Source organism: Cornus florida, unplaced genomic scaffold (assembly GCF_030987335.1).
Source record: "Cornus florida cultivar Cherokee Brave unplaced genomic scaffold, ASM3098733v1 CherokeeBrave_3.0.0_Hap2_Chr04, whole genome shotgun sequence".
In the NCBI taxonomy this organism is placed as follows: domain Eukaryota; kingdom Viridiplantae; phylum Streptophyta; class Magnoliopsida; order Cornales; family Cornaceae; genus Cornus; species Cornus florida.
In genome coordinates, this window is record NW_026775574.1 from 103,629,078 (window position 1) to 103,752,632 (window position 123,555).

Here is a 123,555-nt window from a genome sequence, read left to right on the forward strand (position 1 = left end):
ACAATTTTTATATATTAAATGTTTGTAAATTGGTTGGATTGCAAAGTTCAAACTAAGACCTCCATTTATTTAATGCCTCATATCTATATATGAGTCGATCATTATGATCTTTCTAGAAATATTTGTACTCAACTCGTTTTTTAATTTGAATTCAAAATTAAAATTCAAGCACGGAACTTCTAATTGAGTATTGATAAAATTCACTTTATTTCAAGACCGGTTTAGAACTAGAGTTTCAGTGTGTGTGTGTGTCTTGTTCTTTTTGTTACCTATCCATTTTGTCCCTACACGAACTTAATCTAGTTTTATACTGTATTTAAGTGTCAGGATTTACATTCATATTTGAGTTAAGATGTTATATATAGATAATCCTTACATATTGCTGTACTAATATTCTTGGAGGGGTTGGATTTCAAACAAAAACATCAATTCACTTAATGCTCACTGGCATCTATATTTGACTCGATCATTATGAATTTATGATCTTTCATTTATATTATATTCGACACATTTTTTTAATTTGAATTTTAAATTAAAATTCCAGCGTGGGACTTGTGGTATACCTCGCTTTATTTCATGTCCGGCTTAGAATCAAAGCTTTATAGTGCGGGTGTGTGTGCTATTTATTTATTGCAAATAATGTACCATCCATTTTGTCCTTACAAGGACTTAATCTCAATTTATATTTTTGTGCCACGATGCACATTCACTCTTGAATATAATTATAGCCGAATCATGTAATCTAAACAAAATCCTTGTATATTACGAACATTCTTAAGCCGGTTGAATTTCAAACTAAAAACCTCGGCCCATTTGATGCTCGTCCGCATCTATATTTGACTCAACCATTATGAACTTGACTTATATCCGACCTGTTTTTCTGAATTTGAATTTAAAATTAAAATTCAAGCGCGGGACTTCTAATTGAATATTGGTAAAACTCACTTTTATTTCATGCTTGGCTTAGAGCTTCAGAGTGTGTGTGAGCACGCGTTTGTATTTTGTTATTGTTGTTGTTTTTTTTGTTTGTTTGTTTGGGAAGGTCGTTTTATACCCAACTATTTTGTAGGCGAACCTATAACTTTAGGTAAGGGCGGACAAGACTAAAATTTTGTAATAATTTCAGGAAGTGCATTAACAATATTTTAGAGATATATATTGAAAAAAGAAAAAATAAATAACATGGCATATTAGTAACCCACATTCAATTAAAGAATCACCCTTGATGGTAATGGTAAAATAAGTTTAAAAGACAATTGTGTGGTTTTCTTTCTTTTTTTATTTTATTTTATTTATAAAATAAAATAAAAAAGTATAAGAGTCCAAATATTAATTTTTAATAAAGTCATTTCATCTTTTTCCTCTTGGTTGTTACTTTGGTCGGTTGAGGGTCATATTCAAAGGTTGTGAGGTGGTCCTCTTTGCCCTTGACGTGTTGTTAACTTTGTTGTCAATAAAATTATTCTTCACCTAAATAAAAATAAATAAAAATAAAAAAAAGGTTATAACTTTTTTAATTAGTGTCTTGTAATAAATAATTAATTGGAATAGAAATAATAATCAATAAGTTTTACTTTGTGAACGAGGTTAATTAATTATACATTATTATTACCCCGAACTAAAAAAGTATAGTATGAGACTCAGCAGAGATCGCTTATTTATGTTGTTAAATTCTACTATTCTCGTTGTAATTTAATTTAGTATTACATTAGGTTTGTTTAAAATAATTTAAATAAAAATTGGAGATAGTAACTAAACTAAAAGACCTATATATATATATATATATATCGTTAAAAAAGAGAAAAAAATAAAAATAAAAAAATTGATAGGCAGCTAAGGACATTGCATGCACTAAGTGAGCATGGCAAAAATACTAATGTCGAAATGAATGTGTGATAAGATGAGAAATAATAGAATTAGAAATGAACATCAGAAAAGTGGTTGAAGGAGCACACATTAGAGATCACACAAGAAAAAATCGATTAAGATGATTTCAACATGTATAAAGAAGGCCGGTAACTGTACATGGTTCACGTTGAGGGTAACTAAGGAAAGGAGAAGATCAAAATTAGCATAAGTAGAGTTGGTAAGGAAAGATATGATGACATGTGATATAACTGAAGTTATAGTCTTAGAGCGAATGAAACAACAAATTTATACAACCGACTCCAAATAGTTGGAAAAAAGCCCTTATGCTGCTGTTATAACATGAACAGACTCCTTTACCTTCAAAGCTAGGTTTATGCAAAACTGAAACTACACACAATAAATATGAATACTAGACCATTTTTCTTCTCTCTGATGGAAGAATCCATCACTCTGTCTAAAAAAAAATATACAAAAAATATATATTTCCACAGAATATTAGAAGCAAAAATAAGGAAAAAATGTAAAGCACTTGTGTTCTTTGAAAGTGCCGGTCTATGCTTTAGAACACAAACAAAGAAGTTAATACAATACAAGCCAGAAAATACTCTTTTTACTGCTTTTATTCTGCATCTGCTCTGAGAAACCCAGCAGCACATAAATTTCATACAGAAAAACAATACTAGTACGTCATGGCATACAATAGAATCAATTATTGTCATTCATCATCAACAATTAATAATACTAATTATCAAACTTGCATATGTTCTCAAAACCCATGTATTCATTTTGCTGAATCTTCACAATCATGTTCACTATGCCAACCCCACCTGTAAAACAAAAGTGAAATCGTTTTAGAGATCGATTTAGAGTACGTTCCTTAAAAATAAAAAAATAAAAAATAAAATAAAATAAAATAAAACATTGTAGACCCATTCAGTTCGACAAGTCTAGGGTCTACAAAGAATGCATTTCACCTGTCCAACCAATTGGGAAAATCAATGCTCACCTAGTGAGAATGCACTAATGAAGATAATGCCAGCCAGAACAAAGATGATCAGAGATGCCCTTCCCAATATAATGATCAGTTTACTTATGACATGCTGCCCAATGTAGGCAGAAATAATTGATACGAGAATGAAGTAGAGAGCTGCAAAAAACATGCAAATGTAGTTGGTGCATTAAAATTTTAAATGAATTACTTACCCAAAAAAAAAATAGATGAACTTCAATCCTTATTATGTTCAGATGCAAATGGACTCACAATTTTATTTGTTAGGGAATAAAAGGATTCATCTATTGAAATTATCTCAGCATTGGTTTACTAACTTACCATACGGAACTGGAAATCGTTTCAGAAGGTAATATTCTACAACAGACATCGACGAGGAAAATATCATTGCAAATGAGGCTGTAGCACTTGAAACCTGCCATGAGTTTTCAAAAAGTTTAAGACCATTCTAGGTAGCAAATGTTTTCAATGTTAATGTAAAACAAGAAACCATCTAAATAACCTACTGAAAAAAAGAAAAAGAAAAAAGAAACCATCTAAATATCATGGTTATTTTGCTTTTCTTTAAGATTTCAACATCTAGATTTGGAATTTTTGATCTCTACACGTTGGAAACTTTGTATCAGTGTGCACTATGAGTTATGTCCAGAGGCCTTATGCCAAATAAGCTAACCCCGTGGGGGTAACCAGGGACGGACCCGGATATTGAGTGAGGGGGGCAAATAGATGTCTAACCTGTTTCTTAGTGCTATGATGATAGCCAACATGAATGTTAACATACAAATTTACAACCTTTATTTTTTTTTCTATTATTTTTCCGACTTTTGTTGTATCCTATTGAAAAGGACACACTCACCTGAGGAGGGATTCCCAGCTCCAAAAATAGTGGACCCAAAATAGATCCTCCACCTACACCAAGCAGTCCTCCAACTACACCAGCCAGTACACCACAGGAGCAGTAGACAATCAGCTGGCGCACTTGCAAGTTAGTGTCTACATTTCCTCTCGATTTAATTATTCTCCGTCCCTTATACAGGTTGATTGCCTCATACGAAGATACTCCAACGGAAACTGGGATCTGCAGGACATTGAAAAAATAAGTTTCATACAGATGCTTGAAAAACCATTTAAAAATTGGTCAAGCTCAATAATCATTTTGACAGTGTTCCGAAATCAAGTCTCCACCATGGGGCTCAGTTCTATAGTTTATGTGCATATAAATTAGGAAATTAAATGATCTCTCTCTCTATATATATTTATCATAGCAGTAAAAGGTACCTGCAACAGGTTCAATACCCAATATGCTGTTGAACAAGTAGCAGTATAAGTCTGTTTCCAACAAGCAAATATATAAACAGTGAGTCCATAAATTAATAACTGTAGGGAGGAGGAGGAGGAGGAGGAGGAGAGAAGAAGAAGAAGAAGACCTTGGCAATCTGCAGTACAAGGAATGAAAGCCAAACAAAAACGAGAAGCCCAAGTTCTTTCCAGCTAACATTCTCAAGTAGAGTGACCTGAATGGTTATATGTATCAGATTTGAAATGGAAATTGAAATCAGCTTCTGAGAGCAGGCTCACCTCTGGTTCGGCAGAAGCCTTGGTCTCCTTTTGATCGCCATTGCTCGGGCCACCAGGAAGAAGCTTGTATTCTGCTTTTTCTCCATCATTACCTACAGAATATTATGTATATATGTAATCATTGCAGAGAAAAAAATTATGAGCAAGTTGTCCCTTATAGTGTTATCATTATAGAGTGAACAGCATATTAAATCACCATCACCTTCCAAACGCTTTGCAGCCTCCTGAAAAAGGAAAGATTTGGTATTCAGAATGGAAAAATTAAGATTTGGTCATAGAAACATATATTACATGAGAACATAGATAATAACATAAATGCAACCCCCTTTTGCTCCATTCTTTCTTTAATAAATTTAAGTAAACATACAAACAGTAATGAATAACAAAATATAATGTCATATATAAGAAATCAGCAATGAAAATAATTTCAGATATTATTTCAAACAACATTGATAATTTCATTTCTATTATGCTTCCGATGCCTTAACACTTAAAGTGCATGAAACTTGTGATAACCTTTTTTATTATGGTTTCCTTTTTCCACGTTTCAACACCCTTGAAGAAGGCCTTAGTTGATGTGGCTGCAAATCACAATTAAAAGGTCAAGTCTTATTGGCGCAGAAAGCATATCAAGAATGATTGAAATACAATCAACCACTACCAGTAAAGAGAACAATTAGCAGAATTGTGATCATCCAGTCTGCAAAAATAACATTAAAAGCAACTCCAATGCTAATCCCCAGCATGAGCATTGGTTGGACAAGTAATGCCAAGTCATAGTCAATGACTGGAATATCAAGCGTAGGGTGCCGTTGCTTAAGATTGTAGTAAACAGTGGAGCCGGCTGCACCCATGATCATACCTGACCAAAAACAAACAGAATCTATGAATACTACAACTACACCAGAGGGGACTAACATAATGCAGAATATTAATTTTTAAAAGAAATAACAATTTTTTTTTCTTCATTTATGTGAATTGATTTCAAATGGGTAAGAATTTCACAAAGCTTAATGCAGGAAAATTGCATGGTTTTGAAACTGAAACTCTCAACTACCTTCCACAGTTCAAAGTCATTTAAATTTCTCTATAATGCCATGACAACTCATTCAGTCCAAAAGAAGTTGGTGCCATATCAGGGTAGTTTATCAGTTTTCTGCAGTCAAGGAATTTCATTATTCCGTGCTCTATATCCGAAAATTTCATGAACAGTCCTTTCTTCTACTGTCATAATGAGTCCAGAACATGAGTCCTTAGTCAATTCATTCATTTCATTCTATTTTCAGAATGAGAAAAGAAGTTACATTACATTTATAATTTCTCTTTATCTTCGCCCCATTTTTATAAGTCAATGTGAACAGGTCCGTCCTTTCAAGTTGGTTAAAAACTATAAAAAAAAATAATTTGGGAACACTTGCTTGGATTTTTTTCTCTTACATTTTGATATAGCAGTCGATGATTTCGGATCAAACCCAACAATTAGGTCAAGCATAGGAACAAAAATTCCACCACCACCAACACCACCTATACTCCCAAATGCCGCTCCAAAGAATCCAAATATGGTACCCACAACAAATCGCCACCCAAATTTCATTTCCTGTAAACCAAAATCCCGCAATTGAGCACAATTAAATTTCCATCAATTCCAGAGTTTGGAAATTATATGTCTAATCTAAAAAAAGAAGATGAACACAATAGACATCCCATTAAATGTCTATGACATAAATACAACAAGTTCAACCAACAAAACTTTGAAATACTCCCAAGTACAAAAGCATGTACACGAGTATATATGCATATATGTATTCTGTAAGCTTAAATAAACACAAAGGTGTCTTATCCGACATACTTGAATTCAGCTACATAAACTCATCCTTTCTCGTACATTTATTATATACCTCTACATATCTGCTGGTAGATTATACACATATATGCAATTAAAATGTCTACGTGTGTGTACATATATATGCATTAATACATAAATGCATGAAGTAAGACCACAGTTAAAGTATGCAATTAAAATGTCTACGTGTGTGTACATATATATGCATTAATACATAAATGCATGAAGTAAGACCACAGTTAAAGTAACCAATTACTATATGGTATGCCCATCTATATATGAGAAAATCAAAACAGTTATCTTCTCTATGCCTCCACTAAAAGTGTCAGGGCTTCATAGTATGTCTACTATATTTAATAATCATATTGTCATGCAGTTGTCAAGGATTTAATTTCTATGCTTCAGGGTTTAATTATTGGTCGCTATACTAATTCCCAAGTCCCCGAAAGTTAGTATGGCCTTTTACCACAGATTCTACTTGTGTAATGTAGCCTACAAGGTCATATTCTAATGTTCTTGACAACAAAACTGGACCCCTATTTAAGAAGTTTATAACCCAGGCACATTTAATCCTAACAGAAAGATTTTAGATAGCACTACTTTTTGGATTTCCTGATCAATTCTGCTGCCACTGATTTTTCCAATGCATATCAGCAGCTTCCTTATCTGTCTTAAATGGTGGCCCTGTGGACAAGTTTCGGTTTCAGATAAGTATCCAGCAGGATGGTCCATTTCACAATTCCTTTCTATTTTGCTCACAGGTGTTATCCAGATCGATTTCTAGATAAGAGATGCAAGGTTCTTCCCATGGGATTGAGATAGCTGGGTAGTGTCAAGATATTTCTCATCTGATATTTTTAGATGATTTGTTGGTTTCCGTAAACCTTTCCATGAAGAAGCTGAAGCTGTATCAAAGCCTGGTCTAGACAGAAGGTAAACAAAGATAAATCAGCAATTTTCTGCAGGAGCAATGCTACAAAGGATGCCATCAGAGAGGTCAAATAGGTGATATCAGGGAAAGAAAGATGATTTATACCTAGCCTAGTGTCACGATCCGATTCCTAACGACGCCATGAGCATAGAAGACACGCATGCTGGTTAGCTAAGAACATTCATTGACTGGGAATGGTTCCAGGGAAGGGGCGTGCAGGACCACAGGATGGTACCTCTTCAGAGTTCAGGCAGGTCGACTCGGTTCAGTTCGAGGTGCTTGTCGCTAGTCGTGGACTTGACTATGAAGAAGGGAGTTGGCCATCCCTGCACAAACTGGTCGGGAGCTGGAGCCGTTCCCCTGACGAGGCCATGGCAGGCCGAAACCAGTCAGCATGTATCCTTGGAAGGGCAGGTCGTGGTGGCTGACCAGGGCGCTTGCGCGAGCTGAAGCAACGCCTTGGTGCCGCACGGGCCGTGCCGCTACGCCAAATCTCTAGGCCCGTGACAAATGGTATCAGAGCAGGACTTAGGGAAAAGCACAGAGGTGTGCCCCCTTGTTGATCCGGGGGTCTTGAGAATGAAGTGGGTGCACTAAAGCGTCGGTGGGCAATCAATGCTGTTGGAGGAGAGCCTCCATCTCCCCATGAAGACGCGTCCTTTGAAGCCGGAGGGCCGCGCGCATCGGATGGCCGAAGGGCCGCGCGCACCAAAGTTCTTGCAAGTTCAAAAGGCGTGCAAACCGTTGTGAAGGGCTGGTATCAAGTTAGCCGGAGGGCGCTTGTTTGCTCGGGGTGTCGCAAAGGCGGCATAACGTGGGGTTGCATCCCGAAGAAGTGGGCGTCCCTTTAGCCCGAAACCCTATCATTGGGCGAGTGCAGCCAGGGGTTGTACAAGGAAGCGATGGTGGGCAGGCGAGCATACCACTTGGAGGAGAGAGACTTTGGAATGTTGGACGCAGTGGAGTCAGCGCCGCACTGCGACGAGGGCGTCGCAGGATTTGGGTGGGGGAGAATGTCACGATCCGATTCCTAACGACGCCATGAGCATAGAAGACACGCATGCTGGTTGGCTAAGAACATTCATTGACTGGGAATGGTTCCAGGGAAGGGGCGTGCAGGACTACAGGATGGTACCTCTTCAGAGTTCAGGCAGGTCGACTCGGTTCAGTTCGAGGTGCTTGTCGCTAGTCGTGGACTTGACTATGAAGAAGGGAGTTGGCCATCCCTGCACAAACTGGTCGGGAGCTGGAGCCGTTCCCCTGACGAAGCCATGGCAGGCCGAAACCAGTCAGCATGTATCCTTGGAAGGGCAGGTCGTGGTGGCTGACCAGGGCGCTTGCGCGAGCTGGAGCAACGCCTTGGTGCCGCACGGGCCGTGCCGCTGCGCCAAATCTCTAGGCCCGTGACACTAGGCCTCTCTATTATCATGGGAAAAAAAAAAAAGCATCATTAAGAAGTTGGATTCCAAGCTCTAGGATTGGAAACTACGCTCTTATCTTCTGAAGGAAGAATTATCCTCATCAAATACACTGCCTTAGAGTTACCAGTTCATGGCATGTCTTCATTATTAGTTCCAAGATACTTGTGCAACAAGCTGGATTTAAAGTGAAGACTCTGGTGGGGCTCAATTCTAAAGGCATTGGGATTCAATTTGTATCCCCAAAGTGGTAGGAGGTTTGGTATTCAGAAAAAAGCTCTGGTTGCTACATAGGGTGGCAATTGATTAATGGTGAGGATCATCAAAAGTAATATAGCACACAAGCCTTTATGAATGCAGATCCGTGCTTCAGATATTATTATTTGAAAGGTTATTCTTTCCATCAGAGGTAGCATGACAAAAGGGATTATTTCATTATTGGAATAGAAATCTGTCGAAATGGACTGGTCCTTAATTCTTTTTTCAGTGAAATTTTAAGTCTCCAGAAAAATTGAGCAGTTAATGGACCAATAGAGCCACTGGAAAGAAGAGTTGATCTAAAATCTCTTTGATCAGAACACTACAGATCATATTACTATATCTAATGTCCAGATCGAATGAGATTGAATTTTAAGTCTCCTATTCAATGTTAGCTCTCAGCTTTAAAAAAGACCCTTTGGAAAACCAAGCTGCATTGAAAGAATAAGGTTCTATTGTGGAGGATTCCTCTGGTTGCCTTCCTCTCCAACAATATCTAGCAGAGAGGACTCCTGTTGAATGAGGAAAGTGTCCTTTCTGTGGATAGTTCCAGAAAAAAGCTACTCACATGTTCTTTATATGCAATCGTACAAAATTGCAGTGGTTCTGTAATTTAGGGGAATCAGACTCAGGTTGATCACCTTTTTTCACCTGCAGGATAATGTATGTTCTGTCTCCTCTCCAATTTGGTAGTCCAAATTTGTGAACATCCAACTTTCCAGCTGCTCTAATAGATTAAATATGGGCAAGGCATGATCAAGGGATTTTTGAAAAGTGTCAACATCAACCCTGATGCTATCCTACAAGAAGATACCTCATGGACCTAATATGCTTGGCTCTGAATCTCTAATTCTAATTCCCCTTAATATATGGAGTCCTCCTCCAGAGGGAGGTGTCAAGATTATGCCATTAAGGAGGCTAAATTGCCAAAAAAAATTTGGTTAAATTAATTGATATCAGTTTTCAGTTATGGGCTCAGGTGGAAGATTCATATGCACTAGGGAGTTAGATCAGACATGTGTCTTTTGAGGGAGATGTCCAGATGACTGTCCATGCTTCAGTCAGAGGATTCCAAATTTCACAGTTGGGTCTTTGTAGTCTTTCGGTAAGATACTAGAATGATGCTCAAGGATTAAATTTCCTCAAAGATACCCTATTCTCCTAGTAAATCTAAGCGCCTACATCAACATCAAGGCGTTGGCTCATATGGGTAAAAACGTGGCTCCGGTGCAAGTTTAAGGTTCGATTCCTCAATTTTTGTACAGTTTTTTATTTTCAGTGCTCAAAAAAACAAAAAACTGTTTTTAAAATTGCAAATCAAGGCTTAGTTTTTGGGTTCTTACAAGTCTTTGTCTCTCCCTAGACTAGTCAAGAAGCCTGTGGAGTAATATAAAAATAAAAAAGCCTGTGGAGTGGGATGGGAGTAGTCTTCGTGTCACGTGTGCGTGTGTCCCCACTACAGCCGTGCTTGTTTTTTCCTTTGTTTCATTGGCTCTTTACCTCTGTTTTGTCAGAAAAGTAAAATAAAATAGAATATATGATAAATTGCTAAAAAACCATCCTGAAAATATGAAAATATAAAATTCACAATTTACCCCTCAAATAAAATTAACCCCTTAGCTATTGAAAGTTTGCCAATAACGCCAATGGTCTGGAAAATAATAACTAGTACATTGCCCTTACCATTTAACTGCCTTAAAACCCCCTGAATAATAAGAAATTTGCATACTATCCCTGTAATGTAAATTTCTTATAATTCAAAGGGGTTTTATGCGATGAATCCAAAAGGGTAAATTAGTATTATGAAGAAGTCCTACTATTAAAATTGGTAACATGAAGGGGTGTCATGCAAAAATATTTTTACTTTTCAGGTGATTACTTGTTAAAAATAATTTTTTTTTTTTTTTTAAAAAATAGTATAGATAGATAATGTGCAAAAAAAAAATTAGTTCAGGAGCTTTTATGCAATTAACTCTAGATTAAAATAAAGTTTTTGTCTTGTTTGTATTAATGGCGGTCCAACGATATTAAGATAGTCATACCTATTATATGGTATTATTTATTATCAACAACAATAATGGTACAGAGTGGTTTGGACTTATATCAATCAATAATTGATACGAATGGCTTTTTACTGAGAAGAAATTAAAAGGTCAGTGTAGGACAAGAAAACACATCAGCAACAACAGTAATGCAAATTATCAATCATAAATTTGACTTACCGGCCAAATATGTTGGTAACCCGATCGAATTGATTGCCAAAAGAAATTAACAAACTTCACAAAGTAATCATCCGAATCCGATTTTCTGATTTCAATATAGCTTGATGATCCTTCCATTTTCAAGCTTCTTTCGGCCCAAACACACATTGAAGCCAACGCAAAGCTCCATAAAATTATTGATATACTTCCCGAAACCCTCCATTTCGCTCCGTTTTTCGCCATTACACACACACACTCACTATATATATATATAACACAGAAGAGCTAGAATTAGAAAATTGCACTATAAATGGGACAGATTCTGAAAAATTAAAGAAGAAATATCTGGAAGCAAAATAGTTGAAAGAATCATACCAGAAAGCTTTTGAAATAGAATATTCTTTACTGGAACGTCCGTCCCTGTTTGGTTGGCGAGAAAGTTGTGGAAAATATGACGGAGAGTTTTGATATTTTGTTGATAATGGATGAAAAACAGAATCTTCGGTAGAGATTTGGAGCAGATAAAAGTTGCGTGTATATATATATATATATACAAGGAAGTTGAAGGGTGAGAAAGTTGATGCGTGAAAATTTGAGAGAGAGAGAGAAAGGTATACAAACAATCGCTGCTGCATTATCATAACCTATCTCCCCTGACCAATTAGGACCGAACCTACCCAGACCAATCAGTACCGATTATGGTTAATTACAGATAGCCCCTGTACTGTTCATTTTTTTGGCAATTAACCCCCTATGGGTACAAAATCAATATATATATATATATATATAAGTGTCAGCATTTGCAGATAACCAATCCCTTCTGTTTTTTTTTTTCTTTCTTTTTTTTACCCTCTATACCAATGGATCTGACAAATCTGTAAAATCCTCATTATCTGACAAATCTGCTTAACTTTGTAACACAACTCGGTGATAACACAACTTATACATACAATGAGGTAGCTCTAAAAAAACATTAGTACAGGGACGGGGTTAAGTTCCAAAAAATGAATAGCGAAGGAGAATTATTTGCAATTTACCCCACTTATTGTTTTTTTTTATGATAGAAAATATTAATTTGTCAGTTATATAAATGCCCTAAATTTACTTTTTCATTCATTGGCTTTGCTAAATAGTGATTTCGTTCAACAAAGCTAGTAAATAAGTGTAAAAGAGTTCTCGTCCCAAGTCAAATTCAAATATTAAAAAAAAAATATATTATTTAAGTTTTTAGTTATACAACACAACTTAATAATTTAAGACTTCAAAAACTATCTTACACATTTTTTTCCTCTTAATTTATGTATATCGGTCTCATAACACACGCATTATTTAATTTAGAAATGCAAGATCTCGAAGATTAACCTCCTGAATTTCTATCAACACTGCTATGCATTGGAACAACTTTATTACACATTTAGTACTTCGTTATTTATATTATCAAATAATTATATCACGTCACAACTTTATTTTAGTTTATCAATATTTGATAAATTTGTAATAATATGTCATCATTATAAGTTACTTAATTAAATTTTAAAAAATGATTCTTGCAGTGAATGTTTATAAATATTTATAGTGAATGGTTAGATTTATTATTTTTAATTGATCATTTATATAATAAATACAAAATAAAAAATTTTTACTTATTTATATTTGGATTAATTATAGCGATACCCTTGGAGGTTTATCGTATTGACAAACATATATAAATTAGTTCTTTTTTGAACAATGAGACCTCTGAAATTTGATAAAATTGACAAAACACCCCTTAACACCAACTATAGACTGACACATTAAAAAAATGACCAATTTACCCTTGGACTTGTCAATTAAATCATTGAGATTTTGAAATTACAAATTTAACCTTCTAACTAATTTTAATTAACCAAACTTACCATTCATCACTATAACAGTATACGTGCACCGAATATATATATGTGTATATATATATATATATATACATACACTACATCCAGGAAGATCTAAGTACCGAGGTTGAAACGTGGGGTTCGTCCTCTATTTCGATGATGGTGGCGATATAACAACTCCAAATAAGGGCTTTACCAAATTTCCGACTAAGAACGGCAATCGGAAAAAAGATTGAGATCGGAAGCGACAGGGAGGCCGAAAGTCCCGTAAGTCGAAAAACAACAATTCTGCATCAAGGATACCACTGAAGCGCCAAAGTCAGTGGCGTTCATCTTCCCTTCCAGTTTGAGATTTGGTACCCGGCGTGTGATAGTCTTCAGTTTCTGTTTTGGGAGTGAGAGCATCTCCTCTTATATATCTATATATATATATATATAGAGAGAGAGAGAGAGAGAGAATCGGAGAAGAAGAGAGTGGTTGCCACCTCCACTGGCGGCACACCACCATAGCCACCATCACCATACCACCACCTCCACCAACACCTCTCTCTCTTCCCTCTCATCTTCACAGCCCCGCCACACCCACACCCACACCCACACCCACGACCACCACATTACAGCCTCACCACCACCACATCACAGCCCCGCCACCACTCCACAGCCCCGCCACCACTCCACAACCCTGCCACACCCGCCGCCACCACTACTCCACAGCTCGCCACCACCACGTCACAGCCCCGCCACCACTCCACAGCCCTGCCACACTCGCCACCACCACTTTACATTTGATGTAGAACTCGTGAGGATTGGTGAAGAGCTTGACGAAGATGGATTGGGGTGTGTGCATAGACAAGATTGGTCAGACTACGCAGAAGATGAGGATTAGTGAAGAGCAAAATTTTTTGGGTTTTTTTCAGGGTGAGGGTAGAGAGAGAAACCTATTATTTTAAAAGGGTAATTCTGTCATTTAAGGTTTTTTTTTTTTTTTTGATATTTTAGATTAATAATTGATATTTTATTGAAGAGCAATCTTGTATTTTCACAACTTTTAAGGGTTTGTTTAGCTTAAAATTCTAACAGGACGTGTGAGTGTCCAAAAAATGACAAATTTATATATGCCTGTTAATATAACAAATCTCCATGTTGTAATAAACCCTTTACATTTTTAACATGAAGAATAACAAAATATTATTTTTGTTAAATAATTCGATATAAATATCACTCTTGTTAAGATTTTATCCGGTCCCTCGTAATATAAATTATATAATTGGTCATCATTTTTTTGAATATTCAACACATATGATTAGACGAAGTCATTATGAAGCTAGTAGCCTAGTACCACTCATTTTCTGTGCTGCTGTATTATTTACTCCGCAAGTTGTTGAACTATCGTGGGTGTAATATATTGCCTCATCGGTATTCGAGAAAGGCTATAATCAGAGCAGCTTTTAGGCCTCACCTCTGTAATTGATACACCCTCTCCCAAGAAAAGGAATCCTCTCCGATGCGCCTCTCACTGGAATTGGTCCAGTGAGGGTAAAAGTGCTGATTTGACAAGTGGATTAAAATCTGATTTATCAATTTTGACTTATATACATATTCTCTGTATAAAATCTTTATACATGGTATATTTATATTATTTAATTAATTATTGAGCCTCACATCATGTAAAGATTTATTAATGAGTAGGTGTGCTTTTTGAAATTTTTAAATTTAATTTTAAAATTCTCCCAATTCATCATTTTTCAAATAAAACAAAAGTGAGTTCTCTCTTTTCTCTTAATTATAAAATTTGATTTAGAATTTTGTATCAAGCGAACAAGAATAACACAGCTAAACATTTTTTTTCCTAATATTATCTTCCTTTTTATAATTTTTTAGATTGATTTGATCTTATATATATGTTGGGTCGAAAAGGAATTTTTTAGGGTTTAAATTTGAATTTTTTTGTTTGCAAAAAGATTGATTTTAGTTTAATATTATCTTCCTTTCTTATGTGTGAAGCCACTTTATTTCACAATGTCCGTTGCAACATCCACGCATACTTGTCACCACATCAATCACACAGTGGCCATAGTTTTCCACATCCACCATCACAATATGTGTGGTTATTACCATACATCACTATGTTGTTGTGATGATACATGGACAATGCCTTCCACCATATATCAACCATTGTAAATCTCAGCTGCACCATTGTCATTAGCCTCATCACAAGGTGCAATGTTAAAAAGGCTTGCGTATGCACAGTGCACAGTACTCCCGCTATTATAATTTTTGAATAAAATCAAATACACGTGATTTTAAAAGGTTAAATATACACTACAAAAGATTAATCTTATCGTTATGTTAAAGTCAGTCTTTTTCATCCGGCGCAGTGTCACTTCCAAAGTTATCACTTCTACTACTTTGTTTACACACACCACCACACACTCAACTACAATGGCATCCATAACCCTTATGTAATCATAAGCTACACGACCAAGCTTTCTTACGTGAAAAGTTCTGAAAAAATGACCAATAGGTCAGTAATTTAGCGGTATCAGCTCTTTATTTTTTAAAGGAAAGTCAAAAGTTCAAGTCTCAAAAGAGACAAGTATGTGTGAATACTAATTAAAAAAAAATTCTGGAAAAATATTCCATTCACAAGTCAATGTTACATGATAAACACACAATTACAAAAAGCACTCAATTTTGTAATTTTCTTACATGATTTCTTTTATTTTGGACCTCATGACTATAATTAAATTTCTATATAGTGTTTTTAACTCTTTTTGTCATGTGATAGAATTTGAGAGGTTGAATGATATCCAAGTATTTATGGAAGTAACTGTTTTAACAAAACTCTCTCACATTTGTATTTATGTAAAAGGTAGAAAAGGTGTGGCGATATTATGCGAGTGATAAAAAGGGTCAGGTCTAAAGTGTCTCCACCTTATTGATTCTATGTTCGATTCCTTCCACTCTCAAATAACTACTAACCATTACCAAACCAAAAAAAAAGAAAAAAAAAAAAATTATATAATGAAAAAAATTACCGAACATTCAGAAAAATATAGTAAAAGTACTTCCATAATTTCATTAAAAAGTTTTTAACTTTTTGACAAAATTACCTCTATCAATACTTATTCCTTTGATGAACATGGGGATTTTTGGAATTATCTGAGATTTTAATATATATATTTTTTTTTTGCAATTTAGAAGTTATGAGAAACATGATATAAACTACTTTTTTTAGTTAATAATAAAAGGTAAACTTTATAATTTTTTTTTTTAACTACTTTTTTTAGTTAATAATAAAAGGTAAACTTTGTAGTGTTTTTTTTTTTAAACTACTTTTTTTAGTTAATAATAAAAGGTAAACTTTATAGTGTTTTTTTTTATAAAAAAAAAAAAAAAAAAAAAAAAGAAGAAAACTTTATACTTATTGAAATAATTCAGACTAGAAAAGTGCAACCAAATTACACAGTATTTTAGAAAAGTAAATAGTACTTTTGGAAGTTAAAAATATTTTCCTAAGAATAGTATAGAATTAAAATCATCTCATGTACTGGAGAGGTCCAGTCCATGATTGGCACTACCAAATGATAAGTTAATTCCAATTTGTATTTGTATTTGTATTGTTTTAGGTTGAGGACCAAATTTGAATGTTTCCAAATTCATCTTGTTTTAAATTTGTAAATTTTATTCTTTTTGGGATCTTCAATTGCAGGAACTAAAAAATTTTGAAATTAAAATGGTCCTTTAATTAGGTTGAATTTGTGGTTAGACGTAGAAGTTCGAATTGAAGGTGGAATTTGTTCTTTTGCAAATTTTATTCCAAGTTTGCCTCCACAAACTCCAAAACTGCGCATATGAACCCACAAATCAAAAAAGCAAATCATTTATTCATTTTTTTAATTTTTTTATCTGCACCTAACAAAAATCGATCATGACATTTTATAAAAAGCAAAAATCCAAACTATGAATTTTAGAATTCAGGCAAAAAGATTCAATAGACTTTCAAGGAATCAAATGCATGTAATTTTCTGTAATACCCCTAGTTTTCAAAATGATATAATTGGAATTTACCAACCCCAACGAAAAAGTGTCTTGCACATAGAAAGTTGGATATAATACCATTTAATAATTTAAAATTTTAAATCGAATGATAAAACACCGGACCTCTGACATTAAGCTACAAGTTGTGTTTGAAGAAAACTGGAATATTCAAAAACTGTTGTGTGACTATTATTATTTTTTATCAAAAAAATTCTTCATTTGAAAGGAAAACAAAGCAAACAAAAAAAGAAAAGAACAGAAAAGTTGTGTATCTCATAAAAAGGGTTAATGGTCCCCACTTTGGTATTTCCTATTTAAAGTTTTCTCCTCTTTCCTTCGGTTAAAAAAAAAAAAAAAAAAAACACTTTTAACATGTTCCTTTTGGACACACAACTTCAGTATTATCATTGAGACTTTAGAATAATAAACATACCTTTCAATTTTAAAACAATACATCAATTACATAATATGTTAAATGCACTCAATTTAGTCCATCATGTCTTAATACTATGATTTATGTCAGTTCTAATTTCCCCTTGCTTTTTTTATTGTATTGTTGCAAAATTTGTCAATTCAATAATTCACTTTTTTCCTTTTGTTTGCAAAGATCATTAAATATAAATAATTTAATATTTGTGAGATTTCGGACACAACAATTTATTTTTTTGTAAAAAAAATGAACTAAAATAGTATAATATAAATAAATAAATAAGCATTTGTGAGACTTTAGCCTCAACAATTTTAATTATATATAAAGTATGAACAAAAACAGTTTAATATAAATAATTATTTTTCTTACCCTTTAAAGTGAGAAAGAAAAATAAAATTTTCTTCTCAATTGACATAGTCTCATGCTGATACTATTTTATGAATATAGAACAATTATAGGGCAAGAAATATAAAACATAAAAGATAAGAAAGAACGAAAAGAGAAAAAAGCTTATTACTATTTCTTCTTGTTCAATGTATTGAACTCAACATTTATATACATATTTTCATTCTCACTTTACCATTCTTTTTCTTCACTTCCCACGCCGTCTCTATATTTTTCTTTTTTCCCCGACATCCATAAGCACATATAATTGGTGTAAGTAATTTAATACGTGGACCCCACGTCAATTTTTACACCACTTTTGTATTTTTCGCACCATATAAACGTGACACAGTTGTTGCAAAATAGAACTCGTCAATTCAATGATAAATAATTTAGTATTTGGAAAATAGAACTAGTCAATTCAATTCAATTTTTACACCACTTTTGTATACGTTGATAAATAAATAAATAAACATTTATGAATCAATTCTACGTGTTTTATTAATCATTCTTCTCAACTTTTTATAGTCAAAAAGATTAAAAGTAAATTTCATCTTGAATAACCTCTCTCTTTTTTTCTTTTTGTTTTATTTTTTAATTTTTACAACAACACAAGAGTAATGATAGAAAAATTTAAAAGAAATTTCTGAATTAACACCGAATCTGACGTGGTTGGCCATATTTGTCATTTGTTAAATAAATATTTTTTGAAAACTGTTTAAGTAGATAAGGTGGACAAAAACACGTCAGATTCGGTACTTATTCGGGATTAATTCTTCGGTCAACCTATCATTATTCATTGTGTTAAAATATGATATTTTATAAGATTGTAATTATTTTATGGTATAACAGTTAACTTAATTACGCATTTAGTATTTGGTTATCTCAAATATCATATCATCCTATAACCCACCTAATTAAGTTTTGAAAAATAATTTTTGCACCAAATAGTTACAGTAATTTTAATTGGTCATTTATGTAATAAATAAGAAAGTATGAGCTTCTACCTATTTATATTTAGCATAAATAACTAATAAAATATTATTCGATTAAACAACTAACTGTAAATATTCGCACTGTTAGTAAATTTATCTCCGATCGCTCATTATATCCCTCATTATATAATTGCTCATCATTTTTTTTAATATTAAACCCCTATGAACAGAAGAAGTCATTATGAAACTAGTACCACTAATCATGGTATTTTTAATATTGCATTACTCCCTCCGTTCTAAAATAATTGAATACTTTTAAAATGTGAGTCATTATTTTTAAAGTAACCTAATTATTTGGAGGCGGAGGAGTATTAACCAATATGATGGGCAACAAGATTACATCCTTTGAATAGTCCATAACTTTCTTACAATCACCTTCAATAAGGACCTGGTTGTAGCCCCAATTTTTCACCGACAAGATTCCTTCCCTTTGCATGAATGTCTCTGTCATAAAAGGAATAGTGTGTCGGCAAAAAATTGATGGCCACACGAAAAATTGCCAGCTTTCTGACGTTGAATGGGGGAAGGTGTGGCATTCTTGGCTTCGCCTTCTCATCGATATTGACTTATCTGGTTGTGTTTTAAAAAATTAAATAAAAATAAAAATAAAAATAAAAGGTTGTTGAACTATCATGGGGATAATTTATTGCCTGTTGAACTATCATGGGTGTAATTTACTGAACTATGTTGAACTATCATGGGTGGTGCCTCATCGGATATCGGGAAAGGCTAAAATCAGAGCAGCTTAGGCGGGCCTCACCTCTTTAATTGATATACATGTTGATAAATAAATAAATAAATAAACATTTATTAATCAATTCCACCTGTTTTGTTTCAAAAATCATTCTTGTCACCTTTTTATAGTCAAAAGGATTAAAAGTAAATTCATCTGGAATTTTATTTTATTTTATTTTATTTATTTATTTATTTTTATTATTTTTATTTTTATTTACAGCAACACAAAAGAGAGAACAACAACAACACAAAAGAAACACCAAAACCTCCCAACACTCCGAGTGCCTAGTGAATGAATGAAAGGAGCCATGCTGGCCACACATCCCAAACCAGATCAGAGCTTGTGGAATTTAAGACTTGTTGAGCTAAAGAGGGAGCAACACTGTTACAAGAGCGAGGAATCCAAGAAATATTGCACCCCTCCATGACTTGAAGCATGAATGCAATGAGGCCAATGAAACCAAGAAATTATTAGATGGTTTTGATTTATGTGACATTTGATGGATTAATTCAAAAAAAAAATTTCAATCATAAAACTTTGTAATTTATTAATACACTCTTGTAGGATTATTTTTTCAATTCAAAAGTCTGTATTTAATTGATTCATCAAATATTAATAGACTAAGACTATCTAATAATTTATCAATGAAACCACCTCGATCATATCTCAACAAATATTCTTGAAGATCCTGTCATTCCTCACAGCTCGACATTGTGAGGGCTATGGACCATAAAATTGTAGAGGTGGAGCCAAATCTGACTCGACTTCGTCATTCGTCAAACTAGGATTAATAGCCTCAATTTGAATAAGGAAAACATTTCACACCATCCGAGAGAATTGGCAACGAAAAAGATAACAATATTATATTACGATATTTTATACGATTGTAATTATTTTATGGTATAACAGTTAACTTTTATTTTAAAAATAACATCTTTTGTGGCTAGACTTTAAAAAATGATTTGTTATAACCTTTGGCATATATTTTAAATTTAAAATTACCTCTCTCTCTCTATATATATATATATATATTATAATTCTAACATATACGATCGAATCCATCTGTTGAAATTATATAGGTTGAGTAATATGGGTCGAGACTCCATGACGTTCTTCTCCACCCAAACCGACAACACTTTTGTTGCATTTAGTCCACTTTATCTATCTGTCCACCCTAATAAAGGGGACTCGATAAAGATCCAAACACCTTTGTGTGGACACTTAGCTAGCGAGTTGGCATGACACTTGATCAAAAATTTGGTCTGCTCTAATACCATTTATCAAGGCCAACCTCAACGAGACAGTGTGAGTTTGGGTGGGAGAAAATATTATTAGTTCTCGTCTCATATCGGATGCAAACGGGAAGTGTTTTGGACATAAAAAGTTAAGTATGATATAATCTAATAGTTTAAAATTTTGAATTAATCGCAAAACACTGGACCTCTGACATTAATCTACAAGTTACGTTTGAAGAAAACTTTACGTCCTGGTTGATGGAGGAATATTCAAACAATGTTGTGCGACTATTATTATTCGTTATCAATAAAATTCTTCATTTGAAAGGAAAACAAAGCAAAACAAAAAAGAAAAGAACATAAAAGTTGCGTGTCTCATAAAAAAGGTTGTGTTAAACTGCACGTCACCATATTCTTTATTACTCACTCTACTTATACTAAATCTTCTTTTTCTCTTAATATTACTTTCAATGTAAAATGTGTCACAGACTCACACCTCTTAATATTTAAAATATATATATTTTTAGATGTCCAAAACATCTTAATAAATTTTTTTCTTTCAATTAATGTTAATCCAACCATCTCATAGATTTGATCATTTCTTATTTTATCATGTTTTAGTCTTACTTTATGCATATATTGCTTTTATCTTTATCCAACATTTTATCCCATAAAGTGAGACTGATTTAATAGTTATTCTATAAAAATTACCTCACACTATTAAAACAATACATTAATTACATAATATGTTAAAGGGTTAAGTGCACTAAACCCCTTTAAACTATTGATCCTATTGCAAGAAATTCCCTTAGACTATAAAAATTTCAAAAAACACCCTCAACTATAATTTTTATTCCAATTTGCTTCATCCGGCGGTGCGCCGGTAGAATATTGCGGTGAAATATACCATGTGCTGTCACGTGACACAAAATTGGAATATTTATGACCATAGTGCCCTTCGGAACATGAAAGGACAATATTGCCCTTCTTTGTCCCCACAAACACGTAAACCTAATTTCCCATGACCCAAACAGAGTCTTATGCCGTCTGTCACTGTTCATCTTCTTCAACACGCACACAGTGCTCCAACTTCAAAGAACAAATATCTGAGGCTCGTCCAGTGGAAAATATGGCGCAAACACACACTCGTTGTGCATTTCCGGCGAAGAAACCTGCACGCCGCACATGGAGAATTCGATGACGACGTGTTCTATTTCATGATTTTTACATTGCATCTATAACACATTGAATTCCCCAGATCGAATTCTAAAAAGTCAAACACTAGAGCGAGAAAGAGATTCATTTTATATATAATAGGAAGGTGCGGCATACATATTTGTATATATACACGTTGGATTTAGCGAAGTTTCATTTATTGATTTTTGATTAACAGGTTGCCACTTTGCATATCGAAATCAACATGGTAAGTCAAAAAGATATATATATATATATATCGGGAGTACAGCATCTTCTCTCTTTTCAAGCTCTTGTATATACATAGAATCCTAATTTCAGAAATTTCCAAAATTAAATCCCCAAATCAAACTCACTCATCTCAGAAGAAGATGATGATGTGACAAAAAATAAGGTTGATTCGTAAAAGAGACTATGGATTTGCGGAGGTTCCAAGTGGATGACAACAGACTGTGCCTTTTGCTGATGATGGTGTCACATAGGTGTTGCCCCGTTGTGGTGTTTTTCTGCTATGTATAGTAGATTGATTTTTTTTTTTGTTTTTTTGTAACCAAAGGCAAAAGTAACACGAATTAAGGGTATAACTTAAAAGACGCCCTATTTATAAAGGGTAGACTGGTCTTTTCAGTTTTCCGGCATTGAAAGCCGCCGTGATTGGGTTGAATGCAACGAAAATGGAGGGGGTGGTGTTTTAGTTTAAGGAGGTTTCTTGCAATTGAATTATAATTAGGGGAAGTTTAGTGCACTTAACCTTATGTTTAATGCACTCCACAATTTAGTCCATCATATCTTATTGGGTAAACTATATTTTGTACATAAAACTTCCTAAACTATTTCATTTTGTTACAACATATCCCAATAGCTATACTATTTTATTAAATGACCATAATATCTCTTCTTATTTAATTTCATATAATATCTTATCTAAATAAATTATGAAAAAGTTCATACTAATTTGATGAGATATTTTTCATTAAATTTACTTTTAATTTTTTAATTAATTATTTAAATGAATATATTACATGAAAAGAAGGTATTTTTTTCAAAAAAAATTTCATCAATATATTTTATGAAAAAATGATAAAAATGTTTAAATTGGTTATAATACGTTTTATTATAAATAATAGAGTTTTAATAATAAGTTACTCAATTTAGAAAATGGTAGTTACAAATTTATTTATCTTTTTTTTTTTTTTTTTCATTTTTATGACAAATGGATACTAAAAATAAAATTAAGGTAACTAGTATAATTAATATTTACATAAGAGAAAATATAATAAAAATAATTTAATAAGAAATGAAAATTTTAATGAGAAAGGGTAAAATAGTCTTTTGTGATGAATTTGTCCTTAATTGCAACAAATCAATAATTTAGGGAGCAGTTTTTAGTTCAGGAGATTATTTGCAAAAGGCCAATAATTTAGAGGCCAATAATTTATGTTAGTTCTAATTTTTCCTCAGTGGTGATTGATTATTATTTTTCATATATATGTATAGATAAATTTAGAGTTTGAAAGTAGAACAACTCTAACTATTTTATATAAATGAGGAGAACTAATATTATCATTTCTTCAATATCTATAACGACCGGATAACATCACTACCTATTTACGTAAAATTAGTCAAATTTATGGAGACTCATTATCATTACTCATTACTCATTTATATTTTCATCTTTACAAGCTCACCTTAAATTTTTTTTTTTTTTTTTTCCTTTACAATAACACACACAATATATAAAACAAATATTTAGTTTAGGTGCTAATTTTCTTTCTTCCCTAGGCCAATTTGACCAATTGCTAAGCTACTTTTTGTTGTTATTTTCATTTTTCTGTGAAACTGGTTAAGGGAGTTTCAAAGAAACTTCTACATTTCAAAAAAAGAAAAAAAATTCTAAGTTAATAAAATTATTAACATATAGGAAACTCTAAAGAGATATTTTGGCTTCAAGTAGACGACTTAAGGACCATTTCTCAATGACTAGTCTCCATATTTATGTCACAATAATTACAAAAAGCTAAAAATTTCACATTTATACACACTATGTGATATATATATATATATATATATATATATATGTCTTCCATCTGTATAATTTGCCACATGACCATTATATACAAGAGGGAACATAATTATCAAGGTATTTTCCCCTCTTATAACCTTTCTGATAAAAATTGGTACTTGGAAGAATTATTGTAAAACCTTGTTATTGGATCCCAAAATTTTAGTGAAAGTGTGAAGCCACTTTATTTCACAATGTCCATTGCAACATCCACACATACTTGTCACCACATCAATCACATGGTGGCCGTAGTTTTCCATATCCACCATCACAATATGTGTGCTTATTACCATACATCACTATGTTGTTGTGATGGTACATGGACAATGTTTTCCACTGATATACCCCTGTAAATCTCCATTGTCATTAGTCTAATCGTCACGTGCAATGTTAAAAAGGCTTGCCTATGCACGGTGCACAATACTTCCGTCATTATAATTTTTAAAAAAGGTCAAGTACACGCAGTTTTAAAAGGTCAAAAGTACATGACGTCATGTTAAAATCAGTCTTTTTCATCCGGCGCAGTGTCACTTCCAAAATCAGTCTTTGTTTACGCACACCACCACACACTCAAATACAATGGCATCCATAACCCTCATGTAATCATAACCTACACCACCAAGCTTTCTCATGTGATAAATTCTGGAAAAATGATCAACAGGTCAGTGATCTAGCGATATCAGCTTTTTACTTTTTCAAGAAAGGTCAGGGTTCAAGTGTCATAAGAGACAAATGTGTCTGAATACCAATTAGAATAAGAAAAAAAAAATGTTACATTTACAAGTCAATGTCACATGATAAACACACAATTACAAGAAGCACTCAAATTTGTAATTTTCATACATAATTTCTTTTATTTTGGACCTCATGACTATAATTAAATTTCTATGTAGTGTCTTTAACTCTTTTAGTCATGTGATAGAATTTGAGAGGTTGAATGATATCCAAGTATTTATGGAAGTAATTGTTTTAACAAAACTCTCACACATTTATATTTATGTAAAAGGTGTGGCGGTATTGCCTGAGTGGTAAAAAAGATCAAGTCTAAAGTGTTCCCACCTTATTGATTCTATGTCCCATTCCCTCCACTCTCAAATAACTACTAACCATTACCAGACTAAAAAAAAAAAAAAAAAAGATTTATGCAATAAACTACTTTAGAAAAATAAACTACTTTTTTTAGTTAATAATAAAAGGTAAACTTTATAGTGTTTTTTTTTTAAAAAAAGAAAACTTTATACTTATTGAAATAATTCAGACGAGAAAAGTACAACCAAATTACACAGTATTTTATAAAAGTAAATAATACTTTTGGAAGTTAAAAATATTTTCCTAAGAATAGTATAGAATTAAAATCATCTCATGTACTGGAGAGGTCCAGTCCATGATTGGCACTACCAAATGATAAGTTAATTCCAATTTGTATTTGTATTTGTATTGTTTTAGGATGAGGGCCAAATTTGAATGTTTCCAAATTCATCTTGTTTTAAATTTGTAAATTTTATTCTTTTTGGGATCTTCAATTTCAGGAACTAAAAAATTTGAAATTAAAATGGTCCTTTAATTAGGTTGAAGTTGTGGTTAGACGTGGAAGTTCGAATTGAAGGTTGAATTTGTTCTTTTGCAAATTTTATTCCAAGTTTGCCTCAACAAACTCCAAAGCTGCGCATATGAACCCAGAAATCAAAAAAGCAATTTATTTATTTATTTAATTTTTTTATCTGCACCTAGCAAAAATTGATCATGACATTTTATAAAAAGTAAAAATTCAAACTATGAATTTTAGAATTAGGGCTAAAAGATTCAATAGAGTTTCAAGGAATCAAATGCATGTAATTTTCTTTTACAAACTTACCTTTAACCCTTTACCCAAAGAAAAAAAAAAAAAAAATGGATGTCTGACCTTAGTAGCGCAAAAGAGGATTAACTAGTTAGGATTATGAAAATAACAAAATCTAAATCACATAAAGTAGGACAGGGAGCCGAAGCATGCTTGAAGGGTTAAGCATAAATAAGAATATAAAAAAATACATCGTAAGCATGAACGTATATATTATTAAATATTTACACATGTTTGTGTTTGTATATATATAATTATATTTTGAAAGAGAGATCTTGAATGGATCATTTATGATGTGAATGCAAGTTATCTCCAAATCTAACCAATTTTAAATTTGACAAAGGAGCTGAGTTATGAGTGATGAATAGGTAGGCTAGGTAGACCAACTCCAACGAGAAAATGTCTTGGACATAAAAAATTGAGTGTAATACCATCTAATAATTTAAAATTTTGGATCGAATGATAAAACACCGGATATTTGACATTAAGCTACAAGTTGTGTTTGAAGGAAACTGGAATATTCAAAACCTGTTGTGTGGCCTATTATTCTTTTTTATCAAAAAAATTCTTCATTTGAAAGGAAAACAAAGCAAAACAAAAAAAAAGAAAAGAACAGAAAAAGTGTGTATCTCATAAAAAGGGTTAATGGTCCACACTTTGTATGGTATCCAATTTAAAGTTTTCTCCTCTTTTCTTCTGAAAAAAAAGAAAAAAAAAAAAGAAAGAGAGAACTTTTAACATGTTCCTTTTGGACACACACAACTTCAGTATTATCATTGAGACTTTAGAATAATAAACATACCTTTTAATTTTAAAACAATACATTTTTTTTTTTTTCTTAATTGGTATTCACACATACTTATCTCTTTTGAGATTTGAGATTTGAATCCCTGATCTCTCTTTGAAAAGTAAGAGACTGATACTACTAAGCCACTGACCCGTTGATATTTTAAAACAATACATCAATTACATAATATGTTAAATGCACCCCACAATTTAGTCCATCATGTCTTAATACTATGATTTTTGTCAATTCTAATTTGTCCTTGCTTTTTTTATTGTATTGCTGCAAAATTTGTCAATTCAACGATTCACTTTTTTTTCTTTTGTTTGCAAAGATCATTAAATATAAATAATTTAATATTTGAGAGACTTTAGGCTCAACAACTTATTTTTCTGTAAAGAATGAACTAAAATATTATAATATAAATAAATAAATAAGTATTTGTGAGACTTCAGATTTAACAATTTTAATTATTTACAAAGTATGAAAAAGAACAATTTAATATAAATAATTATTTTTTTTACCCTTTAAAGTGAGAAAGAAAAATAAAATTTTCTTTTTAGTTAACAAGTTTCGTACCGATAACGTTTTATGAATATAAAATAATTATAGAGCAAGAAATATAAAACACAAGAGATGTGAAGGAACAAGAAGAGAAAGAAATTTTCTATTACTTTTTCTTATTTGATGTATTGAACTCAACACAATTCATACATATTTAGGAACAAATTTTTACTCTCACTTTAGTGCTCTTTTCCCTCACTTCTTATTCACTTTCCACGCTATCTCCATATTTTTCTTTCTTCGGACATCCATAAGCACATATAATTGGTGTACGAAGTTTAATATGTGGACCCTGCGTCAACTTTTACACCACTCGTGTTTTTTTCGCACCATATAAACGTGACATAGTAGTTGTCGCAGAATGGAACTCGTCAATTCAATGATAACAACCGCAAGTTTGGTTCATTATCAATAAATTCTGGCCCCACACAGAGAATCTTTCTCTCCCAATACTAATATAAAATATATAAGATAAAATTACACTAACCTCCTCCATAAAGGTCTTAATTACAAAAATTTCTAATATGCTTTTAAAAATAACACTCACCTCCTTTATCAATAATGATTTTGTAACATTGACCACCTGTCATAACGGTTCCAAATGGTGGTCGATCGATAAGATTTTGCGCTTGAACCAAAATAAGACATTTAGTGCATTTTATGGCATGTGAAATTACATAAATACCCTTATCTTAACAAAAATACCTTTCTCTCTTTTTACGTGACAAAGCAAAATCATAACAATTCTCTTTCTCTGTGTATATCTCTTTTGAAACAAAATAAAACACATTAGGAATATTTTTTTTGCAAATAACCCAATGAAAAACTTCAATTTATGTTTAACTTCTCTATTCTTGCTAGCTTTGATGATGGAATGTTATTGACTTCAACAATCAGCCACGGAATTAGTTTAGGACCAGTCGGGGCGGATGCCCCCACTGAATTATTTATTTATTTTTTAATTTATATTGTTACTTATAATTTAAATTAAAATTTCAAAAGTGCCTCCCCTCAATTCTTTAAAATGCCCCCTTCACATCTTTACCTCACTGATTTCTCCACTGAATTTTTTTAATTTATATTATTATCTAAAGTTTTAGTTAAAATTTCAAAAATGCCCCCACTTAATTTTTAAAATGGCCCACTTCACAAATTTTTTTTTTTTTTTTTTTTTTTCAAATTTGTGTACAATTTTTCTTTTCAAATTTGTGCACAATTTTTCTTTTATTCTTCGATGATGCCCCCTCAAAAAATTTCTGTCAACAGTTAAAGTACTTCTGCAAACATACCAAAAATCATCTAATAGGAGAGGTCAAGTTAAGTAATAAGAAGATGGACCACTACTTAGAGAGAAGTGATAGGTCTTCCGACCTCAATTGCTGACTCTTCTTTCGAATACAACGGGGTTGGATTACATTGGAACTCTTAAAAAAAAAAATCTCGTAAACATTTCTTTCTCTTTGACTCATTCCCAACCATGTTGTATTCAATAAAAGAGTCGGCAATCGAGATAGAAAGACCTATCACTTCTCTACTTCTAATAGTCTTATTAACTATCTATTAACTAACAAATAAGATGGACCACTACTCAAAACTTTTATAATTAGCTTAATATGTCCAAGTATAATCAAATAAATTTGGCGCTATAATATAAAAATCATAGAAATTAATATATTATTTCTTACTTACAAAATGATAAAAAAAAAAAAGAGAAAAAAAAGAAAGATTTTGGGTCATTACAACCACACAAAAATCATTTTAAATGCTTTTACTTTATTTTAACGAAAAGGATGTCGATTTTTTCTTTCAATGATAGACTTAATCACTTTGGCAAATTAAATAAGTAAATATCTCAAAATAAAATCAAAATTGATCCCATTTGTAATATCATTTTTTTTAAATTTATATTATTACCTATAGTTTTAATTAAAATTTCAAAAATGCCCCCCCCCCTTCTCAATTCTTTAAAATGCCCTTCACATCTTTACCTGATTTCTTCACTGAATTTTTTTAATTTATATTAATATCTAAAGTTTTAGTTAAAATTTCAAAAATACCCCTACTTAATTTTAAAAATGGCCCACTTCACAATTTTTTTTTTTTCATATTTGTCTACAATTTTTTTATGCTTGGGTATGGTGGGACAAAGATCAAGAGAGGCTTTGCAAGGGAAAGCCTAAAATTACTTCTCGGGACGATGCCCCCTTAAAAAAATTTCTGGGTCCGTACCAACGGGCCAGTGGCCTAGCGGTATTAGCCTCTTACTTTTCAAAGGAATGTCAGGGGTTTAAGTCTCAGAAGAGATACATGTGTGTGAGTACCAATTAGGAAAAAAAAAAAAAAAAAAAAAAAAATTTCTGGATATGTAGCTGTCAACCGTTAAAGTACCAAGAATCATCCAACAGGAGAGGTCAAGTTAAGTAACAAGAAGATGGACCACTACTGTGTTAACTATCAATTGGGTTACCTCTAATAGTCTTACTAACTATCTAGTAACTAACAAGAATATGGACCACTACTCAAAACTTTATAATTAGCTTAATATGTCCAAATATAATCAAATAAATTTGGTGCTATAATATAAAATCATAGAAATTAATATATTATTTCTTACTTACAAAATAAAAAAAAAAAGAAAAAAAAAGAAAAAGATTTTGGGTCATTACAACCACACAAAAATCATTTTAAATGCTTTTATTTTATTTTAACGAAAAGGATGTCGATTTTTTCTTTCAATGATAGACGTAATCACTTTGGCAAATTAAATAAGTAAATATCTCAAAATAAAATCAAAATTGATGGACCTTCTATAATTTTTTTTGTTTCCAATTGCATGATCCATGAAATTTCCATCCATTTGTAATGTCATTTTCCTTTCCTTTCTGCAAATGACTTTTGCTTCAAATAAAAATAATTTCCCCTCGTAAAGTATTAGGTCTCAAGATCGATTCTTACTCTGTGCAAACAATTTATTGGAAGAAGATGTGTGAGGAAAAAAAAAAATACAATTCCCAAAAAGTAGGATAGAAAGAAGTATCATATCCTCTCACACAATTACTACAAATTCATCTCAACATTCATCAATCCATTATCTAGTGTCTTCGCTGGCCTTTGTCCATGCTCAATTTCTTGTTAGGAATTGATTTTGATTCCATTTGTTACAATCCGTCAAACCTCATGTACTCAGTCGGACCCAGAAAATTAGGTGGGGACAATAATGATTTTTTTTTTTTAATAATTTCAGGAGGGCAATAGTAATATTATATGTGTATATAATACAAAAAACCAAATTAACAAGGGTAAATTATTTCCCTCGCACAATGTAAACAAAAAATATTATCTAGTGTCTTCGCTCAATTTCTTGTTAGGAATTGACTTTGATTCCATTTGTTACAATTCATCAAACCTCGTGTACTCAGTCTGACCCAAAAAATTAGGTGGGGACAATAATGATTTTTTTTTTTTATAATAATTTCAGGAGGGCAATAGTAATATTATATGTGTATATAATACAAAAAACCAAATTAACAAGGGTAAATTATTTCCCTCGCACAATGTAAACAAAAAATAAATTTTTTTGAATTTGTACTTTCTTTTTGACTTTTTTTTGGTCCAAAAAAAGGGTTTTGACACTATTTGTGTCAGTCAGTATTTTAAAAGCTTATTTATAGTTATTTTCCGACCCAAACAGACCCATAGATTTTTTAATTTTAAATAAAACAAAAATGCTTTGGACTCACATTTTTCTGACCCAAGCATTTTGGCGATCGCGGGCTGGATAGGGGATTCAGCGACTGATTTAACGATTCAATTTTTTGGCCCAAAATGTCAAGAGCCCATTGGAATTCATGGATCGCCAAAACTGAACTTGGGCTCGTGGGAATCCACGTGGTAGATTTAGATGATCCGTAAAATTTTCCCCGATTGTGGCGATGTGTAATGATTATTTTCCTCTCCTTTCCGCAAATGACTTCTCCTTCGAGTGAAATGAATTTCCGGAAAGTAGGGTAGAAAGAATTCTCATCTCCTCTCACACACACATTACTGCAAATGGTATATGATTATATATACACACAAATTCACCTGAATATTCATCGATCCGTTGAGGATCGAAGACAATAGGAAAAACCCATAAGCACCCCGAATCATTTTCTCTCTCTACATTCACCTATTGGATGATGTTGAAGGCGTGGAAATGGTATCAGAACTGTTTGGCTGTACATCCTGTCAAGACTCAGGTCATCAGCTCCGCTTTGATTTGGGGATTTGGTGATATTGCTGCCCAGACCATCACTCATTCCACAGCCAAACATCAACGAATTTCTGTAAGTACCCATCACCCAATTTCCCACGATAATACCTGTATATACATGTATATATGGAACTATCATTGTTGTATTTGATTCCTGTACAATTCATAGATTTCTAGTTATTATTCACCGTTTGGGCATATGGTATCGTTAATTTTATATCCATTTCTTTCTCTCTGTTCTTACATATACCTTATTGGCCATCTTTGATGTTCATAGCGTCTCTTATGGGTCTTTTGGATTTGGTTTGTTTAGTGCATTGTTTGGTTTATATAATACTTGGAATCTGCACCTCATTATGTTTGCTCTGACACTGGTAAGCATGGCGATGAGTGTCTGAAAATTCCATTTGTTTGATCATGAATGAATGTTTGTTTTTAGGGCTAATGTTCTGTTTAGTTATAACCACCCTCTAGTTATTGAGTACCCTTTTGTTGTATTAATTTGGACAACATGAATCCCATTTTTCTTTCTTGGGGGAGGAAGGGTGGGTTTTCTCAACAGGAATGTTTCCTAAAATATTATAATATTTGTTAAAAAATAGTAAAAAAATTCATGTGATATGAAGTACAGGTAGTCCTCTGGAAAGTGGAAAGTGACTGATTAGGGTGCTCAAGTTTGGCTCGGTTAGACTTTTCTACTTTTAGAAGCTTGAACCAAGTTCAATTAGTTCTTTGAACTCAGTTCTGCACAAATTGAGCTCTAGAAACTCGTTAGCTCCCTCATTTTGTTGATTTTTTGGATAGTGCAAGGATATATGCTACGTTTGGTGTGCAGGAATGGAATGGAATGCAAGTGGGAATGGAATGGGAATGGTCATTCTCATTCTATTGTTTGGTTGTAAATATGAAATGTGTAGGAATGGAATGATAATAACCATTCTAGTGTTTGGTTGGACCAATTTAAAATTTAGAATGGAATAAATTTCTAATTGAATTCTCCAAAATATCCCTCTTAGTAACAAATAAATTAAATTAAATTAATAAAATGACATTCTCTAATAATTTTTTAAAAATAAATGGTGGTAGTGGCGGTGGTGGATGGTGGAAAGCAATAGTAGTGTAGGTGGTGGTGTTGGAAGGCGGCGGCGGTGGCAATGGTGGAAATTGGTGGTAGCAATGGTGGCAGTAGTGTTGGTGGAAGGCGGTGGCAGCAGTGTGGTGGTTTTGGTGGAAGGAGATAGTGGTGTGACTATAGTGGTGGTGGAAGGCGGTGGTGGAAGGTGGTGGTGGTGGTGATGGAAGGTGGTAGTGGTGACGGTGGTGGTGGCGGTGGCGGAAGGTGGTGGCGAAAGGTGGTGGGCGATGGCGAAAGGTGGTGATGGTGGCGATGGCGGAAGGTGGTGGCAGTGGCGGTGGTGGAAGGTGGTGGCGGTGGTGGAAGACGGTGGAAGGTGGTGGTGGTGGCGGTCGTGGAAGGTGGTGGCGGTGATGGAAGGTGGTGGCAGAAGGTGGTGGGCGATGACGAAAGGTGGTGGCGGTGGCGGAAGGTGATGGTGGTGGCGATGGTGAAAGGTGGTGGTGGCGGTGGTGGGCGATGGCGAAAGGCGGTGGCGGAAAGCGGTGGCGGTGGCGGTGGCGATGGTGGAAGGTGGTGGTGGTGGTTGTGGATGGTGGTGGTGGTGGTGGTGGTGATGATGGAAGGTGGTAGAAGACGATGGTGGTGGTGGAAGGTGATAGCGGCGGCGTTGGTGGTTGTTGAAGGCGGTGGCGGCGGCGGTGGTGGAAGGCGGCGGTGGTGGTTATTGAAGGAGGTGGCGGTGAAAGGTGGCGGTGGTGGTGGTGGAAGGCGGCGGCGGCGGTGGTGGCATTGCTGAAAGGCGATGGCGGTGGTGGTGGTGGAAGGTGGTGGAAGGCAATAGCCGTGGTGGTAGTGGAAGGCGGTGGCCGTAGCGGTGGTGAAAGGCGGTGGCGGCGGTGGTGGTGGAAAGTGGTGGGCGGTGGTGAAAGTCGGTGGTGGTGGAAGGCAGTGGTAGTGGTAGACTGGTAGTGTTGGTGAAAGGCGGAGATGATTGTGGTGGAAGGTAATGGTGGTTTTTAGACTTGGAATATGAGGGTGTTTTGGGAAGTCCATTTTTTAAAATAAATTACTTGGGAATGGAATGGCCATTCCATATGTTTAGTTGTGGAATGAATTTTCATTCCAGTGGAATGAATTTTCACTTTAAGTTGCAAACCAAACAAAGGAATGGTTGGAATGGGCATTCCATTCCATTCCATTCCTGAACACCAAACGTAGCAATAGTTCTTTCCTTTGTGCAGTTGTTCCATGGGTGCACTCCCCTTTGAGAGCCTTTAATGAAACTTTGCTAATAATAAAAAATAAAAATAAAAAAGAAAAGAAAAAAGAAACTCAATTAGCTCAACAGTTGACAGTGAAGATGTGTTAATTATAGAAAACTTCAGATGTCAAAAGATTGCCAGTATTGGAATAATAGTTGATGGTTGGTAAAGGATTCTTTCTCATGATGTTGGAATTGTTAAAGTACTTTATGTTAGTGCACAATGCATGAGAGCATGCTTGGGATTGGAGATGATAGTTTTAGCAGAGATTGGGCTACTACTTGTTGAACTAGTTTGCTATCACCAACGGAGTACAATAACTAGCAAGTGTTGCAAATTTAGTACTGGTACTATTTGTTCTTTGAAAAATGAATAATGCAATGTGGATTGTTGTTACACAAGCCAGTTCCCATGTGGATGAGAAGGCCCTTAGTCATTCAGGTTTAATTTTTTTGTCATCATGAGATGTTTGAAAACAGCAAATTATTATTTTCTGATTAATTTTTTTCTTTGGTACTTCCTAATTGATTCTCTTAAGACAGGTAATCAAGGTTCTGTGCTGTATGCACGGTGACTTATGACAGTCTAATGATCGCAAAGATTGATCTGGAGCCAAACGTACTCTTTCTGTACAAAGTATTCCTAGTTTAAATCTATTATGTTTCATCAATATCATTTTTTCTTCTAGGTATGTTATTCATATATAATTACAGGAATAATGACATCCGTGGAATTTTAGTTTCAATGTCATATGGTGGGAAATGTTGTCTTTTCTTTTTGTTCTCTCTCTCTCTCTCTCTCTCAAAGAATAGATGGCTGGAAAATTTAGCAATTGTCTTTCTATCGGTTTATTTACAGAATGATAAACCTTCTATACAACAAGATGAAGATAAAGAATTCAAGATCAATTGGAGACGAGTGGCTACCACTAGCTTGTTTGGTTTTGGGTTTGTTGGACCAGTTGGCCACTTCTGGTTAGTATTTCTCCCTCATTTTCAGAATACATTTGCCTATGAATTGTAAGAGTACATTTTAAGAAGTTTTTGCTTAACATGCATATTATATGAGCAGTCTCTCAAGAGACTTACATGAATGCAGTAGCATTTTAAGATCCTAGGTTTCACTTGAAATTAATATTCTTTTAAAGATGATTATTTGGCCATTGATGTTAAAGAAAGGTGACTTTCATCCGAGTGCTTGTCAAAAAAAAAATATTGAAACAGAAGACTTGGCATGTATATGAGATGATTAAAGAGGCCATGATCTGAAAATTTTGGCAAATAAGGAAAGGCCACTAGGTACTCTTATGAAAATTGATTTTCCATCCTAAACTTGGTCCCATGTATAAGATTAAAGACATATTGTGCATGTTTTTCCTCTATATTGGAAATTTAGAGTGCATAGTAGTAAATCCAGAAGATGGTCGGCAGCAAACCTAAAGCACTAAATATCAGACTAATGATTTTGACCTTTCTTGGGATTATTTTGAAATAGGCTAGAAGAGCATTAGTTAAAATCTGATGCCTTTTTGTGACATCTCGTTCTATATATGCCGTCTTCGTGCAATTTCTATTCACATAATTTGGGGGGTTGGTGGGGTGGTGTTTGAGGAAGCACAGATTCCACACCAATTTACTGCTCCAAAAATTTATTCCTATTTATTCGTTGAATTTTCTCCTCTCTAAGAAGAAAGTCATCACAATCCTCATTAGTCTTGCTTTGATCCTAGTCGTATGGGGTTAGCCACATGGATTGAATGCTCCAAAAAGTTGTACCCTATTTATTCCTTGAATTTTGTTTTATATAAGAACAAACTCATCACCTTCCCCATTAGCCTTGCCTTGATCCTAGTGAAATGGGGTTAGCCCCATGAATTCTCTTCTTCATCTCTTTACTACCTATGCCTTTTATTACATTTAATTTCTTGGGGTCTTTTCTAACAAGTTCATCCCATGTTAGTTTTGTCTGCCTCTTTGTCTCTTACTGTTTATTTTAGTTAGTATTACAATTTTTTTGGTGCATTTTTTGAACTATGTTGTAATATTCATACCACCCAACTCCATTTTCTTTTATTTTATCACTAACAATAATATTTGCCACTCATAAATTTTCTCTAACACGTATATGATGAATTCTTTAAGAAGAAACTAAATAGAATACAATATGCATATTTTGACAAGATTCAATGAAAATGCTGTATCATATTAAGACTAGTGCTTCATTTGGTACAACAGATGCAAAAAGTGGGTGGAAGGAAGGATGTGACATCCCTAGGGAGGAGAAGATGTCATTCCCCCTTTTTGTTTGGTGAAGTGGGAGAGAGTAGAAGGGGGTGACACCTTCCATTATTTGGTAAGAGAAAAGGAAAGGGGGAATATTTTATTGTTTTTACCACTATACCATCATTATATAATTTTGTAAAATATTTGCTGAAGGGTAATAAAATCACTTTACGTAATATGCCACACTTCTCCTTCGCTTCCCTCCTATACCGTCCAGCTTTGGAGGAACGAAAAACGGTGGGTTAGGAGGGGATGCTTCATCCATCCATCTCTCCAACTCTCCCGTGTACCAACCAACGAAGAAGGGTGAGAGGCATTGCAAATTGACGGGGCAAGATGTTTCCTATTCAAAGTTTTTGGGCTTTGCAAATAGGTTCTAACTTCTAAGGCTGTTATTTTTTAACCTCAAATGATGGTTTTGAACAAGCTTCTTCTAACTGATCAATTGTTAATAGAAATCGAGCGATTCATATTTTTGCTCCATCTGCAAAGGGTCCAAAGTTGGGTCATCTTGTGGCGTTATCTAGTACCTAAAATACTATGGAGTCTTTAGTATTCCCTTTTTTATTTTCTCTTGGTGTTATCCTCGACATGCTTATGGTAGTTTCTTAGCTTAGTCATTAAAAGCTTCATATAGTAGAGCAAATTAATGTTCGTGGTTTCTTTCCTTTTTTCTTTTCTAAATCCTTTTCAATTTATGCGGACGGTGCAAACAGTGTGTTTTTTTTTTTTTTTTTACTGGACTGCGCTAGGAAACTCAGAAAAATTGGGGTTTTGTCATAGGCTAAGAGTATGGAAAGCCTGCAGTTGTGGGTTTAGGGTTTTAAATTACAGAAGAATGGTTATGGGGTTTATAGATAGAAAGGGACTGTTGTTGACTTGGGTTTGGAATTGATAGGTTGCAAGAATTTCAGAAGAAGTGTGCTTGAATTTTGTGGATAACTAGTATTGTAGAGCCTGGTGTGGATTAAAAGGCTGCAAAAATAGGGGAAAAAGTGAGTTATAGATTGAGTTCTAAAAATGAAAAAAATTAAAGACATTAAGGCTGGTTGTGATTACAATTCCTTAGTCTTAAGGTTATTATTCATTTGGGGGGAAGGTGGGGTAGTTTGCTTAAGGTTAGGTTACATTACTCCTGATAGAGTTTGGAAACCTTCTCTCAAATTTTGTTTTCTTCTGGTGATCTTGTTGATAACTCCTTATATGACCAATTTGAGGGTTTGTGGACTAGTTTGAATTCCATAGGAGGTCCAAACTCTCCTATTTAGTGAGTCCTTATGCGTGTAATAACTTATATCTAAAATGAATTCATACAGATTACAGCTGTAGTTACAAATCAGTTACCCAACGAACTAAGACCATAAATATCAGCTTGTTACTTTCTTTGTTCTGCATTTTGCAGGTTGTGCAATAATATGAATATTGGATTAGGAGATGTTTGACCAGATTCTCCTAGAATTTCACATACTAGTCAATCCAACAGCCTTAAATAGTTAAGATAGGTCTGTGATCAATCATTAAGATAGGTCTGTGATCAATCATTTATTATTTGGTTGCTAGTTGCTGCATTAGTGGTCATGCTACCACTTCCCCCAAGGTACATGCTATGTTTTCAAAAATTAACAAGAAATGCTGTTATTTTTTGATATATTAATGGTTTTAATAGGACAGTGTAAATGGTTTTTCATTTTATTTTTTTGCCTTTGTCAGAATAAAATTTTAAAGTTTTACTGAAGGTAACAGTTTCATTTTATTATAGCCTATGAATAAAACAATGCACCCATCTTGTAGGTATGAAGGGTTGGACCGGTTTATAAGGTTGCGACTTCAGCTACAACCCAAATCCCTGCGATTTGTTGCTACTAAAGTAGCAGTTGATGGTATCATTTTTGGGCCCTTGGATTTGCTCGTGTTCTTCACTTATATGGGTTTTTCTGCCGGAAAGAGTGTTGCTCAAATTAAGGAAGATGTGAAGCGAGACTTTATCCCAGCCTTCATGTTGGAGGGAGGCATTTGGCCAATAGTTCAGGTTGTGAACTTCCGATTTATTCCAGTGAGGAACCAACTCCTCTATGTCAACTTCTTCTGCTTGTTGGATAGCTCTTTCTTGTCGTGGCTCGAGCAACAACAGGATGCTCCTTGGAAGCAGTGGTTCAAATCTTTGTTGACTTCAAAGGAACAAGAAGGCCAAGGCGGATAATTGTTTGTACCACAATATTGTTCATATTTCTCCTCTGCCCCTAGTGATGATAATGGAGGATACATGTCTGAGAAAAATATTTTTGCGAGATTCCTGAAATACCGACTTGTGTTTTTGAAGTTGGGTTTTAGGAAGTGCTAGAAATTGGTACGTGTCTCATCTGATTTCACTTCACTTCAAACGCAAGGAAGCGGATTTGACGATTCCCTATCCATTTTTCTATGCAGTTTTTCTGGCTTTCAACGCCTTGAGGTGTTGAGATTTTACCTGCTCCATTATCAAGTTGATTGAAAAGTACGAATAGAGACTTTTTTCTTTCCCTCTTTTTTCCCCTTTTAAAATTTTTTGGCTTATTTTAATTAAATACATTATTGATTTATGAGAGAAGTACATCAGACAAAATTTCAGCAGCAGTGTTCTTTGTTTCCTTCTCTTCTTTTAAATCACAATTGTACTAAAGAATTCCTCAGTTATAATTGCAGATTCTGGTTCACACAAATTGTTTTCGTATCATTTAGGTTTTGAAAGTATTGCTTTGCATGGTAAGATATTAGAGTTTTATTTGGTAGTGTTTGCTTGCAGCAGATGCAAAGTTAGAACTTCACATATTTGTCTCTGTATGAGAGTTGACGCGTTGTCTCTGTGTCATTTGGGTTTCTGAAGTACTGTTTTGCGTGGCCCTATCTGTTCCATACTTCTGCTTGAAGATGCAGAGTTGGAACTAAATTATGTATTTGATTGATTAAGAGGTGACCCGAAAAGGGCACCGTGGTTTAGTTGTATTTCTTCTACCTCCCAAAGTAGATAATGAAGGTTCGGGTTAGATAATGAGGGTTCAAGTTCCTAAAGGGGCAAGTGGTGTGTCTTTCTTGCCAATGTGAAGAAAAAGAAAAAAAAGTCTGTGTGTGTATCGTGATATTCAGTATTTCTTTTAGGCCATTTGCACCAGCCTTTTCGGATTTTGACACTCTAAAAATGCCACTTCAGCTTTTTCAAGAATCACGTCAGCAATTTCAAGAGTCACGTCAGTAGCTTTCGCTCTTCAGAAACAAGTACTCCATCAGACTCTCCTGATTTTCGCTCTAAAAAAAATAAAAAATAAAAAATTTATTATTATTTTTTTAATTATTATTATTATTTTCTAAACAGCTATATTCGTAACGGCAATATTTTTAACGGCTATATTTTTCATCTTATATAATGAATACTCATTTGCTTATCTGAAAATCATCACTACATTCATCTTTCTCCATTGTAGCAAAATATCATTATCCATCTTTTTCAATTTTGACATTCTAATGGCTTCGTCATCATAAGCTTTTCATTTGGCAAACTCTAATTCTTCATCATCCTCATCATCCTCTTCAGAAGATGACCCTATTGCCGCGTTGATTCAACAGGATTAAGACGAATTCTATGAAATTATGAATTCAGTCAGGCCAGAGATAGTTAAGCAAGTATTTCAAGTCCATAATAAGAAGCAGTACATTTATCGTGACCAAGAGGGAAACCACTATCAGCTAATAAAAGACTACTTCGACGAGAATTGCACATATCCACCGGAGTGCTTTCACAGGTGATTCAGGATGCGATAAGAACTTTTTCTTCGTATCGGCGAGAGCACTGTCATTAAATGCTTGAAGGTATTTTGAATGTTATTGTTGCTGTGTATGCAGAGGAGTGTATGCGCCCACTCAACGAAGCCGACATAGCACTGCTGCTTGAAGAAGAAGAGCAGAGAGGATTTCCGGGTATGCTTTGTTCTATCGACTATATGCACTGGGGTGGAAGAATTGCCTAGTGGAATGGCACGGCACACATAGGGGACGCTCTGGCAAGAATACTCTCATATTGGAAGCAGTTGCCTCACAAGATTTGTGGATCTGGCATGCATTCTTTGGAATGCTGGGTTCACACAATGATATAAATGTGTTGGATCATTCCCCGATATTCAACGGTATCGTCAATGGCCAATTACCTCTGGTTAATTATGTAGTAAATGGACATCACTATAGAATGGGGTATTACCTGTTTGATGGTATATACCCTAAGTGAGCAACTTTGATGCGGACCATCTCGCACCCAACCACTTTAAAAGAAAAATTGTTTGCTCAGCGACAAGAGGCATGCAGGAAAGTTGTGGAACGGGCTTTTGGGGTATTGCAGATCAAGTGGGCAATAACGCAAGGACTAGTGCGTTACTAGGAGAAAGATGACTTGCGCCTCATAATGAAAACGTGCATCATCCTTCACAATATGATCATTGAAGATGAGCGTCACTTAAATGTTGGAAGATGGACTCCGCCACCGGAGGATGCAATCCCGATTTCCACTTTAAGTTGATGCCCATCGGTTTTAGCAGCACACATATTCTCTCGCCAATTTCAGATTCGCAATAGAGAGACAAATACGTGATTGAGGAATGATTTGATGAAAAATTTGTGGAACCGCTATGGTGATGAAGATGTTTAATCTATGTTACATTTTGTTTGCTTTTAAGATGTTATGACATTTCGTGTACTAGAATTTTTATTATGTAATGGTTTTTAAGATTAAAAATAATGAATTGGAATAAGAAAATAAGGATTACAAAATCACAAGTATATGAATTTGTAATTAAATTTTTTTTTTTAAGTTAAAAAAAAAAAATTTATACTTAAAAAAAAAATATATAGTCGTTAAGGCACTATTTGTGTCAGCCAAACAGTGCCTTAACGGCTAAATGCATTCTTTGTGTGGTACACATTTAAAATTTAAAGCAAAAAAATTTTAAAAAAAAAATTGAGGGAAAAAAACAAAAAAAAAAAAGGTTTTTTAATTTATTTTTAGCCCAAATAATTTTTTTTTTAGACAAACAGTGCCTAAACAATATATTTTTTATTTAATGAATTTTATTTTATTTTATTTTTTAAAAAAAGAGCTCAAAATAACCTATTTTTAGGTTTTTTCAAAAAAAAAAAAAATCAGTGTCTTCACGGTTCCAGGACCGTTTGAGAATAAAACAAAAAAGGCAATTGCAAAACGGCGCCATTTTGCAAAAAAAATATATATATAACAATCGAGGGCTGGCTAGCGGTATTTCGCAAGATGGCCCACCAGGCACAGTGGGCCCCGCGGATTTAAGCTAGCCCGCTGTTCGGCCAAAGGGCCACTTGCTCGCAAATGGGCCTTTAGCGCTCTTACAAACCTTGCAATACTCAGAAGCAGGCACGTTGAGCTTTGAAACCAAAGGACCTTGTACACAGAAATGGGAAAAAAAAGAAGGCATTCTCTTCATCAATACCCTATCGGTACTAAACTTTGCTCGTAATGGTAAAGGTTGGTACTATAAAAACATCAATCAAGAAAGAAATTGATATGCTTCCTTGTCACTCTCTCTTTCTCACTCTCTCTCTCTCTCTATATATATACACGCACACACATATATATATATAAAGTCGATAAGAAACTTCATCATGTTTTGTTTTTAGAATTAGATGAGAATCCTGGTATCTTCACTTTTTTATTAGTAGAAACTTCATCCCAGTCCCATGTTGGCTACAAGGCTGCTTCTCACAGTTTTCACGTGATGCATTTCTTTGAGTTTTGCTTCACAAATTCTCAAATCACTGTTGGCATAGGATTTTCTATTGGCCACTCGATCTTATGGTCAATCGTATTGCCAAGGGTTCAAATTCTTTTATTACCTACGAAAGAAATTTTGTTTAATTTGAAACCCATCTATCTAATAGCTGGTAAAATGAGCTTATAATTAATACCTGTAAACAGAGTGCAAATTCATCCATATAATGACAATTGTAACCAGAGATAACAGGTACAGAAACAATGGCTTATCTGTACAGAACATAACTACATTCTCTGAAACAATTTACAGCCCAAAAAAGGCAGCAGATGCATGAAGGTTTCGGCTGAGAGCAGTACCATGGCATTGGGGGTGACCACTTGCTTCCTTGGACACCATGTCTCAAATTAAATGAACAGCTAGCTCTATGCAGTTAAGTTCCATCCCATTTTGTTGCAGGCGGCATAATGCATTGGTCATCGGAGAAGATAACTGCACAACGGCAGATTACCTTTGTACATCTCACAAATTTTTGGTCAAGGCTCTGAAATTAATAGCCAAATGATACACTTCAAGTTTAACATCGACAACATTGCCAGTATAACACTCAACCATTGTACAACTCAATTTGGTGCTTCAGCCCTTCCTTTTCTCATATTTGCATCCTTGGAAGTCCCAAAACACGTTGATGGCACCTCAATATTTCAAGTGTCTAGCTTCCTTAAATGGTACGCTCTGTCAATCAAAAAATGCAGGCGATGAATGTGTTAAAGTGATGAGTAAATATTCCAACTTGACAACATCATCCCACCAGTGTCATTATCAACTGAATGAAGATCAAATTTTAGGGTTAGTTTCCGCATTCATCTTACCATAATAAATCATGGACATATAGACTCCCATGCTAAAAAAGATATAGACTGAATTTCAGACATTGCAATATGAAGATACCGTACAGAAAGATGAAATTGAACTTTTGACCAGAAAAGTCTTCAGCAGAAGGTCGGTTCTCTCTTGATTTTCATTTAGTTTCTTTCTTGTCCAAAACGTGACAAGCTCGATTTTATTTTATCCAAGCTAAAATGCACCAAATTCATTCCAACCTTAACCATTTACCTTATCCCTTCCTTAGTGTTATAGCTTAAACTGAGCCTTGAAGGTTGATGGCTGAATAGGGACTTTGATGAACATTCCAGCCAAATGTGCTAATACATGAAATCAGCTATAGAAACATGAAAAAGACTATGAAAATCCAGCCAGCTTCATAGAATCCATCATCATAATCACTTTCTCAGATAAGCCTGCTCTTCGGTAGCCGGCAACTAACAAATTGTAAGTCGATCTAGTCAACTTGTGAGAACCTCTTATACGTTCTAAAAACAAGTCTAACCTATCGTAAGCTGCCTTCCTGAAGTATGAACAAATAACCTTTTCGACATCATCAGGGCATCTGAATGAGATCCCTTGTTCCAACATCCTCCCAACGGAGTATTCTACATTGTCCAATCTATCTAACATAGCATACATCCTTATAATCCCACAATGCACCCGTGACATAACTTCCGGAAGTTGATTACATTTCATTAAACTCAGTAGTAGCTCCTCCAACTCTTCCACTCTCCCAAGTTCACCATACAACCCCACAAGCTTCTGAGTCGTATATCCATTAATCTTCCACCCACCATTCACTATGAACATCAAGAACTCCTTAACTTTATCTAAATTTCTCTGCTCGCAGAGCCCCACAAGCATACTCTCTAATATGAATAAATTAGGGGTGATTCCTGATAGAATCATCTCTTCATAAAATTTATCAGCAGCATCAAATTGTTTTAATTTGACACAACCTGAAACGAGAGATTCATAGGTCCGAAGATCAGCAGAAAACCCAGCATTTCTTTTGGCCGTGTACCAAGCTTGCATGGCCTTATCATTTCCCGTGTTTGCGTGCACCGAAATGAAAGCATTATAAGTGTCAGAATTAGGCTTAAAGCCCTCTGAATTCTCCATTATTTCGAATAAGCTTAATGCTGTTATTATATTACCTGAAGACAAGAAGACAGCTATGAGTGCATTGAAAACGGCTGAAGAGGGTCTGATTCCATGGGCCTCCATCGAAGTAAACACATGCATCGCGGCAGACACGTTTTGGACCTTTCCAAATAGATATATCAATTCAGAGTAACAATCATGATCTCTCACATTATCTCTTAGCAATTTCTCTAATCTCCATTCCAAAACCTGACCAAAAATATGATGTGGATACATATACACCCACAAATAAAGTTAGTGACAAAATTAACAAACACCCCTAATCCAATTTTTTTTTTTTTGGGAAACGAAAACCCATCCAACCTAGTGACTTTTGGTACACACAGGCTGCAAGGTAAACCTAGGCTATGTAAAATCACTTGCAAACCCCACATATCATTTAAACCCAGGTGTTTTTGCATTTTTTTAAATCCGGGAGGGGGGACTTAGACACGGGCACACCCGCTTGGGGAACTAGAAGCTCAACCAATTAGGCCACTGGGTAATGCCCGTTTTTCGTAAGTGGAAAACCATGATTCAGTTGAAAAAATTACTTAAATTTTGAACATGCTAATCATACTCCTTAATTTCACTGTCCTCCCCTCAGGTTTCATATGTGTATCAAACAATCAGTTCAGTGTTGGCTAATTATTGGAATTTTGCACATCAAATTCATCATTTTTTTCTCAATTATAGTAACCAAAATAGTCTCTCGAGGGTGGGGTTTATTTAACTTGCTAAATAAAAACAGGAAAAGTAGAGAAACAAAAAATTTCGACAAGTAACATGTTTTTCATTGTTATTATAATTTCTGAATACATATATAAATATTTTGGTACCCACATTCTCTGTTAAACCCAAATAATAAAAGCTTTACTAATCAAATATAAAATAAATAATTATATATACATATATAGTGAATATATAATTATATATGGAAGAAAAAAGTTGTGATTTACCAGCTGAGCTTTGTCAGTAGATGAAGAAGACTTGAGAGCAGTGATGAGGGCATCCCATGAAAACTCGGATGTGAAATTGTTGCCCTCTGAATCGAGGGTCGCTTTGATTCGCGATTTTGGTTCTTGAAGCAATCGGGTAATCAGAGGGCTCGAAATTGACGAATAATTGTTGCAGCAAATCAAAACCTGAGATTTGAGAGGAACTATCAAATGCCATTGACGACGACTTTCGAAACCCCTTTTGGCCAACGATAAAGCCCTACAAGCTAACGCCATCTCCTTCCTCTCTGGTTTCAGTTTTGCATTTCATTTCACACATATTCAGAGTCTTCAGTTGAATTGATGGAGAGGAAGTGTCTGTTTGGATGGAGGGTCATGTCTATGCGGACAAGGGTTTCCAATCCCCTAATTGTCCCGCGTTTTTTTCGTTTCTCTTTCTTTTTCTTTTCTCTTTTTAAGTAAAACATAAACCCTAGCCACGTACACCAACAAAAAAGACAAAAAGAGAGGATAAATTACTCTTACACCCTCGAGGTTTTCTTTTATTACGGTATTACCCGTAGCTCTTAAACCTGTGAAAAAAAGTTGGTCAACTCCCCTGTAGTTTGTTGACCTTTCCTTCACCTCCCCTTTTATTAGTTGACTATTAGATCAGTTAAAAAAATAAAATAAAATAAAATACCAATAATACCCTTTTGTACATCAAAACGACAAAGAAAAAGAAAAAGAAAAATAAATGACAAAATGAATCTTATTCATCACCATTTAAGCCATTTTATTTTGAACACAAATATCCTACCATTTTTTTACACACAAATCTCATATATATAGTACAAACATGGCGAATAAATAGCAATTAGTAGAATAGAAATCAATCCATTATAATTATATATAGTAGTTTTCTTTATAGGGTTAGTGAAGACAACTGAATTGGGTGACAACTGTTCAATTTTGTCACCAAATTTTTTTTCGAGATGAACAATAATATTGTGAATTCGAATTTTGGCAAAATCAATATTGGGATTGCCCTTTTGAACTAGAGTTTTTTTTATAGAAGATGGATTAAAAGGAAAAAAAAAAGCAATTGATTGAACAAAGGAGATCTCAACCATTGAGTTTGTTATTTGGATTTCTTATATTGGGATTCATAGGCGAGGATATTGTTGAAGAAGCTGGAGGATGAGATGGAATGGTGGGTGTGGCAATGTGGTGGGAGAGAGAGAGAGAGGAGCTGGTAGCCTGGTAGAGGAGAGAGAAGTGATAATAAGGTTGTGTTTTGTCAGGTTAGCCACTCAAAATCAAGGGTATTTTGAGGATTTGAAATATATTGCTGATATCAGTAACATAAAATAAAAAATAATAATAATAAGGATATTTCAGTAAATAGCCACTACAGAGATTAGGGCATTCTGTAAATTTACATTATAGTTTAAATTCACTTACAAATAGTTACTCTGGCAGTGGTGTCAGAGTAATTTTGCAAAAACATTCATATACAGATAATAAAGACATATCTTAGAGAGGTCAGAATAATTTACCCAAAAAAAAATATATGATACTAACCCAAAAATTTAAAAATAATATTAGTGAATAATATGATACTAACATTTTTGTGAATATTTTAGTTAATTGAGGGCTATTTTTATAATTATCAAAATTTGTGTATTGAAAATATAAATAACAACCCCAATTTGGCCTTTCATTATTGTGAATGATTACTTCGATTAAGTTATTTTCATGATTTAAATTTTACTCATTAAAATCGTCTTTGTGACTTTAAAGAAAACTTGAATAAATTCAACAAAAAACTCTAATTTATTTTCAAAGATTCAATCTTTACACATTAAAACGGTCGAGCGACTTAGAAGGTACCTTGATTGAACTATTTTTATTGAAAGATTCAATATTTACTTATTAAAACAATCTTGAGAGGACTCGGCACCTCTATTCCAATGATTTATTAAAAAAAATAAAAATTTGCTTTCTATTCAATAATAGTCCTCGCAGGACGGTGAAACCCATCACACTTTTCTTCTCCCAGACAGTCCTCAATTTCATCCCACCCCTCTCAGGGTATAAATTTTTCCCACAGAAACTCGGACCCATCCCGCAAAACAGTGTCCTATCTTGTCCAGTTAGTAATGTACCTTATCAAAAAGTTGTCACGTTGAATTCCACATCACTAACATTTTCACAACCTACGTCACTCATTGGAGGGATCAGAACTAGTGTTTCGTAGAAGAGGATTTGAACCCAGAAACTGAGCAGCTGGTTCAGACCTCATAACAACACTCATCAGTCATGACTCCTGACTTCCTTATAGCAACTTAGAAATGAGGTGGTCTTCCTCATTAATCAATCCCCTTGCAGACCCAGTGCCCAGCCTTCTTGTTCAATCAGAACACGGAACATAATAGCTGGTTTTGCACAGAGCATTGGGTTGGCTACCGAAAAACGGTGTCTGAAAAATAAAAAACCCTCTTCATACTCACTTGTCACTAATAAGTTCCGAATGCACACTACCATAAAAAATTAGAACTTTCAGGCGAAGACACCTCAGTTTGCACACTACCATAAAAAATCACTTTCGAGTAATGTGTACGTAAAAGAAATTAAATACACAACTTGAGAAGTTTGTAAAACAATATCGCTACAAACAAGGGAAAAAAAATAGGAGATCAAGCAACCACAGTCCGACACTAATCATTCTTATATTGTACAGAAATGTACCGCTATAGAAAACTCTCACTCACTATGTTTCTTTCCTCAAACAAAGAGAATTACATGAAAGAACGTAAACCAAAACCTAAACTATGCCAGAGTACAAAAATGCATTTGAATGACTAGGACATACCAAATTTGGACAAGGCTGACTGGAACAAAGCTGAGAAGGCCTCGGAGGAACTCTGATCATCAGCTTTGATCTTTATTTGAGCTTTGGATGTTGATGAATTAATTATACACTCTACAAGAAAGGTCGATGACGATGACTCTGCTTTTTGTGCAAAGAAAAAGAATTTGAAATTTGGGGCTTGACCACCCGAGGCGATGCATTGGATGAAATGGCCCTGCATGTGTCTCAGGAGGGATTGAGGCGTTGTTAATGCCGCCACTCCTTGTGGATTCATGGAGTATTCCTGCAAAAATATTAAATTAATGAAATGCTCTCAACGAAAGACGAGTGCAGATAGACAAAAGACAATACAGGTTACAGATTTAGGAGCATAAAATCTAACAAGCCAAGGCATGCAAAGGTAAGATATGTATCAACAGCTACTATTACATGGATGCACATGCAAAAGCTACAATATTTAACAGCTTGCAGCTTTCCGACTTCTATTCAATGTGAGAACAAAGTTGCGCCAAAAAATTATTATTTTTAGAAAAAAAGAAAAGCAAAAGAGAGAGAGGATAAGAACACAGTAAAAAACTTGTGGACCATTTCAGCCATTGATAAATCGAATAAGATCTTGATCAGGGTTTTAAGACTAGAAAAAATTAGATTGACTGTTCAGACTGGCCATGTGACAGTCCATCTGAGAGAACCTGTCACATAATAGGAAAACAGCTTCTTATGTCATGTTGCAAGTTACGCGCTACTAAGCTGGAAAATAGAAGGTGGGAAAGAAAAAACAAACTAAATTCTTGTACACCGAAAAGCCATCCGAAGACGGTACCGAATAGAGACATCCTAAAATAGATTTTAAAAGTTTGAACAAAGCAATGGAATATCATGAACACTTCAAATAGAATGTCCACTGGATGAGTGTATGAGGTACATCCCCATGAAATATAAGTTTCTTAAGTTGCCAACTATTTAAGCTCAAATGAGTATTATCTTTAATATGCTGCAGAGTAACCATGAATATAAAACTGCAAGTTTCATTAATAGGTTTAGCCCAAACCCACTTCACTCGATGTACATTACAGGTTTAATTTGGGGATGTCATTCACCAGGTCAACTAAATTGTGTCTTATCATTTACTAAATTAACTAGCCACAAAAACATAAGAGATTCTATCTCATATAATAAATATATGTTTGCATATATACAAAGACTTCTATATGTGTTCATATATAAATATACAAAGAGAGATAGAGAGCGAGAGAGAGCAATATTCAATAAGCGCAACCAATGTAGATGACCAAAAGTCATATAGAGAGTTCAAAGTAAACCTGTGATACAGATATTTGTAATTGGCGCCATTTCTGCTGAAAAGTATTCGGATCAAGTACAGCCTTTGCATTAAGCTTCAAAGGAGGAGGTGCAGGTGCAGGAGCAGGAGTGGATGCAACTGGCAAACCTAAACCAAGTAGATCATCAATGGCCAAGCTAGTTTGCGGAGCTTGTGCTGGTAATGGGTTGATTGAAGGTATGAGCTCCAATGGAGCCTGAGAAGCAATCAAGGGTGCAGAAGAAGCATCATATGAAGGGGCGCTGTATGCAGAACCGTTGCCACTAGGAGCTCTATTTTCTTCCCTCTCTGAGGTACTTAGAAGCAGATCCTTGTCATTTGCCTCAACACTTTGGGCGGAGACCACGTCATTTCTAGATTCTACTCCAATAGATAAATTTCCAAGTTCTTCTGAAAAAGCAAATGGACCTCTGTGTTCCTTATCGGTAAACATGTAAGAAGGCTGCAAAATTTGTAGATTGTCAGCTGACAGTATTTATAGAAACCATCAATTAACTTCTATTCTATTTCCAAATCCCAAACATAATTTATCATAGACATGAATATTCGTCAAACCAGAGTCTGATATGGAAGTGAAGATACATTAGATATTTAAACAATGCCTGTGTTCACCCTTGAATTTCCCATCTTAGTAGGCTTATCCAACTATCCTCAGGCTAGTTTTGGGGCTTTCTCTATGTTTTCTTTCCTTCATGGAATGTCCAACTTTCAAAGCATCTTTTGGATTCAGAATCAGCTTTAGAAAGCAAGACGGAGCACTTCTAAAGCATGTTTTTACAAGAGGAAAGGAAAATTAGTAGGTCTAGGACTTCTCTCTCCCAGTGAAGAATTACATTCCAGCATGATGGACATTAGTTGAAAATAGTTCTCAACAAAAATGCAAAAATAATTGCTACATTTTCCAGGCTTATACTTCCCTTTTTTTCTTTTATATCTCTCTTCTTCTTTTTTTTCTTTTTTCTTTTTTTTTTTTTCTTTCTCTCTTGTTTGGGGAGGGGAGTGGACAGTCCCTTCTCGAATTGTTTGTGGGAATCTTTTACTAGACTTGGGAGTCGTGGGCAATCGAGGACCTCACCTATAATCTAAGGCTCAAGGCACATTATGACACCAAGGTCTCCTGGAGCCTAAGCAGGTGCAACTAAAGGTGTGAACCTAATTGAAGGCGCATGTGTAATAGTAGTAATGCATATGAAATAATGATATATCAGTATAAAAAAAAAAATGAGTATAAAACCTTTTGATATGTATATGAATTTAACTAAATCAAATGCCATTAAAAATGTGCAACAATAAAAGGCAATAATCATATAAGTTTAACATGTATAATATTAAGATAAAATTTCAGAATCAGACACAGGACACACTTTATGTAAATAGTTACTATAAGCTCATGAATTCCATTAAACATCATAAGATTAAACAATGTGGTCCATCAAATAAGACCATGATATGAGAGTACGTAAAGTCATGGCCGTTTTAAAAGGCAATTAGAAAGATAGGATGAGTGACTGAAAAATAAGAGGCGGGCTTTTTTCCAGCCTAAAGCTTTGCTAAAAAGCACGGGCCCGAGGGCTTTACGTGAGCCTCGCTTATAGTAGGTTGAGGCGCTCTAACTCAGCCTTGACCAACCTGAGACTTTTTTTTAACCTAGGTGCGGTTTAAGACTATGACCTCACCCAATATGTTTGCGCTTTGTAAAATGGAAGGCATGACTAATATTCATTTTGCTAGGTTCCCCTTCTGTATTCTTTATGGGAATCTGGTACTAGACTTAGCAGACATAGGTAATGTGCAATGAAGCTAAAAGATACAATAAGCCCTAAAGGCTTGAAATCCAGAAGGATGCAATTTTTTGTTAAATCAAAATCATGCATCATGTCGAAAGCTTCTTCACTGCTCACAAATGTGTGCATCTCAGTAGAGGGAACCAAACCACCTTTGAGGGAAAAAAAATGAACGAGGATGCTGTGTGAAAGATAATAGTTCACAAATGTAGACCAAGTGGCAGAATCTCATGATGCATGGACAAGTATGGTGCATGACTTGCAATAGTCATGGATATAAAAATTTTATTAAATTTGATTTGTGCATCTTGTGGAGTTTTGTTATAGACATGATTACATATGAAATTTTGTCATTGTCATTTATAAACTAAAGAAATTTATTTTACAAGTAAATTTCAATTTTGCCAAAACTCTGTATCTGTATTGCTCAGTGGCTTATCTTCACATAAACGGTCCCAAGTCCGGCAAGGAGAAGGGTCGTGTGAGGTAGCTTGACAGCCAATGCAAAGACTTCTGTCAGGATTTTATGAATATAAATCCAAGGAATAGAACAAGTAGCACGTGGTGACCTTAAAAAACACAGAATGGCACAACAGGATTTGTGTAGCCGGCCCTAAATAGTTGGAAAAAAGGCTGAGTTGAGTTAATTTTGCAAAATAGTTTAAAGTCCTATTTAACAAGTTAGCAAGGGAAATAGCCATCACTTCCCCCCCCACCCCCGCCCGCATGAAATTGAATAATAATAACTACTATTCAAAAACTTCATCCCACTCTCAATCCTTTTTTTACACTATAATTGTTTGGAGCATAAGACTGGTTCAAGAAATTTTTAATTGACTATGAGTCTTGCAGGTGATTTACTATGAACTCAGATCAGCATTGAGGGAACAGAAGTAAAGTTACCTTCTGGTATACAACAGAGAGGCTGTTGAATTCATCAAATATGCGATCTTTTATTTCACTACTCTGAGTATCTGCAAAGACGGACACAGCTTGCTTCAGAGGGTTCACTACACGTTCTGCTACAGATACATTATGTTGCAAAAGCCTGTAGTAGAATAAGGCTCTATCATGAACATCCTGCAGCAAGTGAATAGTTTTAACTGAACATTATTGCACAAACTAGTCTGAATCATAGATAACTTCAATCAAAATTATTCAGCCTTTTGAAATAACATAGAGGTCAATTCTGAACCTGATGAAAATCAGCAAGACCAGCAGCTAAAGCAGCTCCCAAGGCTTTCTGAGTCTCAGGTGGCCTTCTTAAGAAACACTTCATTACAGCAGTAAGAAGATGCAACCGAACCTGTGCGATGTTAACATTGATAATTCAGTACTCATTCCATGCAGATTTAAAAGAGGTAAACCGTAATGTATAGAAATATTACTTATTCTAAACGCATGTAAAGCATGGATGGCAAGCTCAGGGTCCATAAACAACAGGTGAGACAGGTTAGCTACCTTTTGCCTCTTGGTTCAATTGGATCAAATGCCATACACATTTGGGCTTCAACATCAAGACATGAAACATATTTTGAAAATCAAAGATTAATCATTGTTCCAATTCTTCTATGTTTGACCCCAAATCCACAAAATCCCGTCATAACACTCCTATTTTGTCCTGGATATTAATTGTATTTTTTCCTTGGCCTCTAGGAGTTTCACGTCTGGGCACTTGAGAAATTAGCCTGATTCATACTGAATCCATGCCATAGTCAATAAGCTACTGTCTAAATACTAGCTGCTATTCAATTAGAATTCTATTCCAGAAGAAAATAATGTTGGTTAAAAACTTCCACCCAATACAATATCCTGGTCAGGAAAGCCTGTAGAGATAAACAACTGAGAAATATTGAGAAAATGCAGCCTGGTTACCTCAGCAGAATCCTCATCCTCCCAGCTGTCAATTAAACTTTCCAAAATATAAGGAGCATCCTGCATATCTTGAGCATACTCCCCTAGCATCCAAATAAGAGCAGCCTTGGCTTTCGGCTCCTGAACATTTTGGCTGCTGATATTTCCAACAACTGCAATGCAATCATGACTCCATTGAGGATATTTCCTGAGAAGATCCTTTACAAGCACCTGCATAAAGAAGTCCAAATTTGCATCAACTGCCCAAAAAAAGTTCATTATTCAATAATGTTATTTGCATGGATTTAGGATACATTCTGCCGGTATTGGTGTCGACATGTGGTTTCGTATCAGAATATTCAAGTATCTAGGATGCACAAATATAGGATTTACCAGAGTTTCAGCTGTCACATAATCCTTTTCCATCTCCAGAAACTGAAGCAACCTATCAACAATGGCATTCACATCATACTGCTGCAGAGCTATCTTACCAACAGCCCTAATTGACTCTCTTGCCATCGGAATATCAACATTTGCAGCATATTCACATAATTCTGTCACTGAAATGGATAAATAAAAAATTATGCATTAGTTACACATGAAAATCTAAAAATTAAAGACAATATCTGTGACCAGATAATGGGTCACCAACCAGGACGAAATGCAGATTTTCCTACGTCAACAATTTCTGTGAAGCATTCAGTGTAACTCTTTTTTAATTTTTGCTTACCAATTTCATAAGTATTGTTCTCGTTGGCCACTGCAGTCAACATTTCAAGCTTCAATTTCTTAGCATAAAATGGATCATTATATTGGCAATAGAAGTGTTTGTAGTCTGAGGAAAATAGCATAGGTGCACGCATCACCAAAAGATGCAGGTGGCTTAATACTGCATAAGATTGCTCCGGACTTCCTGAGCTCACTAGGGTAAGCAAAGGTGCTTTGATACGCTCGTACACCTGTAGAAGAAGATTTTTATTTTTTTCATTAAGGAAATGCCATTCTTTTGAAATATGGAGTGATAAAAGACAGAGCCCAGCAACCGCAAGATAACACTCATTAAAAATGTAAAATTAATGCTGATGAAGCAAAAAATACAAAAAGGAAAAGCACAGAAAGACAAGAAGAAGATTCCCTACAACTGATGAGGCATACCACTTCAGATCAAAATCAAACAAGAATACACAACGATAAGATATAGAAAATAAGAAACAGTTACCACTAGCGAGGGGAGAATGCGCCGTTAATGCCACTCCTTACATGGATTTATGCCCAAGAACAGTTTATATCACTAGAATTGATGTAATACCTAAATTATTAGAATCTAAATTTTAGAAATAATTAGTGGCAAAATGGTAAATAAGGTGATTTTAATCTATGTGGGTACATGATTCTTAGTAACAAAACATGTCCTAAAGACCATTAATTAATTATTATTTAGGGAGTATGCAGACATGTGAGAGAGCATGCATCTTCGAAGAAAAGCCTAAAACTTATTCAGGAATACAGGCAAGTAGATCTTGTTTTTATCTTTTATATATATACATTTGTGACTTGATCTATTAATGATTATAAGATTAAATTTCACAACAACATGACCTAGAACACAATCTGTGAATATGAAGATGGATACGGGTGTTACATCTAGGGATAACTTAGTAATTTCTTCTTGATTTATGGAATTAAACAATCTGATATTTCATTATACTGTATATATACATATATATATATACGAATAATTTAGTAAATTCTTCTTGATTTATGGAATTATAAAATCTACTATTTCATGATATCTGTATACATAATGATGATTGTAAATCTGGACACACACACATACACACACATGTCCACAAAGTAGTAGTATGTGTATATATAGCCTTGAATCTGTCATACATGAATACATGTATATTTATGTTTGTGTGTGTGTGTGTATACAAAGAAGTAGTACTATAGTTGCATTCGAATGCCATGGCTGAAGCTTGAGTTTGAGGCCAGGAGATTGTGAGATTTAACATTGATTGACATAAATCGGGAAATTTTAGGAACTTGTTATGATCTAGAACACAACCTGGAAGAGGCTGGATTGTTGCAGGATCTGAAAACTGGGGTTTTTAGTAGTGAGGTCCAGGAAAAGGGGGAAGATGACAACCACCAGCAGCCTGCACACACCCATGTGCAATGGTGGCACATGGGGACGGCGATCTGGCAGTTGGTTGGGCCGTCCAGGCTCCACTAGCCCAACTGAGATGTTTGGGCCCAATTTCAGGTCCATCCACAAAATATATTTTATTTGAATTTTTTACTATTAGACATTAGAAAATATTTTCCAGAGAATTGTGATAAAATGCAAATATATCATTCTCATCTGGTTTACAAATTGAACTAGAATATTAGTGTTTCGGTGTACTTAGGTAGATTAGTGGTGAAATTAGCTTAAAGAGTAATACTTTTGCATCTTCATAACAAAAGAAAAAATATACGCCTGCGCCGTGTTATTGCAAAACCAAAAGAAGCTGAAGTTACTCCTTATGATCTTTGTGATTGGAATGTAAAATGATCAAACTCAGGAATTTAAAGCATATACAATATAATGCATTTAAGCTGACGAATTATCTATAAATCATTGGGCCATAAATTTTGAAGGATAGGTAAAATTTGAGGGTTTGAGGAACACTATAGAACTTAGATAGTAATTCGGGTAGGGTACACTACACGTTATTTTACTAATTGATTCTATCAATTACTAACTAATGCAACGACGAGTAATATATTGCTCTTTGAAATTATTGTTTGGTTGGAGCCTGGAGGGGAAGTCCGGGATTGACCCTATGAGGACTATAATTGGTATGATATGAGGACTTGCCTTTGGAAGGTGCATGATCCTTCATTGTTGATATTATAAAAATGGCCATTGGGCTAAGCACTCCCTTTTATGAGGTTTACAGTCTAGGACCTCTGGGTGAATAGACGTATGAACCCAGCATTTGTGTTTAGGTGGTCCATGATTGGAGTGTGTATGAGCTGTGCTACGACTATATAATCCCGGGTTTGAGATTGCGCCACTTAGCCCCGGGCCTCATGGTTAAATAATTGAAAATTAATAATTGTTCATAAAGAAAATTAACTAATTAAAGAGTTGAGGAGGAAGAAATGGTTGTATAGTTAGATTAAAGATAACAATTAATGAGATATTAATTATTTATTACTGAGATAAGTTTATAAAATAATATAATTACTATAATTGAGTTGCATTTATCTATGAGAGCATAAAGTAAGATCATCTTGTTTGCTGTGATCTTGCTAAGTGATGTAGGACATAATTCTGAACGGTTCAACAAACAGGTTTTCGACATCGTAGGAGTGTTTTTTGGGTTGGAAACTACCTTTTGAGTTAAACCCACTAGCTTTAGCTTGTGGGCCATGTTGGTTTTCCGCTGAAAATCTTCGTTTAGGGCTCCGAAATCGTGTTTTGTCTTATAGGAGGCCTGCTGATTATTTCAGGATTTTTGTTGGAGGCCTTAACGAAGTCTGAATGCTCTGAGATTTTATATTTAATAGTTTTATTTGATTAGGTTTCTTTATCTATTTTTTCAAAATTTTTAGAGAGAAATTATTTTTAGGGTTATTTCTAGGATCAGTTTCCTTTTAGTGTTAGGTTTTCACTATTATAAATATACATGTACTGCAAGAGAAGAATTCAACCATTTATCAATAATATTTCAGAATTCTTTATGAATTTATCTCTTGTTTTGTGGATTCAAAACACCCTACTTTGTGGATTCAAAGTAGCCCGTTCCTTGTGAACAAATCTATCGCTTCCGCTACGTCACTAAGTTTGTGAACTCACTCCTTTATTATCTACCAGATACTTGGGACGTGACACATGGTAGATGCACGTGATAGAGTTATTTAATTTATTACTGTTATTATTCTAGTTCCTATTCTTACTATTGAGAGACATTGTAATGAGGATTGTCTTGTAGTAGTTTTAGAGTTCGATTTTATTGAATAGTTGTTATGGATTTTATAATGAACTTTATTTTAAAAAATGTAATTGTATATTGTAGGCGATGCAGTGCATATGGTTATTTGATTATGGACTTTATTTAATAACATCATTGATTGAAATCACCAAGAACCTTTTTTCCCTATATCCTAGTCCAATGGGGATGTGTTCAAGCTGGCTAAAACTTGTGCTCTTGAGACAAATACAGAGGCATCATAAGGCCAACACCGGCAAACTTTTAACTACAGAACTAGAAAATAAGTATTATAGCACTCTCTCTTGATCAATAACCATACACACATCTGCTAGAGATTTTTTAAATCTATTCTGTCACTTTTCCTTCTAGTAAGCGATTTGAGATCCATAACAAAAGTCAAATCCTTCAGTAATCTCGAAAACCCATGGCATTTAATATTTTTTGCTAGTACTAAAATATTCCTTAGTGCTAGCAAAAAACAACTTCAAGCATTCAAGGATTAAGAAACACCAGATCAGATTCATGCCATGTAGATGATGTATATAAATGTAGTAATAAAGAAGGCTTATAAAGCATGATGACAACTCAAATAACCTTGCAATGGCTAAAAGGACTCAATCTCAATGGATCTCCCTTGATATATAGAATAAGACATTATTTCATTATTACTTGAAATAGATCAAGAAAGGGATCTTATTGATAAGCACTGGTTCATGAAAGTGAATAGCTAAAAAAATTCACTATTACTTGAAAAAATGAACGCATAAATGAACATATATGATAGGCACCTGCTGATGAACATCATTCATAGACAATGTCAATTGCATAAAGAGCTTAATGGTTGCTAAGACAACGGCACCATTTGCATGTTGAAGCCTATCTTCAAGAAGATTCATGATGTCAAATATCTCATTGCCGTCTGAGGGTACATATTTAGCTACCAATTCAAGGACAATACATTGTGCCCATTCACTGAATTCCTTGATCCTGCAAAATATGTAGAAAAGCTAAGGATTTTTTGTTTCATAGAAAAATCAATAAGAAAGATATTATAAAAGAATACCAGTACAGGATGATTTACTGCACATTTGCATCTGTAACTGTTACAGTGAATCAGGCACTATCTTATTCTGTCAACTCTGCTGCTGCATTCACTACCATAACAGGGGCAGCGGCACCATAAGGGGTCCATTGCAAGTGTGGAGAATTTGATATCTAATTTATAATGGATTACTATTCTGTGTATGCCTTGCACCCAAACTTTCACCTAATTGATAATTAATTATCATATGTAGATTCTACTGCTGCATCAATTACCACAGCAGAGGCAGGGGCACCATAATGGCTCCATTGCAAATGTGGGGAATTTGATTACCTAATTGCTAATGGATTATTATTCTGTGTATGCCTTGTTTGGAATATATGAAAGTTAATAGCATCTTTATTCATGTTATTACATATAATGGGTGTTCAACAGTGTTTTAGGTCCAATTTGAAGTCAAAATATGTCTCTTTAACATACAATTCCCTAAATAAGTTAATAGTCTATAAACACAACAAAAATCATACCGGTTCAAAAGGTAATATATCATTGGCTTGCTAAGCAATGCCTCTCTCTCCCTTGATGCTTCCTCAGATGTACTTGCTTCCAAACTCCATATCTCTTGTAGGGCAGACAAACAATTTGCAACTACCTGATAAAGAAATTAAAAGAAAATGTACTAATTAATACAGTTTATGATCATTTACCGAAATCACCTCTACATGTAAAAGATAGGACTAAAGGGAAAAAGATATAAGTAAGCTTGTCTATCTAATGGAAGAATCAACACAAACTAGTCTATTAACACTGACAAGATATTTATATTATGAAGAGGAAATACGGAGCGAAAAACAAAAAGGAAGCTATTAAAGCTATTAAGAAAGAATGAAATTTAGAGATGGAAAAATAAAATTGGAGAATACATGTTTTAACTGAAGAATTTGAAAGAAAAAGTGTTTAAAAAAATTCTATACAAAAGATCAAAGTATTAGTACTTATCCAGAGGTGCAACAAATGAATAGTACAACTGTAAATAATTGTATCGTTGCGTGTGTGCGAATGAAAAACTAAAAAGCTGTTGCAAATTTTCTTTTAACAATTTGATAAGGAAAATGTCTCCATCGCTAAAATGGAGGCAAAAGCTCCATTTAATACTAAAAGGCATTACAAACTATTGGAAACGTCAACAACCCACGATATATTTATTGCAAGGAAGACCATATGGAGGTAATTAAGGAGTGGAGCATGTGTCAATGTTATGGACAATCTTAAAATCCTAATTTCTATAATTTAGCCTAGTAAAAGAATTAACTTATTGACTAAATCAACAAGCTTACAAATAGGGATGGTAAATTACCCTACCCGCACCTGTTGGGACATATTTGGGATGGTTTATTCGGGAACAAAGCGGGGACATGGCAAGGGAGTAAAAACCTGCGCTGGTGCGGGGAGGGGACGGGGACATGTACCCATGCCCCGTTTATATCACATAAGTACTTAAATACCCCTATATATTACTAAGATACTAAAATAATCTTGCATAAACTAAAACACCAAAACTCTAATATCTTATCTCTCTACCATTTCATCAAACTAATACCCTTTATATTGTTTAGAAAGAAAAAGAAAAAGAAAAAAAAAAATACTGTTAAAACAGGGAGAGGGTATCAAACGGTTTTTTTTTTTCCTGAATGTAGGGTATCAAACGGTTTACAACACTAAAAGGGCTTCTTGTTCGCTATTGCCGAGACCAAGCATCCGGCATTCAAAAACAACAAAAGCTTGAATTTCATGGTGCATCACTACTCCCACTTCATACATTCACAACAGTTCAAAATCATTATGAATTCAAAACAGAACAGTTCACAGTTAATGTTTGCATAATCGTAAATTTCCAAATTTAAACAGCAACGTCCAATAGTCAAAATTGTTGTGTATAATGTATGCCTCTGAAAGAGAAAATGCCTATTCATATTTTATAAGGAAATGCAAGAAAAGTAATTATTCAAGGGTCTAAGATGAACTCAGTTCATTCCAAAATTTTATAATATAGTTTCCTTTTAAATGCTGCTAAACTGAAACCAAACAGAAAACAATTGTCTAGAGTAAGCCCACCTGAGTCTCTGGATCGTTAAGCATCAAATGTTTAAGCATTGCCGGAAAATCTGCATCAACACAAGTTGCAGACGATATATGATACAACTTCAAAACCCCAATGACAGCCACCGTCCTCACATAACTGCTCCCATCTTTCAACCCCAATCCCAGCGGCCCCACCAAGTACTCCACCAAATTCGCCACTCGCAATGAACACAAACTTCTCAAAGCAAGCCCCCGGATCATTGGATCCTCGTCCTTACAATCCCTCTGAAGAAAATTTATTGTTAGAAGCGCCAGATCTGGATTGCCTTTTGCGTAATTCCCAACATACAAATAACACATTTTCTTGAGAACAATATCTGATGTAGCAGAGCACATCACCATCTCGCTGAAGAGCGATGACACGTCAATGCCAATTGTCATGTATGAGATTACTTTCTTGAAGAGCTCTCTCTTCGAGTCATCACTCCCCGGCGCTCGGCTTCCAGCGAGCTGCCGGAGCTGAATTTTCAGATCCGAGACCTCTCCTTTACTGGTAAAATCAGTCTTAGGGTTAGGATTCTGATAAACATCTGTCTGTAAACTAGTATGTCTTTGTATTTTAGAGAGAGAGAAAGAAAAACCAATTTTCTGTGCCATTAACAAGTTTCAATGCCTTTCATAGATATACATACATGGATATAGACATATACACACAGAATTTTGATTCCTTCAACAATTCTAGAAATTGAAGATGATCACTGAAGTACAATTTGAGATTTAAAGTATTATAAACGTACGTGTATGAATGTATCTGACGATTATGAAGAATATTCAACTGGCAATATTTATATAAAACACACACAAATATAAGATATACCTATAGTACATGTATGTATATATTGTAATGTAATTAATTAAGGTATGCCAAAGAGTCTGCTTCGAGTTCTCCGTCGTCTAGAGAGATAAAGTAGAGAGAGAAAGAGATGAGTTACCCGGACGGCTGAGAAGGTGAGGGAGATCGCTGAGATTGAGCTGGAGGAGCCATGGGAGGCAAAAATTCAAGCTTGAGAGAGAAATTTACAGAAATTTTTGATTGATTGATAAATCTTTATTCAGTTGAATCAATTATCGATCTGTGTGTACAGATCGTTCGGAGAGAGAGAGAAGCATTCGAGTGCAACGACGAATTTGAGAAAATTGTAGTTTCACAGAGAGTGACAATATAACCCTCGCCGAGGACAAATAGGTATCAGATTTTCTAACTTGCGCCGTGGACAAATAGGTATCAGATTTTCTAACTTGCGCCGTGGTGTGCTAATAACAATTGTCACCCATGTTTTTTCTTCTCAATTTCTTTTCTTTTTAGAAAAATATCATCATCTATAAAATAAGACTTTTTTTATTGATTTTACTTGATTGATAGAATTTAAAATAAATATTAAATTAAAATTGACAACCAAACAAATATCAGGCAAAATGTTTAAGTTCCTGGTAGGAATATCATTATATATATTGAATTTAAAATTTTCATACTTTTAAAAAGCATTTGTTTGGTAGAAAGAGACCAGGGTTAAAAAATTTAATTATTTTAAATTCTACTATACATATACAATCCTCTCAATTATTTTTGCATTGTTAAATAGAAATGAAAAAGTTGTAAAGTTAGACTCAGCAAGTTATTTGAAAATTTGTTTCGTGGGCTTGATAGAGTTGGTAAGATAATGGTCTGGGTGTCATATTCTCATATTCTCGTTTATTCTCATTATATTCTTTAATACCTAGGTGAATTCCTGGTGCCAATAAAAAAAATAAATAAATAAAAATTTATTTGAAAATTTATTAATGCTATGTTCCGCGAAATCGCAAAAAATCTTAGCCACCAATTTTAATATCAAATTTTTAATTTTACGTAGCAGGACAAAATCTAAGAGATCATTACATTTTATTTTAATTTTACTTTTTCCTATTCTGTTCCTCAAACTTTATTTTATTTATTTATTTGTTTTCATTCATTAGCTTCTTCCTTGTGGAGGGAGTGAGATTGTTGTTGAAACCAATTCTTCAAATATGAAACGGAGAAAATAAAAAAGATGACAAGTTTTAAAATGAGATTTTATTTTTGTATCTAGATCAAATTAGAACTAGGAACATGTGAATAGAATTAGATTAATCAGACAATAACTAGCCATATAACTTGTAATAATTTCTGAATCACCACCATGAAATTTTGTTATCAATTGTTACAATGCATTGTTCAGGACTAAAGAAGAGCTGACCGATGCTACTAACGTGTATCATAGTTTGAAACATGAATTTTAGTTAAATTTATGTACTTGTTCATCTATTCAAAAATTTAAGTTGTTAGATGTTATTGCATACTTATCTATTTATACACTTCAACTCCCATCCAAATGGGTCGATCCCACTTATAACAACGTATTGATGTTACAAAAACTTTTTAACATTTCAAGAGAAGTTAGTGCAATTTTGCCAAAAACTTACATCAACTACATCTTTCACTAGAGTTTTTGAATATATAACAGATAAATTATCATATATAGTTTTGACCTTTATTTTTTAGTTAATGGCATTTACCATTTTTTTCTACAAAGCACGACCAAATAAAACAACACTACGCAAAGGCATAGGACAAACACCAAACAAAGCCACCATAATATAAGATATGGGCACAAAGACCCTGCAACCATAAAAGCATTCCACGTCCCAACCCAAACTAAGACTCATAATGTAATACCTCTAATTTCAAAAGGATAATTCTGATATTTAATTTATTATTTTAAATTGCATTTGATTATTTTCCTTGGTTTGATTTAATTGATTTAATGGATTTATTACTTATTTTAATTTAATTGATTTAATGGATTTGTTATTTGTTTTAAATTAATTGACTTAATTGTTGTAATTGAATTTAATTGTTTAATGGTTTTAATTTAATTGTAAATTTAATGGTTTTAATTTAGTTGTTTAAAGTGAATTGTTTTAATTACAGTTAATTAGGTTTTCAACGTGACTGTATGGAAGGTGGCACATAGAGTTATATTAGGTTTTCAGTTCAGCCGACGCTGGAATTTAACCTAGGTTGTTCTATGGGCCGAGTTGTACATGGATTAGGGTTAGTGTTAATATACATCGGTAAATATAAAGCAATACACGGTTGAGGGTTTTTAGAAAAATAAACGTAAATTCTGTAAAAACAGAGATCGTGAGATACAGAAGGAAGACCGTGAGAGATAGGAGAGGAAGGCTAGGTGGGATCAAGGAGGAAGGAACATGGTTTTGTGGAACTATAGTCTATGATATTAACAGAACCTTCAGATACGGTGAATTAGAATTTCAAATCTGAAACTCAAAGCCAAGTCTCTGATTCTTCTCTTTCCCGTTAATTCGTGTTCTGTGCATGCCTAGTTAGACTCCAGGGATTCAATAAAGACTAAAACTGGTTTAAACAAATGTTATAACAAGTCTTTTATGCATATATTAATTTTATTTGATCTCGTAAAATTAACTGGTGTGCATGAATCTATGATATTCTGTTTTTGTTTCTCTTGTTGTTCAGGTTTAAGTTTTGTTTAATGGAGGTTTGTAATGTGTATGGATTGCCTTGTAATTGATCTGGGTATAAGATTAAATCCTAGAACAGGTATTTAAAACAGTATTTAAAATTCATGGAATAAATCTGATTTGAATTGCTTTAAACTACTAACTGAATTTCTAAAATCGTTGCTTTAAAACTTGTGTTCCATACATGTTCTGATTGGTTGTTAGTGGTTTAAAATTTATCTAGGACTAAGATTGAACCTAGAATGATAATTAAAACACAATACGGAGGCTTTGTTAATCACTGGAATCGAAGAAAACAAAGAGAAAACGGACAACGGCTGCTAAGGGAGGGAGAGCAGGCTCCCAAAACCCTTAGAGCCGGCTCCCAAAGAGTTGGAGCCGCCTCTAAGTGGTTTAGAGCAGGCTTTAAGTGGTTTTGAGAGCCTGCTCTCTCCTTATACGTTACAGAATTGATTTTTAGAGGCTGTTTGGGCTATACTGGGTGTATGCACTTCGTTTAAATTGTTTTAAGTGATGTGTATAAGATTGGTATTATGATGGAAAAATATAAAATCATAATTGGATTGAAGAATAGTGCAAAAAAAACCTAAGAGAAAACTGGTAGCTTGCACACTGTTTTGTTAGTTTTACTTACTGGAACTTGGCACGGTTTTTATATATAATCTAATTATATATAATCATATATTTTTCCAGTGTTATAGGTATGGTGAATTAATTAAAATCAACTATACTTAGTATGGATTTAATTGGTACTTCAATTGTATTAAATTGTATTAATTCATGGATCTTGTTGGAGGATGTAAATGGTTGCATATGTTATAGCAGTTTACAACATTGGATATGATTTTAGGCCCTATATTGAATGCCTAATATTTATGTATATGGATTAATTTATCTCGTGCATATTTTGGAGTACGGTTGATGACTATTTAATACTGTATTGTTAACTATGTTAACCAGAGGATGGTATGTACAGGTATGGACTAGTTCAAACACTAAGTTCTACCTAACTTGGATTAAGGTATGGATTAATTATATAGGTTAAGTCCATCACCTACTTATGTCATGTCAATAAAATAATTGAATGACTTACTGTGGTTTCAGGATGGAGTTGTTATACATGTATCAGACTATTATACAGATGGATGATATTTTGTATTAGGAGTACGGACTTTATATATTTATTATATGGTGTCATGGTATGAGCTTGAGTCTCAGTACCATGGTTAGGACGCGTATATCGCCTAGGATGGATAGCTGGACAATAATTGCTATTCCCTGGTAGGTCTAGGTACATATGACCACGTAATGTGCAATTTGCATGGTATCTCTACTTAGGCTGAGACAGACCTATTGGACTAGTGAGCGTTCTATAGTGTGTAATATATATATATAGGGACTACTCTAGATATTGTTGAGTCTATCTAGGATGTATCTGGGTATCAGATTTTTGTTTGGATTGTAGTAGATCAGGACTTGCATGTGGGTCTGACTCACTCTTATATTTTTCAGGTGCTCGTTAGTTCCAGGGTTATAGCTTGATCGTGAAGAGCAGATACAGGCTTCTATTCCATCGACTATGTAGGATTGTTTACTTATTAGCTTTGGATCTTATTTCTGTTATTTCATTTACAGTTGGGATTTTTATTAGGGGTCCACTAGATGGATTCCCGAGTTGTTAAATGATTGGAGGTTTTAGAGTTTGGATTTTAAAATTTCTATTTTGGGGATTTGTCATTAGAATTCAATTCAGCTATTTTTATTTATTTCTTATTCTTTAAATTTTGTATTATGTGTTCGCATTAAATATTCATTGTCTGATATTCCCTCGGGTTTGGGCCTGGGCCTGATCAACCCATGTCTCTGATCTGAGGGGTATCACACATAGTTAATTGGTCATTTTTAATTGTAGGCCACAAATATGAGCTTAAAGTTGGACTAAACTTAACATCAACCCTAGTTGATATACCCACCATTTCAATCAAGTACCTGACATTATATTTAAAACTACCGAGAACAGATAGTAGTAGAAAACCCATGCACCGAATGTTTTCCAGCCTGACAAATCTTTCTGGCGACACCCAGCCACGACCCATAGTCAATGGCGGTCGGAGGAGAAGTAGCGTTGATCGGAGCAAGAAAAGGAAGCATCAAACCTGCTACAAGAATTCGTCTAACTCGCAAAAGCCTGAAACGCAGTGCTTGTGGACGTGAGAGAAACACTGGCACGCAAGACAAAGAAAATGAAGCCTTACAAGAAACAAAAAAATCCATTCCCTATATGCCATGGCCACAAACGAAAACTCGGCGCTTACAAGCAACTGATCAGAAAAAGTTAGAACTAAAATAGAAGCCATTAAAACCCAACCCAATACCTGGATCAAAAGGAAATAACAGTGAAAATTGGCCAGTAAGCCATCCACCATTCAATATGCTCGATCTAACAACCCATAGGACCCAAAAGTCCATTTGATCCAATCGCCCACATGAACGTTTTCCTAGATTGAGTAGGGAATCCATCCAGAGAGGATGCAAATGGGCGTGAACAGTGTCACTAGAGAGAGACACTCGTTTTTAGTTAGGGCCCGTTTACTAACGCTTTCACTTTCTTACTTTTGCTTTCTTCAAAAATAAAATCATAATTTTCATTCCTAAAGCTGAAATATAAAGTAAAATTACGTTTACTAAGTTTTTTATGCTTTCAATATTTTCAAAGCAAGAAATTAGAAAACAAGTTTAATAATTATAATTTTGATTTTGCTTTATATTTGACAATCAATGTTATATATATAATTACTGCTGCAATTGACGGCGGGAATAGACCGCCACCAGCCACCAAGAGATTGGGATGAAGATAAAAAATTTCAGATTTGCGTCACCCCAACCCCATCTCAGTTTCTCTCATCACCCTCCTCTTCGTCTCTCTCTTTCACCTCACCCCACAAAATTTCAGATTTGCCTCACCACAAACCCACCTCACCCCAACCCCATCTCAGTCTCTCTCATCACCCTCTTATTCGTCTCTCTCTCTCACCTCACCCCCACAAGACCCCAAAACCTGGTTCCTCACTCTCCCTACCACTTTCTGCCACCACCACTCCACCGGTCAAACCATCAAGGTCCAGACCACCCCCAAATCACCCCCAATTAAAGTCTCCGCCATTCAAGATGGAACAATCAAATCCAATCCAATAACATACTCATTGTACATGGTCGAGTATCTGGGCCTCAAAAGGCTCCACGTCGTCGCTATCGATCTACCAGTTCTGGATTTTCCGATGAGTCGACGGTTGTGGTGGAAGAGAGCTTAGGGGTTTTATTTTTATTTTTTTGTGTGTGACTGGTTGAAGTTGATTTGGGTATACTGTTGATAGGTTTTGATGTGTATGAGAAAGGAGAGAGATGGTCGTGGTAGGGGCTATGGTGGGAGGAGGTGGCAGCGGTGATGACCATGGTGGGGAGGAGGTGGGTGGAGGAGATGGTGGTGAGAGATAGTTAGAATTTTTTATTTTTTATTATAAACAGTGCTACAGTAGAGGAAGTAATTTTCGTGAACAGTGTAGAAAATAGAGAAAGTAAGGATTTCTTACTTTCTCTTCTCTTCACAAAATTAGAAAGTACTTTCTTAAAGTAAAAAAGTGAAAGTATTTTATTAAACATAATCTTTACTTTTGATTCTCAATTTTAGAACTTGAAAGTAAAAATTAGAAATTATTCCTGTTACTAAACGGGCCCTTAGGGTTCTATTATTGGAAGAGACATGTTTCCATTTTATTTGTTATTGCTTAATGGCATTTACCATTTGGACATGGAAAAACGTTAAAAATCATATACTTTGGATCATACAAAAAAAAAAAAAATTCTCTTCGATAATTTTTCTACTAAGGCTGTCTATGAAAACATGCCGTCAGAGGCGTAAATATCTAGAGAGAGCATTATTTCCTCTTTATTTTTTATTTTTATTTTTATTTTCTCTCAGACAGATGTAATGCAATATTTGAGAAGTTTATTAAAACAAAATGAAAAATTGTCAACTTTTTTCATTACAAAATAGAAAACATAATCAACATCTCTTTGCATCAAAGGAACCACCTCATTATTAAAACTGATGTGTCATATTAATTTAACATGCATTCCGTATAATATATAAATAAATAAATAGATAAATACCTTACTAAATAGATAACTCATTTTAGCGTGGTCCAACCATACCATATCACTAAAGGAGACAAGAACGGTTACAATCTCTCTCCATCTTTAGACCACCACCCCTATCATAATGTCAAAAACAAACCACAAAAGAAGAGAGAACAACAAAATTGCTAATCAAATCATGACAACTATTGTCCTTTTCATATATTGAAGGCTATGTAAACTTTTGTCCCAACCAAATTCGACTTCAATCCAAGAGCAAACGTATGGGCTTCAAAATTTTAGAACTTCCACTCAAACTTTCAATCGAGACTACAACCTGCTTAGCAGAAAGACACATATTATTCCTTGCTCAGTGCAATTCATCGGTCGTTTTTTCCTTTCCATTCACTCGGAGATGTAGCATCAAATTCTAATTTATTGTGTTATCCATTCTACTACAAACTTTATTATGCTTATTATACGTGAAATTTTAAAAATAAAATAAAATTAAAGCAACAGTCTAAACTATAAAGCTAATCAAATGGTATAAGATAAAGACCTAACTGACTAATCACACATTCCCCATAAACAAACCAAACTAGATGCTACTCATGACTACACAATGGTCACTCTTCCATTCCAAGAAGAGTAAACATATAGATTTGCACATAGGTCTAAAAACTTCAAATCCAACATCTGATTAGAGGTTGAAACAATAACAAATACTGAAATCAGAAGTACTCCAGTACTGAACCTGAAAAGATAATTAATTTGTTTAATGTTATGATTCTTATCCATGGAAAAGTGCTAAAAATTCACGGTGATAAAAGTTTAGCTCTTGATTTTGGCAGCTTTCATACATTCTCTCATAAGCGTAAAGTTCAAAACTACACTGTCCATGACAACACTCAACACTCCAGCTTAAAGAACTGTTAGATCACATTTAGACACAGAAGGAAAAGCCGAATGCTTAATCTCTAAAGTGGTACTCAATCTCAAAAGAGCATTCCTGCAAAGGTTCAGCTAGTACAAATGTAAAACAACAGCAAACCCTTTTCCCAACTATTAGACAGATGTCTGGAGATATTGCAAAAGCTTAGAACACGATCATTTCACCAAATTCAACAATATCTACTTACCGGAGGGGAAAATAAGTTAAAACAGATCAGACCAACATCACATAAACACATCTGAAACAACATTTAGACACTGATCACGGTAAATAAAATAGCAGATGTAAAGCAATTACCACAGCTATCATAATTGTCAAATAACAACACATCTACCAGAAGGTTTGATCAGCAGTCTGAAACCTGAATCTGCTCCCCCAAGTAAACAATATCAACAATTTAACAAAATAAGAATCCTAGTCCCATGTATAATGGAGCTAAAACACAACCTATAACTAAAGATAAAGGTGAGCAGATTGAAATGTCTGAATAATTGATTGATTAACATCAATGGTTCAAACTATAACTTAAGATAAAGGCGAGCTACGTGAAGTGTCTGAATAATTGATTGATTATAGCATCAATGGTTCTACAATTACTAAATTGTCTTTTTATTTATTTATTTATTTATATAATACATGACGTTGACACTTGTTACATATTCCAGATTCCATATGCAACCATACTGTCTTGAATAATTCAAAACACCATCAACAAGGAAATAGAATATTAATGAAGCTTATAGATAGAAACATATCAATGGAGCTGTTGTGACTCACTTGCTCATTAACTATGCAAAGCCAATCATTTAATAACAAGGAAATAGAATATCAACGAAGCTTATAGATAGACAAATCAAATAAGTAAATTTACTAGGGAATAAAAGGAAAAAAAATTCTGTCAGTTCTCACAAGCAACCTTCAAGCTCAGTGCATAAAGGACAAAGTTAAAATAATATATGCACCTCAGATCCCATTTCTTAAACTCAATGTTCTTTGACCCCATCCATGTTTATGTTGATACTGTTTTTTTAGTATTGGCTCGCACAACAGTGGTAAGTAAAGCCTTGTTTAAACTGTAATCACTCCCAAGTCCTGACTCATACAATTACCATAGGCCCACCAAGGGAAATGTTCCATCACTTTTGTTAGAATAACTCAACAATATTCTATGGTCTCCTTTCCAGGACCTCATAAAGATTCAAACCCTTCTAAGCATGTTTGAGTAAGATGAGTAATGTACCAAATATTTCACTTGGTGTTGAGAGTCTTGGGACAATTTTCATCAGTTTATGGCCAGTTGAATTACTCACTATTAATGATGGAGACTCCACCAAAAACTCTACACTACGGTTGAGACAACATCCAAGCGCTATAAGAAATAAGGGCAAGGCTCCACTCTCGTATTCAAGTGTATCCAATTCTTTCACATATGGATTATAGTTGCAACCATGATGGCCCCATTCCCCAACATGAATTTGGATAAAAATTGATGTCACGTGTGAGAACACAGTTTATCAAAATCAAGGGTTGAAATAGGGCTGTGATGGCATTGATGACAATCCACATATGATAATTGATAAGTTGATAACATGATACAAGATTCTTTTCAAGGGGAAAAACTATCCATCGTTATGATAATCCATTTATAATTGCACATCAGCATTTAAGATTTTGTCTGAGTTAAACCCCCAAAAATCTCAAATATCTTGCTTTATCTTCTATCATTCTTTCTGCTATACCTTGATTATAGTAATAACAAGATAAGTTCACAACATGCTACAAGAATCCATCTCAACCGAGAACTGCCCATTTTTTACGACTATCCATTTTTGCCTCATCTTTTATCATTCTCTTCGTAATTATCTACACTTAAGACCAAACTTGGCTGAGCTAATCTCATTATCTTGCTTTCATCACTTTAGCTACCAAACTGCAAGGAAGGCCCGGGTCCTTTTGTAAGAATTCCCCTAAAAATTCAGGTACATATATGTTTCACAGTGAATATTACTTGATTACCAAAAGGCTTACCTCTCTTTCCCCAAATGGGAGGTTGAGTATTTAAGTCCCAGTAGGGACATGTGGATAATGATTTTTGGTGGGGGGGAGGTTTGCTTTAAGTTTCCAAAAAAAAAAAAAAAAATTATATTACCTAATTAGGTAATCAAAGCAAAATCCATATTACCACGACCATATATTGCCCTATTAAAAAAAATTAAATTACTATCATGACAAAGTAAAAATAACACGCTCAGCTTGGATGCAATATCGAGCACACACTCAGTAAAAATGTCAGGCACTTGGTCTTCAAACTTCACAAATGGAGCATAAATTTCTTTCGTGGCTATCTTTTCATGAAACAAAATGTTCTTCAATAATAAGTTAAGGTGACTTTTTTTGCTAAATGAAAACCGGATTAGAGGCAATGTGAGTTGCTGCTTGATTATCACATAACATTCCCATGGGATGAGAGCCCTCAAGTCACTGACCAAAATGACAAATGAGAGACTCAGTGTGACATTAATTTAGTCAAGCTTAAGGTGCTAAGGTACACCATAATACTATGGAGAAATATATAGAATGGAACAAGAAATAAAAAGTAACTATCCTCCATTATCAAAATAAAGTAAAATTCATTTGAATCCTTCAAAATAACAAATCGCTTGCCACTAACAATAAGTAGCGTTCAACAGACAGTTCAAAACTTTTTGTTCTTCCAAAATCCCAGACAATCAAACATAAATGGACTGAAATTTTCCTCTCAAACCTTAAGAGGCTGCAGCAGCTCCCTTCTTCCTTGGTGCTGCTTCAGTGCCTAAACAAAAAATAAATAAATAAATCGATCAATCCAACCAAAAGAGCAATCAGCTAATTAAATAAAAGCAGACATAGAGATGCATAAATGGTTTACCTTCCCTGAAGTTACTTTTGAACCTGCGGGGAACATGACGCATATACCTCATACGACCGGTCCCTGTGGTCTTCCTTCGGATTGCCTTCACGCTCCAATTATCTAAACCAAACTCAATATGATAAAAATTAGCAAAATGGACATGCTTTTTGCATGAAAGGTGAAATCAAATATCATATTCTTTAATCTGCAAAGTTCAGATGCTAAAGACAAAGAGAAAGATATATCAGATATATACACTATATAGAAGCTCTATCACATCAATTTTTAGATTGACTGGTATGAGGTAAATAAGGAAAATCATGAATCAAGCGTGTCACAAGTAAAATGTACAAAACAAATACCTCAAGCAGCAAGTGATTCATAATAAGTGAAAAAAAAAAAAAAAAAAAAAAAAAAAAAAAAAAAAACTTAAATTTAGCATGACCCAAAAATTAGTGCAAAACTAATAGCAATTGGACATTAAAAGAGAAGAGATAAATGAATTAGTTATCCTAATGATATGATTTAATTCTAATGGTGAAAAAATTACCACCAATTAGGTTGCCAAGAAAATATAGGAAAAACAAAATAAAAAAACTGAGCTTTATTATATTTGTAGTTTTCATTCCCGGCAAAAACAAAAACAGAGAAAAATGAAATATAGGTTCTACTCGATTCTGCTGAATTATTTAAACATAAATAATAAAAATTCATATGTAATAAAAAAAATTCGGCTTTTGAAATTTAATTTGTTCCCTTTTTCTTACATTTTCCACAAACAAGACAAAGCATTGGTAAAATAGCAAAACAAAACCAAATAAAAGCTGAATCTAAACAGTATATTACATATAAGAACAAATAATTGAAGTTAATTAGTCAAATAACAGCCACGAATAAGTGAATCGTAGATAGATAGATGAGAGAGAGACAGAGAGGGAGCTCACATTTTCTGACCCGGGCAGCAGGAAAGGCACAAGCTGAGCAACGGCTCTTCTGGAGATGGAAGCTACGGCGTCCACATCTCACACACAGTGTGTGAGTCTTGTTCCTCCTCTTACCAAAGCTTCCTGTTCCTTTTCCCTGTAAAAATTCAGTACTACATCAGTATATATTATACGTATATATCATATATGCAAGTTTTCCAACAGATCTGAGGCAACAAAGCAGTAGAATGGAGAGAGTACCATCTCTTTGAGGCGGAAAAACCCTCTCTAGTCAGAAAATTTTGATAAGTTAAAATCGTTAGCTTATTTATAGTCGACAGGCAGAGTGAATTAGGGTTTCTTAAGGAGTGTTTGGTTACATGGAAAAGATCCGTGGCCCTCTTGAATACTTCGGGTGGCCAGGATGAACCCGTGGGTCACTAAATCGGATCCTTGACAATAGTTCAATGGTTCTTTTGTTCATTTTAGTTAGTTATGTAAATAAATAAATAAACATGTGTGGTTTAAAGACTTCTTTATTTTTAATTTAATGCAAATATCCCCTGTCCCCAAAAAAGAATCATAATACCTTCTTATTAGTAAAATGAAATAAATCAAAGGACCAAATAATCCAACGGTATTATTTCTTCCTTCTTAAAGGATAGATCGGTGTTCGAAATTCGGTGGAGGTACGGTGTGTGTAATTGTTTTAACTTTCAAAAAAAAAAAAAATAATAATAATATTTAAAAACATATAAAATTACCATTTTGGACAATTTTTAAACTCTCTCACACACATAAACGGACCCATAATCTCTTAAATCTCATCCCTAACACCAAATCATATTTTTAGTTTGTTTGAAATTATATTTTACGAAATAACCTCTTTTCTTATAAAGAAGAGATAAATGGTTCAAATCTCATAACGAACATTTGTAGATTGAGAAATTCTTGATTTATTTCACGTAATGAAATTGAACTAAAGATTGGTTCAAGGACTTGAACTGAAATAAACTCTAAAAGTGTCTCAAATTGATGATGTAAAATTGTTTCAAGCAAGAAAAAAAGTTTATATCTCCTTTGAATTTTCTTCTTATTGCTGCAATATAGACCATGAAATCCTTGTAAAATGAACAAAAATAACGCACTCTCAAAAAATAAAAAATTACAAAAACCAAAACTTAAATCCAAATTTAAAAGAGAAAAAGATGGGAGAGATAATTCCAAATAGTAATTTACTTGGGACCAAATTTATTTGCCATCTCCATGAAGGCTACCTCATTTATTTTTTTATTTTTTATTTTTTCTTTTTCTTTTTTATTTTTTTTTTGGAAAAAAATATACAAAAGAAACTTGGAGCATACCCCAAGGCCCAACAGCAATAGGCCCAATGGCCAACCCGGGAATAGAAAAGAGCAAGAAAATAAAGCCCAACTGGGAACATCAATGAAGTTACTCGTCAAAGTGTCCCCCATTTTGTTTTGATACGAGATTGAATGATGCGAAATGCATTAATCATTTAAAAATAAAAAATAAAAGAAAAAAAAGGAAGAATATGCATAATCACATGCAAATCATGTGCTTATAATTAAAGTTTTAAGTGGTAAAATTGTAATTGAGAATCTTTTGATCCTTATTCCCTCATTTATCCTTTTTTTTAAACGATTGTGCATGCAATGATTTGCTAATGTAATAATACTAAGTAATTATTCTTTCTTGTTCTTTATCAGAAAAATTGAGAGGAAAGTAATAAAAATAAAAAAAAATTGAGAGAAAAGTAATAAAAAAAAAAAATTGAGAGGAAAGTGAAAAACAATACTCTTGAAGCATGATTAATAATTATAATGACACGGATGACACGAAATAATGGATCAATATAATACCCAAATTCAGTATATAGTTTGAGGCTTTGTTTAGTTAAGTGACATTCACACCACTTTTTTTTTTTTTTTTTTTTTTTTTTCTTTTTTTTTTCCTTTTTTTTTTTTGTTTTAGCATTTGCACTTTTAAATTTAAAATAAAATAAATTTTCATTCTCTTTCATGAATAAGATAATAAAGTATTATAATATTTTTTCATTTAGTTTAACAAAAAAAATGAGTGTAGTTATTTTTTAAAAAAAAATTGAGTGTGAATATCACCACTTTATATATATATTTTTTACTTTGGTATAATTATATATATGTTGAAGATGGTTGCTTTAAACAAGTAAATTAGAGTCTGCTTGGTTTATAATTATAGAAATAATTTTTTGTTCTCAATAAATTGAAAATATAAAAATGTACAAAAAAATTATGAAGGCCAACAAAAAAATAAAAAAAAAGCATGACAAAACAAACAAGAAAACAAATTACAAGATGTCTTGAAGACTAATCCCCATTACATCCATAACCTCTCACAAAATACACTTAGCTAATTCCATAGAATCACACAATTTATCATTATGCAACTTCTCATTTATTTCTTTCCAAATAAAATATAAAACTGCAGTAAATAATATCCTCGCTAATTTATTGCCTTTTCCTTGAAACCTTAGAATAAAGATTATTGCAAAATTCTGAACCTCATCAACCCGTTGTAAGTTCCAAGCACAAATATCAGAAATCCTCATCCACACCTGCCATGTATACTCATAGCTACAAAACATATGATCCAATGATTCCACACTTCTGTAACACAAATAACATCTAGAAACTAAGGAAATACTTCTGGATTGCAGAAAAGTATGCTGAGGTATAGCATTCTGCAATATATATATCTTTATAAAATTATAATAAATTATTATCTGAAAATATTTTTTTATTTTTAAAATTTTTAAAAATTATTTTCAGAATTATAACTTTACATTCCACTATTTTTCATATGTATCCAGCTAAGACATTCCACGTCAGACATTTCATAGAATTATCAAAATTAGGTCAAGCCCCAATCATTAATTTGGGCTGTTTGATGGATGACCATTATTTTGTTCAAAAATAAACTGCCCCCAACCATTCGATTGGATGTTGACTTCTACCTATCGGTTCAGAAGGCCAAGAGAGTGGTCCAAAAGAATAGTTATACACATACTACCCACAGATATCAATCAAACCGTTCAGATATTCAATTTTTTGGACCACTTGCAGTAAAAGCTCTCTCATCTCCATCGATTTGGATGGTCCTAATCGATTGGTATGTGCACCATGTGTGCATAAGAGGATGTCCTAAAAATTCCTACCATGACCATTGCCAAATCCAATAGTCAGGTCTTTTTCATGTATTAAAACGACGTCATTTTAATGTATAAATAACACTCATTATTTATCATTTTAGACGCAACACATATAATATTATTGCCAAATCCAGTAGTCCGGTCTTTTTCGTGCATTAAAACGACGTCATTTTAATGCATAAATAACACTCACTGTTTATCATTTTAGACGCAACACATAATATTATTATATCAAGAACGCAACATTATTAGTACAATGCATGTAATGTATATTTTTGATGTAATGGTGTTGTATTTATGATAGAGGAGGAAATTGAATAGTCCATAGGGTAGTTCATTAACAATTAGTAGAGTAATTGGCGTCAACAAACAGATAAGAGTACTTGAGATGTAATCAATTACAAAATTTAGAAGTGAGAGTTTAAATATTGAAATTCAAATCAACTACAAAATTAAGAAGTGAGAGCTCAAATATTGAAATTCAAATCTGGGATAAAACTACTGGGAAGTTGTAACGGACTCAAAAAACTTAACTAGAAAAGCAGACTTACACCAATCCAAAAAAGTATGAATAATTTAGTCCACTTCATTAATTACTTAATTTATACATCTTGTTACTATTTTATCAACGAAGATTGTTTGCAGTATAAAAAACGGTGCCATTCTGAATTGTTGCGGACCAATCTCCATCCTATTATTTAAATAATGGTGTTGATGTCATATATACAATACTTGGACGAGCTTACAGTAAATACGCACATATATGAACAACCCTCTCCAAACCAAGATGATTTTCTATTATAATAAAGACTTCGCATAATTTTCCTCTATCCTCTCCATTAATACCACCCCGTATTTATTTTTAAAGAGAAATGACCATATATATATATAGAGGCTCTCTCTCAGCCATTTTCCAACAAAGATTGCTTCATTTGATTGAGGGTGTAACCTAATGTCATCTCTTTTATCTTTCAAAATAAACTAAAAATTAGCTTACCCTTTTAACAAAAAAAGAGAATAAAGTAAGAATTTAAATTCTATGACACGAAGAATCTATGTCAATCCCCTAACTTCCATTCTATCCATGTTGGCAAATTCAGGCTTGTAGATTCAACATCTATATCAATTTTCTATATATATACACAAACATTTCTGTTGGCACTTAACCTAAAGTAACACACAACTCTAAAATGCTCCTTATAAAAAGCCCTTTTTTTTGGTTGGTGTTTCAAACCAATACCATGTGATGGAACAAGTATTTTTAGTGGTTGATTTGGAATCTGAAAAGTCAATTTTTTTTTCCTCTTAGCATTTTAATGGTTATTATGGCCGGATAAACATGCAATCAAAAACTGAGACCACTTGACCCATCAATTGGGCACTTTTATGTTGCCAAAGTGGTTTGATGCTTAGAAATTGAGTCCACATGGCTCCTTTTTCCTTATTTGGGTAGGGTACTCTTTCTAGGTTAAATGAATTTCTCTACCGCTTGCCTTTTCAAGTAACCCTAAAGGCAAGAATCATGACCTTCGTATATGCTCATGCATTATCTATAAAAAGTCATCTGAGATCAATCTCATTCAATAAATTAATGAAATTAGATAAATGTGACTATTGATAGCACTTCTCGACTTCTCGTTACCATACATTTTATTAGATACGTACACATCAGTATATGAACCGAATTCGAAACTTGTGGATGATTTGACAAAGGGAAAATGTTGATTGAATAAAGCACTTGTTCAAGACTTGCTGGCTTGACCATGGAACTTCAATGTGACAAAAATTAGACTAATTAATTTATTGTAATTGAGATGGATCTTATAAAAAAGTTCCCATTTCAGATTTGAATTGGCATATTTAATTGACTGATTAAAATTTGTGGTCCAGACTCCTACTTGCAGTGAAATGATTTCAACAAAAGATCGAAATGCTAGAAGTCAAAAAAAAAATTGTTAATGCTCCAGAAATCATATAGCAGAAGTTTGGTACAGAAGTTCCACTGTCAAATTTTAATTAGAATTCATGTATCCTTAAAAGTCACCCTCCATACAAGCCCCAAAACTGGAAAATCATCAAGAGTACAAGACTAACACATATTGTTATACCCTCAAGTCTCACCCCATCCCAAATCCCATGTAAATTATAGGTTAATCACAATCAAATCTCAATCTGCAAGCAAATCCCAAACACAGGTCCCATAGATTAGTCAGGACGAATCCCCGAACACCCTGGTTATCGAAAAAAAAAAAAAAAACCCAGCTAGGTAGCTACAACATGGCCCCTTCTTTTATCTCTCTAAAAGTCATACCTAACAATTAGAGCAAAATGGCAATGTACAACAGATGTACAGATGTAGTTGATGAGGTCCCCCATCTTTCTTTTTCTCTCTCATATCCTCCTTCCAAGGCCTGCATGGTGTCAATGAAAAGATAGCACTCTTCTCAGTCTAGCACTCTTTTACTTTTCTTCTTTTCCCTCAATTGGAGTACTAGCTAGCCACTGATCTTAATTGGTACCGACATTGTTGTGCCAATGGCTACACCAATTGCAATCATCTCTAGCAGGCAGCTTCAATCAAATATGTGGTTCTAACTCAACCAAAATCGTTGTTATGGCATAAGTGAGCCCGCGAAGGCTGTTGAATGCTTTGTCTCAGCTTTCCAACACCTTTCAACGTCTTCTGCTATCCTTTTAGCATCCATTGACGCGCCAAGCAAGCCTTTCTTAGTGAACCCCACCGCGTATAGCCCACACTCGCCTTTCCAACCATTTGGAAATGGCCTCCGGGGTAGGCCATCCTCCTCCGAAAACATCTCTCTATCCTGGGGACACAATTCAAGCAATTTCTCTCTTTTTAAGTTGTTTGTAAGAAGACATAAGATATCCTTGAGAATCAAGATACAAAAAAGGAAAAGAAAAAGGAACATGAAAAGAGGGGTACCTTCAGCCAAAATGGTACATTGCTTTTGTAACCGGTTGCTAAGATGATTGCATCAAAATTTTCCTTTATCCCACCCACAAACTCAACGGTGTGACGCGTCAATCGTCGAATTCCTGGACAGACCTACTCCAATAATAACAAATCTAGTATGAGAATAAAGAAATTGATCAAGGAGAAACAAGAAAATGAGTAAAGATGATATTTCAAATATTATGAAAATATCACAAAAAATAAAACGAAGTATGTTTTCAGATGTATATCCATTTGAAGAATTGACCTTCTTCTTTCAGAAGCAAACAAAGGTCACCAAAATGTCAAAAGAAAGCACAAAAAAGATATTGAATAACACTACTACGAAAAAACTCATGATTTTTTTTTTTTTTTTTAGGTAATTAAATAGGGTTAAGATATACTCCATTGAATAAGAGAAACTCATGGTTGTTTTGACTAAAGAGGAGTAGTTTATCACAGTTTAACCAATTATTTTCCAACAAATTAACATTATAGGATCCATTTGTATACATAGAATTAAAGTTGGAAATGCAGGAATAAAATATTGTATAAATATACAATTTTATATATCAAACTAATGAAAATGGTTATACATACAAGAAAATCCTCTTAATCCCCTTTCGGTTTGATCAGTTAAGGATCTTAAATGAAATAAGCAAAACCTTCCTTCAAGTTTTCAAGTCTGAGAAAGTTGAAGAAATCCAATTGCGGGTAATAAAACTTAATCTCAAATGGGAGCTTAGCAATCCTTTGAACTCTTCAAATGACCATATGATTGAAGAAAGCACATCAAGAATTTGTTGTGCTTGGAGTTATTTTGTGTTGGATTATATGAGTTTGGGTATATATTGTTTGGAAAAGAAAAGGAAAAACTTAGCTTGGGTTTTAGGAAATTTCTATGTCCATCTTCAAATTTGGAATGCCTTCATTGATAAATTTAGCATACAAATTGAGAAAAACTTGTCCCTTAGTTTTTGGTAATGAATTTTGAGTTTCAATTTTACCAAGTATAGGAACTTATAGATTGATCAAATGATGATTAAATCAATGCGAAATTTATCATGTACACAATCAAACACTCAAAAGTTGCAAATTGGTAAAGGGAAAGGAACTAAAAAGTGATGTGATTAGCATATAGGGCAAGAAACAAAAAGTGACGTGATTAGCATATAAAATCATGAAGTAGTACCTTGATGTCTCCACTTTTGATCTTGGCCAGGGTCCCCACGTCCAACACCGGCGTCTTCCCTGACAAGTTCTTGAGCTCGAGGGGGCCCAGCCGTGGCCGGGGGAGGCCAAACCGGGCAGTGTCACCGAGGAGGAGCCTCGAGGAAATGAGCAAGAAGCGATCGACAAGGTGCATGGGCAACCACTTGAGCAACCACATGGACAGCCCAAAAGTTGATCTTCCTAGCATCTCTCGTGGTAGGACATGTACCTTCAAAAATCATCAAACACACTAAGAAAAGGTCACACAAAAAAGGGGATTAATGGGGGGACTATAGAGAGAGAGAGAGAGAAAAAAGGACCCAAAAAGATGAGTGTGAGTGACACTACACCCTCATGACTTGCCCTTCTGGAGAAGGGCTGTAACTTGCTCAAAGGACATGACTGGAATCCATATAGTAAAAGGTCCTTTACAGAGAGAAAATCTTATGTAGTATCATGTGTCATTATGAAATAAAATCCCAACTTTCTGTCCAACATGCGCATGCTTGAGAATCCCAAAAAAGTGAAATTAAAAAAAAAAAAATTCCGGTCTATCAATACATAAATTACACACACCAACACAGATTATGATTAACTTTGATAAAAATGTTGGAACTTGCACTACAATAAACTGAACAGTTGCAAAAATGTCATAAAATTGCAAAGAGTGAAAATGGGTACCAATCAAAATGAAAAAAAACAAACTGTATTTTTTCCGTTTTTAAATCAATCTAAACAAAATTGAACTGCTATTATATAAAATAATAAAAAAAAAACTTAGTAAATAAAAATTGTAACAATGAGAAAACCTTAATGGGTTTTTTTTATATGTAAATAAAAATTGCTTCGAGTTTTACCCAACAGGGGTTTGTTTTTTATATAATGATTTTTCAAAGAAATGAACTTAGAAATTCGAAACTGTTGCTTATTAATTGGGAATTCATTTTGCTTTACCTTTCCCAAAAAAAATTCGGAATTCAAAGATGAAGGGACAAGAAAACATAAAAGGAAAAAAAAAATTTAATGGTTTTTGATTTAGTGGAGAGAGAGGGTAGAGAGAGAGAGAGAGATGGTTGAAGTGTTCTTACTTTATCTCTAACCACAATGGAAGGGTTAGCATCATGATTGCAGAGATCCAAACACACTTCCATTCCTGAATTCCCACAACCAACAACCAAAACCCTCTTCCCTCGAAACGCATCACCACTCTTATACAAGCTTGTATGCACTATAGGCCCACCAAACTCCTCCTTCCCATCAATCTCCGGCACCACCGCCTCCGCATTCTCACCGGTCGCAACCACCAACCACCTGCACACATACTCCCTCTCCTCCTCCCCCTTCAATCCCACGCTCCTCACGCGCCAAAACCCGAGCTTCCCATCAAACTCCGCGCACTCCACCGACCGGTTAAACACCGGCCTAATATCAAACCTCTCCGAGAACTGTTCCAAGTACTTTGTGAACTGCTGTTTGGTGGGATAAGTTGGGAAGTCTTCAGGGAAAGGCATGAGTGGAAGCTCACAGAATTGCTTTGGAAGATGAAGCCGTAGACGATCATAGCTCTTGAGCTGCCATAGAGAAGCTATACAGTTCTCTCTCTCTAGAATTATACTTGGTACACCTCTCTCTTTCAGACATGCCGCCACGGCGAGGCCTGAGGGTCCAGCCCCAACGATGACCGGACCGGGGACACACACTCGTCTCGGAGACTTCATATCATGAGCTCTTTTGCCTTCTAGCTCTCTGAGATAGTCCATGGACACAGTGCAAGCTCAAAAATAATGAAAACAAATTATAACTATATATATATATATAGCTTGAGCTCTATGCTTCAAAACTGATTGGGTTGATGAGATAGAGGAAACTGAGGACACCCATTAGCCAAAACAAGGTGTTTTTGATTTTGAGAAGATCAAGAGGTTAAGAGCTTTGTATGTGTGTGTATTGATGCTCTTTTTTCTCTCAGTATAAGTAAAAATTGGGAGAGATTAGGATGAGATTAAATCTCATATCCGGAGTGAGACTTGGCAATATTAGGGGATTCCTTAATTGGTGGGGGTGGATTAAGAGGTTCTTATCCACTTGTGAGAATGAGCTTTTTTTTTTTTTTGAATCTGTGTGTTGTTCAATGGAGAGGAATAACCGAAGGAAGGAGCGAAGGCCACGGGCTTAAATCAGCATTCATTCAATCGAGAGAGAGAGAGAGAGATGGTGATATGTCAATATATATATTCCTTTTGTTCATAGGAGAGTATTGAATTGAACTAGCTCTATATATGAGGGGAAGGCCAACTGGTGAAAGGGAGTAATGCAAGAGTGGGACATATCAATATATATAAATAATTACATATACATATACATATACATATATAATGCGTATATGTGTTTATTAGGAAAAAACAATAACGGGGTTCTCCCTTTATGGATTGTTAGACTGTGAGGTCAGTCTAAGGGTTCAATAATTGTTGGATTGTGATTTTGATGTCATATACTTTTGGTACGCATCTGAGAAAACATATTTAAGTATTAACAAATTTTGGTATCAAATATTGGATTTGTGGCTCAAATTCTTGAAGATTGTTATTCTAAAGAAGTCGGGCTAGTCCAACTATTACGGGCTGGTCACACTTTCTCAGCGTAGAAGATAATGAAACTATTCTGTTTTGAAAGACCGAAGACTTGTGGAGCAAGGTTGTAAATCTGGGAAGAAAGTTGTGGCATATTAAGCTATTATTTTGGAGTTTGAGACACTATAAATAGAGATGGGAGAGGGGTGGTGAGTGTTATGATGAGAAGGGAGAGTATAATATTAATTCTCAATTGTAAAGATGTAGTCTCAAGAGTGTGATGAGTAAGAGTGAGTGGAGTTTTGATACCTGATTATGTTCTCTTCCTTTATACATAATATTGACACGTCTCACTCCATCAACGTAGCCCTAGAGTTGGATGAATCGTGTAAATTATAGTATTATACGTGGATGTGTATGATTGTTATTTTAATATATGTTTGTGTGATGATGAATAAGGGATTTAACTCTCAACAACAACCAACCCTTGAGTGGGTTGGAGAGAGTTAATATCCCTAACGTCAACTGTGAACTCCAGTAAACTGAGGCCTTGGATGGCCCAACGAGCAATCGAGTAAAAGGACGAATTCTATTACATCACTCCGATAATTAATTATCTGGAGGCATTGGAGGTGGACCATTGCATGCAGGTAATGAGATTCATTCACTGGCTAGTTCTAAGCAAATTTCCTTGCTAATCGATCTCAATGTTTAGAAATGGAAGCAATAATTGATTGTAGAATAATGGATTGTGTTGAAGAAGTGTTCTTAAAAGTTCTATTATTTATTTCGCACCATATATGGTAGATTGTGGATGACAAGGCCACTATTCAAATCCCAATTTTAGGGTTTTCTTAAATTGTATATAACTCCAAATCGGGGAGACAAATTCACATTCAAAGAATAGGTATGAATAACTTTCAGGCTTGGATGAAAAAATGGGACACGAGTTGGGGATGTGAAGGTAGACTATGTTTTTCAAATCTAGGGGAGGGAGTTTTGATTGAACAACAATCCAAAGGAGAAATTTTTGTTTGGACATATGTAACTATTGATTTTCAAACTAAATGAAAACATGGTACCTAGGGAGAGTGATGATATAAGAAGGATATGGTGTGTTTCATAAAAAACTACCCTGAAGGGGAGGCAACCCATTGGATTGAGTCACTAGAGCTTTGGTTGGGAGAGGGGAGGTTTGTCAACTCAAGTATGGTGGATGTTAATGATGAGGGGAATGACCATGAAGCATAATTAATGAAGTTACTAACAGGTTAATTGATTATGTACCCCATTGGCAATGTACTTTCTTTTGTGAATTATAGGATAATAAGGTCATTATTAAACCAATTATGTGTCTAAAATATAGTATTGGAGCCATTACCAATTACATTCCTAATCAATTGTCTTGCAAGCGGTTTAAGTTGTAAGATTTTCCTCCAGCTCCATGAGCAAAAGTGAGAAATTTTCATTGCATGTCCAAAAGTTGTAAGCTTTAAGCATGTATGATTTTCTCCATTAAACCCAAATTATGTGATGGCCTTTTGTCTTTAGATCCCAAATGTAACATAAAATGGTTGCCTTGTTAGAGATTTCTAGATTGGGCAATCCTAGCCCACCCTTTTAGGCATTCAAATTAAGGCCCAAGAACCTCTAGCACCCATTTCTTAAGATTTGTCTCGAACCATAGGAATTTTTTGAGTAAAACATTTAGATTAGTTATTACCAGTAAATTTGAGTGGACAAAATGACTGATTTGGAATAGATGAATGCTTGTATAGTTTGTTTCACTCCCTTCATTCATTCCACTTTTAGTGCTGAAAGTTCTCTTTATTGAGGCGTTGAAGAACCTGAAGGAAGGGGTTATCCTTGTCTTTTAACAGTCGCCTGATTAATAAAAGGGCCGATTACGGATTCGGTCAGTGCCAAGGATAGTTTAGCTATCCAACCCTTTGGGTCGAAAAACTTTAGCATGCCCCTAAACAAAAAAAAGCCAAACAATTTGGCACGCCCGGTGGGACACCGGAAGTGTCTAAATTCAACATTTATCTATGGCATTTACTCGGTCTCAGTGGCAAAATTTGCCCGAGAAACAGCCTCAATATCAGGAATACGGGGCTGAACTCGAAGTGAATCAACAGCTCAGCATTAGGAACAAACAGCTAAAATGGAAGTGAATCAACAACCAAGTAATCAGATGTTGGTTGAGAATGTTAACAACTTAGTGTAACTGATGGAAATTACCAGCCGTACCTTTCATGGAACACTAGAGCCAATCCATAACACATTGGCTAATTTGAATGATTCTTTGACCGTCCTATCAACAAAGTTTGATCAAAACCTTATGGTACGGTCGAATACTACAGATACTTTGTTACATGCACAACAACAAGTTCCATCGCCTTTTGGGATTCAACAGAATTATTACCAACAACAGCGGTAAGGGTTTCAACCCCTTCTATAGTCGTTGCATGGATAATATTAACCCCAGGCTAATCAACCACAATATCAAATACCAGCGAAGTATCAACCAATCGGAGGGGCAATTAGAATGTGAATTGACGACCACTTAATCCGATTTATTAACACCAACCGCAGGTATGTCAGCCCCATGAGGGGCGAGATAATTTTAATGCTGGTTTTAATTTTCCACGGCCTCAGCCTCAGGTGTCATATGTGCCTCTGCCTTAGGTGTTGTATGTACCTCAACCTCAGGTGCCTCAGCCTTATATGTATCAGTCTCAAGCACAACAGCCAAATCATCAACCCCTTATGGCTGATAGAGATCAATTGGCTAATTTAATTCAAGAAACTTATGGACCAACCCCAAGAAGAGTTGATCGTCTTACATATAGGAAGCCATATTTGGATTATATAGACCGATATAAGTTTCCAAGAGGTTATAAAGTTCCCGATTTCATTGCCTTTTTGGGAGAAAACTCCATTTCGACCATAGAACATATTGGTTGGTTTACCATTCAATGTGGTAAGGCTGGATCAAATGAATTTTTAAAATTAAGGTTATTTGCTAATTCCCTTACATGGACGGCATTTTCTTGGTATATAAGTTTACTGGCAAATTCGGTCTATACTTGATAGCAATTGGAAGAAATGTTTCATACCAAAATTTATAAGACTTAACTAGATGTGTTAATGGCTAACTTATCTAGGTTGTCCCAAATGCTCGGAAAGACGGTTGAAGCCTTTATTGGAAGGTTTAAAAGAGCGAGACATAAATGTCGAGTAGCCCTTCCAGAAACTGAATATGTGAGTCTAGCCTTGAATGGTTTAGACTTTGAATTACGAAAGAAATTTGAGGGAATGCAATTTTGGGACTTATTCCAACTAGCCTCTAGTGCTGCAAGATATGAAAAGGTCCTGAAAAAAGAACAAGATAGAAGAAATGCCTCTAGGGTACCTATTACAGGGACCCAAATTATGAAATTAATGTGACAAAGGCGTCGAATAATAATTATGTCAAAGATCCTACTTATGAGATTCATTTGACAGAGGCTGAAATTAGCATTGAAGTTAATGCTGCAGAACTAATAAGTATCAAGTTGTACATATGTCAAGCGTTGAAAAAGCCTTTAGAAGGGGGTAATGGTGTTCAGGTGTTGAATTCAATAACCAAAAGGGCACCGGCTGAAAAATAATATAATTTTGAACCAAGGCTTACTTGGCCTTGGGGGGCAACTCGTTCGGCCCTAAGAAGCCCCAAGAGGCCGAAAGAATTTCCGTTCGATTCTGGAGGACAAATTAGAATTTTCCACAACTTAGGGTACCAAAGAATAATCGATTAGTTAGATCGATTAAAATTATGGGTTGTTGATTGATAACCAAACGTGTAAGTTTTGGTTGAAATTATAAATTATTTGGTGCTGGAATTGGATATTAACTAGAGGTTGAAAACAATTAACCTCTACACAATTAAGTTTTGCACATAAAACCATTTATTTGTTACTTTGGTGGTGATGTATTATCAGCACCTTACTCGGTTAAGTGCTCAAAATGATCTTATGATGAATATGTCGTCGCCAGAAAGTGGCTGGAAGAATGCCAACAAGCAAAATAAAGAGAGGCTGATGGCACCAATGTGCTGATCGGAAAAAATGATTGAATGACTGTCAAAAGATAAGGGGGTGATTAGCATTATGAATGGTCGAATAAAGAGCAATCGATCACTATTTAAATTGTGATCCATCATATCAGCTCTTTAAAATTTTGGTCTACCCTCATTTCAAAGAGTTGTGGGGGCATTATTTGTACCTTAAAATAAAATTTTATTTTTTATTGGCCACGTAGCTATTTGCACTATATGTTAATATTCAATTTTATGAGTATGTGACAGAAACTAAGAAGACTCATAATGCAATAAGACTTGTGGTGGAAGTTTGCTAAATAATGATTGATCATGTGGACAATATTTTATTGGTATATGCAAGACTTATCTTTGGAACACATGGTACAAGCTGATTGGAGAGATATAATTTATTTAGTATATATTCTTCAAAAGAGGAGTTGCAGTTGAGTTTTTCCCACGTAGAGAAAAAACAATTATCAAGTCAAAAGATCGTTATATGGAAGAGCCTGTGAAACATGTGTCTTTGGATAAGTTTCAGACAAGTTTGAATTCAAAAGGGGTGCAACTGTTATCAACCGTTGCTGGACTTTTCTATAAATAACGCTGGATGGCTGTGTGAAAATGGTCCCCGACCATAACAAGATTTCATTCTCTGCAATTTACTTAGTCATTTTACTTAGTCTTTCATTTGCATTGTACTTATTTTCTTCGGAATTTTACTTAGCCTTTCCTTTGTAATGTACTTCTTTTTGTAGGAGTAGTATTAAAATCCAACACTTCTTGTACTTTGTATGAGAATCCTACTTATGAAATAAAAGTCAGACTCTTGGCTTCAGTCCTGTGATACCCCTGGGATCCGAGACACGGGTTGATCAGGCCCAAGCCCAAACCTGAGGGAAATATCAAACAACTAATATGTAATACGAACACAGATGACAAAATGAATTTAATAAATAAAGTTTAAGCTGGAAGAAACTAAAAGTAAAATCCTTTATAATTAACTACTTAGAATCTGATAATCCAAAACTCCATCAGTTTAACAACTCGGGAATCCATCTCTAGTGGACCCCTAATAAAAATCCCAAACTGAATGAAAGTAAAAACTGAAAATAAAATCCAAATCTAATATTTGGAAAGAAGTCCTATGTCGTCGGTAGAATGGAAGATCGTCTTTGCTCAGTACGAACAAGCTCTAGACTGGAAATGTCCGATACCTGAAAAAATGATGAGTGGGTCAGGCCCACATGCAAGTTCTATACTACTACTACCCAAGCAGAGACCCGATACGCATGTACATCCTAACCAATCCAACAATAGCTAATAGTCCGTAGATAAATATATATATATAATCACACTACAGGACTCTCACTGGACTACAGGCCCATCTCAACCTGACTAGTAGGCACCATGCGAAAACGCACCCAAAGGTGGGCATGACTACTTACTCCTAGCAGGGCACACATCCAACCATCATAGCCAGCTATGCATCCCAATGCATATACGCTCCCTAACCAACGACTCTGAAACTCAGGCTCATATCGTGGCATCATAAAAATATATTTAAATTCCATTCCAAACCAAAGTGTCATTCAATTATTTATTGATCTGACACAGAAGACAGGTAGGACTTAACTTTTGTAGTTAATCCATCCCTTATTCCAGAGTAGGTAGGACTTAGCATTTTTAAGCTAATCCCCCCAGTATGTCACCGTCCCATACCGGTGCATACAAAAACATCCATCCAGAATTCATAATATATATATGACAGCATAACATATCAATATCAACATACCCAATCATAAGCATAACAAGAATGTTTAACTAACATGCTTGTTCAATACATCCAGTACCTGATTCTCTAACAAATTTTAAATGCAGAGAATAAATATAACCATCCTGTAACTCACAATAAGCATAATAATAACATTAACAGTATTTACATGCTTACTTGTAATTACTCCACAACATCCCACAAGATGACATAAACAATTGTTTTGGTAACCATCAACTAGTTCCTCATTAAGTATTAACTGAATTTATATTAGTTAGTAGGCTTAATCCCATACTCCTATTATATGATTTACATATCAAACTCCTAATTCAATTGCTAAATTAAAATTAAACAACTTGAATCATCCGCACAAGACAACCATGTAAACTTTCTTAACAGTTTCATAACGTCCCTTCTACTAACCTTCTATGGTATAATATGTATTTTCATGCCTTCTGAAGTTTTAGTAGAATTTAAACATCACTGAGAACCTCTAATTAAACTCTCAGTTGCCCCTGGAAACCCATTAACCCAAGCACAGTAGCTAGCAGTCTCGCAGAAAACCAAAAAAAATGAAAACCCACAAAGGAGGCGGCTCCACTTAAAATGAAAACCCACAAAGGAGCCGGCTCCACCCAAAGTGGAGCCGCCTCCACTACCAAGTAAAGCCGGCTCTACTACAAAGTAGAGCCTGCTCCACTTTTTAATTGAGCCTGCTCTACTTGAAATAGAGCAGGCTCCTTCCCCTGTGCGTCGCTTTTCCAATTCCGGCGGTGTCCGGCTGTGTTGATCCTCCAAACCAAATTTCTTGCTGATTAAAATTAAGTCCTTGGGTGTTCAAAAGTTAATTAACTTCCTTGATTAATAATCACATTCAGTGGGAACAAGAATTAAACAAAATAATTTAAAAACGATTAACATGCACCTAAAAGAAAACATGTTGTTCAACTTCTTCTCCAACTCTGGCAACTTTGTTCCTCCAACCCAAGTTTCTTGTTGATTTAAAACTAAGTCCTAGGGGTATTCCAGAGTAATTTAAATTCATCATTCACTAATTGAATTCAATTGGAACAAGAGTTACACAAAACAGCTCCTAAGTGGATTAAAATCCATACAAGAACACATACTGTTTCAGGTATCTAGCCCTGCGTCCCAGATTAATTTTAAGATTTCCCATTATGTTTTAGAACTATTAAAATTCTTAATCCATCAATTTACATCATTAAAATCATGAATTAAGTAAAACAAAACAGTAAAACAACAACACTGTAAAACAAACAATTTAACAGATCATAAACATATGTTTATTAAACAATGCAAGCATGCGAATCAGATTTGTTTTAATCCTTATTTCATCCTGAGATTGTGTTAGGGATGCAAAGAACACAGGTCAAAGAGATAGAGCTAGTTATAAAACTTGCCTGTGAGACTCGGTTCAGAAATCTCAACGTCTTTCTTCTAAGTTTTCCCGGCGCCCCTTTAGTTTTCCTCCTCTCTATTTCTTCTTTCTCCACAACGTGGTTAGGGTTCTAAACCCTTGACAGCCTTATACAGATATATTTATAGGTTTATAAGTTTACACAAAACCCTAGTTTAATTTAAACCCTAAACTAAATTCTTAGTCGGCCCATATGAAACCTAATTAATGCTTAATTATGTCGGCTACATACGTGACTTCTAAAACCAAATCCCTTAATTAATCCTACTAACATAAAACTCTATTTATAGAAAATCCATTTATACTAAATTAAATCATTTAACAATTAATTCAATTTCAAGAAAAATAATTAATTCTATTTAAAGAAAACAATTACATCCAATAATTAAAACCCAATTAAATAAACAATTAAATAAAATAATCAAATAAAAACAAGTCATTTAAATAATTCATAATGAAATCAACAAATTCATAACTAAATCAATAAAACACAATTTAAATAATTAAATAAATTTCAGAATTATCCTTGTTAAATTAGGGGTATTACATTTTTTCCCCCTAACAACAGGAATTCCGTCATCGGAATTCGTTCTTACCTTCTTCCCGTAATTCAGGAAATTGCGAGCGAATGACGTCCTTCCGTTCCAAAGTAGGCTCAGCCTCATTGTGATGACTCCACTGGATACGAACTCAAAAAAAAAAAAACCTTATTACAAAGGATTTGATTTCGACGGTCAACAATACGACATGGTGGCTCTAAATAAGTTGCATCCGGCTGCAACTCAATTTCTCCAACATCGATATGCTGATACCGATCCTCATCTCACAGAAATTTCTGCAACATGGACACATGGAACACGTTGTGAACGCGATCCAAGTTATTCGGAAGTGCCAACTGATAAACCACAGCTCCCACTCAATCCGTAATCATGAATGGACTGACAAACTACGGAGACAACTTCCCTTTCTTCCTAAAGCGCATAACACCCTTCATAGGAGATACTTTGAGAAGAACCTGATCCCCAACCCGAAACTCCAAAGCACGAGTGCGACGATCAGCATAACTCTTCTGCCTACTTTGGGCAGTACGCATGCGATCTCGTACAAGAACAATCTTTTCAGAAGTATCCCTGATGAATTCAAGACCCAAGAATCTGCTCTCACCAGCCTCTATCCAACAACAGGCGATAAACACGGTCCGCTGTATAACGCCTCAAATGGTGCCATCCTAATAGTCTTTTGAAAACTATTGTTATAAGCCAACTCCACAAGTGGCAAATATTCCTCCCAGTGGCCCTTGAAATCCAGAACACACGACCGAAGCATATCTTCCATAATCTGATTCACCCTCTCAGTCTGTCCGTCAGTCTGAGGATGATAAGCAGTACTAAGGTGTAACTCTGTACCTAAAGCCTGCTGAAAACTCTTCCAAAATCCAGATACAAAGCTCGAATCCCTGTCCGATATAATAGACAATGGAATGCCATGTAGCTTCACAATCTCTGAAATGTAAAGCCTCGCCAACTGCTCCGAAGTGTAGTCAGTGCAAATAGGCAAGAAATGAGCTGACTTGGTCAACCTATCCACAATGACCTATATGGAATTATGCCCCTTGAAAGAATTTGGCAACCCTTCCACAAAATCCATAGATATGCTCTCCCATTTCCACTCCGGAATTGGTAGTGGCTGTAGAGCTCCTGGCGGCCTCTGATGATCAATCTTAACCATCTGACAAGTACTACACTGAGAAACAAAAAGAGCAATGTCCCTCTTCATACCTGCCCACCAAAACTGCCGCTTCTTATCTTGATACATCTTATCGCCTCCTGGATGAACAGAGAACTCAGAGTGGTGAGTCTCAGTCATCACATCCTTCCTCAAATCATCAGCAGAAGGTACTACTATACGCCCCTTGTACCTCAAACCTCCGTCAGCCCCAACATAGTAAAATGGAACCTCTCCAGAAGCTATCTCTGCAACCTTGTCAATACAATGCTGATCCGTGAGTTGTGCTTGTAAAACCTTACGAATGATGGAAGGTGTAACCACCATGCAAGCCATAAAAGCATCCGATAACTCATCCACACTCTTCAAAGCATTCCACTCAGTAATGAATAGAGCAGAAAGACTACCAACAGGTCGGCGACTGAGTGCATCCGCCACTACATTCGCTTTCCCTGGATGGTACTGTATAGAAAAATGATAGTCTTTTACAAACTCCAACCACCTGTGCTGTCTCATATTCAGCTCCCGCTGAGTGAACAAGTACTGCAGACTCTTGTGATCAGTGAATAATCTGAAGGAATCACCTAACAGATAATGCCTCCAAATACGCAAGGCAAAGATCACTGCTGCCAACTCCAAATCATGTGTTGGATAATTAAGCTCATGAGGCTTAAGTTTCCGAAATCCATAAGAAATCGGTCGCTCTTCCTGCATCAATACACATCCAAGACCCTGCAACGAAGCATCCGTGTAAACAAGATACTCTATCCCGCTCTGCGGAGTAGCCAGAACCGGTGCAGAAGTCAGTTTCCTTTTCAGCTCATTAAAAGCTCGCTGACAGTGTTCATCCCACACGAACTGTACACCCTTCTTGGTCAGATGAGTGAGTGGTCCTGCTATCTTGGAGAACCCCTGGATGAATCGCCTGTAATATTCTGCCAGACCGAGAAAACTCCGAATCTCAGCAGGTGATGTAGGCTGTCCCCACTCAACCACCGCTGAAACCTTGGCTGGATCCACTGCTATCCCCTTTTCTGACACCACGTGACCCAAAAATTTCACCTCCCGCTGCCAAAATTCACACTTCTCGAACTTGGCATATAACTGGTGCTCACGAAGCGTCTGCAAGACTATGCGAAGATGTCTAGCATGATCGTCCTCCGACAGAGAATAGATCAAGATGTCATCAATAAAGATAATAACAAACTGATCCAAATAAGCCCGGAAGACTTTATTCATTAAGTCCATGAATACTGCAGGTGCATTAGTCGTCCCAAACGGCATAACACGAAACTCATAAGAACCATATCTCATGAGAAATGCTGTCTTAGGAACATCCTGCTCCCTAACCCTCAGCTGATGATACCCAGAACGTAGATCAATCTTGGAGAAGTATGTGGCTCCCCTTAATTGATCAAACAAGTCATCCATCCTGGGCAAAGGATACTTGTTACGAATCGTAACCTTGTTCAACTCCCTGTAATTTATACACAGACGAAGCGAACCATTATTTTTCTTCATAAACAGAACCGGTGCTCCCCAAGGTGATGTACTCCTATGAATAAAACCCTGGCTGAGTAACTGCTGAATCTGATCCCTCAGTTCTCTCATCTCCACAGGTGCCATCCTATAGGGTGCCCTAGCAATAGGCGCAGTGCCTGGAGCTAAGTCTATCACAAAATCAATCTCTCGACTAGGTGGCAACCCTAGAATCTCCTGAAATACATCCGGAAAATCCTGTACAATCAATATGTTATCCAATGGCACAGTAATCCCCTCCTCATTTTCCCCCTCCACATGGAACAAATAGGTGCTACCGCCCCCTTTAGAACGTGGCATAGCTACTACATACATATCCTGACCAGGTATGGTAAAAATAATAGATCTATCAAAACAATCAACTTGAGCATGGTAGTGAGATAACCAATCCATCCCAAGTATCACATCATAAGTGTGCATGTCCAGGACCAATAGATTGGCTAGAAATCTGAGTCTGCCAATATCTAGTGTCACAGGCCCATCACTCTCATGTAAAATGGCAATATTGCCCAACAATATAGAAATATCCTGAGGTCTACTACATACGTGTGTCACCAACCAATCCGTGAAAATTCCCTTCATCCATTCCACTTTTAGGGGTATTACAAGTCCTATCTAGTTTTATTTTCTAAGTCTATTGGAATAGATGAATGCTTGTGTAGTTTGTTTTACTCCCTTCATCCATTCCACTTTTAGTGCTGAAAGTCCTCTTTATTAAGGTGTTGAAGAATAAGAAGGAAGGGTTATCTTCGCCTTTTAGCAGTCGCTTGATTAACAAAAGGGGCGATTACGAATTCGGTCAGCGCCAATGATAGTTTGGCTATCTAACCTCTTAAGTCGAAAGACTCTGGCACGCCCCTACAAAAATAAATAAAAAATGAGCCAAACACATGTGTAAAGTATTCTATTAAATTTTAAGTATTCTATTAAATCTTCTTGTAGGCACTCTTTGAATTCAATCATGGAAAGATTCCATTCCTCAGGGCTACCATGTATTTCATTAAACAATGAATGGATTATTTGGTTTCATAGAAGACAGATAGATTAACTTTTTTTTGGATTCCACATTATCCAAATCCTACCTAGCTAAGAGAATTAGTAGTGATGAATAATAAGCCAATTTTTTTGTAATTTTTTATTTTTTTGGATTAGTCTAACATTGTTCAGGGTAACTATAGCTTCAATGATTAAAAGTATATCCTTTTGCTCAGATATGAGTTTTTTGACCTCAAACTGTTTGAATACACCATTAACACCTCTAATATTCCATGCACGGACATATATCATTTGCGCAATGGTTTTAGAGTAACTCTGAGATATGTTAGACCTTTGGAGTTTTCTAGTTAGGTAAAAACCTTGGTAGTAGCCTTGAGCCATTGATTTTAAGCATCTTTGAAACAATCTATCATATTATGTTGGTAAGTACATGGACTAGACTAATGTAATACCCCATATTTTTAAATAAATTATTAAATGGGATTATTTATATTTTTGTATGTTTAAATGGGTTTATTTTATTTATTTTGCATCGAGTTACGTTTACTGGGTTGGAATTAATGTTACTAGACCATGCGTTATTTGAGCCAACCTGGGATTTTCTATTTAGGCTTTGGTGGGCTTATGTTTCATCTAAGCCTAAGTCTTATACCATATGGTATTAACCCTAATATAACAATTAAGGTATATACACATTATACGTATAGACAGATAGACAGGGAGAATGAGTGAGAAATAGAGAAAGAATAACGAGAGAGTGAGAGGGCAACAATGAAACCTAGACTGCTGATTCGAGGGAGAGAATCTAGAGAAGACTACGACCTTAGATTGGAACTCTACAATTCTTAATGCAAGTCTTGCTCTTCTTTTCCCCTTTGAACTTATAAACTTTTCACCTTTTGAAATCAAAATCCATATGTATTTACACTATTTAAATCATGAACTCCTTTTGATTATGAAATTGTGGACTTAACTCTCAAACATTGTAATAAATTTATGAATTTATAAATTAAATTTGTAAACAATGCTTTAATATTATAGAATTTGATTTGAATCCTAGTTAGGCTTTTAGGTATTTGTAATTTCATTTTACATTAAAATTCATTGTTTTTGCCTCTGCCTTTCGAAACCAATCTTAAATTGTCATGTTTTAGTATGAGAACCCGCATCCTGTAAAAGAATTCACGCCCAGGTAATTTCAGTCAACTAAAACTGTGATTTCAGCCGACTGACATTCGTTTTTCAACCTACTGCAATATGGTTTCAGCCGATTGAAACTCTAGTTTCCTTCAAATGTATACTAATCCTTGAAATTCGATAAATTTTCGAGACAGTGAAGTTTGACATAACGTTTTGTTATTGTTTTCTGCTCTCTAGGGTGCCGCCCCTTGGACCCACTGGCTTGACCTTAGAGTAGTTCGCGTAAATTTTTATGCTTCACCAAAATCATTAATGAGAAGGAATAAAATAATTCCGTGTTATATGCATTATAAATGATATTTATCATATTGTGGATACGGATTGTGATGTGGAACCACTGTTGGGCTGACTATTAATGCAGTCTCACAAGTACCTATTGGCATGGATAATTTGTCAAGGCATGGTTGAGTTGTCTTGGTACATGGTATGATTTACTGGCATATATGGTTGATTTGCCAAGGTATGGTTGAGTTGTTTATTACTTTATGTTTATAATTACTAGTCATATGTTATGGCTATTGAGTTAGAGATTTTGTTCTTTATCGGGTTGGTTGGGTCAGAGATGATTGGTTTATCGGTTCTCTATTGGGCTGTGATAGAGAGGACTTGCTCGTGAGTTTAACCCACCTTTTGTTATCATTTTAGGTCCCAGACAGTTCTAGCCACATGGTTAAAGACTCAACACTCCATAGTTGTCGTGATCATCCATTCTCTTTCAGTTTTATCTCAATGTAGGATTTATCATCACTCTTCCTAAACTTTTGTAACTTATGGATAATATTTATGGTTTTGACGTTAGGGGTCTTTGTTTTAAGGGATTCCCTAGTTGTAATAAATGGAGTTTAAGGATTTATGGATATATGTTTGAGTTTATTTAATGATAGTTGTTCCTTCCGTCTTTAATTCTTTCATTATTGCATTTTGTATTCTTTGCTTGTTTATTACCAGGTGTGATATCTCCTAATTTTTATATATAAGCTCGACCAACATATATCTGGAAATTAAGAGGTGTCACAACTAGGGCAGGGAGGAGATTTAGTAGGACTCTTTCGATCACTAGGGGTTTTCAACGTATACATTAGTATCTCTCCCTCATCTGCAAAGGCAAAATCTTCATTCATGACTGGTTGGAGAACTTACTGAGTTGGGTATTCTCAACTCCGGTGTACATCCCAACTTATAAAGAAACTTTCCAACCAATTAGTAAAGTCCTGATAGCTTTATAATTTCAATACTTTTTGGATATATTTTCAACTCTTTTAAAACTAAACTTCTTGAGACGTCCAATAGAAATTTATAACAAATTTTCTAACTTTTATTTGGATTCTCTTGGTTACAGAAACTCCTCTCCTGGTCAGCACTTCAATACATAGAAATATACTTAGAGACACCAATAAAGCCACTTAGAATGAGTTTTTTTACAAAAATAAAATTAAAATAATAATAATAATAATAATAATAATTATAGTTTTTAGAGCACACACATACAAGTGAGTATTCTAGGGGATGCTCGATCTTCTTCTGATCAACAGAATTTTGAGTTGTCTACGGATCATCTAAAACGATCAGACCATTAGTTTTTCCTTACATCTTCATCATTGAAAGGAAGAGGAATCAATCACTACGAATGAGAAATATTGTTCGTGGAGTGATGGCGTTTTTCTAGTAACCCACCAGTAATATTCGAGGAGTAAGATTAGGATCTACAACAATTGGATATAAAGTTACAGGAGTAGGAGTGTATTTAGTAACTAGGTCTTTATATAGTGTAGTAGGTGTAAGACTGAGACAAAGTTTATATAACTTTGCTTTGAGGTAGTGAATTGATTTTCCTGAGACGGTTAGTCTCTTTGAGTTTTCCTCACGAAAGTTTATCACATAAAAAATTTTGGTGTCATATCCCAATCCAATTTATTTTTAATGCTTTGTGTGATTGATTTATTGTTTTAATTAATTATAAAATAAACAATAATCGTCAAATCAATTAATCAAGTGAGTTGGACCAATTCACTCTTTTTAGAGATCAATATATTTTTGTGCCACACAAATCACAACAAAAAACATGAGTTTAATGAGTGTCCCATTGAATTTATTTATTTTTACTATTATTATTTCTTTGTCCCACAAAAAAATATTTTTATTATAATGATAAGAAATGAATTTTCAAATATACCTTTCTACGGTGTGTCCATATACTTTTATAATTTCAAGGCAATGAGGATGAATTAAGAATATTTTAAAAGGATAAATTAAGAATATTTTGAATTGAGATAAGTAATTATTTTGGGACAATAAAAATAAAAAAGGTGAACAATTTTTTTATAGAACAGATGGAGTATTTGGAGAAACATTATCTTAAAGTTGCATATATATATATATATATATATATATATATATATATATATATATATATGATACTGTTGACACCCTTTTTGGTAAACTTTGTATTAATGACATGGTAACCAATTTGGGTATAAATTGACATGTGGAAAAGGTAACAAAAACTGCATGCAGAAGTAAAGGAGATTGAAACATTTGAATTATCTAAAGGATATGGATTGCAGTGACATTATTTATCTTTTAATTTGTTTCAATTAGGTATTAGTGGTTATCCTTGAGTTAGTTTAATTTAAATATATTGTTTGTTATGTGATAGAGTCATTATGTAAGTCAAGTACTTAAAGTTAGGAGTTTGTTTTTACGTTATTTTATAAATAATTGTAGGGGCATGCTGTGTTAGAGGTCCAGCACCATTAGAATCTTTTATTATTATTGTTGATTTCTTAAGCTCTTTCCCTATATAACATCCTTGCTATCTCTATCTCTCTCACTCTCTATTTCAGTCTCATTCTATCTCTATCTCTCTATATCTCTTCTCCTTATCACTTTCTATATCTATAATTTTCTCCCATTTCTATTCTCAAATTGTTATTATAATTGTTCATGGTTAAAAGTCCTTTTAATTAAGGCAATACTGAACTTACAGACGAGTATATTTGTTCTCTTTCTCTTTGCATCGCCTAAAAGTCAAAATTCTTAAAGAGACTACAGTTGACAACTCACACTCGAACCAATTATTGGTTCTGGCACGCTCGTATTACATAAATTTAGAATCGGCTCTAGCCAGCCGATTTTAGAGTCAACATTCTTGGCACGCCCGGTGGGACCCCACTAGGTGAGTGATTAATGGTAAAAATATGCAATCGACTTCTCCAGCGACGTATGAATATTTTGATCAATTATATCAGCCGATGTATCAGTATTCTAATTAGCCATATGGTTGGCCAGACGATTATTGGCAAGTACCAACAATCAATTATCGGCAAGTACCAACAGTCGATTATTGACAGACGCCAATAGTCGACTATTGGTAGATCGACACCAACAATCGATTATCAGCAAGTACTGACAGTTGATTATCGGCAGACGCCAACAGTCGATTATCGGCATGTGATACACAGGGGGCAGCCGATGGCCAATCAGTTATATGGTTGGATTGAAAGTTATCAGCAACTAACAGCAAATTATCGGCAGAAGAATCAGGAGATTAACGCAATGATGGTTCAGTTTTTAGCCCTAATCCAGGCTAAAGAAGCTCAAGGGTGTAGATGTCCTCAACCACCGGTACTACGTCAGCAAAATCAGAATCAGCAACATTCGCAAGCATTGCCGATTTTGCCTCAGAAAGAACCCCAAGAGATGGGGGCAATCAGAACCGAGGGAGGAACAACTCACAAGCTCCACTAGTACCACTGGCGGCTGCCGGGGGGCATGTGATTGCAAATCCACAATGGGAATGGGTTGACCTGTATGCTCCACTTCAACCTAACAATAATTTTGTGACTCTCAAAGGCAGAAAATATCAGTCGTATGATCGGCATGATTATCATCGGTCACCAGTAAAATTTCAGCTACTAGTATCAGATTATCGGTAAGTTCCAGCAGCCAATTATCGGCAGGTGGTAAATCAGCTGTCACAACAGATGATTTATCAACAACAAAGTTGGAAAAGCTATCAGCCTAATATTGATGAATGGAAGGGTACAAATCGACTGAAAGCAAAGCGGCCTATGTATCAGAATTCTTTGTCGATTGTAATATCTAATAATCAGCAAAAACAATCATCAGCTGAAAGAATTGTTTTAGTTCGCTATCCTTAGCCCAATTTCAAGAAAAGAAAAGAAAAAAAAAAGACTAGCCGATGTTAATTTCAAAAGGTTACTTAGAGCTTAGTTAAGAAAATCGGCTGAGACAAAATCGGTTGATAAACCAGCGGCTGACGAGGGGCATGTGATTGATGATCCCCAATAAAAGTTAGTTGATCCATACCTTCCACTTCAGCCTGTCGATTACAGTGAGGTCTTGATTGCCGATTAATGGACTTTTGGGCTTGATGCAGTCCTGCCGATTAAGCTGAAGGCAAAATCGACTGAAAAACAATCGGCTAAGAAAACTCCTTGCTAGCACAATGTCATTCATCTAGTAAAGCTAATAGGTAGAGCGGCTAGAATGACGCTTCATAATAATTTAATTCCTGCCAATCATGATCATGATTTGCTAGCGGAGTTAGAAAACTCATGGGGGCAAGTCCTTCATGAGTTTATGGGTTGGTGATATCTGCAAACTTTCTAAGAATCTAGGAAGAAGTCTAAATCGGTAGATTAGGCTAATATGAAATAAAAATAATCTTAGGGGTGATTAAGAAGAAATAAAGTTTTGGAGCTCGTTGATTTACAATCATATTCTAAGTGACTAGCTCAGCCCTTGTTCAAAATTTCCTTCCAATGTATTTTAAATTTCAAATATCTTAATCGGTTTAGGCGGCCGACAGCCGATAAGACATTTAAAATTGGGGGGGGGGGGGGCATTGTTGACACCCTTTGTAATAAATTTTATATTAATGACATGCGAACCAATTTGGGTATAAATTAACACGTGAAAAAGGTAACAGAAACTGCATGCAGAAGCAAAGGAGATTGAAACATTTGAATTATCTAATGGATATGGATTGCAGTGACATTATTTATCTTTTAATTTGTTTCAATTAGGTATTAGTGGTTATCCTTAATTTAAATATATTGTTTGTTATGTGATAGAGTCATTATGTAAGTCAAATACTTGAAGTTATGAGTTTGTTTTTACGTTATTCTATAAATAATTGTAGAGGCTTGCTCTGTTACCCTCAGAATCTTTTATTATTATTGTTGCTTTCTCAAGCTCTTTCCCTATATAGCATTCTTGCTATCTCTATTTCTTTCCCATTTTATTTCAGTCTTGTTATATGTCTCTCCCTATATCTCTCTCCCTATCACTTTCTGATAAGCGCTGAAAAGTGCGTATTTAAACCCCTTAAGCTTAGGCATTTTAGTACCTTTATCTATCTTACTTTACCGTTTTAGATTGACTTCGTATTATTTCTATTTTCATGCACTTATCCCGAAAATAAGCTAACTCAGCCAAATAAGAGCTTAATTGAAGCAATTCTGGGATTAAACAAAGAAATGAGCAAAGTGGAGAAAGAAGGAAACAAATGAAGCCAAAGGTGGGAAGCAGCAAAGTTCAATCGATCTAAGTTCAAGGTTCGATCGATTGAACAATGATCGATCTCAGCACTTCAAGATAGATCCAAGCCTTGGCCTAAAAGCATAAAGTCCAAAAGTTCGATCGATCCAACATTACTCTTCGATCGATCGAACACTTTTGTCCTTATTTAAATGATTGATCCTATCCACAGCTGTACCATCCACTAACCACTTTTGTCCTTTTCCCATAAATATCTCCCCAAAATATCTCGGATTTGTCTTTTCCCAAAAAGCTCAATCAGTTGGATCGATCTAGCCTAAGTTCGATAGATCTCAGCCAGTTCGATCGATCCAAGTCTAAGGTTCGATCGATCGAACTTCCTCCAGTGCAAAAAAGTTAAATTTCCAGTTTGTGCAATCTGCCCTCTATCCAATCATTAGAGAATATTCTTTGCACGACCCCAGCTCATTTTGTGTGCCACTTGACCTACATAAGCTAACTCAGCCAAATAAGAGCTTAATTGAAGCAATTCTGGGATTAAACAAAGAAATGAGCAAAGTGGAGAAAGAAGGAAACAAATGAAGCCAAAGGTGGGAAGCAGCAAAGTTCAATCGATCTAAGTTCAAGGTTCGATCGATTGAACAATGATCGATCTCAGCACTTTTGTCCTTTTCCCATAAATATCTCCCCAAAATATCTCGGATTTGTCTTTTCCCAAAAAGCTCAATCAGTTGGATCGATCTAGCCTAAGTTCGATAGATCTCAGCCAGTTCGATCGATCCAAGTCTAAGGTTCGATCGATCGAACTTCCTCCAGTGCAAAAAAGTTAAATTTCCAGTTTGTGCAATCTGCCCTCTATCCAATCATTAGAGAATATTCTTTGCACGACCCCAGCTCATTTTGTGTGCCACTTGACCTACATATAAAAGGAATATGATGCATTTTTTGAGCATATTGACTATTCTAGGGTTTAATCTCTTGGAGAGAAAGTTTAGAGGAAGAGGAGGCTAGAGACACCATTGGAGACTCTTCATCAACCAAGGAGTAAGCCTCTTCCATGGAGTTAGCCCTTGAGGGTTGGAGTAACATCACCATGAGTGGCTAGACATCCTCTTGGGGCTAAAGTTAGCCCCAAGCATGTTTTCTATATCTTAATCTAGTGTATTATTGAGGGATTAGTGTTGTAATTAATGTTTTGACACTTTGATATATATAGATCTTGTTTATTCAATGATTTATGTGGTTTAATACTTTCAATTGATCATTTCATTCTATCCATATGTCTATGTATGCTAGAATAGATGTTCATGTGTTTGTCTCTATTTCTTAAGTTATTGATGTATGTTTATGTGTATTAGTGTTATAGATTTAGAGATTGTCAAAACATTGTGCTTAAAAAAATGCTCTTGTGATTTTATAGATGGTCCATGCTCATTTCTTGGTGGATTATGCCTCTCCCTTAGCTTAATTAGTTTAATTTCATGTCATTAGCTTAATTGTAGTGTAGTAGTAACATAGTTGTTAGATGAGAGGACAATCCATGCTAGTTGTTTGATGTTCCATACTTTTGAATGTAAGTAGCATATGTCTCTAACCTTGTGGTGTATTTGGTTTGTGAGTTTAATGAAAGGATTAATGACTTTCTAGATATATTGTGCTTTTCACATGCTATTTAGACAATATATACTTAATTGCTAGATATATTGTGCTTTTCACATGTTGACTAGACAATGTATGCTTAATTGGTCACCCTTACTAATTGAATCAACCAAACACACACATACACACCATTATTGCAACACACATTACCCTCAATAGCCACTAGTTAAAAGTGTAGAAAAGCATTACTTGGTGGTGACCTCTAAACCCCAAGATTTCTCTCTTACTTACTCTTTGTCACATTCAATTACTTAGTTTAATTTAGTAACTTTCTAGTTTAATTAACCAATCATCCCTTTGTTTGATCACTCGACCTACTAACCTTAATTGCGATTCCACAATCAAGTACGACTCCAATCCCTTGGGACAATCCCTACTCACTCTTACTACTTTAGTAGTAGTGTTGGTAGTAATTTTTATATATTTAAACTTGACCCAAAAGACTTTTTTTAAACCGCACATTCATTACATCAATTTTGGCGTGTAGGAACGGCCTCGCTCGTCACTTTCTATATCTATAATTTTCCCTCATTTCTATTCTCAAATTGTTACTATATTTATTCATCGTCAAAAGTCATTTTAATTAAGGCAATACTGAACTCACATAGGAGTATATTTGTTTTCTTTCTCTTTGCATAGCCTGAAAGTCAAAATTCTCAAAGAAACTACAGTTGACATATCATACTTAAACCAATTGTTGGTTCTGACACGCATGTATTATATCAATTTAGAATCGACTCCAATCTACCGATTTTAGCGTCAACAGATATACACACGCAACTACTTCTAACACATATAGTGGGCGCCACTCTTATATGTAAAAAGCAAGAACTTGGAGAAGAATCGTTAGGTGTTTGTTAGTAAAAAATTAATCCTTCAAGGACTTCAGTTTCTTTAGCAAAATACTAGAATAATCTTTAATTAGGATAAGTTAAGTAGTCATTAAGTAAGAATTTATAGGCGGTGTGATTCTCGTTGGAAAAAAGGGCAGTTATGGTTGGCAATTGGTTGGATCATGCTGGCTGGCTTGGGCCAAGTGGAGTGTACGAATTGTGACCAACATGCCCTCCCCTTTTAACCATCCTTTCACTATTTGGTATTAGGTCAATATTTTCTTGGAAAAGTAGGCCATAAAAGAATCAATTTGAACTTTTCATTTAAATCATAATTTTTGGTCATCAATTTTTTCCATATTGTAGCATTTTCAAATTCTTTTAATGTAAATTTTTGTTAGTGAAATTGGATAAACGATACGACGCTAAGTTGGAAAATAGTGGAAGTCTTCAATGAAGAAATTGAATTATGTTATTTAAACAATTCATAGATATTAGGGTAAAAAGCAAAAAATCATTTGCACCCTGAACTATTAATTTGTTATAATTAGACAATCGGTTATCGAAAAAATAAAAAGACATATTAAACCTTATTAAAATGACGTAGTTTCAATAGTTATAAACTTAATTTTCCTGTTACTTTCTAAATGGGTTGCCGTGGAGAATTGGAGATACAAAATCCACAAAGAGAAAACATAGAATCTGACCATTGTTATGTGGATTTAGGGGGTGTGTTACCTATGGATCTAAGGAGGTGATTATTACAAGTTCATTGTCTGTTTTGAAGGGACGCGGAGAGAGTTCAAGTCCATAAAAAGTACATGAATATTTATCTCTAAAAAATAAATAAATAAAATAAATTTAATAATGAAATTCGACAAGTCATTTTGGTAAGTGGAGTTATAGGTCGTTTTTATAATCATTAATTTTGTGACGGGTATCCTGTAACACAGAGAATTTTGCTTCAATGCATAAAAAAGGTTCCAAGCTACATAATAATCAATAATTGAAAAATATCAGAAAGAGCTCATTTAAGATGAAGCCCAAATAAATGGACGACTTGGCTTAAAGAAGGCCATCCCTGGACATGATAATATATATATATACATATATATAGATAGGTGGCAATTATTAATTAACAACTATTTAGAAACAAAATAATTTAATAAGTTCTCTTTTTCGTCGGTGACATTACTGCACACCCGCCTTGTTATTAAATTGCACTTATTACATGTAAATGAAGAGAGAATCTATCATAAGCGACAAGAAATATACAATATAATGTAAAACGGGTTGTTTGGAAACTTGGTATTTTTCTTAATAAAAATTTCTCATTTCTTTTAAAAATTAACGACTTTTTTATTATCAAATAAATAAATAAAAATCATTGAAACAAATACCACATTATCAAAATATTTAGAAGTATTATATAATTTCACATGCTTGCTATGAGCTATCTTTATCAGCCAATGAATTTCTAATTGTCATATGCATCTAGAGTTTTGTTTTGGAGATCACATAAAACTTTCAAAACAATAAGATTTTTCAATCTTTTTTTTTGGAACACATTAGTATTCACATGTTCTAGAATTTACACTCTATTTACCAAAATAATAACTTACGGGTCAGTGGCCTAACGGTATCAACCGCTTACTTCTCAAAGAGAAATCAAGAGTTTAAGCCTCCATAGAAGCATGTGTGTGTGTGAGTATTAATTAGGAAAAAAATATATTTACCAAAATAATAATAAAAAAAACTTTTAATTGTAGCCATGAATCCCTTACAAGTGGCATATTAGTATTAGTAATTGGTGTCATGCTTCGTTTGGTTAGATAGAATCAACAAGAAAAGAAAGAAAAATTTTCAATTTGTTTGGTTAGATAGAAAATAAAAAGTTCTAGAAAGGGCTTACTTGGTTTATAACTATTGAAACAGTTTTCTGTTCTCAGAAAACTAAAAACAGAAAATTGTACAAAAAATTCTGCTTGATTCAATTTTTTGAAAACTCAATTATAAAAACATCTCTTTTCAGATAATAGTATTTTATAGTTTTCTGAAAACTGTTCTATATTTTTTGAGTTTCTGAGAATTGTTTTCAGAGTTATAAACCAAGTATCTCGTAAGCCTTTATTTTCCTTAAAACATTTCCTGCATAAAATACGGAAAAATTTTATTTTTACGTGAAAGCAATGTCTTTTTAATTTGTGTTTCTATTTTACCTAACAATTTCATTGTATTATTTTACATAACAACTTTATTGTATTTTTTTAATAAGTTTCAAATAATTGCAGTATAACAATAACTTATCATTGATATGGTTTTAATTAACTTGACTTTCATTTTTAGTTGCTTTCCATCATATATGAATGAAATAAATAGTAGTTTACAAGGTATAAATTAATTAAAAACTCCATCAATTTTTTATATACATACTACTAATTAATTTTTTATTTTATTTTATTGTTTTTATAAAATAAGGGCAATTTAGGTATCTAAACTATTACATAATATTTACTTACAATTTTCATCATAACCAAATACATATTAGAAAATTAATTTTCTTTTCATTCACTTCACTTTTTTTTTTCATTTTCTATTTCCCTTTTTTTTTTTTTTTTTTTTTTTTTCATCTAACCAAATGAAACCTTAATTATTAATTTTTCCTTCATTAACTATCCTGAAAAGAAATTAAAAAAAGCCATTCTTTAATTATTATTATGTTTTTCAGGTTCGCATATTTTCCTAGTAATTAGTTCGTTTATATAGTTTTACTTTTTAATTATTATTATTATTATTATTATTGTTATTTAGAATCAAAGAGTGAAGAATCTCTTTGATCAAACAAAAACTTCAAAACCCACAAAAAAAAAAAAAAAAAAAAAAAAAATTAATAATAATAATAATAATAATTAAATGATTGATAACTATATACGTAGTGTGTGTGTGTGCGTATAAAGTCTGGTAATATACTAGTATTAAAAAGAAGTACTAAACTTGTACTGGCATTAATGATGTCCAATCTCCATCCCTTTTCAAGTGTTGATGCACGATGCTCCCGTTGCCCAACATTACGATTAGTTGGACGAAAGTTTGATGACACCTTACACAATGAATTGGGTTGGTTATTAATGAAATGACAAGTTGTCTCTCTAATAATTGGTATAAGTTATACATTGACCTACATTTATATATGAACCATCATGTCAGTTTCTCTGTTGTGCGTTTGCTTTTTATAGGAAAATCTAAGAAAACTAGACCAATATGTAACCATTCCATTTCTTCATCTAGCGTTCGTAAGCAAATCACACACACACAATACAGTATTGCACTCAACAGCAGTCAAACATTCAACCTCATCTTTTTAAAAAAAAAAAAAAAACAGAGATATCATAACATCTAAATTAATAATGTTCATTAATAATGTAAAATAATAACATTTCGTATCGAATAATTAACTCACTGTTTATTTATTTATTTATTTTACATGCTATTATATTTACATGATTTCCAAACAATATATAATTCAATTTTGCATAAACAGTTGTCAAGAAAAACAAGTCTTCATAAATTTATTTTATAACATTAAATATTAATTGTTGGTTTCTTTGAATTGTTGAAAGAGAGATAATATATGAAATATTTGTATCAGGTGAGTGTTGTACAAGTTAGGGTACATAAGTGATGTACAAGTTATCTGTGTAAGGCAAATAGGTAGGAAGGCGGCTACGGTAAACCCTAAACCTTATAATTATATATAATATAATCTAACAGCCCTCTTAAAATGAAGGTGGATTATATGAAGTCATTTAAAGTTTGGATATAAGACCCCGAAAGTGGCTAAGCGAAAGCGATTTGGTGAAGATATCTGCAGGCATTCCCTTATTTTCATATTGAAACATTTTTTATTTCACATTTATCAAAAAAATCCCATTCATTATTGGCTCATCCTTCGTTGAATCATATAAATGATCTAACAATGATGGAATTTCTATTCTGTTTATTGAATCACATGAAGAAGTAATGGACCGCAATTGTAATGTCTCGGATTTTTTTGGATTTTTTTAAATTTTTATTTATTTTTTTATTTTTCGTGCCTTGCATGTCACGCGGGCTCTGAGAGTCGTTTAGGTCATTTTTTTTTAGCCGAGGATTTTTGAAATGCATTTTGATTATTTTAAGTCAATTAGAGGTGATATGATTAATTTTAAAAAATTTCAGAAGTCGGGGCGATCTCCAAGCTTTGGAAGTTTTATAATTTTCTCATTTTAAATGAGGGGTATTGTAGATATTTCACACACACAACACACATACACACACATTAACTATACATTAATGTAGATATTTTGTGGGATGTGGATGGCATTGCAATGAATGAGTGAAGGCAAAATGGTAACTTCGGCATAAATTAATAGTCCACAAATTGGTGACACTTAGCATTATTTTGGCCTTACGAATGAGTCGGAAGACCAAGCCTCACCCCCTTTTTTCTTTATTTTCGGATCTTATTTTCTCTCTCTATCTCTTATATTTCTCTCTCTATATCTATATATTCACATATAATCTCCATGCTTCTAGCTTAAACTTGAAGGAATTAGGGTATGATTTTGAAGATACCATTCAAGAGAAAGTGAAAGAGCTTGAAGAGGGCCATCTTTTGACATCCATATTGCAAAGGCTAAGGGTGATTTTGAATTAGGGCTTGCATTAAGGGCATGTTTGGCTAGCACACATGAGGTAGGGATTTCTAATGCTTCAAACTTTGCCTTTTGTTGAGTAATCATACTATGAGCTTCTATAAACTTCATTCTTGAATGCTAAAGTATAAATTGACATGATAGTAATTTGTTAAAGTATGGAAGCATGCTAGTATGTGGACAAATGTGTGTTTGATTTCATGCCAACTATGTGTATTACATGATTTTGGTGCAAAGTTACTTAATATTTGAATTCTAGCGTGATTTGTGATGATATGAGATTTTATGATGAGCATGCTTGTGATTGGTTATAACAAAATGCCATGTTGTGCTTGATTTAAATGAAAATGCTATGTTTATGATCACATTGATGGAAATGTCGTGAATTGGTTTAAATTCTAGAGAATGTTACATTCATGTCATAGTTGCATAGGGATGAGGTTGAGGTCAAATTGATGGACTTAATTTGCATGCATAACATGGTTGGGAAATTTGATTAAGAAAGAGTTTGAGATGGATTTTTATAAAGTAAACCGAATTTCGCGAGTTCGGTGCTAATTCGACCTAGAGGGAGTGTGTGCCGGTTTAGGACATGAAAAGTTGATTGTTAGGCCTAAATGGTTGCCGAATTTGGAACTAGGGATAGTAAATCAATCTCGCCTCGGTAAAGTCAGTTAGCGATTTTTGATATGAGTTTAGAGTCGATAGAGACCAAGCTTAGGGCCGGCAGAAACCAAGTGAGGATCGATTGAGACCAAGGTTGGGATAGTATGGGGCATTGCATTGCATCCTATGTATACTCGTGTTGAAATGCTTAAATACTATTGTTGAGGTTAATTCGTGAATTAAATGCTATGATAACCCCAAGTATGATCCCAGTTTTCCTTTATCCCCTTTGTGTGATGTATAGCTCAAGGGATTTCAAAGTTGGCGCCTTATGCATCTTCTACTGAGCCTCTCTGCTTATCCCTTCCTTTAACATTTTTCAGGTTATGACGGAGTCATGGTTGATGACGGACCATCAAGAGCATAGTTAGGGTTAACGAAAGCTTACTTTTATAATAATTTGTATCAAATGCATAGTTGATGTAAATTCTTGTAAAGTATTATAAATTCGACCGTAAGGGTCTAAGTTTGTAAGTTGTACTTAATTGGATTATTTTCAATGAAATAAGTTTGAAGGTCATGACCCATAGTTATACTCTTTTGGGATTACATTTATATGCCATGGATGCCTATTTAATGATATAAATGTTAAATTGATGTTTTAAGGTCCAAGTATAGACTTCATTCATCCATTTGCTCATGTACATAACTATATTTCGGGACGACTTTTAAACCATGAGAATGCACCCAAGTGCCTAAGCAACTTGTTTGACCCATACTGTAATTTTGTAGGGGCATTTAGCCATTTTTCAAGCCAGTACTCTAGCACAAAGTTTTGTGCTCAAGCACAGCGCCTTGGCCAAGAATCATTTTCTACAGGGTGGCAAATGCTCGAGCACAAAGTGGCCTAGACACTATATTTATGTAAATCCAAACTTCAAATACCCACAACTTCTTCGTTTTAAATCCAAATGAGGTCGTTATTAAGCTCAAAGTGGAGGATTTTTCATTAGCTTTCCAATGGTACCAATATCATTATCAGATTCTTACCCTACTGGGAGATATTCATGATTTAGTGAGACAATGTCAGGAAATCAGTTAAATCAAGAATGCGTATTTATGGAAAACTAAGTCTATGGCCCTTAGAACTTCTTGGATTATTATATAATGATTTAAATGAATTTAATTTACCCATTTAAACTTACTTAAAGTCAAATTATTCATCTCCTTCACACGAAATAACCATAGTACCCTTATGTGTACTCGGGTTCAGGCAATGATCCGGTTAGCGATTTGGATCCCTGGATTTGGGTCGTTACAACAATTGTATGGTCTTCTTAAGACGATGATGATGGACAAGATGGAAATCGATCTCATTATGTTTTAGTGCGCTCATGAAATACATCATTACATGTAATCTAGATTGCACTCCTATTATCATAATAGATAAGTGTGGCAATGGATGAGGTTACTCCTATGTCCTGAAGAAACCAACGTAACCATAAAAGCTTATAAATAGTATCAATAAGTGCTCAGTACTCATCTTATACATTTGATTGAGAAACCAAAATTTGTTTCTTGTTGCGCCAAGAGATGAGTGAATCACCAAGAAAAAATGGAAGCCTATGGTAAAACGACGATCTATAGGATCTCCTGCACAGTCTGCATCTGAATAGGCACGAAGAATGAGTGAAGACTAAGAAGATTAATGAAACATATGAAATATAGTGCAATTGAGAGAGTGAATGATGAGAAAAACTACTGCAAAATGAGTAGATCTATGGGCAGTCATAAACTGGATGACTACATGAACAACATGAGAGATGTTTAGACAAGTGACAGTGAGATATACTAGACTACCAACTAATTGCTGATACAATATGTCATCCCGAAGATATTCACCATTATGTGGACTTAGTCATGTGCCGTGCTCAAGTGGTATATCAACAAGCTAGCTTTATATAATGACATAATTATCACATAATATTGATAACACAGTTTTAGAGCATAGAAAGGTGTTAACCCCAAAAATGTGTATCCACGTGACAAGATGACATTAGCTATAAAGGGGATATAGCAATATAGGTGACAGACCCTAATGATTAGCTGAAGGCATCATGTGGGCATATTAGTGAAAACAATAAAATGAGCTACTTAAACAATAGTCAAATTTTCATAAGAAATGAATGGGCAAGTTGAGTTAATGGGTTGATTTAAGGGCCAAGGGAAATGTGGGTTGGTGATGTCAATAGAAAAAAGGCCATTTAAAGAGATGTCTTGAAAGGCTCGATGATGACCATAGCTAGAAAAAAGCCAAATATTGCCTTTTAAAAATTGTCAAGCTTACTGCCATCCATAAACATTTTGGCCAAAGGAGTATTGGGTGCGAAATATGGACAAAGACAAGCCCAAAATTGCATAGAAGAGGAAAGAGAAGCCTGAGAATATGGGAAAAGAACATTGAGTCTTACGTACAGGAAGGGAATGTTTTGAAGCCCAAATACTAGGGCGGACTGGTCTGCGTGTTTGGTTGTAAACACAAGAGCCAAATATTCCCCCTTTGTTTCCCCGCATTCCTTCTATAAATTATGGGAGTGCTACAAAGAAGAAGGAATCTTCGACCAACATAATACTACCTTAGATCTACTCTAACCTAGTGTAGTTCTTTGCTTAGTTAGCTTAGCCTAGCCTTGCTTAGATAATCTTAGTTTATCTCAGTGATAGCTTGTTACCAACACTCATTGATGCTTCTTCATTGAAGTCTCTAGGTATTTTCAGTTCGATTATTAGCGTCTACACTTAATGCTTGCTTGTTTTGTTTGTATATGTAATCAATACTACTTTAGGTTTATTTAATAAAGTTTTGATTACTATTATATGTATTATATACTTTATTTTGGTTGCGCTTAACTGTATTAAACTCTTTGAATCACTGAAACATTAAAGAACCTTAAGAAAATGGGTTATTCCTAACTTTTTGATAATTGCCTAGTCATATCTGGCCACCTTGGCCATTTGGTATACTATTTGGCTACACACACCATCCACACACTCGAATCCTCATAGATCCTAGCATGCCTGCAATCCATCAAGGTCTTGGCTAAAGGTTTCACTCTTTAGGCCAGTTCCTTCTACCAAACCATGAACCAAAAAATCTGGCTCGCTCTGTGTAGGTGAGAGAAGCAGCCGATCATATGTTTGGTTACACCACCTTCGAAACACAAATAGTTAAAGAATCGGGTTCGCCTAATGTATGACGAGAAAAAAACTTGGTTATTCCCATTCGTCACATTCAGAGCCAAAGAATCATGCTCAACCTAGCACGTGCGGAAAATAGTTTTATGAACAAAGAGGGAACTGCAAAAATTGAGCTTTTAATATTTTTGGACTAATTATCAGTTTGAAAATATAAAGAAGGGCATGTATGTGCACATAAATTTATGGGCATTGAGAATATTGACCCTCCTTAACTAGTTTTGATACTAGTTATTGGGAATTAAATCCACCCTTATTCAAGCACAACAAAAGCATGTCATCACACAACCATCAAACATGCATATATGAAAACCAATCATTCATTAATAAAGCACACAACACACAATATTTACGTGGTTCAAAACTAGGTCTACATCTACGAAAAGAACTTCCACTATATATAAATTAAGAAGATTATATAACAATAGAGACTGCCCACCCTCTACTCTCTCACTCATTATCTTTTGGGACTACATCTCTCTTTCGGGAATTACATACATTCTCTTTTTAATTTCCTCACAACACTCACCGAACTTTTTTATTCTTCTCTACCTTCTCCACCTCTATATATAGACACATTTATTGTTGAACAAGGGTTTTCATACATTGTTTGACAAGAAGTTACCAAATCGATTACAACTCTAATAATAGAAACCTAACGAGAAACAACTTCCTCCACAAGTCTAGACCTTTTAAGAGAGGAACTTAAGTCCGACTAACGAAATGGTAGAACAAAAACAAGTTAAACCGGTGAGACTCAAGTGCGACTGATCGAACTTCTTCAAACAACATCAGTCTTCAAGAATTTGAGACACAAACCCAATAGCGGCTATGTGTGCATTTCAGTGCACAGTTGCATGCTTATTAATTAATTCAATATTAGCAAGAACCCACTCCTATTTTATTTAGTAGTTTCTTCAAGAGAATGTTTGGCTTAATGATCAGGCCATGTTAGGTGATGGAATTAGACCCGTGTGTCTCAATCCTGAAAGAAGCCTATCAAAATTTCTTAGCCAGAGACATGATATTATAGCCATAAATAATTATTGGATCAGGAACACATAAAATTTGAGGCTTGAAATATATATTATATCATATTCTAATTTGCATTCCAAACTCCTTTTTATATCTTACATTTACGTACAGGTTGATATATATACATTCCTCTTTCATATTTGAATGAGACTAAGGTAAATATATATATATTATTAATTAGATGGTAGAGAGGCCTATTCTCAAGTTAGAAGGAAGTGGGCACCCTTTTTACAGCATATAACAACAATATGGAATAAGAGAGGTCAAAAAGCTGTTACCATATATGGTAATTGAATTTTAGTTCTTCCTCTTATTTGGGAACTAAATCTAACGTAGTGAGGTAGAGCCTAGCCTAGGCCTATATGCCAGTATATTATAAACTAAACTGTACACACACACACACACACACACACACACACACACAGAGAGAGGGACCATTACTCTTCCTTTGTGGCCCATGAAAGGAGCTGAAAGCGTAAATCAACCAATTACTCCATTAGCTTCTGAAACCACTAGAACTCTTGCCAGACCAAGACCCAATTGTGTGGCCCTGCACCAAGCAAAACTGCATTTTTTAAGTCTCTCTCTCTCTCTCTCTCTATTTATAATTAGTGCGGTTCCTGTGGCCTCATTCCACAGCTTACATTTTCTGTTTCACTGTTAATTAGTACTACTATATGCTTTTCTTTAACAGAAAACACCATTTTTTTCAAGTAACTTTTTTATTAAAAAAAATTAATAGAAGCCTTAATTCACTTCAGAGACTTTCCCATGCCTAGCTATCTTCTCTAGTCATCATAAATGCTCCTCTTGCATGCATAACCCACATCTATAATTTTTATAAGACCCCAAACAAGTCCTTACCACTAACAAACTTTCCCACTTTACTCTTATGCACTTACTCAATTTTTCCATTTATTTTAGTCAAAATTATTATGATTTAGCAAGATTCTTTTAAGTTAAATGATGCCAGTATGGTCTGTAGGGGCCTTCAAAGATCGAGTTTGACACATTTAATCATAAATTGAAGATGCGATAATAATGATCATCTAATTTAGAATCTTCTTTGAAACAAAAAAAAGTGGAGGATCGTGAGAAAGATCATTTCCAACCCCACACAAATACTTTAACAGAAAGGCTCATCCAATTCTTCACACAAAATCTTTGCTTCAAGTATAGTGTCCCTTAAATAATATTCCGGTTAGAGTTTTCCCCGTGTAGAGCAGCCGCTTTACCTACGCATAGTTAGTAGCTTAATGACAAAGAATTTCAACTCACTTTTTGGAGGGTGGGAGTTCGAATTCCCTTGAGTTGCTCATGAAACAGAGGTCCTGCATGTGTTTAATAGTGAATTATAGAATGCTTTAAGAGGTCGGACACCACTGTCAAAAAAAGATTCCAATTATTCAATCTCGTGTTGCTTATATAATGTATAATTTAAGCCCACCGTTAAGGAAGATCTTATTAATTTTGATGAAAATGGTCTATGAAGATCAATCTATCCATGCTGATTAAGAATGAAAGGGACAAACAAGAATAAAATGAGATTTGGGCTGGAAAAAACACACAACAAAACCTAGTACTATATTGTCCTCCCATTGACCAAAGTCAATGAGCTATCATTAAGTTAATTGTGCGAATCATTATTACCTTTTTGAAGTAAATAGATCCTTGTTGTACAATCACAATGGTTTTTTTTTTTTTTTGGTGGGGGGGTTGTAAATAAAAAATATTAAAAAAATTGAGCACAATGGTTTGTGATTACATGCACTGATAATACAAATTATACAATCCTCTTCTTTTTTTATTCTCTTTTTTTGGGTAAAAACAAATTATACAATCATACACAGACATGAATGACAAATAAAAAAAAATTCAACTATCTAAGCTGAGATTTTGTTGCATTGATGATATTGCTTTTAGCTCTCTCCTTTGCGGTAGATTGAACATGAAATGGCAACAAATAAATAACAAATGATTGAATTAATTATAACTCAACTCTTAATATTAGTGTGTGTAATTTATCGTTTAAACAGTCACTTACTGGGGAAAAAAAAATCTGTTTACAAAAAAAGAGAAGTCTAGTGCGCAAGACTCCCAAAGTTTGGTAAGAATTACGAAAGATTTTTCAGTTTCGAACTCACGACCTCCATATATCAATGATTATTTACAGAAATCACTGTATATGTTTATAATTAATCTTAGAAAATCATGACTCGCGTGCACATACAAGTACTTTAACACATAAAAAGTACTCTTATTTGTCGATTGAGTTGACAATCTTTTGTGTTTTACTTTGGTTTAACTTAATTAAGCCGAAAGCGCCATTGCATTGTCATATAAAATTCTCTTAATAGATCTTATTACAAAGTGATTAGACTAGTGAAACAATAATCAAATAAAAAATCAAACTAATCATTATGAGATTAAGTGGGATCACGAGCAAAGAAGAAAGTAAAGTAACTTGCTTTAATTTGGAACTACTTAAATAAAGTTTAGCCACTTGGACCTGAATTATTTAGTACGTTTTAATTTGTATAATGTGACAACTCACATAAATTAAGAGTCTTAACACATGAGAGTAACTTCAGTGTGAAGTTTAGCCCCATTAAAATGCCACTTAAAAGAAAGAATAAGAAAACTACAAAGAGAGAAAAATTAGATAAAATTATTTTTATTGACTCCTTTTGTGTTTCACATAGTTTAGAAAAAAAGGTCTTTCATAAATTATTGTTCTCACCTTTTTGCTTTCTGCAATACTTTCTTAGTAGAATGCAGAAGGAACATTTCGCCAAATCCAAGTAAGTTGACAATCTAGGCAATAAAATTAAATTATCATTTGTTGACTGGTATAATACCAATGATACATGTCATATATATACACTATATAGTATTGGAATAGTGCCTATGGATCCAATTGTAAGTGTATCTATTGGAATAGTAGTGCCTACAAACATGATCTGATGAAAATACTCCCTCAAAATATGATTTTAGTATTTTTTATTTTATTTTATTTTATTTTTTTTGTTTATTGGCACTAATCTTTTTTTAGAATAGTTTTATAGAATTCAGAAAATAAAAAATTATTTCAGACAATTGAACCAAAATTATTTCAGTTTCTCTTGGAAGAAAACAAGTTTAATTGTTTGCAGAACTTGTTTGATCAAGTTGTAATTTTATGTTGAATTTGAGTCTCAATCATGAGAGCTGAATGATAAGTGTCTCAATACCTTCGAATAGGGTTAAAAATAGTTTTGAAAATAGACTTTAAACACGAAAATATTTTTTTCAGAACACTTCCCAACCGATTGGAAGGTCATTATACTGTAAGATATTTTATTCCAGAACCATTTCCCAATTGGCTGGGAATTTTCTGAATAGGTTGGAAATTTTCCAAGGGGTTGAAAAAGCTATTGGATTTGGTCTAGTATGCTTCCCAGTCGGTTGGGAAAATTTTCAATTGATTGGTAGGTCCTGATACCTATTTAACTTTAACTTTTGAAATAGTTTTTCAGTTCCTTTTTCAACCAAACTTCTTTAAGTTGTCCAAAATAAATTTTCAACTTTTATTTCGATATCTTGGTTGTGGAAATTTCCTCTCTTGTCCGGCACTTTAATATGTAGACACAAAGATTAATACACCATAGAAGAAGATTAGATTGAGTTTATTATTATTATTATTATTTTATTATACATAGAAAAATCATTCTTAATTTTTCTGAGTGTTAGTAATATTTTTGAAAGCACACTCTTGCACACGAGTGTTTTAGGGTGTTACTCTTCATTTGATCGGCAATATTTCGGTTATTTATAGATAATCTTTGTAGATTCCTAAAATTTGTGATGATCTACTCGCCGTCGGATCAGTCAAGAAGTTAAATATTTTTTGATTAATTAAATTCCACAAATACGGGTCCCATCAATAGACACGTGTCAAAATTCTAAATGTTCAAACCTTTAAAGAAAAGTGCAGTTAAATTCAAATGAATTCAAATTTGAATTTGAATTGATTTCAATATAAAAGCAAACAAATCCTTTATTTGATTTCAATATAAAAGAAAACAAATCCCTTATTTGATTTCAATATAAAAGGAAATAAATCATTTATTTGATTTCAACATGAAAAGAAACAAATCTCTTATTTATAAGAAAATCGCACAATTGGGGAGTTTCCAAATTAGACGATCCATTCTTTGGCCTATAAATACAAGGTCACCTTATAAGAGAAAGGACAGATGGACACACAGACGGAGAAAGAAGAAGCGAAGACCAAAGCCTTGCCGAATCTCTGTAGTATCTGAAGACGAAGAACAACAAAGCACGCCACACAAGTGCCGTTCTTCATTGAAGCCCTTCAACAAATTGAAGATTTTGAAGATGAAAAATAACAAAGCACGCCACACAAGTGCCGTTCTTCATTGAAACCATTCAAAGATTCAGAAGAACAACAAGCACACAAGTGCCGTTCTCCTTCGAAGACCTTCAAATCCATCATTCGAAATCAAGCTTCACCGGCCCTTGATCGGAAATCAAATAAAGTCTTCTTTAATCTTGAAGATTTGAAAAATACTCAACCATTAATTCAAGATCAAGCTTTTGAAGCCCTTGCACCGACGTTCCAAGGAGATTTAATCAGAGGAAGATTCTATGTTGTAATAGAATCGACCACAGAGGATTGTACTCGAATTTTACAAAATTAATAAAGTTAATATTTGTTTCATATTTTGTTCTTTATTACAGGATACAAAATTTGTGTGTACAATCTTATTTGAGCAGAGAAATGAGTTTTTGAAAGAAAAAGGAGTCAATCATCCGAAAGAGAAACGATTGTTTATGTTGGAGCAAGCGTAGCATAAGAAACACGAACGAAAAATCGCGATAACACAAATTTGCAAAAGTCGGACCCGCCCGTAAAAATCCAACCTCCTTGAGAAAGTTGGACGTGTCTACAAAAGTCTGACTGGTCGAACTTCTCCAAAATTTTATAATCGTGAACAATAACACATAAAGATCCAATCAAAGCTATAAAACATTCACAAAACAAGATTTACATTGCTCAACCAAACTCTAGGGTATGTCCATGGATGAGGAGAGATTCCACTATAATGATGAGGAGATATTACAAATTGTAAAGAATTATATATCAACACTGGAACAACTTGTACACTTAGTCACCTGGTTGTACTCTAAAAGACCTTATACCATTTGGAGATACCATTAGCACATATGTACCATTTCTCCTTTCCGCACCCAGACGATATGAGATCGTCCACTCGTAACTTGCCAGCATGATAGTTTGCAAGTGTCTCGACCCGCTCATACACACCTGCCCACAAGCTTGCCACAATCCACCCCCTAAGAGGCCCGACATCCCCATCAGCACACTTTCGGTTGGGTCAGACCAATCGGACGTGGAGTCGTATGAGCAAGATTGGGATGTTCAACAAATAAGTTACATGGTATGATATTATTCGCTTTGGGCCTGAGCCAGCACGGTTTTGCTATTGGGTTTTACCCCAAAAGACCCTATACTAATTGAAGATAACATCATCACATATAAGCACTTTACTTTTCCTTTACCTAGATGATATGGAATTGTGTACTCGTAGCTCGCCCAATGTGGTAGTCTGCCAGTGCCTCGCACCCGCCCACGACAAACCCGCCCACAAGGTCGCCACAATCACTCTTTCCTTTAGTGCTCAATGTCCTCGTTGGCCACACTTCCGGCTAGGTTAGACTTTAATACCATTTGTAATAGTGGGTTATTACAAATGGTATCAGAGCGAGGTTTCAATCCTGGGACTTGTGTGTTATGGGTCCACCACGCTTCCGCTGCGCGATGCCCCAAAAAGATTGAGTACCTTTGCTCTGATACCACATTTGTAATGATCCACTCTACCATATGGTATGATATTATCCGCTTTAGGCCTCCCCGCATACTTTTGCTCTTGGGTTTTACCCCAAAAGGTCTCATACCAATTGGAAATAACACCACCACAGATAAGCATGTCACCTTTCCCTTACCCAGGCGCTGTGAGATTGTGCACCCATAACTCGCTCAGTGTGGTAACCTACCAGTACCTCACACCCGCCCACAAGGTCGCCACAATCACCACCCTTTTGGGCCCAACGTCCTCGTTAACCACACTTCCGACTAGGTCAGACTCTGATACCATGTAATGGAGTGGGTCGTTACATAATTAGTCTCCATAATTTTTTCTCATTGAGATTTTCCAAATAAAAAACATAGTGTGCTCTTTCCTGTACTTGTTTTATTTTATTGTTTATTTATAATTAGTGTGGATTTAATTGCTAATCAAATTGAGTAATTAATTATTTATAATAATTAAGCGAAAAATCTACTCACCCCTTTAAATTGTAAGAAATATTTGACTTTACTAAATTAATTAACCATATCCGTATCACCCAACTCACATTTCTTTCCGGATAAGAAACAAGAACTTTGGCCCCTATGTGAATTAAAAATCTTTAGCATGACTCCTTCCATTTCATCGCTATCTTTGTGTGATTCTATTTTTTTTTTGTGATGCATGATGATTTTTCTATTAGTTTAATTCACAAGATGGAGGGAGTTCTCATAAAGATTCACTACAGTATGTTTTGATCATGCCTTTTGTTCAGTTGGACTTTATCTACATGGAAAGTTTATGTGAAGTTTCTCTCAACCTTATGATTGCTAGCTTTGTATTAAATAAGTTCAAATTTGAGCTTTTTGTAAAGCCTTTTTTAAATAACATAATGGCACTTTATATTCCAACAAGAATCATTGTGCACAATTGATGTATGATCTATGTGATAAAGACATTGTTTGAGAAAAGATCCAAAAAACACAATACATATACATACATATATATATATATACGTGTGTGTGTGTGAATACATTGGAAGCAATCTAGCTTTTGTAATTTTTTAATGAGGCAACATTCCACAAGTCACATATGTGGTGGTTATAAGGAATGAAACGTGACTTTGCTTGAATCTCTACTTTCACTCCCTCCATTTGACAAACTAAAAAAAAAAAAAAAAAAAACAGTAAATCAGAGTGGGCATCATGTCTTCCACTCTTGAGCTTTTTCAATTATTTTTGTAATATTAGTTGCTCCATCAACCTTATGTTAAAATTATTTTTAGGGTTACAAAGCTTGATTAGACAAGAGTAGGGTGCTTATTTTCTTGTGATATAAAGTGATTTCGTTGAAAGTTGTGTTTGGTTGGAATAAAATTAATGAATGAATACGTACGATATTAGTATCCAATTATATTAAGATGTTGAAATGCAAATTTGATAATAATATTAGAGAGATATTACTAAGTATAGTAAAACATTAAACTGGTCATCTATGATATTCTCAATCCCAAATTACAATAATAGTGAGTGGGGATGTGAAGAATAAGAAATATAATAGTCAATCATCTTATGATAGCCTTGTTATAACTAAGATGATAGCCTTGTTATAACTAATCCTCTAGTAGAATTATAATATATAGAATGAATCAGGGGGATGAACATGCAAAGGTACATCAAAGCCAAGATGTCTGGCCATTTGTTTTGCTAATTCTTAGAAATTAAAAAGTTAATTAATATTAACGATAATACGGTTTAGTTGTTAACCATTATCTATTCTAAAAATTTAAGCACAAAATTAATATATGATCTTGTATGATTCAACACGTATTTAAATTTTAATTGTCAAGTGATTGTGAGATTTGAATTCACAATCTTGCCAGCTAAAAGCTTAAAGCTTAAACTATTATAAATATTTGACTTTAATATTTAAATTTTCGTAGATATTACCGTCTATCTAATGCTTTACGTTATATGTATGACGTATGTAAACAATCATGTTGAAGATATTTTATATATGCATGTGTTTGTACTTTGTATAGATATTTATGCATCCCTATACAGTTTTAATATCAAATGAAACAAGAAAATTGTATAAGCGTACTCTGCTCCAAAATTGGGAACCTAACTTTTAATTGAGATTTGTAAAATTCACTACAAACAGCCTCAATTTGTAGTTCATATAACTCTAATCAAAGAGATTGGGGCGGGCCCAGTCAGTTATGCTTTCCCTTTTTTTTTATTTTATTTTATTATTATTTTTTTTTACAAACAAAAAAAACTCATACGTTCGCTTTGTGTTTATGATGACTTAAACCATTGCCCTTCCATTACTACTCGGTTGTAAAATAATATTAAATTAATTACCACTCATTTTATGTTTAAGATTTTGCTAAATTTTAAAAAATGCCCTCCATACACTTTTCTATTTTTAAAAACCTCTTTGATTTTTCTTTTCTTTTCTTTTTTACTCTTTTTTAAATTTTTTGAAAACTTTTTTTATTTATTTAATCTGTTCAAAAATATTTACATTTCTATTTTTCAATTAAACTCTATTTTTTTTTCCTTCAAAGTTTTCTCTCTTTTTTTTTCTTCTTCTTCTCTTTCGGGTGGTTATCTCAATCATGTTAGCCTGTATCAAATATTGATATTCTAGTTTATCATATTTTGGCTTCAAATCGTAATGAAAACACCAAAAATAAAATTAAAAAATCATTATAGGGTTGGCACTAAGCAACCGCCCTATGTCGATTGATCGATAATGCTTCTTGAAAAAAACACCAAATTAATTAAACCTAATTTAACAAATAAAATCAATCCAAACTACAAATGAAAACAAAAGAAGGCTTTAAGTAGTGGATGACACTATTCCCATTAAAGTTGAGAGACACAACAAAAGTGAGTTTAATTAAAGACTTAAAAAGAAGCATTAGTGGAAATTAAAAAGGATGTTTTAGATACAACTCAAATGGCTTTTTACAAGTGAAAGATAGACTAGTGCGCTTGCTTGCCCACCCAAATTAAGGATAGGATTAAGCTACATTCAACCTAAATGGTAACCAAATCCCTCCCAAATTCATAACCATGTCTCATTAATTTGGGTTCAATTACACATTAAGCGTTCTAAGAAACAATGTATGATTTCATTTGATACGTTTTATCAACGGGTGGCTAACCTAATGATATAATTTTTCTCCTTTCAAAGCAGAAGTGGAGAGTTCAAGCCCTAGTGAACAATTTGTGACTGTATTTTTTTTTTTTTTTTATAATATATAAAAAATCAAAGATAAAAAAAGAAAGAAAATAATTTATTTCCGAGTGGAAAAAACTGGAAATTAGGAAAGGTTTGATATACGTAACCTCACATCCATATATGGAGAGGCTATTAATTCATTTTAAAAAACGTGATCTCTAAGTTAGGATGAAGTACTTTATAGTTGCATCAATCACCGTCCTTACAAAATCTAAGTAATATGATTCAATTATATCATAATACATCAGTTGTGAGAATTTTTTTTCATATTTTAAACAATCTTTATAGTTTATATTATGTTTGTGCAAATGGTCTACCTAGTCCGTTTGTAACTTGTTGGTTGGTGTGGTGATTCACACATTTCATGTTCAAAGATTTCAAGATCTGCTCTCTTTAAATGACTCGTCACCAGTTGCCATAGGTATGGTGAGTAATAAAGGAACTTTAAGTGCCCCACCCTGTGATTTTAAGTTCGAATCCCTTTTTCTCTAACTACTAACTCTTTTTGTTATGTCAAAAATAAATAAATGACACCATAAATAATTGAGTAAAATATCCCCTCATATGGAGAGACAAATATAGATAGATTCAAATGTACATGCATCAAGAAGTTCTATAATATTCTGGGGTACAGTCTCTCAACCATTGGATCATAAATTTTAGAACCCACCACTACATCCAATGGCTGGAAGACCCGGGGTACAGTACCCCCGAGTCTTCTAAATTTTCCTACATACATCGTGCACGCAACAAAGACTTTCCTGCATTGATTATATTACGTCATTTGTACCATCAATCAATTATATTTAGTCACATAAGTAATGTGTTTTACTTTAGTGTGTCCAATCTCTAGGTGTCACTATTTAATCAGTGATACCATGTCATCACTCATCAATACAATATGCATGCATACATATTTATGGGCTGGCTGCACATTTTGGTTAAAAAAAATCTGATGTATTGCCCCAAACCTCCTTACTAATGGGCTGGGCTACTCACTGCACGGGCTAGGTTGTGGTAGGGTTAGAAACCAAACCAACCTAAAATAAACTGTGGGTTTGGGTCGCATCCTCTTTCATTTATCTATTATGTAATCGAATGGTCCAACTATGGGCTTTTTAAAACTATTTTCTTTTTCTTTTTCTTCATTTTTTTTTTTTTTTACCCCCTTCTCTCCCTATAGAAATTAGTAAAGGAAAAAGCAGTTGAAATATGGGTGTAATTGATTAACCCTAACTTTTCGTATTCTCATTATTTTCTAAACAAATATTGCTTTTCAAAAACATGTTCTTTTTTGGTTTTTACCTCACACACAAAAACATGTTTTCAAATAATTGCTTTCCCCATGATATAATGGGTCTTCGTTTTATGTATTATTTTACTTTTTATTTTTTAGGTCCTAAACTAGTTAATTTTAAACATTGTACAAAATAATCATAATAGGATAATTTAACGACAAAAACTCTTACCTCACATCTCGAAAATTGGGAGTTGAATTCTTTTGGGGTCACCCTCAGGGAATTTTCCGAGTAATTATTCCATGCATGTGACACTGGGATTACATGTGCCCGGTTGTGAATTATGCAGTACTTTAAGATAACTACTGATACCGCCTTCGAAAAAAATATAGCCCATATATGAAAGCCATGCTTGCAAAAATTACGGCCAGGCCCTTTGGGTCAGGCAATTCAGCCACATAAGTCATTCACTTAATGATTAATTCCAAGAAGAATTTTCTAAAAATATGCTTTTAAAGAACTTGGGTTAGCCCAAACAAACTTTTTTTTTTTTTTTTTTTAATCGCCCAAACAAACTAGGCACCAAACATAGAACGGAAAGAAAGGCCC

The 123,555-nt window shown here is 34.4% G+C and overlaps 6 protein-coding genes across 10 annotated transcripts; 1 reads left to right on the forward strand and 5 right to left on the reverse strand.

The window, feature by feature from the left end:
* Positions 1 to 2,461: 2,461 nt before the first annotated feature.
* Positions 2,462 to 11,755, reverse strand: LOC132304385 (sulfite exporter TauE/SafE family protein 3-like). Its single transcript, XM_059802039.1, has 13 exons — positions 11,483 to 11,755; positions 11,129 to 11,366; positions 5,894 to 6,053; positions 5,118 to 5,318; positions 4,973 to 5,037; positions 4,659 to 4,680; positions 4,457 to 4,548; positions 4,306 to 4,392; positions 4,157 to 4,207; positions 3,735 to 3,956; positions 3,200 to 3,293; positions 2,876 to 3,016; positions 2,462 to 2,696 (listed from the first exon to the last, which is right to left on the reverse strand). The coding sequence occupies exons 1-13, from the start codon at positions 11,746 to 11,748 to the stop codon at positions 2,611 to 2,613; spliced, it is 1,725 nt and encodes a 574-aa protein (XP_059658022.1). The 5' UTR covers positions 11,749 to 11,755; the 3' UTR covers positions 2,462 to 2,610.
* Positions 11,756 to 31,179: 19,424 nt separating this feature from the next.
* LOC132304386 (uncharacterized) lies at positions 31,180 to 38,813 on the forward strand. Of its 4 annotated transcripts, none has more exons than XR_009481586.1 (4): positions 31,180 to 31,565; positions 34,691 to 34,806; positions 37,906 to 38,461; positions 38,542 to 38,813. XR_009481586.1 is itself a non-coding variant. In XM_059802041.1 (4 exons), the coding sequence occupies exons 2-4, from the start codon at positions 34,421 to 34,423 to the stop codon at positions 38,312 to 38,314; spliced, it is 573 nt and encodes a 190-aa protein (XP_059658024.1). In that variant the 5' UTR covers positions 31,436 to 31,565; positions 34,375 to 34,420; the 3' UTR covers positions 38,315 to 38,813. The 4 variants fall into 4 exon arrangements, 3 of the variants coding, with proteins under 3 accessions (XP_059658023.1, XP_059658024.1, XP_059658025.1); XM_059802041.1 differs by adding an exon at positions 34,375 to 34,468 and having other exon boundaries at positions 31,436 to 31,565; positions 37,906 to 38,813; XM_059802042.1 differs by adding an exon at positions 34,375 to 34,450 and having other exon boundaries at positions 31,436 to 31,565; positions 37,906 to 38,813.
* Positions 38,814 to 42,039: 3,226 nt separating this feature from the next.
* LOC132304387 (pentatricopeptide repeat-containing protein At5g39710-like) lies at positions 42,040 to 45,312 on the reverse strand. 2 transcript variants are annotated; one of them, XR_009481587.1, is made up of 3 exons: positions 44,867 to 45,312; positions 42,993 to 44,117; positions 42,040 to 42,611 (listed from the first exon to the last, which is right to left on the reverse strand). XR_009481587.1 is itself a non-coding variant. In XM_059802043.1 (2 exons), exons 1-2 carry the CDS (start codon positions 45,140 to 45,142, stop codon positions 43,119 to 43,121), a joined length of 1,275 nt encoding a protein of 424 aa, XP_059658026.1. In that variant the 5' UTR covers positions 45,143 to 45,312; the 3' UTR covers positions 42,040 to 43,118. The 2 variants fall into 2 exon arrangements, 1 of the variants encoding a protein (XP_059658026.1); XM_059802043.1 differs by having other exon boundaries at positions 42,040 to 44,117.
* Positions 45,313 to 47,463: 2,151 nt separating this feature from the next.
* On the reverse strand, positions 47,464 to 61,035 carry LOC132304388 (beta-adaptin-like protein A). Its single transcript, XM_059802044.1, has 11 exons — positions 60,800 to 61,035; positions 59,841 to 60,357; positions 58,253 to 58,377; positions 57,472 to 57,670; positions 53,431 to 53,659; positions 53,094 to 53,260; positions 52,722 to 52,931; positions 52,042 to 52,152; positions 51,750 to 51,926; positions 49,043 to 49,504; positions 47,464 to 48,003 (listed from the first exon to the last, which is right to left on the reverse strand). The coding sequence occupies exons 1-11, from the start codon at positions 60,850 to 60,852 to the stop codon at positions 47,710 to 47,712; spliced, it is 2,544 nt and encodes an 847-aa protein (XP_059658027.1). The 5' UTR covers positions 60,853 to 61,035; the 3' UTR covers positions 47,464 to 47,709.
* Positions 61,036 to 71,065: 10,030 nt separating this feature from the next.
* On the reverse strand, positions 71,066 to 72,632 carry LOC132304390 (large ribosomal subunit protein eL37). Its single transcript, XM_059802045.1, has 4 exons — positions 72,550 to 72,632; positions 72,310 to 72,445; positions 71,384 to 71,485; positions 71,066 to 71,287 (listed from the first exon to the last, which is right to left on the reverse strand). The coding sequence occupies exons 1-4, from the start codon at positions 72,550 to 72,552 to the stop codon at positions 71,241 to 71,243; spliced, it is 288 nt and encodes a 95-aa protein (XP_059658028.1). The 5' UTR covers positions 72,553 to 72,632; the 3' UTR covers positions 71,066 to 71,240.
* Positions 72,633 to 77,483: 4,851 nt separating this feature from the next.
* On the reverse strand, positions 77,484 to 81,964 carry LOC132304391 (indole-3-pyruvate monooxygenase YUCCA6-like). Its single transcript, XM_059802046.1, has 4 exons — positions 80,753 to 81,964; positions 79,645 to 79,893; positions 78,444 to 78,566; positions 77,484 to 78,324 (listed from the first exon to the last, which is right to left on the reverse strand). The coding sequence occupies exons 1-4, from the start codon at positions 81,422 to 81,424 to the stop codon at positions 78,112 to 78,114; spliced, it is 1,257 nt and encodes a 418-aa protein (XP_059658029.1). The 5' UTR covers positions 81,425 to 81,964; the 3' UTR covers positions 77,484 to 78,111.
* Positions 81,965 to 123,555: the final 41,591 nt, after the last annotated feature.

Bases quoted from the DNA above. Each gene is read 5' to 3' on its own strand.
- LOC132304387 (XM_059802043.1), bottom strand. From the start codon at position 45,142: ATGGCGTTAGCTTGTAGGGCTTTATCGTTGGCCAAAAGGGGTTTCGAA. The intron at 44,118-44,866 runs GTAAATCACAAC...ATTTTTGGTCAG, and splicing joins CTACTGACAAAGCTCAGCTG to GTTTTGGAATGGAGATTAGA.
- LOC132304388 (XM_059802044.1), bottom strand. From the start codon at position 60,852: ATGGCTCCTCCAGCTCAATCTCAGCGATCTCCCTCACCTTCTCAGCCG. The intron at 60,358-60,799 runs GTAACTCATCTC...TGATTTTACCAG, and splicing joins TCACCTTCTCAGCCGTCCGG to TAAAGGAGAGGTCTCGGATC. The intron at 52,153-52,721 runs GTAACCAGGCTG...AACATCGCACAG, and splicing joins AGGATGAGGATTCTGCTGAG to GTTCGGTTGCATCTTCTTAC.
- LOC132304386 (XM_059802040.1), top strand. From the start codon at position 31,416: ATGATGTTGAAGGCGTGGAAATGGTATCAGAACTGTTTGGCTGTACAT. The intron at 31,566-34,690 runs GTAAGTACCCAT...GTTTATTTACAG, and splicing joins CCAAACATCAACGAATTTCT to AATGATAAACCTTCTATACA. The intron at 34,807-37,905 runs GTTAGTATTTCT...CCCATCTTGTAG, and splicing joins GGACCAGTTGGCCACTTCTG to GTATGAAGGGTTGGACCGGT.
- LOC132304385 (XM_059802039.1), bottom strand. From the start codon at position 11,748: ATGATAATGCAGCAGCGATTGTTTGTATACCTTTCTCTCTCTCTCTCA. The intron at 4,208-4,305 runs GTCTTCTTCTTC...TGTTGGAAACAG, and splicing joins TTGTACTGCAGATTGCCAAG to ACTTATACTGCTACTTGTTC. The intron at 3,294-3,734 runs GTGAGTGTGTCC...AACTCATGGCAG, and splicing joins AGCTGGGAATCCCTCCTCAG to GTTTCAAGTGCTACAGCCTC.
- LOC132304391 (XM_059802046.1), bottom strand. From the start codon at position 81,424: ATGGACTATCTCAGAGAGCTAGAAGGCAAAAGAGCTCATGATATGAAG. The intron at 78,567-79,644 runs GTACTACTTCAT...TTATTGGAGTAG, and splicing joins TCAAAAGTGGAGACATCAAG to GTCTGTCCAGGAATTCGACG. The intron at 78,325-78,443 runs GTACCCCTCTTT...TTGTGTCCCCAG, and splicing joins ATGTACCATTTTGGCTGAAG to GATAGAGAGATGTTTTCGGA.
- LOC132304390 (XM_059802045.1), bottom strand. The intron at 71,486-72,309 runs GTGAGCTCCCTC...AGTTTGGTTTAG, and splicing joins TGCTGCCCGGGTCAGAAAAT to ATAATTGGAGCGTGAAGGCA. The intron at 71,288-71,383 runs GTAAACCATTTA...TTTTTTGTTTAG, and splicing joins CAAAAGTAACTTCAGGGAAG to GCACTGAAGCAGCACCAAGG.